The sequence below is a fragment of the Balaenoptera ricei genome, chromosome 13 (assembly GCF_028023285.1).
Source record: "Balaenoptera ricei isolate mBalRic1 chromosome 13, mBalRic1.hap2, whole genome shotgun sequence".
Classification (NCBI taxonomy): Eukaryota; Metazoa; Chordata; class Mammalia; order Artiodactyla; family Balaenopteridae; genus Balaenoptera; species Balaenoptera ricei.
The window spans coordinates 63,954,053-64,076,639 of NC_082651.1; the positions used below are offsets into that span (position 1 = coordinate 63,954,053).

At 39.3% G+C, this 122,587-nt stretch overlaps 1 protein-coding gene across 8 annotated transcripts; it reads right to left on the minus strand.

Annotated features, from left to right (window-relative positions):
- Positions 1-42,439: 42,439 nt before the first annotated feature.
- On the minus strand, positions 42,440-102,700 carry SOCS5 (suppressor of cytokine signaling 5). 8 transcript variants are annotated; one of them, XM_059943410.1, is made up of 5 exons: positions 102,167-102,352; positions 72,832-72,942; positions 70,526-70,621; positions 47,125-47,208; positions 42,440-46,603 (listed from the first exon to the last, which is right to left on the minus strand). In XM_059943410.1, exon 5 carries the CDS (start codon positions 46,589-46,591, stop codon positions 44,981-44,983), a length of 1,611 nt encoding a protein of 536 aa, XP_059799393.1. In that variant the 5' UTR covers positions 46,592-46,603; positions 47,125-47,208; positions 70,526-70,621; positions 72,832-72,942; positions 102,167-102,352; the 3' UTR covers positions 42,440-44,980. The 8 variants fall into 8 exon arrangements, with proteins under 8 accessions (XP_059799393.1, XP_059799395.1, XP_059799397.1 ...); XM_059943412.1 differs by having other exon boundaries at positions 72,832-72,977; XM_059943414.1 differs by lacking the exon at positions 72,832-72,942.
- Positions 102,701-122,587: the final 19,887 nt, after the last annotated feature.

The following is a 122,587-nucleotide window of genomic DNA, read 5'->3' on the forward strand; positions in this document are numbered from 1 at the left end:
TGTCTTTTATTTTTACTTAAAACACCAGGACTTCCCTGGTGGCGCAGTGGTCAGGAATCCACCTGCCAGTGCAGGGGGCACAGGGTCGATCCCTGGTCCAGGAAGATCCTACATGCCATGGACAACTAAGCCCACGCACCACAACTATTGAACCCCGTGCTCTAGGGCCCTCATGCCGCAACTAATGAGCCCGCGTGCTGCAACTACTGAAGCCCACGCGCCTAGAGCTCGTCCTCAGCAACAAGAGAAGCCACCGCAATGAGAAGCCCGTGCACCGCAAAGAAGTGTAGCCCCTGCTCGCCACAACTAGAGGAAGCCCTCAGGCACTTTTTGGCCCACCCAGTAATAATAATAGAAATAAAGTGCACAATAAATGTAATGTGCTTGAATCATTCCAAAACCATCCCCCCGCCTCCCTGGTCCATGGAAAAATTGTCTTCCATGAAACCAGTCCCTGGTCCGTAAAGGTTGGGGACCGCTGTTCTAGAGTCTTTCTCCTGATCCAGAATAAGAGTCATATTTGTATTGGGTGACCTTTAGTAGTTGCATATCTCTAGCCTGAATCTAAAAGATCCTGGAGTCTGATCTCTTATTCTCCAACATTTCATACTTGTAGGGTCATTTCCTCCCCAAACTCAGTTCCTATCAAAACTCTCAAACCACTTCTGGCTCACATTTTGAATCATGACTAATCTTAAAAATGCTGTCATGGGGGCTTCCCTGGTGGCGCAGTGGTTGAGAATCTGCCTGCCAATGCAGGGGACACGGGTTCAAGCCCTGGTCTGGGAAGATCCCACATGCCGCGGAGCAACTAGGCCCGTGAGCCACAACTACTGAGCCTGCGCGTCTGGAGCCCGTGCTCCGCAACGGGAGAGGCCGCGATAGTGAGAGGCCCGCGCACGGCGATGAAGAGTGGCCCCCACTTGCCACAACTAGAGAAAGTCCTCTCACAGAAATGAAGACCCAACACAGCCAAAAATAAATAAATAAATAAATAAAAATAAATAAAAATAAAGGAATTCCTTTAAAAAAAAAAAAAAAACTACGGAGCCTATATTAAAAAAAAAAAAAAAATACTGTCATGGCTGAGAGGTTGGTTTTTTGAAACTCTCCCTGGTCTCCTTCAAGTTGGGAGAGAAGGACAGTGACTTTGCTCCCACATCTAAACCCTGCCTGAAAGACCTAGGCGTGCTGTGCTGTGCCGTCTTCTCTGGGTGTTTAAGCTGCATCCAGCTGTAAGAACACCAGGTATAGCACAACTGAACTCACCTAATGAGCTCCCTTTTATAGAGAAATGCCTAAGGTTCTAGTCTCCTTTTTTTTTTTTACAGTTGATATAACAAATATCTATTGGAAGAAGGTTTGCAAAACAAGCATTGAAGGTCCCACCCCTGTCCCCTGTGGAGGAGAGAGGGCTGGAGGTTGAATCAGTTGCCTATGACCAATGATTTAATTGATCGCATCTGTGTGATGAAGCCTCCATAAACACCCTTTTGGGACAGGGTTCAGAGAGCTTCTGGGTTGGTAAGCACAGGCCGATGTGGGGAGCGTGGTGTGCCTGGAGAGGGCATGGAAGCTCTGTGTCCTTTACGCATACCTTACCCTACGCATCTCTTCCATCTGGCTGTTTTGAGTTATATCCTTTTATAATAAACCTGTGATGTAGTAGGTTAAAAAAAAAGCATTGAAGATGGTGTTCACTATGTTGTTCAATATTCCTTGTATAAGGACCCAGAGAATACGTTTCTTTTGGGATTTAATACAGCATAGTTGGTTTCTCCTGTTGAACTAATATGTTTCTGCAACAGGGTTAACACTCTTTGAAATTATTTTTAAATGAATTTTCACATCCTATAAATCTTATCGTTCTGGGGTTTCTTGTCCACTGAAGCAATGTTTGGAGCAGGAGGTGAGGGGAAGGCAGATAGAATATTAGATCAGTATGATCCGATTAGATTTTTTCTGGGTCTGTAGCAAGATTCGTGGATGGAATGTACGAATGTACGAATCTTAACAATTTCTCATTGTTAAGAGAAAAGGTTTTCTGAATTCCTTTAACTCTCATTGAACGTATCAAGAGTTAGGCCTGCCTGACTAGTTCTTAGAAAATGAAGAGAGGAAATCCTGTTTCTTCTCCTCTGATAGATAGTGGGAAGGAAAAGGAGGATGGAGAGAGAACAGGTAGATCAGGCACCAGGGTTTTTCTCTGCCACTTTCTTTACTGCCTCCTCCTCTTTCCCTACCAGTATGTCAGGGCACAACCTATTGGAGTTTTTGAGGCATCCAGAAAAGTATGAAGGAGACAGTGAGTGTCTGGGCTAGTATTCTATCTGCCCCCAGGCACACGGGGAAGACGACAAGTCCAGAAGCACCCACAGGATGGCATGGATGTTCAGCAGGAGTGGTAGGTGGGGAAGCGTGAGACAGCACCCGAGGAGGTGCTGGGAGAGCCAGCAGGATGGCAGAGGACAGGCCTGGCGACAGGACCAAGTGCTCATTTGGGCAGCTGGTGGGGACCACAGACTTCACCGATGCATCCCAACACAGCACCCTGGAGAGCAAGATGGGGCCTGTCCCACCGCAGTGGTCCATCAGTTCAGGGAGAAGCCTGGTCCAGCCTCTGGCAGTGGAGAGCAGTGGGGATCCGGGCATGACCCAGGAATCCAAAGACCTTCACCTGGGCTGCCACAAGGATCTTGTCAGAACTGTTTGCCACACTGGGTTCAGGAGGCAGAGAAAACAGTCTCCCAAAGGTTGAGATTCAACGGAGTCATCCATTACTTAGAAAGACAATTTTAGTACTGAATCAGATTGGAGGTTTATCAAATTGGACAAAATTTAGTCAACCCCCCCAGCCAAGTAGGGGTCAGCTCCCTGGTGGAACTGATAAGAAATTGTTGATTAGTTATAAAGAAAATGAGAAAAGTACATTTTTTTTTCCACAATCACATTGTAAAGTAAGGACACGTGCCCCACTACACATCCTTCTTATGAAACTGAGAATTATTTATCTCATCATGCTCTCTCTTTAGTTTCAGAGCTGACTTGCACGTGATACTCAATAACAACAAATATTCTCACTCACATGTTTGGAGCTAGGCAGGTCAAAGTTTGGGGCTGCATGATGACTTTTGGGGCACTTTTACATTTGTAGGCCCCTTCCTCCATTAAAAAATAATAAAAATTATATTTTATGATTATGTTGGTATATATTAACATTATATATTAAAACATTTTCTTCGACCTAAACTTTTTTTTTCTTATTCTGATTTTGAAAGAACCTTTTATACATTTTCACAGGCTCCTAAAGTATCATGGCCCCGAGCCCATCGTGCTTGTACTTGCACTTGGCCTGGACCCGCCTCTTTACTCTTGCCTTTCTCATCTGTAAAATGGGGGCGTTGGGTTAAATGACTGATGGCACTCAAGAATTTGGCACATGGTGATCATCAGTGTTGGTTTCCTTTCTTCATTTCCATGGATTTGATTTTCAATTTTAGTGATCGTGTTGCATATGTGGTTTTCACTATGAGTCACCTTCAGATTCTTTTGGGAAGTAGGTGGAGTATAACTTATAAATAAAAATTCCTTTTTACTTCCTCAGCACTTAGCACAATGCCTTGCTTTATAGTCTCAATCCTTGTTTGTTGACTGTGCCGGTAAACAGCTCGTTCCTTTCCCAGCCTCCACCCACCACCCTGTCCCACCCCAGGCCTGACAGACACTCAAAGCATCCTTCTTTCCTTTCTTCTCCCTCCTCTCTCTCCCTCGAAATTCTTTCCATAGTAGCCTGCACTAGGTGGGCTCTTAGAGTGAGGAAGGCACCCACTAAACGGCAGATCTTTGAACTGGGTGATCTCCCCACAGCCCCAAGGGGTAGCCCGCAAGTTGTGTTTCTTCACTGAGGAAGCTGTGGCTCAGAGAGCATCAGGAATTTGCTCAAAAAATGACAGGACAAGGATGTGAATCCAAGCCTATCTGACCGTGACTTGGCGTGATGTGTTAAGCCTCCATGATTTGCAGTTTCTAGAGAGTTACTTGGAAAAGTAATGCAAGGGAATGTCTTTCCATTGCTGAGGGAGATGTTTTTTGATGATTTAAGGGGTTTTCTTGATGCTGCTCAAATCAAACCCTGTAGGGAAGCATCTGTCCCTTTAGGTGTGTGCTCACCTGTCACTCTCACCTGGGCCATTCATCAAGTTGAAAGTTTGCACTGAAACCCCCTCCCTAAATGTTAGAGAGGAGTGAGCCAGAAGTAAGGGGGGACAGTAATGAGTCACCAAGACCGAGTTGGAGTTTAAAATGGTGTGCCCATTAGGAGGGTAGAGACTGAACACCATTCCTTGCTAGCCAGATGTCAAAGTGCTTATTATCTGCCAGGCGTGGGGACATGAAGATGGTATCAGAACGTCCGTGAGTGAGTGTGTGAGGTCCTGAGAACAAACAGCACCTGACATAAACATTGGCCCTCACAGAACCAAGTGCATAACACGCTGGGCACCTCCTGTGCTGCGTGCTGGGGAGATGGGCATGAATAAAACATCCTCCCACCGATTCAAGAGAAGACAAAGCAAAGATTGCCCCGTGATGGGATAAAATCTGCAAGTAAAACAGAGAAGCATATGCAAGTTTATTTATGTCCTATTACACAAGCGCCTCCATTCTCCACCTCCACCCCACCCCCTCAATCTGTCACAGTCAGGGATCTGCAGCTCTGAGCATTAAAATGAATTAAACAGATCCAATGGCAAGTCGGGAGTAGAAGGAGGAGAAAAGCGGAAGGTGGAAGAATGAGCTGGAGGGAGATGTCAAAAAGACAGCAGATATTGGAAGTCAGTACATGGACCCCCTGGAGAAGGGACTACAGATCAGGCAGGGACTTGGAATGTTCCATTGGAACACTCATATTATTCATGATAGTGACAGAGGCTCACATTTACTGAGTGTGTCTGTTCTAAGTCTGTTACATGTATTAGCACATTTTTCCTCTAGTTACCCTGTGAGGTAGCTTTTCTCACAACCCTGTATTACTGATGAGAAAGTGGAGGCTCAGGGAGGGGCGATGACTTGACCCGGAGAACTAGCCCCTGAGCGTGCACGGTCCTGTGGGTTCTGTGGCCTCTGCACAGGTGCCTGTGCTGCGAGACAGGCGAGGTCGGGGTGGTGGTGCAGCACTGCTACAGCCTCACTGGGGTTGGGCGTGACCGTGGGGTCTGCATCCTGCTCGCCATGACTGCCTCTGTGGCCATGGACCAGTTCCTTGCCCTCTTTGTGTCTCAGGTTCCTCTTATAGGAAATGAAGATGATGATGATGGTGATGCTGACACACCTCATAGGGTGTTGTAAAGATTTAAAGCGATTCTGCACGTAAAGATTTCAGCACAGTGGCTGGCCTGACAAGTGCTTGATCGTGGCAGGCGTCTCCAAGATGAGGGTATGCTTCCTAGGAGAGCTCCCTGCCAGCCCCTCGCGGGACTCCCTGTGGACTCAGCATCAGCCTCCGGCCTTCAGCGCTCACACACGCAGGGGCTGGAGGACATGGGGAGGAGGCCCGCCCAAGACACACAGTGGTGACCACGGAGAAGAGCCTGGCCCCAAACTGATGGCCGTGCTGGGAAATGAGGATGGCTGCACCTGAGCCCCCTCGGACGTGGGACATGAGAGGCCTGTGCCTGGCCACGGGGCTGCTGAAGGACCTGGGCTGGTCTCCACCTCCCAGTGGGGCACAGTCTGGCTGGGGGCTCACAACTCTCCGACGTGAACCAGTTAGTGGACCAGGTGGCATCTTTCCAAGGACCCCACAGTCCTGGCCATAAGAGAGTGGGTGGAACAGACGGGAAGAAGGCCCTGGGGCCGCAGGAGGCGTGCGCACACGTGTGTGTGTGTGTGTGTGTGTGTGTGTGTTTGTGTTTGTGTGTGTGTGTGTGAGATGCTGACTCAGAAACCCCAAGGGCTAGCATCGGGTCTTTCCTCCCCACCTGTGGTTGGATCTCTCTCGTTGCCCACCAGCAACTCTGTGGCCACAGGTGAGGCCCAGCCAAGGCTGAGGTCCTCCTTCCCAGAGCTGCTCTAGGCTGGGCTGACGATGCAGTGTGAACGTACAGGGCTCATTCTGCAGGATGCCAAAAAACGTGCCGCTAGAAGACTTTTCGAGATGTGTTGGTGCAGATGATTCCGTCCCACCTGTCACAAAGGGAGGCCCGGCAACCATCTGTTAGAGTCTTTATTCCCACTCCTCCTCTTTCATTTTTAGCCATAGATTTTCACAGTTTGCGTTACTTATTTAAATCTGTTCTTTAAAAAGACATGTATGTTGCTAAGTAAGGCAATGGCAGCTTTTGCCCATTGAAGCCTGTTCTTTCCATTCTCTGTAGCTGGCCGTGGCCCCAGGGGAGACCCTCCTGTGCCAGCATGGTTCCTTTGACCAGGCTGGATTTAGGACCGTGTCTACCCTGGACTACCCACTCTGGCTGGATTTGGGATTTAGGATTTAGGACATGATGCTCAGTACTTGAGTGGGGAGTTGGGGGTGGAAAGTCAGATTTCAGCCTTGGGGCTTGGTGGTCGGTTCTCCTTGTCACCTACTATGAAATTTAACGTGACACATATTTAAGACTAAGAATACGACCCTGGTTTCTTGATCTCTACTATGGAGGATACTGATCCCCACTGTAACCCATGGACGATACTGCAGGTTTAAATATAATGCCTTTCAAGTCACGCTTTACCGTCAGGCCATTGATTCAGTTATTCAGCACCTACTATGCACCAGACACTGTGTGCCAGGTTCCAGCAACAGCTCTGGATGAGACACAAAGTCCCCAACCTCACAGAGCTGACACTTTAGTGGGGAGAGACCTACGAGAAAGCCAAGGACCAATTGTGTTAAGTGTCATGAAAGGAACAATGGTGGCACCGTGATAGAGACAGAAGGGCCCTGGGGGAGTGACATGGAAGCTGGGACTTGGAGGGTGAGAGCCATTAACAACACTCCATGCAAAGGGAGAGCCTGTGCAGAGGCACAGAGGTGAGAAGAGTTTTACACATTTGAGGAGCGGGAGAGTAATCTGGCCTGCCTGCCCTTGGAGCTCTTAAGAGAAGGAAGGACCAGACACTATGCTTCTGCCCATCCGCTCTGAGCTCCCCGGAGGCCTGGCCTCCCTGCCCACCCAATAGTTCCAGGCCCTACCTGTGCCTGCACCTGCCCAGAATCGCAGAGGGGTTCTGAAACCTCCTCCTCCGACACTACTACCCTGCTCTACCCCCACTCCGCCAGAGTCTCAGAGCTCACCAGCCCTGCCGCCTTCCCAGCGTCTCTGCTCACCTCCCCTGCAGCTGTCTCACCCTGCTTTTCTCTGCTGTAGCCACAAGGCACCATTCACTGCTCCCATCCACGCCTTCAACCTTCAGCCCACGGTCAGGCTCGAGCTACTGCCTCTCCCTCCTTCTTCCTGGTGACATCTGATGACTCTCCAAGGCCTCTTCAAATGCCACTCTGTCCGCACCCCCATATGCTTTCCTTCCCCCTTTCCTGTAATGCTTATCCTATTGTTAGTATTTGAGTCTCTCTCCCCAGCTTCCCACGGGCAAGGTCTGAAGCACCTTTATATTTGCATTCCTAGTATCTGATGCAGAGTAGATTTTCACTAAGGTGTGTTGAATGAATCCCTCACGAGTCCCTGAGAATAATAATCTCCCTCATTTATACAGCATTTACCAAAGCTCTTTCAAAACTCTGCCCCATTTTCTGCCCACAACACTCTATACAAGTGGTGGTGACCCACTGCATAGGTAGGGACGTACAGAAAGGTTATATGACTTACTCTCAATCACACACAAATTGGTGGCAGGCCTGGCACACCGGCCTAATGCCCTTACCCCGAATCCAGTCCGCCTCACCAGCCTCAGGGCACTCAGAGCTGGAGCCCGAGAAACCCCAAGTTTCTCAGGAGTAAGCCTTAAGGTGTAAGTTGAGTGTACACACCTGTTATGACCCAAACTTTTTAGAATTGCATCTTATGTTATGAGGTAATACAACCTTTCAGTCATCCATTCAAGAAGCATTTATTGAGCACCTACTGTATACTGAGCTCTGTATTCTAGGAGACACCAAAGAATTACACTCTCTCCTTTGTAGCAGTCAGTTATTCAGGGGAAGGACCCAGAGAGACAAAACAAATGGAGAATGGGGGTCAGTGTAAGGTAGAATACAGCCAGGTAAGTGCAGAAGTCTGGCTGGCACAGGGTTATTCCAGAAAGGCCTGTGGGGAAGAATCCAGGCCCATGGGGGAAGAGGAGTGAGAGCAGAGGGAAGGGAAGGCACAGTGGGAATGGGGGCAGCCCAGGAGGTTTGTGGGGATACCTGCCGGAGACTTGCTTCTGGGGACTTAAGATGGTTTTCCCGGTGTCTCGTCCATAAGTAAAGCATTTCTCTTCTTCATTTGCCAGAAGCAGTTCTGAGGAAAACAAACCCAATCTCTGCACAGAATGGATGCCTCAGCCCAGGGGAGCCTAGGAGGGCAGGATCTGTCTTTCCAACTCCACTTAGCTCAGCTCAGCCCAGTTTAACTTGCTCCTCACACTACCTGCCAGTCTTAGGTCAGCCCTCCCTATCTTCAGCTGCCACGAACAGAGCTAGTGAAGTAGGTAAGACGCACAAGCAGAGAAGTTTTCTGTCTCTTCTCTGCCCCAACCTCACTCACAACAAGCCCTTCCCCTGCACTTCACCTGCCCCCATCCCAGTCTCTCCTACCAAGACCAAGGGCCCAGCTCCTTTAGTGAGGTGGCCCTGGGTGATGGTTGGCAGTCTCCAGCACTGATGGAAGAGCCCCTGGAGGACACTGAGCTCAGCCTAGAGCGTGACTCCTCTTCTCCCCGTACAAACCGAGCCCACGGGGAAATGGGCAGGAGGAGAGAAGGGGTCACTGTAGGCCCATGACCCTGCCTGACCTGGCCATTGAGGTTGTGCTAGAATCCCAGCGAGGCTCCAAAGTACCCTAGATTGGCTTTAAAAGTTGCGAGGAGGTTCTTGAAAGACCCAGCACATGTGAGTTTCATGAGAAAGCAGGTCTAGTGAGGCCCTTCTCGATTCCCTCTTTCAGAGTCAGGCATCAGGGCTGGTTGGGTGCCAGGCAGGGCTCTACTTCTTTTCATTCTGTCGTGGGTAGCACTAATGCATCTCAGCAGCTCTGTAAACTCATAGACCTGTGGGTTGCTGTGGAGCAGATCACACACAGAGCATCTCTGGCTGAGCCCACTGGTCTCATCACAGTGTCCTTGAGCTGTTCATGGCTTGTAGAGGCCATCAAGTGAAAGGTCATACAGTCCCACATGGCTCCTCGTGGGTCAACACGAGAGCCAGTCACTGATGAAAACATCTATATATTCCAACAGATTTCCTGGGGAAAGTTTCCCCATCTCTTTTCATAACTTCTCTCAATATCTGACACCCCTTGTTCAGCTCTAACTTGAATCTAATCTCTTACTATAACACAAGTCAGTTCTTTTGGTCAGGTCCTCAGACATGGACCATTTAGTGAGAAAATTCAGGCTCTGCGCCATTATACTGGGCGTGGGAGGGTGGGGGAAAAAGAGACAACAGAGGAAATTCCTACAGCCATTTCAAAAAACTAACAAGCAGAACTGTGGTAGATGCAACAATAACCATGATCGCTATCATTTAGTCAGCACCCTCTCTGTATTAGGCACTATTTATTTATTTATTTATTTATTTATTTGGTTGCACTGGGTCTTAGTTGTGGCAGGTGGGTTCCTTAGTTGCGGCTTGCTGGCTCCTTAGTTGTGGCTCGCAGGCTCCTTAGTTGTGGTATGTGAACTCTTAGTTGCAGCATGCATGTGTGATCTAGTTCCCTGGCCAGGGATCAAACCCGGGCCCCCTGCATTGGGAGTGTAGAGTCTTAACCACTGCACCACCAGGGAAGTCCCTAGGCACTCTTTATGGGTTTTACGAACATTTCATTTGACCATTTCTACCTTGAAAATAAAACAGCCACTTATTTTACTAGCAAAATGGGTTTATTTGGGAATAGCAGAGGAATTGCAATGCGGGACACGCAAGCTGTGGCAAATCATGGGCAGGTCTGGAGAACAAAGGAGAGGAATGTAACTTTATAGAGAAAAAGGAGGAAGTTGGGAGGGGCTTCTTTGAATGAAAGTCCATCGGAGTAAAGTGAGGGTTCTGGGTGGTAAGTTGTGGTACTTACTCATTGGCTGGGCTTTTGCTGGTTGAAGAGAAAATCTTCCTTCCTCTTACTGGGTTAGTAAGATAAGCTTCTTCCTGCCCAGAATTGTAAAATAAAATGCAACGGGTGGTGTGTACATGAAAGCTCCCCCCTTCAGGGCTTCTCAATTCCATTTAAAATGAGGCTTTCCTTTATTAATTTTCACAATCATCACGTGTAGGCCTATTGTCTATTCTACAAATGAGGAAACTGGAGCTCAGGGATGAAGTTACTTAATGTCATAGTAGTCGAGGGCAAAGTGCATATCTAAATAGAGGCTTACAATTTCAACCTTATAGCGTTCATCTATTCAAAAAACATTTGTGGAGTATCTGCTACATGCCAGGCACTGTAATAGGCACTGAGAACATGGACAAATACAAACACACAGACTCATTCGTACAGACACACCCTGCCACACACACCCACACATTCATTTCAGAGACATTCACAGAATCACAGCTGCAGTGGAGACATAAGCAGCTACGTACAGATGGGTAGGAGAGGCCCATAGACACTGAGAGGCATGCTCTTGGTCACTCAAGAAATCTAAAGGCAGAACCAGGTGTCCGGTCTCTTGACCTCTCCTTGCTGTTCTTCCTATCTTTGGAAGTAAACCTTTACTAGGCAGTCAAAAGAACCTCTTATTTTCTGGATGCCTTGCCCTGGAAGTCTTCCTCACTGCTTTGGAAGGGTTTTCCTAGCCTTGGACCACTAGGTTCAAGTCCTGGGGACCCTGGTGTGTCAACCTCTGTTGTACAGAGCTGTCCAGGTGCCTGCTGCTTACAGAGGGCTATATTCCTTGTCCTAGACCTTCCTTTTTTGGACGGATGTAAATGCACGGCATTAATTTTTTTAATGCATGGTATTTATGAGTTTTCTTTCCCCCTGGGGCTGCACTGTGTTCTGAAATGTGAAAATGGCAAGCAGGATGGATACATTTTTAGATCAGTAAGTGCAACCAGATGTGTGGATGGGGCTGAAGAAACACAATAAGCCTTTGAGAGGGATGCAGAGCCCTTAGACACAGCCTGGGGAAATGAGTTCATAACTGGCAAAAACTCCACGAGGCTAGGTGTTCTCTGAATAAGAGTACCAGCTCCATGTACTGCCTGCCAGGCTGGGGCCCTGCGCTGCATTCATTAACCCAGCTCTCATAACAGCAGATAGCAACCAGGTGCTGACACAATTCTCTTGCTCCAACAATCCCAGGCATGAAACTGAGGAGGAAGCTGAGGCTCAGTTTAGCTAAGTAACTTGGCCGGAGTCATACAGGTAGGAAGCAGACAGGGCTGAGATTCGGACCAGGATGGTTGGGCTCCAAAGTCCCTTTTCCTTCAGACCACCACGTTGTCACTCTAGTGCAGTTTCTTCCCCCCCGGGAGCTGGCTGACCAGGGGCAGGAGACCTCTGGGGCTCCAGGATGCCTGGGAGGCTCTATCCCAGGTGATGGACAATGGGAAATGCCTCTTGGCGGTGTTGGAGCAGGTAGTGATGAGGTTGCAGGGGGATAAAGTCGTACTCATCCCTGAGGAATTCAAAACCAAAGGGGAGGCAAGACACAGATGCATCCATACATTATGAAGGACACGTGTCAATATACGACAATGCTTAATTCTGGGGAAACAAACAGTGAGAGCTTAGATCTGAACTGTGACCTGGAGTAACCTGGAAAATGTTCAGGATGGAGGGATTCAAGCTGCACCTTGAAGGATGAGAGGAATTTGGAGAGGCAGAGGGGTGTGAGAAGTGAAAGAGGCTGAGTGTGTAAAGAGGGTAAAAAGACCAGGAGCATGGAGGGAAATTAAAGAGGTGAGGTTGGGGAGATGAAAAATAATATTTATTATGCACCTATTGTGTGCCATGAATGGTGCTGGGGGGCTTTTATATATTATCTCATTGATTTAAATCAACTATATTTAGTTTTAATTTACATATAAAAATGTACACGTTTTAAGTGCACAGCACTGTCCCAATCACCCATGCAATAATAGCAAGCAGTCTAGTGTCCATGAAATTGGACTTCCAGAAAGATGGAAGAGAGGAGGAAACAAAAAATGTTTGAAGAAATTATGGCCAAAATTTTTTGCCAAAATTAATGAGCACTATAAATCTACAGGTCAAAATGTCTTACACCATGACACAGTATGATCATGTTTCTGAAAAAGTGACAAAGAGAATATTTTTAAAGCGTCCAGAGAAAAAGATACATTTTGTACTGATGAATAAAGATAAAACTTATCACAGATTTATTATAAAAAACAGTGCAACCCAGAAGACAGTGGAATGCATCTTAAAGTGTTGAAAGAAAGAAAAAGAAGTCAGCCCAGAATTTTAAATCTAGCAAAAAAGTAACTTAAAAATGAAGGTGAAATGATGACTTTTTCAGACAGACAAAAGATGAGAGCATTTACAGGCTTGAACTTAAAAAATATTAAAGTTCTTCGGGCAGTAGGAAAATGATGCCAGATGGAAACTTGGATCAACACAAAGGCCTGGAGAGATTGGGAAATGGTAAATAATGTAGGTAAAAATAAAAGACCTTTTTTTTCCCCCTTATAAAAAAATTTAAAAAGAATAATGATTTAAATCAAAAGAATGCATTGTGGTGTTAATAGCATATGCAAGAGTAAAATATATGACAGCAATAGCACAAAGTACAGAATGGAAACATGGGAGCATACTGTTGGAAAGTTTTTATATTATATGTGAAGCAGTATTATATTTGAAGGTACACTGTGATACGTTAACTGCATATTTTATTTATTTATTATATTGGCAACTCTTTTTTTTTGGTTGTGCAGTGCAGCATGTGGGATCTTAGTTCCCCAAACAGGGATCAAACTGGTGCCCCCTGCAGTAGAAGCTCAGAGTCTGGACCGCCAGGGAAGTCCCTATGCATATTTTAAATCCTAGAGCAACTACTAAAAAATAAGACAAGGTGATATAGTTAGCCAATAGTGGAGATAAAATGGAATACTAAAAAATGCACAATTAATGTAAAAGAAGACAAAAAGAATAAAAAGGGAAAAGGGGCAAGTAGAAAATAAGTAGCAAGATGGTAGATATAAACCTGACTCTATCAATAATTACATTAAGTGTAAAAGATCTGAACGCCTTCCCTTCCCTATTCAGAAATAGACCTCCCCACACTCCTTGAACTGGCCCAGGGAAGAGGGGTTTACTGCAAGGATCTGTGAGGAAGGGATGGTGACCCCTAGAACGGGAGCCTTGACTCAGCTAGCTCTCAAGGGAGCTGGGACTGAGATGGGAAAGCCATCCCAAGCTAAGGCCACATTCCCTATCTTTCCAAGAACCCGTGGCCTCTAGTTGTTGCTATTGTCAGGGTCTCCTCCGTGCCCTCATCTCGTGTGTGACCATAATGACGATCACCTGCTTCTCTCCCCTTTCTGTACCACAACCTTCTGGTTTGGTTTCCATTTCCAAAATGTCAGCAGCCTCTCAGTCTCCCCTACTTATGGCCTGAAGGAGGAATCTTAGTGGCTCAGATCATCTTTTTCACCAGGCCACAACTCAACAGGCTTGGGAGAGGTACCCTAGGTCAGAGGTCCACCTGGTGTAGGCAGTTGTACCTGAGATGGGCAGAGCGTCAGCTTCTCATGGGGGTGAGGCTGTGAAGGACGAAATGAGATTGGCCAGCTGACATCTTTTTCCTTAGTGGAAGAAAGGAGGAGACAAAAGCCATTCTTTTGCATCCAGAGATGGGCTTCTTACAGTACTCTCCAAAGAGAAGAAAAATGTCATCTCTAAAATCCAGGTTAATTTCATGGCAATTGGAACGTTATAGAATTCACAGAGAAAAAGTTTCCGTGAGGCAACAGCTAGACTCAGAACTAGAAGGTTTGAAAAGGAGCTAAGAGAACATTAGTTCTCATTGTCATCTTTGCCATCTTGGAGAACTAGGCCTAACAGTGTAACAATCATAATTGGTTCTCTTATTAAAGATCTTCCTTTTTGTCTGATTCCAGCAGAGGAGTTTCATAATCTGCTTCGTTAAATCCTCACTTTCCTGGGAGGAAACTGAGAAGGTTAGAGTGAAATGCTGGTCAAGACAGGCTGTAATTCCCTGAAGGTGGTGGGCATGAGAAAGAGACAGGAGTTCGAGCAGACAGGGCACTGGGGGACTTCCCTGGAGGCCCAGTGGTTAGGACTCCACGCTTCCACTGCAGGGGGCGCAGGTTCTATCCCTGGTCAGGGAAATAAGTTCCCACATGCCGCGCAGCATGGCCAAAAAATGAAAAAAAAAAAAAGGGCATTGGTCAACCCCTACCCCCTGACCTTTGCCCCCTAAAGCGGGAGACCTCAGGGCACCTCTGGGATTCTGAGTTCTCCCGTCCATGAGGCAGGCCCCACTCCACATGGCCAGGCCCGGAAGGATTTGGAGTCAGTGGGGATGGGGCAGGGCCCCTGCTTCCAGCTCCACAGCCAGCCCTGTCAGGAAGCCTTAGAGATGCTTCCTGGCCTGGGACCAACCCTGGGAAGCAAGAGGCTGAGGGCTCTGAGCCGGGGCATCAGAACTGCTGGGAGGGTCACAGTATTCTGCCAGAGCTGAAGCTGACTTGGCCACAGAGCAGCCCACCTCACCCAAGGTCAGGAGAGCAGGAAGGCCAGTCCTGTTCACAGAGCCTCTGAGAGACCGAGCACACTTTATTATTATTGCTTTCATCATATTAACACAAGGAATAACAAGCATTTTCAACATCCTACACATATATTTGGAAGCTGCAGCAGGCCATAAAAATACAAAACCTACAAAGAGTTGGCCACTTGTCTGTGCTTTGGGAGGTTCAGATGGACCTGAGACCGGTCACACTTGATCCTGAGCTGGGCCCCAAGTCACCAGGTTGCCCGCCCTTGGCAAGGCCAGACACTGGCCAAGTGCTAATGTTCTGTCCAAATGCTGCCATCTCCAGAACCACTTGCAAGAACTAGGACTTGGAGATCTTGGTAAAGAGAGCTTTCTTTTAGAAAGTCCAGCTAGCTGCAGTGGGGGCCAGAGAGGACAGGTGTCATGGAATCAGGGTGAACAACACTGCCTGGGCCTCAGACGTCTGCATCCAGGCGCTGGTTCTCTGCCCCCCGGAGGCCAGCCCTGCCCACTATTGTCACAGTGCTGACTGGCCCCGTGGAGGGGCCGCACCCCCAGGGGTCCTGCTGAACTCCCCACTCTGTCTCGCTGCAGGAGTGAAGCCACATGCCAGGCTCTGGGAGCCCCCTCTCGCCTTTGTTGGTGTTGCCACTTATAGCCGGGTCACCTTGGGCACATTAGCCAGCATCTCAGAAATGGAAATTCTAGCCCCTGCCTTTCTGACTGCAAAGGGCTATTTTGTCAGCACAAAATGAAAGGCTACGTAAATGGCCAGGCACTGAAAAATGTAATGATGGCATTTGTTGAAATGACATTTAACCTGGAGGACATATTTTACTACCCACAAAAGTCTAGTCTCCTCTAAGGAGTAAGGACAATGGAAATTCCAGAGGAAAAATGTATAACAAGAAATACTGGGCCAACAGCAAGCCAGAAAATGGCATTTCCAATTCCAGCCCTTAAAAGCCTTGACTGAGCTGAGAGGGTGACTGTGGCCTCTCTGGCATCTGCTCCGAGGCCCGTCGGCACAGTCCCCTTTGCTAGCAGAGGCAGGGTCTCACCCCCGATTCCCTCCCCACCACCCTGCAGGCTCCCACTGCCCCCCACCCTCCCACTTCATCCCACACATCCTCCAGACTAGGCTCATGCCAGGCCCCCTGCCTGAAATGCCATCCTCTGACCTCACAGCCCCACCCTGTCCCTCCTCGAGCCCCCCCACCCCAAGGGTCTCCCAACTTGTCTGGGCAGAGGGGTCCACTGGCTCAGACACCTGGTGCCTTTGGACAGGATTGCTATCTGTCCCAGTGTGGGTGCCCCACAAAGCAGGCTCTAGACAAGGATTTGGGTACAAGTCGTTTATTTGGGAGATGATTCCCAGAAGCATGGAAAAGACCTGAGGGAAAGAGGGAAGGGAGGAGGCCACTCAGGGTTACGTCACTGAGCTCTGGGCCCGAGCTCGGGCAACTGAGAGGCAGTGCTGCCGAGGACCCACAGAGGGTCAGTGTACAACTCACCTCGGAGTCACCCCACTGGGGATGAGGAGGCTGGAACAGTGAGGAAGCTGGCGTATCTCCACCCACTCTGGTCCTTTGTGGTTTGAGGGGTGCCCCTGGAAAGAATTAACTCCCCCAAACCTTCAGTCTGACCTGCCCACAGGCAAAGTGTGCTCGGGCCCAGACAAAGCCCTTGGGCAGAGTCTCAGGTGCTTGAGGCAGGAAGTCATCTGCACATACTGTCCTCTGAGCCCGCAGAGGACTTCCCAGTGGGCCAAGGCGGGGGCACAGTGCCACCGTGACCAAGGCCCCCAGGCAGGCTCTCACAGCAGGCACTGATGTCATCGCTGGTGACTTGAAAGCTGGCTCTGCCCCCAGAGCCAACCCTGAACAGCTACCCCTACCTCTAAGCCTCGCCCTCCGCTTCAGTTGAAATGGAGGTACTCAAAGTCCCGCTCAAGAACGTTGTGAGTCCTGAAGGAGGAAGTGGATGAGAATACTGGAGAGGGCTCTAGAAAATAAATGATCGTGGAGAATAAGCAAGTCCCCAACACCTGAAATAAACAGCAGGATGTCTGCCACCCTCCAAGCTGTACTCCTCCCCTCAGCTCTAAACTCCACTGCCCAAACCAGACAAATATTCTGAAATGGCATTGCTGTGTGGTTTTTGAGATAAATGCCACGTGCCAAAATGTATATCATTCATTTACCACATGATGCAGTTACTATTACACTCGTGACCAACCATTATGGAAGTTTCAATATTAACAAGAACTGGTGTGGCTACACCTGCATATTCCTGCTGATTATCCCCGCCAACACCTTACATACCTGATTCCAAATGTTTTCCTGGTCTCCAGCTCCTCCTGTTCCTTCTCTTTTCCCCCTTGCTAGCACATCCTGCACCCTCCCAATAAGGAGACTTTCCTAAGATGTAGTTTCACCCTAGCATTTGCCTGCTGGAACATCAAGAGAGTTTTCTTCTTTCTTTTCTTACTGTACTAGATACCAAATGAGCTGCCATCCTGCTCACTTTGTAGAAACGGCCTCCTACCAACTCATTTGGTAAAAGCAGTTGATACTGGTAGCTCTTTTATGCAATAATGCATGGTTATGGTTAATTGTTTCAGGAGTGGGCCAATTAGCTAGAAATTTAGAATATGGACTTAGCAAGAGAGAAGTCAGACTGTTTCTAAGTAGTTGGATGTGTAACATAAACTCAAGAGCTGGAGAGCAGCCAGAGGCCCATGTTTTCCATCTGCTCCCCATTCTAAATTGGGGCATTAGACCACCAAGGCAGAACCTGCAGGGGGGGGTGGACCAAATGTGCTCCACCAGCATAGTCTTCTCTTCTCTTTTATTCCCCCCAGCAATGTTTTGTAGTTTTCAATTTTCCTTGAACATTTTTTGTTAGATTTATTCCTAGGTACTTGATGTTTTTTATCCTGTTGTAAATGGTACAATGTCGTAAATGGTATTTATCAATAGTTTTAACAAAATGACACGGATTGTTTGGAAACCTGGCAATCTTGTCTCTGACTTTTGGGCTGGCAGAGGGGTTTGGGCCAAAGGAGAGGAAGCAGGTTCTAATGCTGCCTAGTCACTCCTTTTGCTTCATTCCTTTCTGATGATTTGAATTTCACTCTGATATCATTTCCTTTTGCCTGAAAAGCTTCCATTAGCATTTCTTTGTGAAGGTCGGTCTGCTGGTGTCAAATTCTCTTAGTTTTCTTTTATCTGAAAATGTCCTTATTTTACCTTCATTGTTAAAGGATTTTTTTTTGCTAGATATAGAATTCGGGGCTGACAGATTTCCTTTCAGCACTTTGGAAATATTGTTCCACTCTCTCCTGGCCTTCATAATTTCCGATAAGAAGTCAGCCATTTATTGAATTGTTTTTCCTTGAACACAATATGCTATTCTTTTCTTGCTACCTCAGCAACGTTTGCCCTTTGTATTCAACTTTCAATATTTTGACTATAATGTGCTTTAGCACAGCCTGCTTGGTGTTCTTTGAATACTTTGAATCTATAGCTTTATGTTTTCAACAAATAGAGGAAATTTCCAGTCATTATTTCTTCAAGTATTTTTTTTTCTGCCCTATTTTCTTTTTTTTCCCCTTCTGGAATTTCAATTACAAACATTTTCGACTAATATTATCTAAGAGATGTCTGAGGCTTTTATTTATTTATTTATTTTCAGTCTTTAAAAAAAAAACACAAAAAAAATTCTGTTCTTCATATTGGATAGTTTCTATTGCTCTATCTTCAAGTTCACTTACTTATTCCTCTGTTATCTCCATTCTGCTTTTAAATTTATCCAGTAGATTTTCTAAAAATTCAGCCATTATATATTTTATGTATATTATATATTTACATATAATTTTTTAAGAATATCATTTTTTCTATTTTTCTGCTGAAATTTTCTGTCTTCATTGTGAGCATATTTTCTTTTACTTCACTGAGGATAGTTATGATAGCTGCTTTAAAATTTGTCAGCTAATTCCATATCCTATTCACCTCAGGTTTTTTCCTCAGTTGATATTCTTTTCTCTTGAGAATGTGTTCCATTTTTTGTATCTTTTTATTTTGAGTAATTTTGGACTGTATCCCAGGCATTATGAACATCAATTTATGGAGACTCTGGATTATGGATTATGTTATTTTACCCTGATAAGCACTCTTTCTTTTCTTTTCCTTTCTTAAAATTTTTTTCTTTATTTCTTTCTTTCTTTTCTTTTTAAAGCAGACAATTATCTTTGTTGGACTCAAACTTCAGCAAATCCTTTTTTTGCCCACTACCTCCAATCTCAGTTCAGATCTTTTGTCCTCAACAGAGCTGCTTTGAGTTTGTTCTGCATAAGTGTGATTCAGGGCAGGCAGAATTTGGGGATCCCTTCTCCAGCTCTCTCTCTTCTGGGAGTCCCTTCCAGCAGCTGTGGTTCCCCCATGTTTAGTCTTCTGGTTCCCCAGAAAGACAGCAGGTGTTCCACCAGCACTCCCACTGTCCCATGTGCCACACTGACTGTCTGGCTCTAGACTAAAAGCTGTGGAAATGGCAACTCATTCCATACAACTCCCCTCCTTCAAGCATGGAGTCCTCACCAGAATCTGCCTGCTTTTGTTCACTCACCAGTGCCTTCAGGTAGCTGTGTTCTACTTTAGTTATCATCTGCATTCTGTTCAGAGTTTATAGTTATTATCTGCAGGAGGGCTGGTCTGGTAAGATCTTTCTCAGGCAATACCAGATGTGAAAGTTCTTGAGTTAAAATTTACCCTCACTAATCTCTAGCTTTGTGACCTCAGACTAGCTGATTAACCTCCAAGCCTCAGTGTACACATCTGTAAACTGGGATAATAAGAGCACTTACCATACAGGGTAGTTTATGAGGATTAAAAGGGATAACACGCATATCTGGTACAGAGCAATAAAGGGAGCTATTTTTGGACTCTCCATGCTGCCACATGGTGGCAATTCAGCCTTGGCAATGTTAACATCTTCCAGTCTAATTAGATGCTCATCTATCGAGCAGCTGCTGCGTGCCCAGCATGAGAGGAAGATGATAGTAAAGACCTTGTTCTCAAGGAGCTCACATCCTAGTTGAAACTCACGGAGCAGAGAGCAGCACAGGGTCTTAGAAACACAGATACTGAGTACTGAGGAGAGGAGGAGGCAAGGACTCACACCTGAGCAAATAACGCTCCCTCAAGAGGTGCACAAAGCTCTCTTTTCTGTTTCAGCAGGCAATTTTACCATGATGTTTTAAATAACAGGCTAGTGGCTTGGATTTAACAATTTCATAGTTCGGCAGCAAATATGTTTGTGCTGGATGAGCTTCTCAGACACATTTTCCCACACCTTCTCTGTTTCCTAGTCCTAGTGAAAGGGCTGCCTTGGAACCTCCCTGCAGCCCCACTTGACAAGAGTCAAACATCAATCATATCCATGAAACCTGTAGATGAGGGAGCCTCTACCAACTTCAGCTTCACACCAGCACTCAACCCCAGTTTCCCAAGGCTTACTATACCTTTTTGCTTCAGTTTACTAAACTAATACTAATACCCTCAGAGCCCAGGAAAAGGGTTGAAGTAATCCCTTTTTTACCCTCTGGGAGCCATATTTAACCAGGTGTATGAGCAGGTGGCCCCCTGCCTTAGTTCATTCAGGCTGCTCTAACAAGGTGCCTGAGACTGGGTAGCTTAAAAACAGCAGAAATGCATTGCTCGCTGCTCTGGAGGCTGGAAGTCTGAGATCAGGGTGCCAGCACAGCCAGGTAAGGGCCCTCTTTTGGGTTGCAGACTTATCGTTGTATCCTCATCTGGTGGAAGGTGCCAGGGCTCTCTCTGGAGTCTCTTTTATAAGGGCATGAATCCCATTCATGAGGATTCCACTCTCATCACTTAAGCACATCCTAAAGGCCCCACCTCCTAATACCATCAACTTGCGGGTTAGATCTCAACGTAGGAATTTGCCGGGGAAGGGGGGGACACAAAACATTTAGACTACAGTAACCCTCATATGCCATGACTTGAGGGCATTGAGAGGCCTACTTCTCCCTCCGCCATGTCTCTTCCCACTAGCCTGAAATTGAGTTACCACTGGGTTAGAAAAGAAAGGCATAGCGTTGCCTATTGATGGGGGCTCTAGTCATTAATTTAGTGAAGTTTTAGTACTTGCTTATTAGATGCTGGGCATTGGAGTTGGCATACGATTTGTCTGAAAGTCACTCTCTAGACTTCTCCCATTTGTTGGAGATGCTTTGGCCAGAAGGAAAGAATTAAAATAAGCAAACAAGACAAAAACAGTTCTCTCAGCAGAGGTGGGCGGGGGGTGTGGCAGCAGGAGGCCATTAATTCAGTTTTCTACATGCAGCAGTGACTGAGGCCCGCTGTGTATCAGGCACTGTGACAGCGCCGGTGATGCACAGGTGAACCAGATCCTGCTCTTGCTCCTCAGGCATTCACATTCAAGCGAGGTGTCTGGTGTGAAAACTTAATCGTCTCTAATGCAAAATACCTGGTTGTAATGGAGTTATGAACAGAGTAGAAAGGAAATCCAGAGCAGGTGGGAGGAGTCAGAGGAAAAAAACAGAGGGAGGTAATGGGGCAGGGGGTTAAGCAGGGCTTTGCCAGGCGGATGGGGGTGGGTGGACAGAGGGAAGGGCGGTGTGAGGACAGAGGAACAGCGGGCACCAAGGCAGAGCCGAGAGAGTGAGTGGTGTGTTCGTGGGCTGTGAGGATTCCAGAGCAGCTAGAGACAGAGTGCATGGGTGGGAGAGAGGCTCAAGCGCAGTTAGAAAGGGGGCCAGTGGTCAGACCACAGAGGTCCTGTGTGCCAGCCTGTGGGGTCTGGATTGCATTCTGTGGCCCTGGGGAGTCAGTGGAACAGCAACTGTGGAAGTGCTATTCAGGAGCTGTGGTGAGAGGGGCAGGATGGTGAGAGGCAGGCCGGAGTCACCAGGCAGGGCACAGAGAGGAGACGTGGGAAGAACGCTGAAGATGCCTCTGCTGGGCTTCCGGTCCAGCCCAGGGCTGCCCTCCCACCTGGGCTTCACAAAAGGAACACCTATTTCTCATGACGAATTTTAGGGGTGTCACATTTGCTTGTTGTTGTTTTATATAAAAAGCCTTGCCTAAAATAAACATTTTAAATCATAGTTTAATCTACTTCTCAGGACTCAAAATAACCCATGTGTCAACATAACACAGAACTTGGGACCTGGGATGTTAGAAAAAGAACAACCTTAGGGATCCTCTAGTCCAACTCCTTTGATGGAAGGTCTTTCAGAAAAGGCTTGACCTTGCTTGAGTTTCCTGCAAACAGATCCAGTTCAATCAGACCCTGGTCCTCTGCACTGCACACGAGGCTAAAGGACAGAGTGTGCTACTAAATAGAGGTGTCAAAACTAAGGCTTACACCAGGCAGTGCTGAGAAAGTGACTTTCAGTCTTCCAGATATCATATTTTTGAAGTTACAACTGGAATATTTTCCATTCTTACCAAGAATTACTCTTACTTATGATTAATATTACTGAGGCCAAAACAGCAACGCCAGGTGCAGGGATCTGAAGCTGAGTATAACTGCTGGACGTCCTATTCTAAATAAACATTATCTCTTGGGAATCCCCTGGCGGTCCAGTGGTTAGGACTCCGTGCTTTCACTGCCAAGGGTGCAGGTTCGATCCTTGGTCAGGGAACTAAGATCCCACGAGGCGAGAGGCGTGGCCAAACATAAAAAGTAAAATAAAAAATAAACATTATCCCATTTCCCAGTCAAGTTTTGAGAGCCTGGTACCAACATTCATAGCTGTGTCATATGGAAGTTACAGCTAATGCCTACAATTACCAGTAAACTAGTTGATTGTATATGTTTATATCTTGCCCTACTGTTCTGAACAAATGGTGCATATTTAGGATCTTAGTATCTCCAAAATGGGCAAAAATTACATAGGGATTATTGGGAAAAGTAAATAATTTTGCCATTATAAAAATTTTTTGGCAACAAAGGTTTTTATTAGGGGGAAATAACAGCTATATTTAGAATATAGGTTGAAAACACAATTTGTTGATAATTTGTGGGCAGTGTACTTTTGAATGGAGAAAGTAATTAATATTATATGTATACATAGGCATATGTACATATACATAAATGTGTACACATATACATAAACATGATATATATATATTATGCTCTGGATGAGAGAATGTCACAGGTTAGATTCTCCACAATCAGATACTGGGGCAGAATTTGGGGTGCAAGATATTCTTAGGGATCCCACCTGCGAGAAGAAGCAGAAAGAAGCATGGGTCAGAAGGAGAAGTTGAATTGCATCAAGGCCTCAGCCAATCCAGCAGGGAGCTTTGGAGCAAATACCATTCTGCAGAGTCGTCTAGGATGGCTATGCCTTTACATCCCTGCCTCTCTGTTAATGGATGCAAACTGCCCTGGGAAGGGTCTGACCTTGAGCATGGTAGCTTTTTGCAGCGAAGTGGCTCTTTGTGGCTGAGGCTGAACCTGAAAGAGCTGACAGTTGGAGGCTGACTGCCAATGCTTCCTGTAGATGGGTAGCAGGTCCTTTCTGGAATGGAGATCTAAGCAGTGCATCTGGTCTACCATGGACAATGGTGTCCTGACGCTCTTGGTCATTTTATTTTGACAACCTCTTTTGGCTATGACTCACTCTGGAGTTGCTTCCCCCACGTCCCTTGGTTTACTTTCTATCCTCCTGGCTCAACTAAAGGCAATTGGAGGGTAGGAGGGAGAAGAAAGAACTATTCCAGTCCTTTCCCTTCACCTCTCCAGCTCTGGATGTGGCTGTGTGCAAATATTTACAGTCCCAATGACCTCCAATCCCTCAGGCTTGGCTCCAGCTTCCAGCTTCAGTTCCTTAGTCCAAACCATGAATCCCCGGGAATAGGCCTCCACCCTGTCTCTATCCGTCACCTTCTCTGTGAAACCCCCAAATCTCTATTCTTATTGCTCATAACCTACATCTGAGGCAACATTTAACTATACGTCCTTTGTTTCATGCAGTAAGTATTTGCAAAAATTAATTGAGAAGGAGGAGTATTCACCTGTTTTATTCCCTGAAGTACCTAGTTAGTATTGGGTGCATGGTACTCATGTATTTTGTATTGAATTGAAGGAAATTTCTTTCAGAAGGAATGTTCAAAATATAAAGTGATTAAATTCCAACCATACACAAACATTTCTAGCTGCTTCAGTTTCCTATTTGAAGGAAAATTAGTGATTATGAAGGGATCTGGAGGATTAGCATGTGGGAATTTAAATTCATAAATTTATCAAATAGCTATTTCTAGCTTCTTTATCAGAACTGACTAGGCTTCCAGATTCATACTGCAAAGGTGGAAGGAGTTGCTGGATCTAAGTTTGAATCCGTGGCTCTTGGACTGTTAACCTTGGGAACCACTGATTATTTCATTCAAGGCATCAGTAAATCCTAAAATCTAATTTAGGCTTTTTAAGGTGCATCAGATAAAGAAAAAGTAGCATACCTCACCCCCTTGGCATATTTAAGATAATTTAAATGCATTCAAAACTGATGGCTCCCTAGAGTGTAGTCTGGGGGGTTCTGAGGGCTCTGAGATCTTCCAGGAGGTCTGTGAGGTCAAAAGTAATTTATAATAATGCTAAGACATTATTTGCTGTTTTCACTTTCATTCTCTCACAAGTATACAGTGGAGTTTTCCAGAGGCCACATGGTATATGATGACATCATTGTTCTGGAAGTAATGGAAGATGTGCTTTGTGTATTCTTTTGTTTTCTAGAATTTTCTAAGGTGTTAGGTTTAGCGTATAAATAGGTGCATTTTCAGAGATTAACTCAGTTTGTTCATAATACTTGGACAATGTTCTTACTATCTTTCCTTACACCTGCTATAATTTGTGTAACTTATTGTCCAATGTATTGTTTTGAAATCCTGAAGTTTTCCTTGCATACATTTGGAAGCTCAACAAGAAATAAGTATACTTTGTTGTTGTTTGTTGCAATAATATTTAAAATTTTTTTGAAAGCTTTTCAAATTGAGAAATTTAAGTCTCATATGGTTTCTTTAGAATTCATTATTTTATTCTAAATAAAAAGAAATAGGGAATTCCATGGTGGTCCTGTGGTTAGGACTTGGCGCTTTCACTGCCATGGCCCGGGTTCAGTCCTTGGTCGGGGAACTAAGATCCCGTAAGCCATGTAGCATGGCAATCAGTTAATCAATCAATCAATAGAAATATCTATAGGACACTTTTATTATCTTTAAGGATGGATTGTTGGCTTAAAAACAAGAGATAAGACTCACTTTCTCAATCCACTTATGTAGCATCTATGTCCAAAGATGCTGAAGAAGATGAAAGTGAAATATCAGAGTTCTCTGACACATGGAAGAGAGAAGCAACTTCAAAGAAGCTGGATGAAACCACTAATAAGAAGTGAAAATACAAGGAAAGATACCTTCCCCCTCACCTGTATATGGATGCTAATAATTCACCTTATTATGTCTTATGCAACAAAACAATTTCAAATTGTCATTTTGAGACTGATCAGAGTTTAAAGAAAAAGGAATAGTTTACATGTAGACATGATATGCTGTTTAAAAGCTAATATTGTTTGTTTCAGTTTTTCAAACTAGCCACAGAAAAGATGCCGAATCATCTCCCAGGGTGAGTTACATGTCTAGCATTGGCTGGAGCATTTCAACAATAGTTGAAAGAATAATAAAGTCCTGCAAATTGACATTGCTGAATGCCTGCTGGATGAAAAATCAGTAAAAGCATCCAGTGCCACTTCCCAAAGACGCAAGAACTTGTCAAATTACAGATTTCACTGCAAACAAGAAGATTAATATCTCATCTACAGAATTGCACCTGTGCCTTAAAAATGGACAGATCTGCAGATGTGACTGGATTTGCTGTTTTGCTTATATTTGTACATATCAGCCCTGATTAGTCATTGAAGATCTTTTATTATATAAATACTTGTGCTGAAATGGTCAAAGTGTTCAATAACTTTTTCAAATCTCATGGTTTATTCTATACAACTATGTCAAAATTTGCACTGATGGTGCAAAAGCCATGGTGGGCAAAAACGGTGCCTTTATATCAATCAAGGAGGTGATACTAAACTGTACTAGGAGTTATTGTATTCTTTACTGCTATGCACTGGCAAAACAAAAAGAGCCAGCTCCACCTAAGAAAGTCCTTGATGAAGCAGTAGAAAGGATGATTTATTCAATTTCAACTCTTGAGTACACATCTTTTTAATATTATGCATGACAAAATAGAAAGTGCACAAAAGCATTCTGCTGTGTCTCGAAGTAAATGGTTGTTTCCATGAAAAGCACTTGTGTGACTGAATTTCAAGCTGAACTAGCCACTTTTTAATGGAACACCATTTTTACTTGAAAGAATGACAAGCTGTGGTTATTCAGACTTGATCTTTTAGACGTTTTCTTGAAAATGTCACTTCAAGGTAAATAATTGAAAGTATTTGTTGCTAATGATAAAATTTGAGCTTTCAATCAAAAATTAGAATTTTGGAGAACTTGTATCAAATATTATGAGTTGCCCAATACTTACAGATGAGATTTGGGTGCTATTATCAAATGCGATTTTTTGGATATTATATATTAAAATGAGTAAATATTTGGAAGAACTGCATAACTCAGTGAACTAATATTTTTTAAATAACCAATGCATGATGCTACAAAACTCATTCAGAGTGCAAGATAGACCATTGGACCATTGGTTTTGTTTTGTTTTGTTTTTTGGATGCATTGGGACTTCATTGCTGTGCACGGGCTATCTCTAGTTGCAGAGAGCCGGGGCTACTCTTCTTCCCTGCGGTGTGTAGGCTTCTCACCGCAGTGGCTTCTCTTGTTGTGGAGCACGAGCTCTAGGAGCGTGGGCTTCAGTAGTTGTGGCGCACGGGCTTAGTTGCTCCACGGCATGTGGGATCTTCCCAGACCAGGGATCAAACCCGTGTCCCCTGTATTGGCAGGCGGATTCTTAACCACTGCGCCACCAGGGAAGTCCAGACCATTGGATTTTAATGTAATAAATTTTAAAAGTTCATTGATACAGTTTCAGACTCTGCTTTGTAACCAGCCTTTAAGAAACTATGATCTGCTGAGTTTTACCCTAGTATTATTGAAGAATAGCCACAATTATTTGAAAAGGCTATTAAAATACACCTTTCCTATTCCAACTACATATCTATGTGAGACCAGAGTTTCTTCATATTCTTTAACCAGAGCAACATATTGCAACAGATTGAATGCAGAGGCAGATAAGAATATTTTCTATTAAGCCAGATGTTAAAGAGCCTTTCAAAAATTAAAATTATACTGCTCTCCTTACTAAATTTCTTCAAAATATGTTATTTTTCAAAAAATGTTAATGGATTTTTAAAAAGAAATAAATACATATTTTAATTTCTGTTTTAATTTCTAAAATGGTAAATATTGATAGATAAATCAACAAATAAAAGTTTTAGGAGCCATCAATAGTTTTATAGAGTGTAATGGAGTCTTGAGACCAAAAAGTTTGAGAACTGCTGCCCTAAACTGATGGGAACCTAGGATTATCAGGGCAATGGGCTCAAGTGACATGAGGTGTGCATCAGTTAGAGGAAGGAAGTGGTTCTAATTCCAGAAAGAGACAAAAGAACATAGACACAAGTAAAAGGCCACACAACTGCCACTCCTGAGGGTCTGGTAGGGACTAGAGCAGACCTCTTGTGAGGGTGGGGGCCATATCATTTCTTGAAGGAGTCATTTATTGGACAGAGAGACTCCTGGTAGGCATGGAGATATTCTTTTTCCAAGATGTGAGTTTGGGAGATCCAGACAGTTACTTTTTTTTTTAACATCTTTATTGGAGTATAATTGCTTTACATTGTTGTATTAGTTTCTGCTGTATAACAAAGTGAATCAGCTATATGTATACTTATATCCCCATAATGTCCCCTCCCTCTTGCGTCTCCTTCCCACCTTCCCTATCCCACCCCTCTAGGTGGTCACAAAGCACCGAGCTGATCTCCCTGTGCTATGCGGCTGCTTCCCACTAGCTATCTATTTTACATTTGGTAGTGTATATATGTCCATGCCACTCTCTCACTTCGTCCCAGCTTACCCTTCCCCCTCCCCGTGTCCTCAAGTCCGTTCTCTATGTCTGCATCTTTATTTCTGCCAGACAGTTACTATTTTTAAACACTTAATATATTTAACCAAAACTTTCAAATTAAATATATTTGGGGTCATTCAATGTTATCCTCTCATTTAATAACATAATAAAATAATCATAGGATCAAATAATATCAAGTTTTTAACCTGAAGGTACTAGAATCACCCAAAGAGATTGGAATTATTCTCTCCTCAAAATTTTTCTGGTATGATTATGGTATTATTAGCTTTCTTGAACTCAAAGAAGAATCAAATGACTTAAGGTAGAACTGGGCTTCAATTTAATGATACGGTCAAAGTGGTTTGTTTCAGGATACCCTTCTTTCACCCTGACCTTCCTTCCCATGCTGACAGACCTGGAGAAACACATGCCTCTGCAGTGAAGAGCACACACAGTGTCACAGCGGCCAGGACCCAAGGGCAGGACACGCACTAGAAGTCACAAACCATTAAAATCAAAACAGTGCTTTCTTTGGCTTGATCTGTATAATGGCGTTCAGAGACATTCCTTAAAGCAGGAGTCCCCAACCCCCCGGCCTCGGAGCGGTACCCAGCCGTGCACCGGGCCGCACAGCAGGAGGTGAGTGGCAGGCGAGCGAGCGAGCAGAAGCTTTCATCTGCCGCTCCCCATTGCTCGCATTACCGCCTAAACCATCCACCACTGCCCCCCTGCCCCACGGAAAAATTGTCTTCCACAAAACTGGTCCCTGGTGCCAAAAAGGTTGCAGACTGCTGCCTTAAATTGTCATATAGTTTTGAGAACGTTCCAGTAGAAACTGCTCCAGCGTCGGTCCCAAGATTCTAAACATTTTGCCTTAGAGAATGAAAGTACCACTCTGATACCCATCCAGCGTAGATAGACACATTCAGGAGGGACAGCTCTCTGGCCTTTACCTGTGTCCCACTGTCTCTTGTCTCTCTTTCAGGAAATACTTGCTGTTAATTAGGTGGAAGCACTTTCCTCCTTTAACTGATACACTGCAGGTCCTCTGAGCCTCACTTCTCAACGAATGGTAGGCACTGCAACCTCAAGGCAAAACTGACATCTTCTAAACCTCCAGCAGTTCTAGAATCAAAAGATGTGAATGCCGTCTCTTTATGGTTTAAAGGAGTTATATAACCAGCAGAAAGATGCAATAGGCCTAAAAAGGTTAAGTCTCAATTTCAAAATTAAGAGACTTTTAACTATAAGGCAGTCAGCTAATTAAGTCATAAGGTTAGAATAAAGTACAATGACTTTTATTAACATTTCTGACATAAGACAAGGTAAAGCTAGCAGTTACACAATGCTATCTTGTTCTTTAATTCCTTCAAATTGAAGAGATTTAAGTGTTAGGGCAAAACATTGTGTTTTATGCTTTTTAAATGTAGGCAAAATAGATACTTAAATTCCTTAATATTTGAAGATTAATCCACTCTTTGAACAAATATTTACTGAGTGCCTGCCATGAGCCATGAAGTGGGCTGGGCACTAGGGATACACCTGGGAATGTGGTAGTGCGGTCTCTGCCCTCACAAAGCCCACAGGAACGAGCAGCAATGATTCAGCCTGTAAAGTGGGGAGGGGACAAACAAATTAGATGAAAAGTGAAACTAGGGGATTTTCCCAGAAATCTCAATCATGAAAGGAGCCACATTGGTTTTCAAAGTCTCAGGCAGCAATTGATAGCAATGTGGATTTCTCACAGGATGACACAGTTGTAATCTGTATTGGTAGTACAAGATGGCTACAACAGATCTTATGGCTTCCTGTAGCCATGCCTATGCCGTGTGTGTGTGTGTTTCCTGGTCCTATATTCATAGCCAAGGTTATAAAATAAAATGGTGCACTTGGAGAAAAATAATTCCTGAAACTTTTCTATGTGTATTGCCACATTTCTACTGGGATATAAAAACATGAACCAAATTCATAATAACTATACTTCTATCGATTCCAAAAATAAAATCTTTTACTTTATGGAAAACAAAAACATCTTATAAGCAATGAAATAAAAATTTGGGTAGAATTATGGTTTGCTTTATCCTACCTGCTCCACAGTAATTTTCTGAGGTTTAGAGATAATGTTTCAACATTTTGATTATGTCCTTCAATAAACCTCCATATTTAACCATATTAAACCAGTATATAAGAGAACTACTGGCTGAATTTACATTTTAGTCAAGCCTTTAACAGAAAAGGTCTAGATCAGAAGGTCTAGATTGCAGTTCTGCATGTCTGCTAATGAAATCAATGACGGATGGAAGGATAAAAAAACAGTAACAATATTTACTGAGCACTTACTATGTGCCAGGCACTGTGATATGTACTTCTCAAGGATTATTGAATATATTTCCACACCACAATAGGGTAGATAGATGAGCCCGAGATGAAGAAACTGAGCCTGAGAAGGGTTAAGAAACTTACCAGTTAGTAGGTAGCTGAGTGGAAGCACAACCCCGGCAGTCCGAGAACAGCTACACAGCTATGAAATAAACTTGAGTTCTTCAGAAGAAAAACGTTATATAAAGAACTTCTTTCTTAGTTAAAAAATTATTTTAGGTAAATCTTCTCTGTCTTACATTAAGCCACATATTATGAAATGTTCATTTTCCCAAAGGCCAGCATTCTGAAAATTAATGGTTGGTGCTTTTTCTGTCATTTCTTATTTGAGATAATTTCCAAAATGTGATTCTGTGAAATGCGCAGATATTTCCTTCACCGTGAGAAGAAACAAAAGCCAAGAGAAATTGTGATTTGAACAAGGTGACATGAGTGGTAGCCTCCGAACCTGAACCCAAGTCTTCTAACCCCATCACATCCCAACTCCCTAAAATCTCATAAAATCTCATACAATGTTTCTTCAAGGGCACTGTCTTCCATTTTTTAAAAAAGATGACTTTCAGTAACATATAACTTAGGGCCTGTAGTTTCACAGGTATAGTTACCTCCAACTACCTAAGACTATTGCCTTAGTGTTTCCAGCATTCATTATTTCTGTGTATTATCCATGGGTTTCCCCATTCACCACAGGAGGGCCATCATATTAGTTACCTCCTTGTCTCTCTCTCTCTCTTTTTTTTTTGTATTTTTTAATTGAAGTATAGTTGATTTACAATGTTTCCGGTGTACAGCAAAGTGATTCAGTTATACATCTGTATCTATATCTATTCTTTTTCAGATTCTTTTCCATTATAGGTTATTACAAGATATTGAATATAGTTCCCTGTGCTATACAATAGGTCTTTGTTTTCTATCTGTTTAATACGTAGTAGTGTGTATCTGTTAATCCCAAATTCCTAATTTATCCCTACCCTCGCTTTCCCCTTTGGTAACCATAAGTTTGTATTCTATGTCTGTGAGTCTATTTCTGTTTCGTCAGTAGGTTCATTTGTATCATTTTTTAAAAATTCCACATGTAAGTGGTATCATATGATATTTGTCTTTCTCTGTCTGACTTACTTTACTTAGTATGATCATCTCTAGGTCCATCCACGTTGCTGCAAATGGCATTATTTCATTCTTTTTAAGGCTAAGTAATATTCCATTCCATATATATATATATATATATATATATATATATATATATATATATATCACATATTCTTTATCCAATCATCTGTTGATGGACATTTAGGTTGCTTCCATCTCTTGGCTATTGTAAATAGTGCTGCTGTGAAAAATGGGATACATTTATCTTTTCAAGTTAGATTTTTCTTCTTTTCCAGATATACGCCCAGGCTGGATCATATGGTAACTCTATTTTTAGTTTTTTAAGGAACCTCCATACTGTTCTCCATAGTGGCTGCACCCATTTACATTCCCACCAGCAGTGCAAGAGTGTTCCCTTTTCTCCACACCCTCTCCAGCATTTGTTATTTGTAGACTTTTTGATGATACCCATTCTGACCGATGTGAGGTGATACCTCATTGTAGTTTTGATTTTCATTTCTCTAATAATTAACAGTGATGAGCATCTTTTCATGTGCCTGTTGGCCATCTGTATATCTTCTTTGGAAAAATGTCTCTTCAGGTCTTCTTCCTTTTTTTGATTGAGTTGTATTTTTTTTTTTGACATTGAGCTGTATGAGCTGTTTGCATATTTTGGAAATTAATCTCTCGGTTGCATCGTTTGCAAATATTTTCTCCCATTCTGTAGGTTGTCTTTTCATTTTGTTTATGGTTCTCTTTGTTGTGCAAAAGCTTTTAAGTTTAATAAGATCCAATTTGTTTATTTTTGCTTTTGTTTCCATTACTCTAGGAGACAGAGCCAAAAGAATATTGCTGCGATTTATGTCAAAGAGTGTTCTGCCTCTGTTTTCCTCTAGGAGTTTTATAGTTTCTGGGCTTACATTTAGGTCTTTAATCCATTTTGAATTTATTTTTTGTATATAGTATTAGAGAATGTTTTAATTTCATTCTTTTACATGTAGCTGTTCCGTTTTCCCAGTACCACTTATAAAAGAGAGTGTCTCTTCTCCATTGTATATTCTTGCTCCCTTTGTCATAGATTAATTAACCGTAAGTGTGTAGGTTTATTTCTGGGCTTTCCATCCTGATCCACTGATCTGTGTGTCTGTGTTTGTGCCAGTACCATACTGTTTTGATTACTGTAGCTTTGTAGTATAGTCTGAAGTCAGGGAGTGTGATTCCTCCATCTCCATTTTTCTTTCTCAAGATTGTTTTGTCTATTCGGGGTCTTTTGTGTTTCCATACAAATTTAGAAAATTTTCGTTCTGGTTCTGTGAAAAATGCCATTGTTAATTTGATAGGGATTGCATTGAATCTGTAGATTGCCTTGGACAGTATGGTCATTTTAACAATATTGATTGTTCCAATCCAAGAACACAGTATATCTTTCCAACTGTTTGTGTCGTCTTCAGTTTCTTTCATCAGCATCTTAAAGTTTTCAGAGTATGGTCTTTTGCCTCCTTAGGTAAGTTTATTCCTAGGTATTTTATCCTTTTTGATGTGGTGGTAAATGGGCTTGTTTCCTTAATTTCACTTTCTGATCTTTTGTTGTTAGCATATAGAAATGCAAGAGATTTCTGTGTATTAATTTTGTATCCTGCAACTTTACGAAATTCATTAATGAGCTCTAGTATTCTGGTAGCATCTTTAGGATTTTCTATATATAGTATCATGTCATCTGCAAACAGTGACAGTTTTACTTCTTCCTTTCCAATTTGGATTTCTTTTCTTTTTCTTCTCTGATTGCTGTGGCTAGGACTTCCAAAACTTTGTTGAATAAAAGTGGTGAGAGTGGGTATCCTTGTCTTGTTCCTGATCTTAAAGGGAATACTTTCAGTTTTTCTATCATTGAGTATGATGTTAGTATGGGTTTGTGGCCTTTATTATGTTGAGGTATTTTCCCTCTATGCCCACTTTCTGGAGAGCTTTTATCATAAATGGATGTTGAATTTTATCAAAAGCTTTTTTCTGCATCTATTGAGATACTCATATGGTTGTTTTTTTACATGCTTTTTTTAATGCTGTTTTTTAAATTCAATTTTTATTTTATTTTGGAGTATAGTTGATTTACAATGTAGTGTTAGTTTCAGGTGTACAGCAAAGTGATTCAGTTATATACATATGCATATATCCATTCTTTTTCAGGTTTTTTCCCCGCATATAGATTATTACAGAATATTGAGTAGAGCTCCTTGTGCTATAAAGAAGGTCCTTGTTGATTATTTTATATATAGTAATGTGTATATGTTAATCCCAAACTCCTAATTTATCCCTCCCTCCCACCTTTCCCCTTTGATAACCATAAGTTTGTTTTCTAAGTCTGTGAGTCTGTTTCTGTTTTTTAAATAGGTTCATGTGCATCATTTTTTTAAGATTCCATTTATAAGTGATATCATATAATATTTGTCTTTGTCTAACTTACTTCACTTAGTATGATAATTTCTAGGTCCATCCATGTTGCTGCAAATGGCATTATTTCATTCTTTTTTAATGGCTGAGTAATATTCCATTGTATAAAGGTACCACATCTTATTTATCCATTCTTCTGTTGACAGACATTTAAGTTGCTTCTATGTCTTGGCTATTGTAAGTAGTGCTGTAATGAACATAGGGGTGCATGTATCTTTTCAAAGGATGGTTTTCTCTTGATATATGCTCAGGAGTGGGATTGCTGGATAATGTGGTAGTTCTATTTTTAGTTTTTTAAGGAACACCCATACTGTTCTCCATAGTGGTTGTACCAATTTACATTCCCACCAACAGTGCAAGAGGGTTCCCTTTTCCCCACACCCTCTCCAGCATTTATTGTTTGTAGACTTTTTGACGATGTTCATTCTGACCGGTGGAAGGTGATACCTCATTGTAGTTTTGGTTTGCATTTCTCCAATAATTAGTGATGTTGAACATCTTTTAATGTGCTTTTTGGCCATCTGTATGTCTTCTTTGGAGAAATGTCTATTTAGATATTCTGCCCATTTTTTGATTGGGTTGTTTTTTGATATTGAGCTGCATGAGCTATTTGTATATTTTGGAGATTAATCTCTTGTCAGTCTCATCACTTGCAAATATTTTCTCCCATTCTGTGGGTTGTCTTTTTGCTTTGTTTATGCTTTCCTTTGCTGTGCAAAAGCTTTTAAGTTTAATTAGATCCCATTTGTTTAGTTTTGTTTTTATTTTCATTACTCTAGGAGGTGGATCCAAAAAGATATTGCTGTGATTTATGTCACAGAGTGTTCTGCCTATGTCTTCCTCTAAGAGTTTTATAGTATCTCATCTTACATTTAGGTCTTTAACCTATTTTGAGTTTATTTTTGTGTATGGTGTTAGAGAATGTTCTAATTTCATTCTTTTACATGTAGCTGTCCAGTGTTCCCAGCAGCACTTATAGAAGAGACTGTCTTTTCTCCATTGTATATTCTTGTCTCCTTTGTCATAGAATAATTGACCATAGGCACATGGGTTTATTTCTGGGCTTTCTACCCTGTTCCATTGATCTATATTTGTTTTTGTGCCAGTACCATACTGCTTTGATTACTGTAGCTTTGTAGTGTAGCCCGAAGTCAGGGAGCCTGATTCCTCCAGCTCTGGTTTTCTTTCTTACATTGCTTTGGCTATTCAGGGTCTTTTGTGCTTCCATATAAATTTAGAAAATTTTTGTTCTGGTTCTGTGAAAAATGCCATTATTAATTTTTAGGGATTGCATTGAATCTGTAGATTGCCTTGGGTAGTATAGTCATTTTGACAATATTGATTCTTTCGATCCAAGGACATGGTATATCTTTCTATCTGTTTGTGTTATCTTGATTTCTTTCATCAGCATCTTATAGTTTTCAGAGTACAGGTGTTTTGTCTCCTGTACCTTTTTGTCTTTTGTGCCTTTACCAATGAGCTTTCCCATTCATAATTTTCTTGTTTCTAGTTGTGGCCTTTTGTTTTCCATCTAGAGAAGTTCCTTTAGCATTTGTATAGCTGGTTTGGTGGTGCTGAATTCTCTTAGCTTTTGCTTGTCTGTAAAGCTTTTGATTTCTCCATTGAATCTGAACGAGAGCCTTGCTGGGAAGAGTATTCTTGGTTGTAGGTTTTTCCCTTTCATCCTTTAAATATATTGTGCCACTCCCTTCTGGCCTGCAGAATTTGAGCTGAAAAATCAGCTGATAACCTTATGGGGATTCTCTTGTATGTTATTTGTTGCTTTTCTCTTGTTGCCTTTAATATTCTTTGTCTTTAATTTTTGTCAATTTGATTAATATGTGTCTCACTGTGTCCCTCTTTGGGTTTATCCTGTATGGGACTCTCTGTGCTTCCTGGACATGAGTGTTTCCTTTCTCATGTTAGGGAAGTTTTCAGCTATTATCTCTTCAAATATTTTCTCAGGCCCTTTCTCTCTCTCATCTCCTTCTGGGACCCCCTAGAATGCAAATGTTGGTGCATTTAATGTTGTCTAAGAGGTCTATGAGACTGTCCTCCTTTCTTTTTTTTTTTTAATTTAATTTTATTTATTTATTTTTGGCTGCGTTGGGTCTTCATTGCTGCGTGCAGGCTTTCTCTAGTTGCAGTGAGCGGTGGCTACTCTACATTGCAGTGCGCTGGCTTCTCATTGCAGTGGCTTCTCTTGTTACAGAGCAAGGGCTCTAGGCATGCAGGCTTCAGTAGTTGTGGCATGTGGGCTCAGTAGTTGTGGCTCGTGGGCTCTAGAGCACAGGATCAGTAGCTGTGGTGCACCGGCTTAGTTGCTCCACAGCATGTGGGACCTTCCCAGACCAGGGATAGAACCCGTGTCCCCTGCATTGGCAGGCAGATTCTTAACCACTGAGCCATGAGGGAAATCCCTGTCCTCATTTCTTTTCATTCGTTTTTCTATATTCTGTTCTGCATCAGTGATTTCCACCAGTCTGTCTTCCAGCTTACTTATTCGTTCTTCTGCCCCATTTATCCTGCTATTGATTCCTTCTAGTGCATTTTTCATTTCAGTTATTGTATTGTTCATCTCTGTTGTTCTTTAAATCTTCTAGCTCTTTGTTAAACATGTCATGTATCATCTCGGTTTGTGCCTCCATTCTTTTTCCAAGATCTTGGATCATCTTTACTATTATTACTCTGAATTCTTTTTCAGGAAGATTGCCTATCTCCACTTCACTTAGTTATTCTTCTGGAGTTTTATCTTGTTCCTTCATCTGGAACATTTCTCTGCCGTCTCATTTTGTCAAACTTTCTGTGTTTGTGGCCTCCATTCCTCAGGCTGCTGGATTGTAGCTCCTCTCACTTCTGCTGTCTGTCCCCCTGGTAGGTGAGGTTGGTCCAGGGGCTTGTGCAGGCTTTCTGGTGGGAGCAACTGGCACCTGCCCACTGCTGGGTGGAGCTGGGTCTTGTCCCTCTGGTGGGCAGGGCCATGTCAAAGGGTGTGTTTAGAGGTGGCTGTGGGATTTCTCTTCTTTGAGATTCCTCTTGTTTCCTGAGGTAAGCTTTGTATCACTATAAACTTCCCTCTTAGAAATCTAGATTTTAGGAGGACATGCAATAAGGTTTTCATGATATATTTGTCAGTAAAGTAGATAAATATATACAAGAGGATGATTAATTCATTCACTCACTTAACAAATATTAATAATCTACCCTGGGTTAGTACTCTGCTAGGCATTGAGGATAAAATAGCAAACAAGGTAGAGGTGGTCTCTTTTCTGAGTTTCTCAAAAGGTAAAGTCAAAACCCAAACCCAAATGAATAACATATTTGCAAGTTTCTTGTAATAAAGTCTATGAAAAAAACAAAAGCAGGGCAGAGACAGAGAATGATATGGGGGAGATCTCCTTTAAATGGCATAATCAGGTCTCTCTGAGGAGGTGACATTTAAGCTTAAGAGATAAAGAATGAAAAGAACCTATCTCGCTATGTGGAAGAGAGGAAAGTTGAGAATTTCAGGAGGGGGCAACAGGTGCAGAAGCTCTGAGGTGGGAACGATATTGGAGTGTTGGAGCCATCATATGAAGGCCAGCGTGACAGCAGAGGAGCAAGGGGAAGAGCAGTGCTAGAAAAAGTTGGAGAAATATGTGGGTGACTCCCTAGATAATGAACTGGAGAATATGAATTAAGGAAACTCTAGAGGCCTGTTGTTTCAACACTTTCATCAATGGTTTAGAATCTATTTTTATCAGTTGAAAATCTGTTGTCCCCTTGAGGTGAAAATAAGGGACAAAGCATTGGAAGAGATATGAACTTGGCTAACAAAATTAGGATCCAAAAATTAAAGTATCGTTGATAAGAGTTTAGGTTCTGGCCTCAACCTGTGTTTAAAACCTAGCTCCAACATTCAGTCTTCCTGTGACCTTGGACAAGTACTTATACCTCTAAGTCAGGTATCAAAGACAAGTAGAGGATTAGAACACAGCAGCTCAGGTAAATCTTATGTATTACATAATAATCTGTCTGCTGCATCAGGTTATATATGGTTTATTTGCTGGGCCAGGAAGCTATTCTGGCAGCTTTCCCTCTAGGATTATTTTAGGTACATCACTCGGCCTCTGGCAGAATTCATAGATCAAATGTAGGCCCTTAACGTTTATTTTGTTCACTTCACCAATAAACTATACTGCCTCTAAGATTATCTATTTGAAAGATGAGAAATTTAGCATAGCCAAATTTTAGAAATTAATTTTAGTTTTCTAATCCTATTATTATTATTTGGATAAAAATTGCTAAAAGACAGTATTTTAAAAATATAATTTACAGATTTTATCATTCACAGTGTTGTAACTACTACTGTATACCAAAATTTTTCTCTCTTCCTATAATGTCATTAAAATTCGATACTGCCTGTATTTCACCCAAGGGTACCTAAAAAATATTTATAAAATTAGATGACAAAAGCTTTAAATTATTCCAGTTCAATTTTTAAAAATATATTAAAGTGTTTACAAAAAACACTATAAATTTAAAAAAATTCATCTTAAAAATAGAAGCAAATAAAAAGTTAAGTAGGATTAAGTGCATAATTGTTATGTATTTTAAGACAGATGAGAAAGTATTAAACCATTCAGTGTAATGATAAAGTTATATTAAGTTTAAAAAAATACCCTAAAATCTTGGCTTTCCAGTTATATAGGGATGCTTAGTAAATACTTAGAGAAAGAAATATCAGGCAGTAATACTATACATTTCTAAATGTAAGACTGACTACTAAATAAAAACTCAATACAGGCTTCACTCAAATTAAGAATGAGAAAAAAATACATCAATCACAATAGCATTTGGGGGGTTAAATTCAGTAACTCCCTCTTAAATCTTATTTTGCCACCTGTTCTCAGCATTTTTGTCAGGTTGAAAAAAAGTTTTGATGTTTAGATTTTTCATAGTTTTCCTTATTTCTCTATGTAAGTACAGCTAAGAGTGAAGTTTTCCTTATTTAAATATTACTTTTTTGCATTAATAATGTGCCTTTCAAAAATATACTATCCATATTTAGTTTTATTTAAAAACAGATAGGATTCATATTAAATGGGAGATACTAGCTTGGCTTTCTTATAATTTGCTTGAATTTGGAGAAATTATGACATAGTTAACTAGCAATCTTCTAAGCAAGCAAACTGCTTGTCTTCCTTACCCCAAATTTTTGGTGCTATTTTTTTTTTCCCTTTTGTGGTTTCTTTCTGATGTGCTCCTCAGCTTAATTCCAGTGCTATCAATCTGACCCAGGCAAATTTCACAGGGCATCCTTTCTCCAATCTCTCCTGGTCATAATCCATTTTACAGCTGCTGGCAGAATCTAATTCTACCTTGCTTATGAACCTAGATAAATTCAGACTCTTCAGTCTAGTATACTCAAATGCTACACTCAACAAATTCTTCTACCACACCCTGCCCTCATCAGTTGCTACATACCACTACACTTCCACACCTGACTGCTCTACCATCTGCTAAGTCAATTTCTTAGACATTCTTGTGATGAAACAAATCTAAGGCACTGAATCACCCTGCCTCCACGTGGGTCACTTTTGTGTTTTTCCTTATCAAGCATGCAACCAGTTTTTGCTCAATTACTTTTTGCTTATTTTCATATATTCTCGTCATTACACATTTATATATTTGCCTCTGTCCCCATTAGTTTAAAAGTTCTATGAGATGAGGGTTCTCATCTTCTACTGAAATTTTATTTCAAGAAACCTTCAGTGACTGGGCCTTAGCAGTGTCAGTTACTCTATCCATTGAATGACCTGTCTCAAAAGTCTCAAGAAACCTAGGTCCACACTGAATCAGGTAAAAAGTAAAATTTGGAGCACATCTGAGTATACTCTCTAAAAGTGATTCAAGGCCTATAACTCTCTTCCTCCTGTGGTATGTTATCATCTATCTGTATCCATATTTCATAAACTTTCATCTTCTAATTGTTAGAAATGCATTAAAAATAGTGGGAGGGAATATAATAAATGTTAATAGCAGTTACCTCTGGAAGACTACAAAATGGGAGTTGAGAGGGTCAGGGTTGGGGTTGGTGATGGTAGAGAAAATGATAATATGGACTTTTCCATGGTCCTGATTCTTTATAATCTTCAGTATTTTCTAAATATTCCACAATAAACTTGCATTTCTCATATAAAAATTTGTACTAAAAAAGATACACACGTCAACTTGACATGGAAAACATGACAACCGATTTGACATGGATGAAGTTTTAAAACTGAGTGCAAGGCTTATGATTCCAGTATTTAAAAACTTTTTGAATGGCAAGTCCTCTATTGAAAGTAGATGGCTTTCAATGATACAGAATCTTGAATTGACAAACTAAGATAAATGCTGCCATAATTACTTCCCCCGAAGAAATACTTAACCCCCTGCAAATTCCCTAGCTGTTACCATCCTGTCCTATAGTTTTAAATATTATCCATATAGCAACTCGCCATATTTTACTTTTTTCCCTTAACACTACATTCATACATCTGTCTACCCAATGTATGTCTCCACTGAGATAATTAATAGGAATCTCCAATCTCAACATATCCAAGGCAAGATTTGATTTAAACCCTCCAATTTGCTCCTCCATTGTTGTTCTGAAATCTCAGCATCACCATCCTTTGCTCAAAATCGGACTCATCTTTGATTTCTTCTTTCTTCTTCACATCTAACCCATCACCAAATCCTGTCAGGTTTTTCCACCAAAAAACTCCTCCCTATGACTACCACTCCAGTCCAGGCTCTCACCATCTCGCACTTAGGTAACTGCAACAGTCACCTTAATTTTGCCCCACTATAGCTTGATCTCCATCTATTAAAGGGATATAAAGCAGACCATGTCACTCCCTTACTTAACATCAGACTCAGAATAAAATTTAGATTCCTTACTTTGGGCCCATAGTCCCAAGTGATCAGGCCCTTGCCAATCTCTACAAACTTATCACCCACCATTCCTCAGCACACTCACTGGACTTGTCTTACTGGCATTCTCTCTTTCAGTATAAAAGCTCATTCCTGCTTTGAGACCTTTAGTTTTGTTTCTTTCATCAAAATACTCTTTTCTTTGATCTTGGTGATCGTCTCATCACTCAAGGTCACTGTTCTCCAGTGACCCCATAACTTTGTCTTGTAACCCAATGTATACCCATCACCTAAAATGGTGACTGGCACATGGGTCTTCAATGAATATTTGTTGAATGAATGGCTGAAATGAGTCTAAATATTCAATCAAGCTTCCTGGGCATGGAAACAGTTGTTCCAACTGATCCCTACTTTGAAAGGACAATCCCTCCACGCCCCACCCCCCAAAACAACCAACCACCTCCCACAGAAATCCTACCCCAAATCTCCTTAGAAATATACCACATTATAAAAGACTATGTTCTCTATTGGCTGTTGGAAAAACATGAAACAAAACCTGAGGCATATAGATATGAAGTTTTTATGCACCAAGCAGCATTGCCCCCTTTGGAAACGTTTCTCACCTTTAAGTCAGCCCTTAGTGTGCATGTTTACCTAATTTCATCTAGGTAAAGCTGTTATGTGTTGCGGTACAGAATAAATGAAGGAACTGGTGTGATTTGTGGTGGTAACACACTCCCAGAGATGGATATAGACTCTGCATCTTTCCTAGGAGAGTTCTGACTCACTCTAGACTCTTTGCCTCTACCAAAAAGGAACTTTATAACTTTCTTTGCTACAAAAATAAGGGATCTAACATCAATCTCAATAAAACTTCCCAAACTAGTATTTAGTGCCATGGAGCAAAGGAAGCTTAGGATGGAAAATGAATAGCAACCAGGTCAAAATGTCAAATAAAAATGTTCATAAACTTTGAATTTTGTCAAAATGAAGCTTAGAGTTCAAGTATCAATTTTTATAGTTCAAGATAAATCTTACATAAACCTTCTCATGGACCAGAGGAACACAGATCAGTTTGTGGAGTATGATCACTTGGGCTCAATTTTTGTCTAAAAAATATAAATTTAATTATGACTCTTAATAACTATATTTAAACCAAGCTGTTTCTTCAAAAATTTTTTTTACTGTGTTTAGCCAGTAAAAAAAATACTAATGAATGCTTGCTCTTTGTAAGGTAACTGTATTACAAACAAGATTATAGTTGTAAGACTAAACTTCAGGTGCAGATAATCAAATTTGAATGGTACAAGGATAGTATATATATAGAATAAGGCCTTTACATGATTTTGAATCAGATGGCAATATTAATGTTGAAATTAATAACAGCATAAATATATATATGTGTATATATATATCCATATGTATATAGGGAGTGTGAATGAATGAATAAGTGAACGTAAGAATGAGAATGGACATGAATCAGAGCAATCTTTCCTTGGGTTAAATTATAATTACTTCACTATGAAGTGTCTAAACTTCTAAAGAATTTCCTAGTTCTTATCAAAATGCACTTCAAAAAGACCATGAAAACACAAATTTAGTTGACAGGCTACAACGGGATTCAGAAAAAGACACAGTGAATATAGACTTAGGTGCAGTTTCATGCTGGTGCTTTTTCTTTTTTAAAATGTAAGCCACTAATTGTTTAAGAAAAAATTTTAAACCAAAAGTTGCATATTAATATTACACACGAACCGAAACATAAGTGACTTTTAGCACAGTACATACATGCTTACATAAACTCAAATATTTACACATTTAAAACAATTTCCATTTAACATATGAAATTTCTGAAATACATAAAAGCATTAATACTTTCTATAAAACTACAATTAAAACATCAATTTGCTACAAGCATATAAAACATCAAGTGCTTTCTTGGAGTTTCAAGTTACCTCTTTAAAATAAGATCTTGCTTGCATATATAGTCTTTCTCCAATAATCAGTATGAACTTTTTTTTTTCCCCAAGAGGTTTATTTTCCAGGTACATTATAAGCTCAAGAAAACGGACCCAACAATTACGCAATGTAATTATGTCATAACAACTTAATTGCACATAATGCTTTAAAGTAGGTTTGGATGAAGTTCTCAAACACTTTGGTATATGTTCTTCAGGGACTTCTATTAGAAACAACAGGAAAAGTCCCTTCAATCCCCATTTTGCTTTAAAATGGACAAGTCTTTGGTTAAAGTTCTACATTTTGGGCATTTATTATTAATTAAAATGGTCCCCAAACCAATAAATGGCGCTGATGTATTATTAGTTTACAAGACTTCATGTAACTTGTTTCTGATGCAGTGGGAGGCTATAGATATTCATTTATTGTAACATGTCAGTGATAGTTTCAATCTTTCACTTATAAGCAGAGAAATCAGTAGGTTTAGTCAGTATTTCTCTGTTCATTTTCTGTTATAATCTAAACTATACAGTAATTTGCAGTAACTATAGATACCATTCCACAGTATATGTGATTATGATTGGAAAGATGTACAGAATTAAATTTAGAGTTAGCTTAGTCAGAATAAGTCAATATTAGACTGTTCAGTAATTCTGCATTAACTATAGTAGGTTGTCAGGTAATGCTTATTTAAAAACCCCAAACCATTCCATTTACAAGAGAAATTGTTGCAAATGTATAAAACAGCAGATATACAAGGAGAACACCAAACGTACTTTATTAGCACAAAAAAGCAGCCGTAACAAGGCACAGCAAGCGGAAACATACATTAGCAGTCAAAGGGTTAGTGTTGCATACAAATATAGCTTTTCTTTTTTGTGGCCTTGGCGATAGCCATTGGGATGTAAAACAACTTTCTGTAGCAGCAGGTAAGGAAACTAAGGAGCACTCACCAGTGGTACAGAGCACGTTAACAAAAAGACAGAAGAATGGATTCGACTACTTTAGTGCAAAAATGTCCAGGACGGAACTGTAAATTCAGTCCAATACTAAGAAGCAAACACTAGAACTTGGTATTACTTCCAAAATAGCTCACTCAAGTAGTATTGCATACTATTCTAAGTGACAAAAAGGTGCTAAGTAAAGTTATTTACAGATACAATGGTTGTACAGTACCTTTTAAATCAGCAATTTCGGTTTAAGATTTTCCATTAAAAATTAAGTGCACTGAAATTCTATAACTTGTACTTAAGCAATTCAGCTATGAGACTTTACAACAAAGAGATAAATACTGCCATCCAAATTATGAATTACAGTTTAACAATATTAATCTCAACAATCAGCAACCACTGTAGTAGTATCTGACTTGTTTGGGTATCTTTTAGTCTCATTTTCTTCATGGTTCACAAACTCATCACGGGCATAGAAAAAGATCCAACTTTAATGAATCAGCGATTTGACTGCACATGTCAACTTAAAAAAATCACACGCAGGCCTACTTTGCAGCAGCTATTCCCAATGTGTTATGTTAAAGCACTCATTAAAAAATGAATACCTAAGGCCTTAAATAAAATTCTACTACCAACTTTTCATAAGTCTGAAATTTTAAGAACTACTACTTAGAAAACCTGGTTTACTTAGCAGTACCTTTTGCAGAAGAGAAAAGGAGACTGACTATAAACTATATCAACACTTAAGTGAACTGCACTATGCCCTTGTGGCCAGAAAATTGCATTTTTTTTCTAAAAGGAAGGCAGTCTTTATTTTTTGGACTTCCAAAGCTTAATTTATAGTAACTACAAACATCACTACTTTTGGAAGGTTATAGAAAAATTCTTAGAAAAAATAATAATTTCAAACATTAGTCACACTGTTGAAATACTCATCCAATATTAATAATTTGTTCTTCAGTAAGAAATAGAATTCTTCATAGCAAATGCCCCCGAGTTGCTTCACTCAGTTACTACAGCCATTAAACACCAAACTGTCAGCTAAATCGGCAGAATGTTTTTGTAGCCTTACTGAACACCTGTAGCTGTATCCTCTGTTGTCTCAATAGGCACCACGTTTATCTGAGTAAGTAACAGCAGATTGCACCTGACAAACACTAACACTAAGCTTACATACTGTACTGAAAAAAACCTAACACTGATATGTGTGCTTGCTAGAGGTGTACTGCCCGACGCACATAAAAGCAGATCTAGTTAATGCCCTTTGGGGACAGGAGGGTTTACTTTGCCTTGACTGGTTCTCGTTCTAGCCAGCGAACTCTAACTTTTTGTTTATAATGATACTCTTTTAAAAAATCCTGTAACATTGACGGTAAAGGGAGCCCATCAATTCCATCGTACGTAGTGCATCTGCAGATGACTGCACGGCAGATGTACTGCAGGCTAAAAGGGAAAGTCCTATTTAGCGATATCGTAAGCAATGGTTCAAAAAACATGCAAGAACTGGGGTCTTTGTAATGTTCCAAAAGTCCTGTTACAGTGGAGGAGTGAAACACACACGGGTCGTGAGCATCAAAACTAAAGTTGTGATTCCACTGTTCAATTCGGGCATGCAGGGATCTGTTGTAGCGACGGAAGCTCACAGAGAAGAGGTAGTCCTCCTGCGCAGAGTCCCTGAGCAAAAATGTACCTTCAGGTTTCCCTTCCAGAAGGGCTTCTGCTTCGTAACGGTCCATCACTCCCCAGTAACAGGGATTACCTGTGATCTGAAGCAAATCCGGCACGAGGCAGTGTATGTAATCAATCTGTGTATGGACTTTCCAAGCTCCCTGTCTGCTAACGTGGGCATGGCTGTCTCCAGATACCTGACGTTGCTTCTGCCTCCGTGACTGCAAACATAGCGTGGTTGTGTCCTCTTCAGAGTCACAGTTAGCTTGTGGAATTGCAGAATTGTCCCCATTTATTTCAGTCATTCCAGGAGCTAACTTTGGTCCCAGTTTATATAACGGGTTAACCTGTGCAGTGGCTTCAAACGTATGTATTTGTGCGTTGGGAGGGGGGTCAACCCCTTCTTCAATACTAAGCCGCCTTCTCTCTCGAAGCCTATCTTCTTCATCTTCTGTAGAAACCAAGGATGGATCAAATGTATCAAAAAATGTTGAATGTGGGCTCACAGGGGCTGTATGCTGTTTAATCAAATGCCATTTTTGGGCCAAATCCGAGCCAGCAGGAAAAGGGCATTTCTCAAGCATTAATTCAGAAAGGTGTATTTTTCTTTTATTAGAAAAGAGGGGCTTTGACTGCTTGTTGTAAGTTCTCATGGGAAAACACAAGCCCACAGTATCCTGCAACCTCTGTCTCAGAGAGCGACTTCCTACAGCTCTGCTGGAAACGCTGTCCATGTCATGCACAGAGCTTACACCGTATCGCCTCTCTCTCCTTTGAAGTCCACTTCGAGTTCTACCAAACTTTTTATCAGTATCCAGTGAACTCTGTGTCTTTGTAGAACAGGAATGTTTCTTCTTCCCACCCCAAGGAGCATGTCGAGAGTAGGAATCTCTTCTTGCAAGTCTTGTTCCTGGAGTGACACATGAGTCATTATCCTTTTCAATGCTTATTTCAACAATCTGAGGAATTTCAGTGGCACAGTTTTGGTTTCTCCTCGAAGAATTCTTTGAAGGGCTTAACCCCAGTTGTAAGGCAACATTTTCTCTTAAGGGACTGCTTTGTTGCTGAGGAGCTGAGTCTCCTATACAGATGTTTTTGTCTCTGACAGACAAACATCTGTTGGAGTTCATGTCCACATTTTCACTACGGCTTCCTCCCTCATGACTGAAGAGATTCTGACACCTGTATTTGAAGTTATTCCACATTTTCCCCACTTTATCCATTGATTATAAGACCTAAAGACAAAAACAGGAAAAGGAGAAAATAAGTTAATCAAAGTAGTGTGTGAAAACAGAAAAGGCAGTAAGTACCCACCCTCCTTCTTCTCATTGGAAATTTCAGGGGTTCTGGTCAGAAATTCACCTTACATTGCCCTGCTAAGGTGATGAGGCTCTTACAGTGTTTGGCAGCTGTAAGGCCATCAGACCCTTCTGCGGCACCATTATTCAAGCTAGTCCTCACTTTCCACTTCCTTTCAGATAGAATACTCAGAACTCAGGGGAAAGGAAACAAACCCTTAAACTCTGGTTGTTTTTTTCCTATGCATCGACCTAATTTCATTATGACATTGATTTCTGTCTCCTTTCTTTGAATAATTTAGGTACTGCCTCAAGTATTACAAAGGGAAAGTATGTTCTGTATTGTTGAAAGGTATCTGCATTCAACTTCTCAAAAGTGATAATCAGGGCCACATTTGTGTAATACATTAAAATTAGTTAAAAAACCTTTAAGTAGTAATCTTACCAATTTCACTTACCAACTAACTGCCGCTCTACTCATCTGGCAGTCTAAACCTTACAGGTCAATCACTTGTAAAAATTCCATATCTTCCCTCCTCGCCCTATGACATAACAAATTTTATCCATGATTTTGAAGAAGCAGTTTGAGTATAACGGAAAATAGGAGAAAAGAAAGAGAATATAAAATTTAGGTTTAAATGGAAGATGTCTTTAAGCTTCCCAATTCTTAACCCTGGAAGAGCTTGAAAATAACAGTGATAGAAAAAAAGTTATGATACTTTAGTAATTAAAAAACAAAAACAAAAAATATGCAATTTGGCATCTTTATTCTTGCCCCTTTAAAAAAAATCTAAAGCAGTTTATGGCACTTTACAAGTGAGTTATTTTAAGACTACAATATTTATAGGCACACTGTCTCATTCAGTAACCTAAAAGTCAACATTAGATGAAATGGAAAAGCCTAAACTTAAAATTCAACTAGTTTTGTCACAACATGACAGCAAAAAGTTTTTAAAAAGTGTTCTTTTTCTATTTTGCGATTTAGTAAGTATGGCACTTTTTCCGCTGGATTTTTTGTTCATGTTTACTATGTCATTATGTACTATTCTGCACAGTTTAGAATCAGTATCGGAAAACTATCTGAGTTGTTTCTTATAGTGGTGAGAGTCATTAGAGCTGATCCTTCCATAACTGACTAATCCTTTTTATCAGAAATACTTGCATTTTTCAAGAAGCTGAGTATGATCAAGAGAAATAAAGAATAAACTTCCTTAAGATGAATTACATATCTTCCCTTTAGTTTCTTACAGAAAGGGCTCTTGGACTAACAGTGCTCTTGGACTAGTGACAATGCCAACATAGAGAATTTATGTCTACAAAATCATAAATTGTACTTTCAGATTCTTCTTTATTAAAAGCTTACTGTTAAGTACATAGAAGCTTGCGTGGTAGGTGGTATATATTCTAATAAAATCTATTAGATGGAACTGTTAAATCTTATTAAACTCTGTCAGAACACTGTCTCTTCCTCCTTGCAAAAAAAATTTTTTGTAAGCCTTTTTTTGAGGCTTACACCATTTGAACTTAACATGCCTGTTGTTATCACTTACTGTTTTTTATGTTAAGATTTCACTCATAGCCCTGTTATTTTTAGGACTAATTCCTGCTACATTCCTGTTGACTCCAAAATTTGTAGATCTACTCTTCCGATACCCTAGTCCCTTCTAGCCTGGCTTCCTTCTCGTTTCTTTAAGTTGCTTTTTATTTTTACCTAATTCATACATTTATAGTTCCAAAGGTCAAATACTACTGCGAGGCTTATAACAAAAAAGAGCATTGCCTGCAACATCCTCTCCATTCTTGATTCCCACTCCCAGTGAATCAAGGAAAATTACTTTGAATTCTGTTAGCTGTTTCTTGCTGCTATTTTCCTCATTGTTTCTAGATAACATGTTCATATTGCTATTGGTTGATAACATTCTATTGGGTGATGGAAATAATTTACCCCTCAGATTTTGAGGGCATTATTCCACTGTTCTAGTGGCTTCAACATGGCTGTTGAAAAGTCTAATATCACACCAATTCCCAGTCTTCTGTATGTGTCCTGTTTTTACTTCATGAAAAATTGTACCTCTTCTTTTTCTCCTTAGTGTGGGGCCTTTTCTACACTCGTTGTGCCATGCCCTTTCAGTGTCTTTTTATTCCCCCATCTTCCCTCCCTCTCTCCCTCCCTCCCGAAAGTCCTTTTCATTAGACACTCGACCACTTAGATTCATCTTCTGATTATCATATATCTTCAAAATTGCATTTCTTTTCCTTTTCTATTGCTAGATTTCTTTGGCATCACTTTCTAACAGTTCTCTTGCAGTTACAATTCTTCCTATCACAGTTTTAATTTCCAAGACCATTTTCTTCTTCTCTGAATGTTCTTTTTTTAAAAAATAGATTTATTTATTTATTTACTTTTGGCTGTGTTGGGTCTTTGTTGCTGCGTGCAGGCTTTCTCTAGTTGCAGTGAGCAGGGGCTACTCTTCGTTGCGGTGCACAGCCTTCTCATTGTGGTGGCTTCTCTAGTTGCGGAGCGCAGGCTCTAGGCGCGCGGGCTTCAGTAGTTGTGGTGCGCAGGCTCAGCAGTTGCGGCTCACGGGCTCTAGAGCGCAGGCTCAGTAGTTGTGGTGCACGGGCTTAGCTGCTCCGCGGCGTGTGGGATCTTCCCGGATCAGGGCTCGAACCCGTGTCCCCTGCATTGGCAGGCAGATTCTTAACCGCTGCGCCACCAGGGAAGTCCTCAATGTTCTTTTTAATAGCATCCTATTCTAGCTTCTTGGATATAATATCTCATTTCTCTAAGGATACAAAGTTTTAAAATGTTTTCTTTTTTCTTTTAACATTTTAAATATTTTTATCTGTTTCTTCTCAGTACCTTATTTTTTTCTCCTTAAATCTTTAGGTCTCTGTTTTTTTACTTCAGAGGCTTTCTACAAGTGTCTGATGATGCATCACCACTGACATGCTGATCAGAAGCTCTGTCCACTTGGGGAGGTGGGGGTGGGTGGGCGGTGCTTGTCAACTGGCTTTATTACAAGGTGATGAGACAATGAGTTGGTTTTTATTAGGGAAATCCTCAGAAGTTAGCATCTGTAAACCTTGTCTCCGGGCTGCTCATCCCAGAGAGAAATGCTCCAATCTCCTGTCTGGGGCATAGACACCTGACTGCCACGTTCTGAGAACAGAGAAAAGGGAATGGTGAGGTCTTAACCTCAATATTCAGACTTTCGCTTAGTCCCTGTTTTTCAAAAGTTGTCCTTATTTTCACAAGATATCCCAACTTCAGTTACGAATAACTTCTTAAATTTCTGCCAGCTCTAACCTCTTGTTTTATCCAAGGTAAAGGAACAATCGTTTCCAGGCTGCTCGGGGTGAAGGAGGACACATGGGAGACTGATACACAGACTTCCCACCGTTCCTGTTTTCAGCTCCATACTCCACCCTTACCTTCTGAGGTAACTGGTTCCTTGAATTTCTGAGCCAGCAGCATAAACTGGGTTGCTTCTTTTTAACATCAGGTTTTTAGATCAACTTTCTCAGTTCTGCTAATTTCTACAAACCTGCTTCTATCAAAAACTTGTTGACCAATCAGGCCTACTTCTGTCTCCTCTCATTTGCTTTCTACTTGTGATTTATGCCTTCTATTTTTTTTATTCCTTTCATTTCAGTGGGGTTCTAGGAGGGCGTAAAGATAAAATGCCAAAGTTCAATCTGACATATTTAACCGGAAAGTCCCCCTTTCACTGTTAAAGAAAGTGAATGGTCCCACATAGAAAATCCCCCACCCAGATTAATGATTTCTTCCAAACGGAGAAAGAGCAAATTTTTCTGGGATGAGGGAATCCATACAATAATGCTGGCTGTAAAACATAATCACCTGGATGTAACTGGAAAAATATACAGCTTTTTAAACTGTACACAGGCCCCCTCCCAAGGAATTCTGATTCAACTGGCCTGGAGTTGGGCCTGGACACTGCTATTTTTTATAAGCTCTCTGAGTGATTCTAGAGCAGAGTAAGAAAACCACTGGCCTAGGGTAGCCTGGTCAGAGGCTCCAATGGTAGCTCTGAAAGAGACAAGTAAAAGGACACTGCTCTGTAGTGGTTGGTGGCATGTGAATAGTACTAAATAAACTACCTACCACAATCTTATCACCGTTTCTTTTTTTATTTTTGCCATGTATACAAGAGGCCTGCAGAATCTTAGGAGGAACTGTCTAGAACAGTGCCTCTTAAATTATCTGTAGTGAAGAGCCAGTTTCTTTTTAACTTCACAGACTGATTCTTTTGTAAGATATAATAATAAATTGCTTAAAAAATGAAATGTAAAAAAAGATATATGAAGTACAAGTGCCAAGTTTCTTATTAGTTTGAAGATACAAAATAACTGTTAAATTGCTATAAAATATTTTAAATTCTTGCTTTTAATTTCTATACTTAACCTGTCATAAACTGGTAACAAACTGTAGGCCGGCACCCGTTCATGGTCCATACTTTGAATAGCTCTGCTCTAGAGCTGTGCTGTCTGATATATGTGGTTACTGAGTCCTTGAAATGTGGCTAGTGCCACATATTGAAATAAAAATAGTTTGCATACAACTGGTAAAATATAGTATTAAAATTAATTTCATCTGCTTTTTGCTTTTTAAATGTGGCCACTAGAAAATTTTAAATTACATATATGGTTCAAATTATATTTCTATTGGACAGTACTGTTCTAGAGAAGGGGTCAGCAGGCTACAGACCGAGAAGCAAATCTGGCCTGTGGCCTATTTCTGTATAGACTCAGCTAAGAATGGTTTTTACATTTTTAAAAGGGATTAAAAAAACAAAAACAAAAAACCCACAAAGAACATTCGACAGAGACCACATGTAGCCTACAAAGCCTAAAGTATTTTCTATCTGGCTCTTTACAGAAAAAGTTTGTTGACCTTGGTCTAGTGTATGTTAAGATTATAAACCACACCACTGCAGAAACTAAAAGAGCAATATTCAAAAAGTACAGAAATCTCTCTTCTCCATGTTTATAAGATAAATTTTGTAGCTATCTAAAGATATTTCTTTGACAAGCAAATTATACCTAAAAAAATGACTGTCCATTTTAGAAAGCGACCAAACTTAAAACCACTTATTCCATATACAGTTCTTTGTAAGCTGTATAAACAAGTGGGACATGCAGAAAACATCTGTACTTGCTAGGTGACAGTAGGCAGTTTCTAACACTAAGCCCTTGGTTCAGTTTCACAGACAGAGCATGAAATTTAGTGGTTTCTCTATTCATAATGTGGAGACTGCTGCTAGATTGCATCGTGACAAAATACCCTAATTTAAAGAAAGACTATTATGCTCCCACACCCCTTTGGGGACAGAAAGTAGATTTTTCCTAAGATGGGGAATGCTATGTGGGCGGCTGTAATACTGGGAACAAAATCACTGATAGTGATTCATAGAAGAGTCCATGTAAGAATCAGGAAGGCATTTCAACTATCTTAATATTTACAATGTCAGTTCTGAGGTTCTTTTATTTGTTTTCTTGTTAAATTTTTGGAAATGTGTTTGGATGAAACCCTTTGAGAACCAAATTAAAACTCTATTACTTTATGGTTTTATATAAAGTTACACAGGGCTATAAAAAAGTGTTAAATTTCAATTGTATTGATTCTAGATTGAAAGTTCATCATCTATTACAATCTTTCACGTTTCTATACCTGGAGAGTTGTTATTCTTAAAACTATCCAAAGCAAATTTCTAAAAAGTCATTCCTTCCTTGAAGGACAATCAATCATAATTTAAAATTGGTTTTATAATAATGTAGTAAGTAAAATAGCTTTTGCTGAAAAATGATACTTAACAGGATAAGCTATAAATCAGAATTATGAAATATCAGAGGTCAAATTCCATTACTACAAAAATTTACATATATTAAAAAAGTAAAGACCATAGTCAATGGACCTCTTAATACCAAGTAGTATCTATTACAAAATTTCCACAAAACAAAATAATTGAAATAGTTCCCAGGAGTTCATTTCAATGGGACTTGATCCACACTTTATTAGAAATAAATTAAATTCAACAAGTTTTAAGACTACATGGCATGCTACAGTGAGTAGAGAGGAAGAATGTGACCCAACTAAAATCCCTCCTCTACTGTTTAGTCTACCTAGACTACTTAAGTCATGGTAATACCTTTCCAATAGAAAGCTCTTCAGTTACAGTACAAAAATTGGGACACATGGCTGATTAAAGTATTTCTGTGCTAAAGTCAGGTACAAGAGGCAGTTTAGGAGATTCCATTTTTGATTGATATTTTGGTGACATTTCAAGAATTTTTAGAAAAAATAATACAATGTTAAATATTAAAGACTGACCCAGAAATCCAGGGATGCATGGCTGTCATAGCTATAGTCCCTTAAAAGAATCTGAGAACCACTGGAGTTCTTTAGAAAATTATTTTAAAATTATTTACATACTTTACTGTGACATGATCTATATTATCCAACTGGATGCCTGTTTATCTTTTATACTGTTATTTAATATTATATTCAACCATATAAAATTGCTGTTTTGTGGATAATAAATGGCCACATAATTCAACCTCAGAGTTACAGTATTGCACTATAGATAATATATCAATACACTAGACCATGTACATGTGCACTCAAAAACCGTAGAGTCCACCGACCTAGTACACTTAGAGACTTCTTCCCATCAGCTACGTTATACTTTTACTGAGTTCGCTTCCAGACCTGTTCATGCCATTTATACTTATTATTGTAATTAGGTGATTTGTTAATTAACTTAACAGAATGCGGGGGAGTGGGGAAGACTGAGTTGAATGACTTTGAAATACTCAGTAAAAGTGAGATACTTACGTTGCTGAATTAGGTACAGGCAAGAAAATAGTTTTAAAAATTGGAAAAAATATTGCAAAAACCCATAAGGATTCTAAACTCAGAATGTATCAGAAGAGTCTAAATTCTTGTTCTACTTAAAAAACCCAAACTGGAAATCTGAGATGATATATTATGGGTATGGTTTCTGAAAGATAAACAATATGGAACTGGCAGCTAATGGACCTACTCCCAAAGAAAAGGCCTTTGTCCCTTAATAAAAAGACTGACAAATGAACATGCAGTCATGTTCTTAGAGTAAAAATTTTAAGGCATGCATCCCTTTTTATGATTTCTTGCTTTATTAGACTCTGTAGACTACTGTCACTGACTGAATCAAAGGAGAGGTCTTCCTTAATAATCATTTAATTAATTTTATAGTAGTGCCAGGTGGGATGAGTACAAAGGCCTAATGATAACAGGGAGTCATGATCTAGATTAAGGGATGGTGAGCAAGGAAGACTTCTCTCTGAGGAGGTGGTATTTCAAAATTTTGTCCTAAAGGATGAGTAAGAATGAATTAGGGACAGTGTTCCACAGGCAGAGGAAGCAGCGTTTGCAAAGGTCCTGAAGCAGGAATAAGCATGGCATGAACAATGGCTGAAGTTAACATAGACTAGCAAGTGAAGGAAAGAGTGCCAAGGTGAAGTGGAAGAGGTAGGCAGGCCTATAATCTACGGTAAGAGAATGAAATAGGATGTTGATACCACACAAAGACTACTACAGAGGTCCAGGTAAGAACTCGACTAGGGTGGTGATAGTGGAGATAGAGATAGATTTGAAATGTTTAGAAGATAAACCTGCAGGATTAAAGATTGCCTTGAAATGGGGAATGAGGAAGAGGTGTCAAAAACGAGTTTCCAGCTTGGGCAAATGGGTGGAAAGAGATGCTATTTCAGAGACAGAAAACACAATAGATAGAGCAGTTTTGGCAAGTGAGGGGTTGAAGAGAGTTAATAAATTCAATTTAGGAAACACGGCAGTTGAGACTGTCATTGAGACATCCTAGTGAAACCTCATCAGTCTGAGTGTATATTCAAATAATGTATTACTATACAGCAGGGGTGATAAACTACTGTTACTTGCATCTATACATATGAATTTCAAAGATATAATGCTTAGAGAAAGATACGAAATTAAGATATATACACTATGAATCAATTTATCTTTTAAACAGGCAAAGTCCAAAATATGTTGTTGAGTTATGTATACATATCTAGTAAGAATATAAAAAGCAGGTAAATGGCTACCTTTGTGGGGAGGGATATAGAATTAGAGGCACTCAGAAGGCTTCTAAAACACTGTTAATTTCCTATTTGTTTGGCTGGGTAATGGCTATATGGTTTTTACTTATTAAATATTCTTTAGACTTCACTTACAATTTTACACATTCTTTCCTGTACATGATACATTGCACAATAAAATTTTTAAAATTATACAGCCACATTTTGACCATAATGGGAATTAATAACCAAATATTAAACAAAGAAAAACCCACTAGGAAAATAAAAGGCTCTCATAACTCTTAGGTAAAACAAGAATTCAAAACTGAAAATTAGACTATTTAGAAAATAGCATATTAATATTTGAGGGATTTTTTTCTGTATGGCAATTTGGTGGTTTATCAATCAAAATGTTCCATTAAAGGATGGAACTGATATTACAATCTGACAAACCCAGCACGTGCACACTCAAAAGAAAACTACTGGCTTGCTCCATTTTAATTGCAACGTGTGAAACATTACTCGGACCAAAAGAACCCAGAGCAAAAGGTATATTCACAGGCCTATTGTGAATGTTTTGGTGTCTATATTCTATGCCTATCTACTATGAAAGTCATAACTCTGTAGGCTTGTATACCACTCAAAAATGTTCTGATATTATTATAACTAATGGATCTGTATGACTAAATTTCGCTTCTTTTCTAGAATACTGCTTTCAACTATATGGTCAATTAAGAATACGTTTGCTCCAATAAAGATGTTAAAAAATAAAATAAATAAAAACATTAAAATCATATAAAAAGAAAAAGAATACGTTTGAAACCACATGCCTAATTTCAAGGGATGAAGTTTAAGAAGTTGTTATATTTCTTTCTTTATATTAAGGGAAATACAGTAGTACATCTTAAAAAAGAAGAAAAAAGAAAAAGGACATAAAATCAAATTAAGAGTAACAGTGTTAATATAGACTCTGCATTAATACCGCCCCCCCAAAAAAAGACAATTTAAGAGCTATTTCTTTTTCTGATTAAAAAAAAAAAAAGTATCTAAAATTTGCATCTCTGCTTCTTCAATTTTACTCACAGAATTCTAATTTCCAGTGTCATACAGGAGGGTGCTCGGAACCATCAAAATCCCAGATTCTTAAAGCCTGTAGTGATTCTGCCTGAACTTTGCTTAGGGCAACATAATGAAAAGGGCATAGGCAAGAGACAGTCAGTTGAGGGGGTGTGGTAGGGAGGAGGCTGAATTCCAACTTCACCACTTAAGAATGCTGTGAACTTTGATGTAGTTCTTCAGATTTCTGAACCTCAATGTCCCTCTTGGTAAAATGAGGATAACAATATCTACCTCATGGGTTGGATGTGAGGATTAGAAACCATATCTATAAAGCCTTTGGCTCCCAGGAGACACTCAAAAGACGAGAGTTTTTAAAATGTTTTACCAGTACTATCTAGCATAAAGCTTTAGCTTCTCTTTCTTTTTAAAAATAATTCTCCCTTTCATTCCTTCTACGACATGCCACAAATGTCAGTATTTTCCTATGTACAACATGTGCGGGATTGCAAGTTCTATTTTTTTTTTAAATTTTTTTTTACACTTTATTTATTTATTTACTTTTGGCTGTGTTGGGTCTTCATTTCTGTGCGTGGGCTTTCTCTAGTTGCGGCGAGTGGGGGCCACTCTTCATCGCGGTGCGCGGGCCTCTCACTGTCGCGGCCTCTCTCGTTGCGGAGCACAGGCTCCAAACGCGCAGGCTCAGTACTTGTGGCTCACGGGCCTAGGTGCTCTGCGGCATGTGGGATCTTCCCAGACCAGGGCTCGAACCCGTGTCCCCTGCATTGGCAGGCAGATTCTCAACCACTGCACCACCAGGGAAGCCCCTGCAAGTTCTATTATTAATCATTTAAACCTCTATACTATTCCCTAGGAAACATTACAGGGATTTCAGTGTTCCTTAGCAGTTGAAGCTATAGCTCATCTACAACCTGGACTAAACATAGCCAATCTGTGTAGTACTGGGCAAGGCCCAGGAACATAATCCTTATTCATTTTTTTGTTCAAAATTCCTTTTTAGTCTTTAACACCACCACAATTTAAATTTTACCATATAGATACTGCACACTAGGGAGGCATAAAATCCTAAGTTAGGCTTCCTTTTCTATGGAGAAAGTATCTTATGTAATATACTAACAAACATACTATTCATTGAAATATTTCTTATCTGGCCAGCATTACTGGCAGACTGTGGTGGAACACAAAGAACATGTGCTTTCGCTTCAGAGAGCCCTAAAAGCAAATTCAAGCACTCACTAGCTGTGTGAAATCTAAGCCTCAGCCTTTCCATCTAAAAACAGGAACAACTACCCCTCTCTTACAAGGGTTTTTAAGAGGATAACACGACATAAAGGTACGTACAGCTGAGTCTATAACAGGGGCTCAAAAATGGTAGCTTCTGTTATACAACCAATCCACAGGGCAGCAGAAGCTACATGTTGGTGATAGCAGCAAAAAGCAAAACTGTTTCTACTAAGCATCATAATGGAATGCGATTAGTGCTGTCTCAGCAATGCCTGTAACGTTCCCTAGAGCAAAGGGCATCAACCCCACCCCTACCCCCCAACCCACACGCACACAAATCTCCCTTACGGCCAAAAGGTGAACTAGAAAGAAATGAAGACCAACAAAGCAAAACAACTCTCAGTTGAGAAACCTAGTGGATCAAGCTACCACACTGGTTAGCCTTAACCCAGAAAAGAATCTCTGATTTGGGACTGCTTAACAATGAGCTCACTGTGATCCTGCTAATAATTTACAAAGTATACTCAATTACCAATGGTAAGTGAGCAACTGTAATCTGGACCATTTCCTTCTCTAGGAAGGATAACCATTTTGTAACTCCAGTAGTTTAGTATCACAAGAAATACAAAGACTCTAAGGACTAAAATGATTTTTTTTAAATAGTAACACTTTCCTTCTATTGTTTACCTAAAACTACTTAGACTATAGTTATCATTCCTTTACAAACTAAAGGATACTACTCTCTTCTATGCCAAATTATAGGCCTGAAGAAACCAGGGTCTTCAAATAATTTGACAGCTTGTAACGAACCAAGAAAGAAAGAAAGAAAAAAAACCATAATCGGGACAACTTTCTTTGTTTTTTTATCTAGATCCTCAAACTGGCCTAAGTAAAAAGAAATTTTAAACATCTTGAAATTAGTCTATGCTTTAGAAAGATATTTGGGAGGAGTACTGGGAGAGGTAAAGACAAACAGGATACCTTTTAACCATTTAAGAAAACTAATTCCAAGAGAAGCACTCTGACCAAAATTATAGACCAGAAATTCCAAGCAATATACCCCAGTTTTATGTTATGTATTTTATTTTTTAAAAATAGGACAATGAGGGACTTCCCTGGTGGCGCAGTGGTTAAGAATCCGCCTTGCAGTGCAGGGGACGCAGGTTCGAGCCCTGGTCCGGGAAGCTCCCACATGCCGTGGGGCAACTAAGCCTGCGTGCTCTAAAGCCCGCACCACAGCTAGAGTAAGGCCCACACGCCGCAACGGAGATCCCGCGTGCCACAACTAAGACCCGACGTAGCCAAATAAATAAACATTTTTTAAAAAGTCAACTGCCCTTAAAAAAAAAATAAATAGGACAATCAAAAAACCTTTAGCTTGTTAACAGAAATGAAATAAATCCTCACCTATCAAAAGTTGAAAAACAGGTAATCTGAAAAGATGATAAAAATATATATTCCTTTTAACATTTACTGATACTACATGCAGAAGTGCTTAGCAGTTTGGAAACTGCAAATGAGAAAAGGGCCGTGGGGGCAGGGGCTTTAGAGAGAAGAGAAGTGCTTTTTTGAGCCAATACACAGACCAGAGCAAGAGACTAAAAAACCTTAGAAAGCATAATAGCCTGGGGTCACAAACTACAGGGATACACACTGTAAGACATTAAAAAGGAGCAAACATTTAAAAGAAACCATCATGAAGAACTTTAAGCCAATAAATTAAAAAGCTTTTTAAAAAGGGATGGCTAGATTTTTAGAAAAACATAAAATTTCAAAACTGACTCAAAAACAAATGAAAAAGCAAAACCCATAACTCTAAATGATTTTGAATCAGTAATTAAAAATCTCTGCATAAGAAAAGCACCAACCCAGGCAACCCTGACTTCTGTTCCAGGCAAAAGTCAATCTGTCTAACAACTATGATTTCTAATCACTTGTGGCCAGAGCAAGAGGTTAGGGTCAAAAGAGAAGCGAGAGCCAGCACAGGAAGGCAAGAAAAATAAATAAATAAATGCAAAACTGATAGGAAAGGAAGAAATAAAACTACCCATTTTCAGATGACACGATTGTCCACATAGAAAACCCTAAGGAATCTTAAAAAAAATTAAAAAAAAAAAAAAAGTTAAAGAAAACCCAGCAGGGTTACAGGATACAAGATCTATATGCTAAAAACAAACATATGGAAACTGAAATTAAAATGGTTGCAACAAAGAACATGACCTTAAAGGGTAAGGAAACAGGCTGATGGGACATTTCTTTAAAATAATGCCTTTAGCCAAAGCCCTAACTTCTGTATGTTCCAGAAGGATGAGGAGATTCAAACTGCAGGGGGAGAAATACGCTAGATAGCCTAGAGTTACCACTGCCTTTATACTTCCCCTAGGGAGTGGTGAACTGGAAAAATGGGGTCTACAGTCCACTCCAGAGCCCTATCAGGTCCTCCCCTCCTCTCTATCTCCACTGCCCTTCTCCCAGGTTCAGTCTTCATCATCATTTGCATGTATTACTTGAAACAGCTGCTTAAATAGTGTACCTTCCTCCACTCTCACTCCCCTCTAGAACATCTGCCATAAAATTGATCCCAGAATTTCAAGCAGCTAAGAAAAGTCAAGGGACTCTATGTCTGGCTGCTTCCTCTACATCTTAAGAACTCAGCACAAAAGGAGCAACAAAACAACAGTTACCAGTATTATAATTTAGGAATATAAAGACACAGCTGAAATCATCTCACCTGGAAAAATAACATAACCAATGGGTTGTATTTATGTATATAAAGAGTCTTTCTCTAAAAAGGAGAATTCTGAGTGGTCACTCTTCAATCCTTCTGAAGATAAAAACAAAGAAACTCTTAGAAAAAATTAATATTTCAAATAGTTAAAAATGTAAATAAACAACCAAAAGAGAGCTGTGAGGAGTCTTTCATGGGAGATGTTACAGAGGATAAGCAACCCTCTGTCTCTAGCAAGCCCAGGTAGTCCTTCCTCTACAAGCAACTGAATTAACTAACCTCAGCGATCTGTGATTTTTTTTAAATATTAGAATTTAAAATATAAGCATAGCATTCCACAAATAGACTCAAGTTATTTCAGGTCTAGCGGTAGCACATCAGATACAACTCTGATTCCTAACCATACTACTGTCTGATTAAAGTACAGTCCCCTAACGTCCAACATACTGAGTTATCTAAATAGTCTTGAACTCTCTAGCTAGTCATGTTTCAGTCAGGTGCTGATTTAATGTTCAATATAAACACTGCTAGTTTAGTGTCAGCTGCAAAAAAAAAAAAAACTAATAAAAGCAATACTGTTCTGTCAACACATTTTCCCCTTCCTGTTTTCCCTTAAAAAAACCTTCCTACACAGTTTAAGATATATTTACTTCCCTTACACACAGCTTAAAAATGAGGGTTATATCACAGATAAAGTTAAGTTTAAATAGTTTCAAAGATGAATTGAGCAGCTTAAAGTACACTTAATTCTCAATATTCTTTGATAATGAAGGAAGCAGTACTTCATGAAAAACAAAAAATTCTTAGACATTCTGTCAGATCTGAAATGAAGTAAGATTTACTATTTACTTAAACTGTTCACATTATAACTGAAGTGTAGCAAGCAAAAATTGTCTGTAATTGATTGCAGGTAATTCTGGAAACCCACTTATATAAGATAACTCTCCACCTTCTCAAATAATAGGCTAATTCTCACAATAAAATGTCAAACTTTCCAGTTAAACACTTGGACCTAATGTGTATGAATCATTCCACAACTGCTATTTCTAACTAGAAATCACAAATATACATGAATCAAAATCTGATTTTTAAAAATCTCAACTATTATGTTGAAAGAGCTAGTTTAAGAAATATCTAACCAGAGATTTTCTAAGCTCTACCCCTTATCAAATTACTTCACCAGGAAGACACATATGTGGTTTGTATTATTTTGACTGCCTGCAGATACAGTACTTTACCATAATTAGAACTTAATATTATGCCCTTTTATTAAGAGTTTATAAAATAAACTGCCTTGTTTTATTCTATGTTCTATAAAAATGGTATCAAGACATCATTCCTCACATAAAGACCCACACAAAAAATTCCTCTTTGACTTTACTGCCAAGATTTCTCTTTTAAGAAAACTGATGTTTCCTTTAAGCAGACAATGAGAAACATGTAACTAACTCATTGTTCCTCCTCCTTTCTGCTATTAACAGGAAACCCAAATGGAAGGCCTTAGTTTATAAATTTCTGACAGACTTTGAGATATCCCTCGCATGCCCCTGCATAAGTCTAAATCAATTATCATCATACTAAATGTCCAAGTGTAGGTTTATTGTTAATTGATTTTTTTCCTTCTTTTTGGAAGTAGATGGGAGTAAAAATAAAGTTAACAGATTTTCTGAAACTAGAAAACTCTATACATCTGGATCTAAGAGTTTGTAATCTCAAATATTCCAATATTAGAAGAACGGGTGATTTCAATGAATTGTAAAAACAAACAGACTCAACATAAATAAAGAAGTAAATATAAGAAACCATTTAACCTCTCAAAGAAGAGATGGGAAAGTCTATTTAAACAAAATGCTGAAAAAGAGACCAAAACGAAATTATCAAAATACTTAATGACTGAACATTTTAAACTTTTACATGTCAAAAAATGCCATAAACAAAATTAAAGGACAAGTGATAAGCTGGAAAAAATTTTCAACATATGACAAAGTGTTAATACATTTATAAGAAGAAGATAAAACACACCTCAAACAGAAAATAGCAAAGGACATGTCCAGAAAAATAACAAAATCAGATGTACACTTGGCCAATAAATATATGAAAAAGGTCATTCTTAGTATTGATCAGACATCTAAATTTAAGTGTGATATAAGATTTTTCCCTTATCAACTTGGCAAAGATTGTTTTTATTTCTTTCACATTTTAATGGTAGTATCTAAGCATGGTATTGCAAAGCTAGTATTTTTACACATTGATGTGAGGACATAAATCCACATGGCATTTCAAGAAGGAAATTTTATATAGTATTATGTATCAAAACTTTAAAAAGATGTATATACCTTTTGACTCAAGGTTTCACAACAGAAGTGTATTCCAAGAAAATAATCAGATAAAGACACAAAGGTTTATATACAAGAGATATTCACCATGGTATAATATTAGCAAAAAAATTGGCAATAACTGTATTGTTCAGTTAATAGAGGATTGGTTAAATAAATTGTAGTGCTTTCATTTACTGGAATAATAGACATTAAAACCATGTTTCCAGAGCATTTAATGTTCTGGAAATATTCATGATATAAAATAAATACGGTTATAAAACAGTATATAAATTGACCTCAACACATACATATACATATAAACATATTTTAATAAAAACATTATGGATAGGAAATACTACTGTGGCTATTTTGGGTGGTTTTTGATTATTATAATTTCATTTTTTCTTTTTTCTTTTCTGTACTTTCCAAGACATTACATTCAAATGTACGGATTTCTTGGCTGGAAAAATGTTATTTAAAAAGGAAGTAGATCTTCAAAAAGACCAATCTAATTTCATATTATAAACCCAAAATTATGTGTAAAATGCAGAAGAAATAAATAATGAAGTATTAAAAAAACTTTTTAAAGAAAAGGTGGGGGAAGAGTGTGGAGGAAAAAGACACAAAGAAATGGGGGTTAGAGGGGCAGATGAACACAATCAGTGGAGAAAGGAATAACAAATACAGAGATCTCCACTAAAGCCAACGTGATTCTCAAACAGTATTGGGGATCAGTAGCAAATAACATTGGATTGGGAAGTAGGAAATATCCTTTGCCAAAGAGTACCAAGAGTAAGTAATGTGCATTCTTTTGTATATGGAGATACTATTTATAGCAGCGGTCCCCAACCTTCCTGGCACCAGGGACTGGTTTCGTGGAAGACAATTTTTCCACGGAGTGGGTTGGGGGGTGGTGGTTCAGGCGGTACTGCGAGCGACAGGGAGCGGCAGATGAAGCTTGGCTCGCTCCCCCGCCGCTCACCTCCTGCTGTGTGGCCCGGTTCCCAACAAGCGGCGGACCGGTATTGGTCCGCGGACCGGGGGTTGGGGACCCCTGATTTATAGGATAACCAACAGAAATAGATTATGTGATGCAATACAACAGTAACACTGCTAGCACAGCTGAGCTTAGAAGATGAGTTTCCAAAATGTAATAAAAAGAGAAGATAAAAAGCAGTGGTAGGAATGGTGGGTATTCCATTGTTATAAAAATGTTAATCAAAAAAGTAGTACTGATATGAATTCAACTCATACATCAGTCTTATAAATCCAACTCTTTCCTTATGTATCAGTCTCTTCTGGTGGCAGGGCACTGACACTCAGGTTGGCAGATGTAGGTGTGTGTGGTGGGGGAGGAGAACTGATTATAAGTATGAATTTGATGATAAGGGAAACAAGAAGTCACACAAAAACCCAAGAACAAAATCAGTAACAAGTGGGCCTAGGCCCTAAGGATTCTGGAACAGAGATCCTGGTCCAGTCCCAACGCTGCCCTAGAGCACCGAGCCTCAGGAGTTTGTGGGTCCTTATTTTAGTGCTCCTGCCATTCTTGTGGCTCAGCAACTCCCTGGATACCAGGCTTTTGGTATCTGATTTGCCTCTAACCACAAGCTGGTCTCTGTGCTTCTCCGCTTGATTGTTTTTCTATCTCATAGTTGCCAACCTGCCATACCTTTGGCTAATTCTTGGTCCATCATAGGTCCCTTCTATCTCTTTCTCTTGATTTTTCAAATTCTGCTTCTTCCACTGCTTAACTGCCAAATATGTTTCTTTTTGTGAGTTTTGTGATCCGCATCATCATATGTATCCTTACAGAAACCACCACTCTCCCTTACTTGTCAATCCGGAGTACATCTAGACATAAAGTTGAAAGCAGGAGCTCTATTTCTTTAACCAACCAACGAGATCTGTGACAACTTAATTCAGCACTTTCTACACTTTCTCTGGTTGGCCAGTGACTGACCTATGTCTGGCATCTTTGATTTGGGTACGCATGCTAGTCTAACTACCCACGGCCAAGTAAGGAAAGTCATTCAGAATGCAGAGCCCAGCTGCCTTGGTTTACTCCCTCAGCAGATGTTCCCCTTAGACATGACTGTGGGAGAGCAGAAGTTGAAACTGCTCTGTGACAACATGTAAATAATATAGAGATGTTTAATACATTAGTCCTACTCCAACATTTCATAAATCATGTTCCCTGGAATTCTAGTATGCTAATGAGATATTAAGAGGTATTCTACAAATAAAGGTTTTAGTTCAAATAAGTTAGTGCCTTAGTTCTCTAAGAGAGGATATCCTCCTGGGCATTATTTCTCAAATTTACTTGACAATGGCAACCTTACTAGGATTTCACAGGTCACCAATGCTCTGTGAATCAGTGTGGAAAATGCTGTCCAATGGTGCTGCAACTTTCCCCACAATCCAGAATCCACTACAATGTTAGCTTCAAGAAAGCAAAGGACTTTGTTTTGTGCCATGCTTGATACATATTAGATGCTCAATATATGAATATTTGTGAAACTAAGGCATTAACATGGAGGCTGAAGTCAACAAAAGAAATAGAAGACTGAGTGGGGGGAAAAAATTAAGAGGAACTACCATTTCTAGTAATGACAGACTAGGATTTTTTAGATCAACCCTCCTACTGAAAACAATTAAAAATCCTTAGATACAAAAAAACCAAAAACACCTTAAATAAAAAGCTGACAAGATGGTGGGAAACTGCCAGACAAACTAGGCGCAACTAGAACCTAGAGAGGTAATAGGACTCCCTGAAGATACTCTGGCCCTGAGGGCAATTGTAGATAGAGCTCAGTAAATTAGGTCTTTGGTTTCACTGGTCTCATAGGATGAGGGCAACAAATTTCTCAAACACAGATTCTTCGAAAGGTAGAGAGCGCAAGGGAACTCTTCCCCACATTAAACTGGGATCCTAAAAGGCTATAACCTCAGGTAAAGGTAAACTACAACTGAATCTAAATCCTAATCCCACCCTCAGGAGATTGCAGGGAAGATTGTTTTAGCTCAGAGAGAAGCACGAGAAAAAGAGAATGGTGGGTAGAACATCCAGGATGTAGGTCCCTAAGAAGTTTGAGCAGCCTGGGCAGGGGTTTGCAGTCTGTGTCTGCATGGACTCCTAATCCAGGGAACTTCAAACTGTGAAATTCTTTTAAAATGTTCCTGGGCTAATGATACCTACATACATCTTAGCAGAAGGAAACATAAACCCTCTCTGAAGGAAGACAACTTCATTCTAGGCCTCAAAGAATACCCACAAGTAATTTTAAAAACAAAAAGCATTAGGAACAGTCAAATATAAGCACACAGAAGACATCGTGAGAACAAGAGTCCACAGGAAATAAAATATAATAATATTAAAGTATCTGTAGTGAAATTCTTTCCAAAAAGAAAATCCCAAGGCCTAGATAACTTCATTGGTGAATTCTATCATTATTTAAGGAAAAAAAAAATTACAGTCTTACACAAGCTCTTTCAGAGATCAGAACAGGGAAACATTCCCCAACTTATTTTATTAGGCTAATATAACCTGATACCAAAGCCTAACAAGGACACTATGAGAAGAAAGAATACAGGCTAATCTCAGTCATGAATATAAATACAAGTTTTTTAAAACAAAATATTAGCGAGCTGAATCCAATGTATATAAAAATGATCAAGTTAGATACAGCCTAGGAATGCAAGGTTGAATTAACATTAGAAAATTAATGTAATTTATCACACTGATAGTTAGTGAACAAAAAATACATGATAATCTCATGAGATGTAGAAAAAGTATTTCATAAAAAAAGAAATAAAAAATAAAATGGAAAAAAAAGTATTTCATAAAATTCAACATCCATTTCTGATGAAAATTTTTAGTAAACTAAGACTGAAATGTAACCTTACCTAACTTAAATAAAGAGCATTTCCAAAAAACGACAGCTAACGTTATCCTTGAAGAAATGCTGAGATTGGAAGAAGAAAAGGATACCTATTATCATCCTTCCTATTGTACATTGTAATAGAGGTCCTAATCAGCAGAATAAGGCAAGTTAAGGAATAAAAGGCATTGTTTAAATTCATCTCTACAGATCTGAAAAAAAACAGTTATCATTATTCTCAGATGAAATAATAGTGTATTTTAAAAAATTCAAAATTATCTAAAAAATTGTTAGAATTAACAAGAATGTGGAAGCATTGGTAGATACAAATCAGTATATAAAATATCTATTGTGGTCCTACCTGTCAGCAACAAACAACAAAATGTAAAATTACATACCATTTGCAATAGCATCAATGATATGAAGTACTTAGGACAAATCTAAGAAAATATCTGCAAATTTTTACAGGAAAAAAAAAGTATAATCTGTAAGGAAAAGAATAAGTCATGTGACGTTAAAATTAAAGGCTTCTCTAATCATCAAAAACACAGGGAAGGAAACAAAGTTCTCAATACACAAAAGTGTTTAGAGACTAAAAGACTAATATCCAGAAAATATAAAGAACTTCTAAAACTCAGTAGGAAAAAACTGATAACCAAATAGAAAAGGGGATAAAAAGACCTTTTTAACAGGCACTTCACAAAAAGAAATTCAAATATGAAAAGGGGCTCATCCTCCTTAATAAAATCATAAGAGACACAGTTTTCCTGCCCAAAACACTTAAGTGTGTCAATACCAAGTGATGGCGAGAATGGAGAACAACAGGAATGCTCACGTCCTGCTGGGGTGAGTATAAATAACCACTTTAAAAAACACTTTGGTATTATGCAGTGAATTGGAAATTTCCTATGATCCAGCAATTCCACTCCTAAGTATAAACTCTTGAAATACTGGTGCCCATGTGCCCCAAGAAAAATATACAAGAACAGTCACAGGCTGAGTTTTTCAATATTAGGAAACGCAAGAGAATACATATATTATGGCATATTCATACAGTGGAACAGTATGCAAATAATGGATCAGAGAAATGAAAATGTTATACACACACGGATAAATGGCACAAAAATAAGTCATATACAAAAAACTATGTATTGACATATATACATATGTCTGTATGTATGTATACAAAAGAGGCAAAAGTAAACTACACATCATTTAGGGACACATACTTGGTGATAAACTTCAAAGAGAAGGAAGAAATGATAATCACCGAAGTAAGACTATGGTTACTTCTGGAGGATAAGACGGGATGCATACAAGCGGGGTTTGACTGGCAAGGGGCACGTAGCAGGCTTCTGGTATACTTGCAGTGTTCTGTTTCTTGATCTGGGTGGTGAATACGCTTTATAGCTATTCATTAAACTGTACCTTTCTATTTTATTCACTGTGCTATATATATGTTATATTTCACCATAAAAAGAAGGAATAAAGAGCAAAAAAAAGAAGTGTACACGAGAGAGAAGAGGGACTTCCCTGGCGGTCCAGTGGTTAAGACTCCGCGATTCCACTGCAGGGGGCGCGTGTTCGAGCGAGAAGAAAGCAGAAAGCAGTAAGCAGTATTTGTTGCAGGCACTAGGGCACTAGGGAAATGCTACCCCCTTAGGTATCTTCAGCGAAATGCCAGTCACCTCTACACTAAGCTATTATTTCTCTAATATATTAGCTTTATCATTGCTGTAACATATTGTATCTTAAGACAATTTCTAATTATAAGAGAAATACTCTTTTGCCAAGTTTTTTTTCTACTTTACTCCACAGGGTTCTAAATGTTTTGCTACATATACGAAGAGCCACTCAGAGAGAGAAAGCCATAAAGAAACACTTGGCACACAGCTCCAACTAAAGGCTCCACTAAAGAAAAACACAAAATGTTCAATTACACACTAGATTACTCAAATGTTACAAATTACACTACAAGTTAAATACAGTTAACTCAATAACTTAACTTACAATATTTAAGAACATAATGTTCCTTGGTATGCCATTATTCTGCCACAGTATCTATTTACTCTAAGATGTTGTTCTTTATGAAAGAATCTAAGTTCTTGCCCCTGTTCTGCATCTTTCTAGGTAAGGCAATCTAGATTCTACTTTCTTATTTAATAGTATGGGAGAAGAACTTCAGTGTCCTGGATGTAATTTATGAATTACACCTATTTAACTAACCTAGTGCCTTCAGTTGAAATAAAGCTAATGGGGGGAAAAAAAAAACTTATTTGATTTTAAGAGCTCTTCAGGTATGCAGAAGCTATGAGAACGTATGTTCTTGCCTTTACTGTTATAATCAGGTATTTTCTAGGACCAATTCTTACCTCCTTGAGTACAGCTAGATTTGTACCAGAAGCACAAGTCTAGTTCACACATTCCACCCACTTTTCAGTCCACTAATAGCCTAAAAAAATCTGTCTTATTTTGGCTATTCCCCATCACACCTCAAATTCACCATATCTAGAGTTAATTCAAGAGTTCTCCCCAAAATGGGATATCAGTACACCACGGAATTTCTTAGAAATTTTTTTATTTTACTCTTCTTCCATGTGACACAATTATAGTTTCTTTTTCCAGAATGGCTCTCAAATTTACCTTTTTTTCTGCACTTTCACTGCCAGTAACCTTGTCCAGATTTCCATTGCCACTTTCCTAGATTTCTGCAACACCTTAGTCTCTCCTCTCTTCCTAACTCCTAACACCGCCAGACTCATTTCCTTTCAGGAACATTCAACAGTCACACACAGCTTCTCGTGGCTGACCTTCACTCACTGCCATCCATAATTAGGCCCCATTTTATCCAAACTTAATTCTTGCTGTAAGACACCTCCACTACTTTGTCCTTCACCATTCAATTCTATTTTTAATGTCTACATCAAGTTCTAATTTCCCTAGAAGAGTTTACAGCTAACACCACAACGTGTTTTTTTCTTCTCAGATCCTTTCAGGCATGTCAATTTTATTTCTACAACAGTACTAGAAGATTTAAAAGACAAAGAACTCTTAGACTGCTTCTTGTAACTCAAAACACCTAGGGGAAGGATGGAAATTTACATCCAGACTTTTAGGAAAAAGATAAAACGGTATCAGAGCCAAGGTGCTCTATTCTATTCTGGTGCTTCGGTCTTGGCTCAAGTAACTGAGTAGTAAATCAACAGCTGGTCTGTGGCTGGCTAGAGAAGTATGACTCACCATTTTGCCAAACTGACCAAACAATCAGCTGAAATGGGAAAGTATCTGTGAGATCCAGTTTAAACCACTGGACATGCATTTTATTTAAGTAACTATTTGAAAGCTTACTCAGAACTTTAGTAAGAATTTAACTACCAATTTGGACTATGTATACAGTGGGATAGAGGCCAAAACCCAGAATTTTCTAGGCATCAGTCACATTACTGGCAATCAAACATCCAATAATTACTGTCACTAAACTAACTCCCATCTGATAACAAAGGAGGTGAGGTGAGAGAAATGGAGCTATTTTTCCTTACTCCACCCATTTATAACCCTTTTCTCTTCAATGCTGGAGAAATTTCATAAAAGCAAATCCAGCAGGCTACAGCTATAACCATTTCTTTCTCACTGTCCACTGGTAAAATTTCCATATTTCAAAAGAATAGGGATTCACAGGTTGCACTCTCCTATGTGTCTCTATCATATCATCAAGAGACTCTTAAATATAACAAAATATAATATTTTCTTGTGAAAAACTACTATATTTCTTTCTAATTCCATTCTTGTACCTATTTTCCAGATTTGACACCAGGATGTTTTTCATAACTTAATTTTATTTTTTAGTTTATACTTCAGAAACTGTGATTGGGAGGGGGGATTACTTCCTATAAAAATAAATTTCTAATATAGGTGATGGTTTTTATCTTCTTTGCATTTTTGTTAAATTTCCTTTTAAAAAGATATGTTATTATGTGGTTTGTGTCTGGGGGTAGTTGTGGTGAAATTATAATAAGACATTATTTGTGTGGAGAATATCTTTAGAAAACAAAAATCTTACCAAAAAAACAGTGTAACACAGCAATCCAAGTGTCCACTGATAGATGAAAGGACAAATAAAATGTGGTACATATATATAACAATATATTTAGCCTTAAAAAGGAAAGAAATTCTGACACATGCTACAACACAATGAACCTTGAAGACTTTCTAAGTGAAATAAGCCAGTCACAAAAGAACAAATACAGATTCCTCTTATATAAAATTCCTAGAGTCGTCAAATTCATAGACAGAAAGTAGAATGGTGGTTGCCAGGGGCTTGGGGGAGGGGTAACAGGGAGTTAGTGTTTAATGGGTTCTGAATCTCAGGGAAGACAGAAAAGTTCTGGTGATGGATGGTGGTGATGGTTGTACAACAGTGTGAATGTACTTAATGCCACAGAACAGTACACTTAAAAATGGTTACAATGGTAACTTTTATGTATATTTTACCACAATTAAAAGAAACAGTATAATACAGAGAATATATCACCTTTTAAATAACTGTGTTCTCTCAGTGTGATCAATTTTGAGGCATTATTGAAAAGGAGAAGCCATGCCCTCTACTATTGGCAGTGTCCACTTCCCTCTACAAAATGGAGAAAATAGAAAAAAAAAATGTAAGTCTAAGAAATCAGCTCTATATAAGCAATTCCCTTGTTCACATGGGTATTTAAATATCATTCCCTGCTTTTGTCTCTGAGACTTTTGCTATAATTTTCCTGAATGCCTTTAGAAGTCCACAATCTGGTGAAGAAGACAAATGAATTCTAACAACTTAAATACTAATTAATTAGAGTGCTGTCGGGAACACAAAGCACAAAGAAACTACCTCTAGCTGGGAAAGTGTGGCACACTACTAGCTGTCCTCCGCACCTGTTCTCCCTTTCTTCCCTAATAATACAATTAGCTGGTACAGAGCCACCACGAATGAAGACTATTTCCAGGCCTTCCCTGAGGCCAATGAGATGCAAGCAGATACGTAATTTGGGAGCTTTAGGGAAATGTTAAGAGATAGCTCTCAAACGTCCTTAGTCCCTTTTTTGTTCCCTTGTACATCATAGAGCATAAAACAGATAGCTCCATTTTGGATGGTGAGGACAAGGGTTAAATGTGAGAGATTCTGAAGCCATGAGGTAGACATTACTTCCCTAATGACGTCATGAAGCAGAGCTGTCATTTCAGCCCCACACTGCAAAGTCCACTGTTATTGGAGAGATATAAATTCTCTCTTGTTTTTAGACCACTGTTATTTTGGAGGTTCTGTTACTTGCCACTGTACCTGATCCTAACTAATGCAGAGGGTCGGGGAAGGTTTCACAGAAAAGGTAATTTTGAGCTTAAAATTTAAAGAATGAATTAGTTGCCTGCTGAGTGGAGAAAGGCATTTCAGGCAGAGAGAGAGGACAGGATCTGGCTTTCCAAAGGTGAGGAGTGGTTTAGATGGCTGAAGTACAGGACAGGTGGAGTGAAGTAAAAGAAAAAGCAGCCTGAAAAGCCAGGAAGAAAGACTCTAAAGGGTCTTACATGCCATGCTTAAAAAGGGTGATTTATTCCTGTACTTGGTTGTATTAAATGACTATGACTTCACTGGTGATTCTCTGCATATTCTAGAGGAGCCAAATGGCTCAGTCAGAAAACAAAGCAATATGGATTAAGATATGGTGAGGACAGGGTCAGGAAGAAAAAGAAAGCCTTATTTCTATTAGAGAAAGGCACACTATTATTTCTGTAAATGCTGAGGACTAGAAGAAATAGCTGGCACAAAGAAAAGATTACGAGTCCTGAGAGCTATGGGAGAGGAATACGGACAATACAGAAAAGAGGAAGCATACATATATAATTTGGTAATGTCTGGATTAGGTAAAGATTAGAATCTGCCTTTTAAGGCAAATGAGGTCCATGAACTACAGTATAACTATGACCATCTGATTATAACACATTTTTATTATATGCTTATATCCATGGTTTCTTTTCACAAGTGGCTATCATAGGGTATCATACTAAGTAATAATGGAACAGCATCTAGTCTATAGTAAGAACTTGGTATTTGATGGTCAAACACCTTTCCCTATCAAAGAAGAGTTATAAAAATGATGAGGGAGGGAAAAAAAATTAATACTCTTTAAGGTTATTAAGAGTTTTAATTTTTATTCATGCTAGTATTCTTTTATTTTTCTGCAATAATCATGTATCATTTTTATAAATTTTTAGTTTTATAACTAAATTATAGACTAACTCTCATGGCCCTAGTCCTTAATACCAAGAAACAGGGTTACAGAAGTAGTAGCTTCTAAAAACACAGAAAGGACACAGTTGCTAATAAGCATCTACAGCTTTTATAATACTCTCAAAGAGGTCAAGCCTATGAAAGATCCACACTAGTTCCTCCTTATCCCAATAGATTCCCAGACTCCAGTTCAGTCTCCTTCAGTCTACCTTCCATACTGTCACAGTGAGTGCTATGTAAATTAGTGTTAGAAAATACAATTCACTGTTGAAAAATTTTCAGTGTTCTCTACCCCCTGAGGGATAAAATGTAAATTCTTTCATGTGGCATACAGGGATATTGAGAATTTGGCCCCTGCCTAACCATTATGTTTTATTTATAATGTTTCCTTTTCCTTCCTTCCTTCCTTCCTTCCTTCCTTCCAAGTTCTAACCTTTTCTAACACTGAACTACTCTTTTAACACTGAACTATGTAAGAGTTTCCTGAACATACCAGGCTTACATCTGCATGCTTTTTCAGATGCTGCTGTCCCCCTGCCTGGAATGCCCTCCTTCTACCTATGCCATACCTGGCAAAATGCTGTACTTATTTGCCAAGTCTCAGTTCAAGTGTCATCTTCTCTGTCAAGTCTTCCAAGACTCCTCCAGGCTGACCGAAGAGCTCCATTTCCAGAGGTGTGCTGGTCAATCAGTTCGCAGAAGGGGAAAAAAAGCCCTGTTACAGTCAGTTCTGCTCTAACATTTGTCTGGAAAACTCAAATTTGTTTCAATGTGCTTGTTACACTAGGGAACAACAAGAGCACTGAATAACTGTTATTTGCTTACGTGCCATTAAACACTAGATGAATGCAGAAAACTGCGCCCAGCTGCACTGAGCCCAGTGCCTGGGAATACACAGCACACACACCTACCTCAAACATCTCCCAGCTACCTCAGCCCACCTCCTGTCGGGAGCCTCACCCATCCACATGGGGTGTTAACTTTTCCTCAGATTTCAGACACCTTCCCTCCACCATTCCACAATAATTCACAAGAGGCAACCTCTCCCTCGCCCACTTCTCAAGCAAACCTCTGGTCTTTTTCAAGGTAAAGCACCATATTTATTTTAATATTTATTTTTTTCTTAACTATTTCCATTTTAACACGCAAAACTGTGTTACCATTTTAATTTGGTTTCTCCTTTTTTTTTAAAATGTGTTGCTGAGGAAGTTTTTGAGTATTGTGCCCAATCCCATTTTTCCCTACACTTAGTGATTTTTAGGAATGCATCCCATTACAGCAAAACTGACTGTATGTATGTAGCATCTGCTGATTTGTGTAGTATACATACCACCACAGATGATTTCAAATACTAACAGCTAGGTTCACGGGTCCAGCCTCTCTCCAACACACCATACCCACAGTACTCTACATATCTTTGTCACAGTAATTATTTTTTTGAATAACTGTTTCTCTGTTTATTTCAATAGGCAGTAAGCTCCTTGAGGGTAGGGCCCTTTTTGCTGACATTCCCTCAAGAATACTCAGTGATTATTATGTGTCTTGCTAATGCAGATACCAGAGGGTAACAGACCTAAAATCTAATATAAATAATAACTATAAAACCTATTTCTACAATACAGAATATCTTCTCTGCCCCAACCGCCAGCTACTCTATTAGTAAGATGAGAGATTATCACAAAAGAAAATGCTCCATAACTAATCTACATATACCTACTAATCTAATCTACTAATCTACATACCTCAAAGTATATGTGGATTGTAAGCTAATTAAAAAAAAAAACAAACAGATTCTGAAGATGTGCTCTAATAGACTTTTTTTCCTGATTGGTAAATTTATTTAAAATGTCTTATCATACAGATAGCCAAAAGGCGCAAGAAAAGATGCTCAACATTGCTAATTATTAGGGAAATGCAAATCAAAACTACAATGAGATATCACCTCACACCGGTCAGGATGGCCATGATTAAAAAGTCTACAAGGGGCTTCCCTGGTGGCGCAGTGGTTGAGAATCTGCCTGCCAATGCAGGGGACACGGGTTCGAGCCCTGGTCTGGGAGGATCCCACATGCCGCGGAGCAACTAGGCCCGTGAGCCACAATTGCTGAGCCTGCGCGTCTGGAGCCTGTGCTCCGCAACAAGAGAGGCTGCGATGGTGAGAGGCCAGCGCACCGCAATGAAGAGTGGCCCCCACTTGCCGCAACTAGAGAAAGCCCTCGCACAGAAACGAAGACCCAACACAGCCATAAATAAATAAATAAGTAAATAAATAAATAAATAAGTCTACAAATAATAAATGCCGGAGAGGGTGTGGAGAAAAATGAACCCTCCTACACTGTTGGTGGGAATGTAAATTGGTGCAGTCACTATGGAAAACAGTATGGAGGTTCCCTAAAAAACTAAAAATAGAGTTGCCATATGATCCAGCAATTCCACTCCTGGGGCATATATCCAGAGAAAACTACAATTCAAAAAGATATATGCACCCCTATGTTCACAGCAGCACTCTTCACAATAGCCAAGACATGGAAGCCACCTAAATGTCCATCAACAGATGAATGGATAAAGAAGATGTAGCATACACACACACACACACACAATGGAATACTAATTAGCCATAAAAAGAATGAAATAATGCCATTTGCAGCAACATGGATGGACCTTAAGATTATCATACTAAGTGAAATCAGACAAAGACAAATACCATATGATATCACTTACATGTGGAATCTAAAATATGATACAAATGAACTTATTTATAAAACAGAAACAGACTTACATACATAGAAAACAAACTTATGGTTACCAAAGGGGAAAGGAGGTGGGGAGGGATAAATTAGGAGTTTCCGATTAGCAAATACAAACTACTATATATAAAATAGGTAAACAACAAGGTCCTACTGTAGAGCACAGGAGACTATATTCAATATCTTGTAATAAACCATAATAGAATGTGAAAAAGAATATATATAGCTATGTATACCTGAATCACTTTGCTGTATACCAGAAACTAACACAACATTTTAAATCAACTATACTTCAATAAAAAAAATAAAATGTCTTATAAGAATATGCAAATTAAATTTAGTTATAATGATACATTTAATCTTTGGTGAAAAAAGATAAAATTACACAAAATAGGACCTATCCTGCAAATACGGGCCATTTTTCCCAACCCAATATTATTCTAAACCTGTATCAAAAGCTACCCTGAAATTGAGGGAAATCAGTAATAATATCCTAAAATTTAAAATACAGAGCATTATATAACATAGTAATTACCAGAGGCTAAGTGATTTATTGGTCAAAAACCACATCTAAATTGATTTCTTTGCATACACACACATTTAAATTTTTAAAATTCATAGTATTTATATTTTAACTACCATAAGCTTGAATAATATAGAAAAGTGTGATTTTAAAGCTATATGTTAGTGACATGAGTAAGAAAATTAGTTCTCACTCCACATACTACCATATGTCTCAAGCAAGGGTGAAAAGCTATTTCTGTTTCTTATATTAAAGTTCTGCTAAGAAACTAAAACATAGTATTGTTAAGTCCTGCAGCATAGAGAAGTGGTGCTCAAATTTAGCATACATCAGATTAACAGAGGCTCATCAAAACAAATTACTGGGCCCCATTCCCAGAATTCTGATTTAGTAGATCTGAGGTGGGGTTAGAGATTTTGCATTTCTAGCAAGTTCTCATGTGGGTCTGATGATGCTGGTCCTGGGAACACACCTTGGGTCCTGTGTTCAAATCCCAGCCTGTCACTTACTATCTGTGCCTCTGGACCTAGTTTAAGAGTTTACTCCTCAATTTCCTCATGTCTAAAAGGGGGACAGTTGTCAGAGAATTAAACAAATAATATATTTAAAGTGCCCAGCACATGGTGAGGACTCAAATGATAAGGACATATGTTGGTTGAATAAATAATGCCCTTCTTAAAAGTACACAATACAGGGTTCTTCCTAGTGCCAGCTAAGATAAAGTAAAAACACTCCACCCTGTCCCTCCTACTGAATACAGCTATCAAATCTAAACAAAATGTACGGAGCAGTTATTTAAAGACTGTAAAAAGTAAATGGTAGCAGGTAGATTGGGGAAGACGACCAGAATTCAAAGGGCCATGGAACCAAGGGTGGGTTTACTTTTTTCCCTCTTGTATCCTGCCACGTGGACTGCGGGAAACCTGGAAGTGGGCAGCAATGTAGACAGTGTTTCACGTGAAGTGCTTTAGTTCAGGCTTGGGCAGGAAAAGGGAGGCAGTAACAACAGGGGGCCCACAGGTACCTAAAGGTCTGAGGGAGAGAAATCCTCTCCAATCCCAGAAGCTGTGGTTTCAAGAGGGTGGGGCAAAGCCCTCTCCTAACCTTTTCTTCCCCCTCTCTGTGCTCCTACCGCTGGTCCCTGCATGTGGGCACAATCACAGGAAGTGAGCACAGTAGACAAAGCTTTCTGGCTGGAGGACTAAAAAGGGGAGTTCCCAGGGAAGTAGAAAGTATAGCGGAAATAGCTGAGTGGGAGGAACTCAGAAAAGCGACTCCATAAGGTTGCTTATGAACGCCTGGGCTCACTCCAGAGCTGAACATGGCATCGAATTTATCCTAAATAGCAAACCAAAAACTTTTGAGAATAGAACAAAGAAAAAAATAGTCACCTATCTCAAACTGGCCAATGGGCAGTGTACACACAGGACAGATCCAAATAGCAAAGCACTACAGGCTTTGAAAACCAAACTGAGATTGAAATCACAACCCACAGAAAGCTAGCTGCAACTTGCAGCCTAAACCAACAGGGTCCACTGGCTGCTAAAACACAAAAATGAACATTCACCACTGAATTTAAGCAAGACCCAGGGTCTCATAATACTTCAGGATGCAATCCAAAATTATTTGGCATATGAAGAACCAGGAAAATCTCAACTTGCATGGTACAATAAAGAGACATCAACAATTGAGAATGACACAGTTGTTGGAAGTATCTGACAGACTTCAAAGCAGCTATTATAAAAATGCTCCAAGAAGGGCAAACACTTTTGAAATGAATAGAAGGTCTCTGCAAATGCCAATACTCTCTTGTTCTTTGGTAGTGGAAACACAAAGGCTTTATTCCTGAGCTTAAATTCCATAGTTACAAGTGTCAATCAACGAAGTCTTTGGAACATCAATTTACAAATTATCAAAAACTTTAAGCATGTTCATAACAATTAATCTACTAATTCTGGTTCTGGGAAGCCATTTTACTGAACTAATCTAAAACATAAGAAAGCTTTTCTGATCAAAAAAAAGTTTTTTTCCCCAAGAATTTATGCTAGTGCAAAACAAGAAATAACCTTCACACTACACCTCAATGGGGAAAGGTTATGTGGACTCTTTTGTGGGTATTCAAAATGATGCCTACCCAGAATTCTACTTCTAAAATTTACTCTATAGACGTACAAGTGGGAGTGTGTGCGCACGAATATACACATATAAACTTGCATGTTGGTTTGCAATAGAAAAAAAGTAAAAATTTATATGGCTATTAATAGTAACAGCCACACAATGAGATTTTAAAACTTCATATACTTCTACATATATCTTTATTTTACAAGCATGTACTAATTTTTATAATTAATCTAATAATTTACAAGACTTAAAAAAAGTCTCAGCAAAGAAATAGAACCAAATGTAAATTTTAGATCTAAAAAATACAGCTGAAATAATTCACTGGATGAGCTCAATAAGCAAAATGGAGATGGCAAAACAAAGTCAGTGAACTTGAAGACAGATGGATAGAAATTATCAAGTCTGAAAAACAAGGAGAAAAAAAAAATGAATAAAGCCACAAGGACCACTGGGATACCAAAAGGTCTAACACTGGAGTCACTGGCATCCTAAAAGGAAAGTGAAAGAGTTCAGTGCAGAAAAGCATTTGAGGAAATAATGGCTGAAAACTTTCCAAACTTGGTAAAAGACACAATGTATATATAAATTTGAGAAGTTCAGAGAACCCAAACAGAATAACCCCCTAAGAAATCCATGCCCATATATGTGGAACCTAGAAAAATGGTACAGATGAACCAGTTTGCAGGGCAGAAATAGAGACGCAGATGTAGACAACAAACGTATGGACACCAAGGGGCGAAAGTGGGGGGGGGGGGGGTGGTGGGATGAATTGGGAGATTGGGATTGACATATATACACTAATATGTATAAAATAGATGACTAATAAGAACCTGCTGTATAAAAAAATAAGTAAAATAAAATTCAAAAAAAAGAAATCCATGCCCAGACACATAAAAGTCAAACTGATAAAAACTAAAAACAAAGAAAAAAATTGAAAGTAGACAGAAAAAGAAAAGTGATTCAGTGTTTATAAGGGAAGAGCAATTTGAATGGATGTGAATTTCTCACCAGGAACCATTAAGTTCAGAAGGAATTGGCATATTTTTAAAAGACTGAAAGAAAAGAACCATCAACACAGAATTTCTATATCCAGTGAAAATATCCTTCAGGAATGAAGGCAAAATAAAGACACTCTCAGGTGAAGGTAAAACCAAGAAAATTCACTACAAGCAAATCAGCTCTAACAGAATTACTAAACGGCAGAAGGGATATGATGCCAAGGGAAAAATGGAATGAAAAAGAATTATGAAAAAGAAGAATTAATAACCATATGGGTAAATACAATAAACTATTTTTCTCTTCTTGAATTTTTGAAAATGTTTGGTGGTTAAAAGTAAAAGCTGTAACATTGTCTGATGGAGTTTTCTCTGTATGTAGACATAATATACATGACAACACAACAAAAAAAAGAGGGGAGTAAAGAGATATATAGTATTAAGATTTCTACATCCCACTTAAGTGGGAAAATATTTATCCTAAGTAGACTATAAGAATTTAGGGGGGCTTCCCTGGTGGCGCAGTGGTTGAGGGTCTGCCTGCCAATGCAGGGGACACGGGTTCGAGCCCTGGTTTGGGAAGATCCCACATGCCACGGAGCGACTAGGCCCATGAGCCACAATTGCTGAGCCTGCGCGTCTGGAGCCTGTGCTCCATCCGCAACGAGAGGCCGCGATAGTGAGAGGCCCGCGCACCGCGATGAAGAGTGGCCCCCACTTGCCGCAAGTAGAGAAAGCCCTCACGCAGAAACGAAGACCCAACACAGCCATAAATAAATAAATAAATAAAATTTAAAAAAAAAAGAATTTAGATATGTATATTACAATCCCTAGAGCAACCACACACACCCACACCAACACTAAATTGAGATATAGTAAAAAAAAAAAAAAAAAAAAAGATAAACTTAAATGGAACTCCAAAAGCTGTTCAAATAACCAAAAAGAAGGCAGAAAGGGGAAAAAGAGAAACAAAAACCAAAAAGAACAAACAGAGAGCAAACAATAAAATGGTAGCACTCAATCCAAATATATAAGCAGTTACATTAAATGTAAAGCACCTAAACATACCAATTAAAAGACAAAGATTGGGGCTTCCCTGGTGGCGCAGTGGTTGAGAGTCTGCCTGCCAATGCAGGGGACACGGGTTTGAGCCCTGGTCTGGGAAGATCCCACATGCCGTGGAGCAACTAGGCCCGTGAGCCACAACTACTGAGCCTGCGCGTCTGGAGCCTGTGCTCCACAACAAGAGCGGCCGCGATAGTGAGAGGCCCGCGCACCATGATGAAGAGTGGCCCCCGCTTGCCACAACTAGAGAAAGCCCTCGCACAGAAATGAAGACCCAACACAGCCATAAATAAATAAAAATAAATTAATTAATTAATTTAAAAAAAGACAAAGATTATGAAAATGGATAAAAAAAAATAAGATCCAATTACATGTCACCTACAAGAAATTTATTTCAACTATGATAATATAAGTAGGTTAGAAGTAAAAGGATGGGGAAAGATATATCATAGAAATACTAATCAAGAGAAAGGTGGAGTAGCTATATTAATACCAAATAAAGTAAACTTCAAACCAAAGAAAATTACCAGGCATAAAAAATGACATTATATGATGATAAAAGAGTCAATTCACCAAGAAGATTATAATAATCCTAAATGTGTGTGCACCTAACAGAGCGTCAAAATACATGAAGTGAAATCTGACAGAACTGGAAGGAAAAATACAGAAATCTCTAACTATAGCTGGAGACTTCAACATGCTTATCTCAGTAATCTATCTAATTAGTAAACAAAAAATCAGCAAGGATAGAAAACTGAACAAAACTGTCAACCAACTGGATCTAACTGACATTTGTAGAACACTCCACCCAACAACTTTCTCTTCAAGTCCACAGAGAATGTTCATCAAGGCAGACCTTCTCCTGGGTCATAAAACAATCTTAGCAAATTTAAAAGAACTTAAGTAACACAAAATATGTTCTCTGACCACAATGAATTTAAGCTAGAAATCAATAACAGAAAGATAACAGAAAAATCTCTAAAAATTGGGAAATTAAATGATGCACTTACAAATAATCGACAGGTCAGAGAGGAAATCTCAAGGAAAATTAGAAAATATTTTTAATTGAAAGAAAATTAAAACACATCAGAATTTGTACAATGCAGTTAAGCAATGCTCAGGGGACAATTTATAGCATTAAATGCTTACATTATCAAAGAAGAAAATTCTCAAATCAATAATCTTAAGTGTCCACCTTAAATTAGAAAAAAAGAAGAGCAAAGTAAACCCAAATCAAGTAGAAGGAAGGACATGCTTACAGCTAACATCATACTTAATGGTGAAAGACTGAATACATTCCCCCTATGATTGGGAACAAGTCAGTGATACCTACTCTCACCACTTCTATTCAACACTGTATTCAAAGTCCTAGCAAGTATGAGAAGGCAAGGGGGAAAAAAAAGCATACAGATTACAAAGAAAAAAATAAGTCCTATTTGCAGACAACATGTTTGTCTACATAAAAATCTCAAAGATCTACACAAAATCTCCCAGAACTAATAAGTAAAATTACAAAGTCATAAAGTATAAGGTCAACACACAAAAATCAATCACGTATATAATACTAGCAATGAAAAAGTGGAAACCAAAATTTTTAAATATCATTATGATAGCTCCCCAAAATTTGAAATACAGAGGTATAAATCTAATAGAACAGGTATAAGAGCTGTATGCCAAAGCTACACCACTATTAAAGAAATCAAAGAAGATCTAAATAAATGGAAAGTCGTATCACATTCATGAATTGGAAGCTCAGCATAGTAAAGGTGTCAATTCTTCCCATTTAATCTGTAGATTAAACACAGTTCTGATCAAACTACCACCCCCCAGGATATTTTTTGTATATATAGACAAACTTGTTCTAACAACAACAGTAAAGGGAACTAAAAAAGCCAAACAATTCTTAAAAAGAATAAAAATGAAAGAATCATACTAATTGATGTTAAAAGTTACTCTAAAGCTACAGTAATTAAGAGGGTACAGTATTGGGTTAAAGAACAGACACATAAATCAATGGACTATAGTTGAGAAACAGATCCACACAAATATGGCAACTGATTTTGGACAAAGATGTCTGCAAAGGCAATTTAATGGAAAAAGGATAGTCTTTTCCAAAAATAGTGTTGTAACAACTGGACATCCATAGGCAAAAATATAACCTAAACCTCACACCTTATACAGAAATTAACTAAAAATGGATCACAGATCTTAATGTAAAATACAAAGCTATAAAACTTTTAGAATCTACAGGATAAAACTGTAGTGACATGGGGTTAGGCAAAGTTTTACACACGACACCAAAAGCATGATCCATAAAAGAAAAAAAATTATAAATTGGACTTCAAAATTAAAAACTTTTGCTTTGTGAAAGACACTGTCAAGAAATGAATACCAAGCTACAAGACTGGGAGAAAATATTTACAAATGGCATATGTGACAGAGGATTTGAATTCTGAATATGTAAAGAACTCTCAAAACTCAACAGTAAGAAAACACAGACCCCAATTAAAAACTGGGTAAAAGACTTGAACAAAAAGTGCACCAAAGAGCTAGATGGAGGGCAACTGACTACATTAAAAGGTGGTCAATATTTTTAGCTATTAGGGATATCTAAATTAAAGGCATAACGATATTATAACAGCTAAAATTGTTTTTAAAAAGTGTAACGCCAAATGCTGGAGAAGATGCAGAGCAACTACAACTTGCATACATTCTAAGTAGGAAAGCAAAATGGGACATAAATTCTGAAAAAGTTTGGCAAGTTCCTTATGAAGTTAAATATACACTTACCATATGACCCAGCAATCCCACTCCCTGGTATTTATCTTACAGAAATGAAAATCTGTGCTCACACAAAAACCTGTACATAAGTGTTTATAACAGTTCTTTCATAATTGCCCCAAACTGAAAATAACCCAAATGTTTTTCAATAGGTGAACAGATAATCAAACTGTAGTACAGTTTATCAATGGAATACTACTGAGCAACAAAATAGAATTATTGATATATGCAATAGCTTGGATGAATTTCAAGAGCATTATTGCGAATGAAAGAATCCAGTCTCAAAAGTATACATACTGTATGATTCCATTTACATGACCATCAGTGATTGTCCGGGGTTAAGAGGGGATAGCCAGGGGTTTGGGGTGTGATCCAAAGGGACAGCATGAGGGAGTTCTGGGGCATGATGGAACTGTTTTGTATCCTGACTGTGGTGGTGGTTACATGGATCTATATACGAGGTAAAATTTAAATAACCATATGCCCTCCCCACCAAAAAAGTCAATTTTACTGTACGTTAATCAAAGGTTTTTTAAAGCTTTTAAAAATACGTAGAGACTTCCCTGGTGGCGCAGTCGTTAAGAATCCGCCTGCCAATGCAGGGGACACGGGTTTGAGCCCTGGTCCGGGAAGATCCACATGCTGCAGAGCAACTAAGCCCATGCACCACAACTACTGAGCCTGTCCTCTACAGCCCGTGAGCCACAACTACTGAGCCCACATGCTGCAACTACTGAAGTCCACGTGCCTAGAGCCTGTGCTCCGCAACAAGAAAAGCCACTGTAACGAAGAGTAGCCCCTGCTCGCCGCAACTAGCGAAGGCTTGCGTGCAGCAACGAAGACCCAACACAGCCGGAAAAAAACCACAAAAATTGTTCTGATTATGAAAACTTGTTTAAAAAAAATACATAGTATAAATTATCCTAGAACTTTCTAGTTATTTACAAATTAAGGCTCAAAATAAATGTGAACACCAGTGAAATGGGAGCATGCAGAGATAGCAGACAGGAGACTTAAATTTTAAAAAATTATACAAAGATATGGCGTAAGTATAAATTCTAGACTCAGAAACAATTACATCCCTCAACCAACCATAGAGGCTGTTAATACCTAGTAACAACTAAAGATAAATATTTAACATCACCATGTAAGAAAGATAATTTGAGACAAAACAAATAATATCAAGTCAAAAGAAAGATTCCACATTCATACTAGATATTCATTTGGTCCTTGAAATAAAAATGACATTATTGTCCATTATTAGTATGGTATGTCCCTTATTTTTTCTAATAGCAATTATAGATTTACAACGGTTTATCCAGATTTTTCTCATCTGATTCTCCTTGATATAAAAAACATACACTTTTAAGAATGCTGACAGGATAGATAAAGAAAAGGTGAGATATATAAAAACAGAGTAGAATGGTGATTGCCAGGGGCCTGGGGGTGGCGGAAATAGGGAGATGTTGGTCAAAGGGCACAAACTTTCAGTTATGAGATGAATAATTTATGGGGATCTAATGTATGGCATGGTGGCTACAGTTAATACTACTGTATCGTATACTTGAAATCTGCAAAAAGGGTAGATCCTGAATGTTTTCAGCCACCCCGCAAAGGAGGGTAACTATGTGAGATGATGGATATATAAATTAGCTTGATTGCAGTAATTATTTCACAATGTATATGTGTATCATATCGTCACACTGTATACCTTAAATATGTACAATTTTTACTTACCAATTATACCTCCATAAAGCTGGGGGGAGAAAAAAGACTGCTGACTGGGACCACGTGCTAAGACTGGTCATAACTGCACCTCTGTAAACCATCCTAAGGAGGCATGAAATTTTTTTTTTCTTCTCAAGAAATAAACCCATAGCAAATTAGTCCACCAAAACACACAGAGGATTATAATTCAAGACAGCTCTTCTCTATAACCATATATATTTTTTGCTGGCTGCCAAAAAAGTTAGATCTTAGATTGTGATTTTAAAAAACAAAAACACAACCGGATGGCCACAAGTCATTTATTTAAATAAGGGACCAACCTCACCGTCCCTAACTTTTCCTAGATCTTAAAGCATTCGAAGTTAGTTATCTGTGAGAGCACTCAATTTCTTTCAAATGACAACAGCACTTTTATAACTCTTTTCAATCTTAAATCTTCTGAGATTACAAGCTTTAAGTAGCAAATCCAGATCCTTCTCTAGTTGAAAGTATGTTAAAATGTAAAGTCTGGTACAATTAAAAAATTGATAACCAATATTTACTTACTGATCAACAATTTACTGAATGCTTAAAATATTCCAAGCCCTAAGGGTCACAGGAAAGAGATCAAAATGGTATAGGTCCACAAGGATTTAGTTGAGGACATAATACACACCCACGAGATAATGAGAAACCAGAACTGTAAATAAGAAAGTACTACTTAGGACAATTAGAGAATAACTTCTAAACAGATGTCAAAATATTCTTTAACAAGTCTCCCATATAAGTCAAACAGTAATTCAGAAGAGAAAAAAAAATTCATCTGATGTAGGGAGGACAGGGATATGGCAAAAAGAAGAGTGTGTTGGAGTCTAGAGACCTGTCTCAGCTCTGCCATTAAAAACTCCCAGGTAGGGACTTCCCTGGTGGCGCAGTGGTTAAGAATCCGCCTGCCAATGCAGGGGACATGGGTTCGAACCCTGGTCTGGGAAGATCCCACATGCCACGGAGCAACTAAGCCCGTGTGCCACAACTACTGAAGCCTGCGGGCCTAGATCCCACGCTCTGCAACAGAGAAGCCACCACAATGAGAAGCCTGTGCACCGCAATGAAGAGTAGCCCCCGCTAGACACAACTAGAGAAAGTCCACGCGCAGCAACGAAGACCCAACGCAGCCAAAAATAAATAATTAAAAAAAAAAAACCTCCCAGGTAAGTCCCAACTGCTCCACAGTGCCTAGTTAGTAGACGTGGTACCTGACACAAAAAGGACATTTGTTCATTCACTCTGATTTGGATTTGGCTAAGCAAGGAAGGAGGGGCAAGCAGGGGCTCCTTCTAGAAGGGACTCACTTAGGATGTCTGCCACTCAGGACTATGGCAAGCTCACTGCTTGAATTCAATACCGCCTTCTCACAACCATGTGAAAGAAAGGATGCTGACATCCAAAAGAAGGAGCTGGCTGCTCTCCTTGCCTCCTCCAGAGTACAAACTCTTATATCAAGGGCCTCACTGTCCTGGGCCCAGCTGCACTGGCACCTCACAGTCCCAGGGACCCGCTATGATGCATCAGCTGTCTGGCTTAGTTTCAGGCTGGTTCTCTGGGCCTCAGTAAGCTCATCTGAAGGAAAGGGGAAGGGATTAGGTCTTTTACAACATTACAATCTATGAATATAATGAATTAGAAATAACTACAGAGCACAAACCTTACTAAGTTGTCAGCAACGAGTAAAAACAGCTTATTAAATTTGTTATCTGGAATTTACTTGTTTGTTTTACAAGAAATAGCAAGCTGTTTTACAAATGTCAAATTGGAAAAGCAAACACTACCGAATTCCTTAAAAGAATGATTCTTACCTTAGTCTCAAAATATTAAAATGGCTAGATCTCACAGTGAAACATAACCTATGCAAAGATTCATTACAGTCCTTCACTAGATTAAGTTAAACTTTATCACTCAGAACAACAATATTCTTGTAAATCAAGTAGTGTTAGTACCTCAACACCACTTAGCCCAGTAGAGTTCCCAGCAATGCCTGCAGAGGGAAAGGAAAGAACAAGAGTGCCTTTCTTAAACCCCAGACTTCAAATCTAGAAGTAGAAGACAACAAATCATCTGAACAATTACTGAATGGCAACTGTCTGATAGGCACTAGGTTAGTCACTTTTCATAGATTATCTTATTTAGTTCTCACAACAAGCCTAGGAAGTAGCTAGTTATTATCACAATTTTAATGATGAGACTCGGGAGGTTAAAAAATTTGCCCACAGCTATAGAGCCCTTCACAAAGACTAAAAATAAGGTAATCGAAGAAGAATGTACTGCCTTGAGCCTTCAGGAAAACACAGTCTGATTATTGGACCCCAACTGTTCACATCCCTTTGGTAGATGTAGCCCTACAATGAAGATGTAGGCTATCAAAATATTATGGCTTGATATTATTTCTTAATGTAAATTAAGAAATTAACTTTGTTTCCCATATGAGTCTTCAGTAAATTTGCTTAGCATGAAATCAGTTCCCCTGACCAAAATGAGTTTTCTGGATCTGTAACTGCTGAGGTATAGACACTAGACTATTCAAGTTAAGGTCATTCTCTGAAGTCTGGTATAAATGATACCTCCCTGGAGGACATGTCTATTTCTTTATTCATTAACCACAACATTCCTTTGTCTCTTTTTTAGAATAGTAACTTTCTCCACTGGATTTCTAACATGTTCAATATATAGCAAAAAATGGGAAGCTGAGGCACTAGAGTGAGTTCCTGAAGAGCACCAGGTCCATATGCCTAAGATGCTAGGGATTGAGACAGCAAATGTAATATTTTATTAAGAAAACTAAAGACTACGACTTCTTTCTTTAACATAAAGGCATCCACATCTGCAAGGAGGTGGGCAGTAACACTGGCTGAGAAAGCAAGACAAAAACTTAAAAAAACAGCTCTGGAAATAAATGGAAAAGGGAAAGAAAGCAATATTAAATCTCTTCAAGTGTGCAAAGCAGTGCTTGATACAAACCCACAATTTTAAACTATGAAACATGGGAGATTGCCTTAAATTAGAAAAAGTTTAGGATATATATTACATATACAGTATAAGAATAAATGCCTGTTTCACTAAATCTATACAGATAAAGTTCAAGCTAAAGTACCTGCAAAAATGGAGAAGAGGCATGATTAAGATGAGAAAAACTACAATCACTTAAATCCTTCTTCCCTCATCCTCCCAATCATTCAATTTATCAGAATTTTAAAAATTAAGTTTTTTGTATGATTTTTAACATAGTACATGCTTATTGTAGAAAATGTGAAAAATATTAAACAGTATATAATTGAAAAATAACCCATAATTTAACTACTCAAAGTTAGCGTATTTTATTTTACATCCTATTTTTTAAATAAATATATCCTTTTTAAGATACTCCAAAATATCATCTTACTTTTTTTATTTACTAAATTTGAATATTTTCTTATACCTTATACCCTTAAACATCTTAAAGCTCATGATTTTTATCACCTGCCAATTATTTTTATTAGTAGTATACTAAACAAAAAATTTAAAAAACATAATTTATGTTTTTATGGTATTTGGTTATATGGCTGTATCATAATTTAATCATTTAACAGGCTTCTAATTTTTAAACATTATAAATAGCACTGAAATGAATAACACACACACACACTCATGTGTACACATAATGTACACATCTCTTATTTGCTTATAATAAATTCCTAAAAATGGAATCTGGGGCAAAGTATGTGAACATTTTTAAGGATTCTGAATACTGCCAAATTGCCATTGTAATGGACTGAATGTTTGTATCTCCCCAAAATTCATATATTGAAATCTAATCCCCAATGTGATGGTATTTGGAAGTGGGGCCTTTGGGAGGTAATTAGACCACGAGGATGGAGCCCTCATGAATGGGATTAGGGCCCTTATAAGAAGCAGTCAGAGAGCTAGCTAGCTCTCTTTCTGCCATTTGAGGATACAAGAAGTCTGCAGTCTGCAACCCTGATGAGGGCACTCACCAGAACCCAGCCATGCTGGCATCCCAATCTCGAACTTCAAGTCTCCAGAACTGTAAGAAATAAATTCTGTTGTTTATAAGCCACCTGTTGTTTATAATACCATAAGTTTATGGTATTTTGTTATAGCAGCTTGAGCTAAAATAGCCATTTAGAAATTTGTACCAATTTATTCTCCTACCAACAGCAGGTATTTACCAACACGTGATTCTTTTTTATATGAGAGACCTATTGAAGCATGCGAACTATGACATAATGATTCTAACCTCTTAGGCTTTTGCCATAATCTTATTTCATAACCTTAGAGAAAAATCTTTTAGGAAATATCTCTTGTAGTAAATAAATATTTATCTGTGGTTGAGCCATTTTTCCAGTGTTGCTTCTGTTTAATAAATTTACCCCGTTAATTAAATTTAAGTGCTTTTAATTAAAAATAGCATGAACTGCATGAATCCATTTAAAAAATAAATTATTCTTCTATGTGCATATTTGCAATATGAGATCTGAAATGATAAAGGTAACCATGGTAAACTCTGGGTTTTTGGGATATTGAGCTTTCTTTCTTTCTTTCTTGTGAACTTTCTTCTTTGTAGCTCTCTGTATGGCTTGCAAATTAAAATATGAGCTGGCATTATTTTTTTAATGAAGCCATACTCTAAAAAGTATGATATACTGTACCAAAAATTATAAAAGTTTTCAGGGAATTCCCCAGCGGTCCAGTGGTTAGGACTCTGCACTTTCACTGCCGAGGGCCTAGGTTCGATCCCTGGTCAGGAACTAAGATCCCACAAGCCGTGAGGCAAAAAAGTTTTTAAAAAGAAGAAAAATTAAAATGAAATTCGACACTTCCATTTCCAGTTATGACCTCCTGATGTGAAAGGCAGTCCTATGTTGACTGTTGTCCAACATCTGAAAATAATACTTTATACGTATTGCCCATCAAACGGGGCAATATATATTAAGTATAATTTTCAGATGCTGGACAACAGGCAGCATAGGACTGTGATTTCTGAGAGAAGGGAAACAAAGACTCACGAACACCCTGGCTTTCTGCTTGTGCCACAGGGAAGGGGAACCCCCAAAGAACACAGATATTTCACTGAGTTGAGAAAATAGAGCTCCAAGTCTGAGGCTACTGAAGGCATGGAATTTAAGGAGCACAATACAAGAAAGAAGGGAGCTGTGGAGAGAAAAAGTTTCAAAAACCTGTAGAGAGATCTCCTAATCCTTTGCCTAGGGACTAAGCTGCATATGCACAAGGCAAAACTGCATGAGGCGAGTCAAAGAACAAAATCTGGGGAAAGAACAACTATGGAGCATGAGCTGAACACCTACCTGGGAGTTGTTCAAATTCCTGGCAGCTAGAGTAGAGAGACCTCAATGAACATGACATGCATTTGATAGAGATCTCAGAAAGGCCATGCCTTGGTATTAGGGCTAAGCTAGTCTTGGAATAAATAAAATTGCTGAAAACCAAAGATAAAGAGAAAATCTTTAAAGCAGCCAGAGGGGGGGAAAAAGATGTATTACATCAAGTGAACAATGGTAAGAATGGCTACTAACTTCTCATCAGAAACAACTTAAACAAGAGAATATTGAAATGATGATGTTAAAGTGCTACAAGGAAAAAAAAAAAAAAAAAAAAAAGAGCTGTCAACTTAAATTTCTACATCCAGCATAAATACCCTTCAAAAATGAAGGCAAAAGGGACCAACAAAGTCCAGAATTGTCCTCCTGACACAAACAAGTAGAAAACTAGACAAAACATAAAACAATTATTTTCAGACACTAGGTAACAGGCAGTATGGAAATATGACCTCTGAAAAAAGGGAAAGAAATGAGGTGAACCCAAAGACTGCCCCAGCTTTCTGTTTGGAACTACAACAAAAGGAGTGGGAACCCAAACAGAGCCAACAGTCTCACTGAGATGAGGTGACAGAGCTCAGAATTTGTGGAGTCTGAGACGACTAGAATTTGCAGGGCATATTACCATAAAGGAAGAAACGAAACAGAAATGCTCAACAATCTACAGAAGAGGTCTCCCTGAGTTTCTGGCTAAACACCAATCTGCGTATGTGTGTTATGTAAATCTATGAGGCTAGACAAAGAAAAACTTCAAGAAAATAACAAATACCAGGGAGCTCTAAGCCTAACAACTTCCAGAGTTCACACAGGGCCAGGATCATTCAGTTTCCACCAGCTGGGATGAATAAACCTTGATGAACACATGGGGCAATCAAGTGAGACACAAGAAGGGGCATGCCTCAGTAATGGGCCCAAACTAGCCCTAAACTGAAAGCTATTCTAGAACTGCCCAAAACCAAAACCCAAAAAACCCTGAAAACAAAACTCAAAAGATCAATCTGATCCACAAAGCAACTGCCTGCCAGAATAAAACTTAATACTCAAGAAAGAAAGACAAAAAAAAAAAAAAAAAAAATCAAGGCAAATATTCAACACCATAACCCCCAAAGAAATCACCAGATGTATGAAAAAATAAGAAATGGTAACCTATAATCAGGATCCAGGAGTGGTAGGGATAAAGAGAATTTTAATACAAGGACTTCAAAATAGCTATTAGAAAAGAGTTCAAAGGCTTAAAGGAAAACATGGACATAATGAAAAAAAAGAAAAAAATCTTAACAGAGAAGTGGAAGTTATTTTTTTTAAATCAATGGTAATTCTAGAACTAAAAAAAAAAATAACACCTGATATAAAAATTTAACTTGATGGGTATAACAGCCTATTAGACAAAGGAGAATTTTTTAAAATCAGTGTGCTTGAAGACTGGGAAACACAAACTTTTCACGTTGAAAGAAAAGAAAAACGGATTAGAAGAAAAATGGAGAGAGCTTCAGTGACCTGTGAACTAATATTAAGTGGCTGAATGAACATATGCAGGACTGGAGTCTGAGGAGAAAAATACTTGGGAATTCAAAAATTCGAAGTTAGATAGCTAGAAATTTTACAAATATGATGAAAATAATACACCCACAGATCTAAGAAGCTCAATAAATCACAAGAATAAACACAAATAAAACCACACCAAGGAGCATCATAATAAAGTTGCTGAAAACCAGTGATAAAGAGAAAAATCATAAAAGCAGCCAAAGGGAAAACACATATTACATATGGGGAAACAAACATAAAAATCACCACAGAGTTCTTGTCAGAAGCTATGCATATGAGAAGATGGAGAATAACATTTTAAGGTGCTCAAAGGGGTAAAAAAAACCCCTGGAAACCTAGAATTCTGTAACTACTAACAATAACTTCCAAAACTGAAGGCAAAATGAGAGACAAAGTGGGGAGAGAGGGAAAGAGAGAGAAAGCTGCACTAAAAGAAATGTAAAAGGAAGCTTTTCAAGCAAAAGGAATATGATATTAGACACAAACTTGAATCTACACAAAGAAATGAAGATCTAAAGAAATGATTAAAATGAGACAAATATGGAAGACATTTTTCTCATTTTTAATTGTTCTAAAAGGTAACTGCCTGACAAAAGCAAAAAGATCAGCAACAGGGTTAAAACACACATTATCAAAATGTATGACAAAAAAGCACAAAAGATGGGAAGGAGAAATTGTAACATTATGTACGATTCTTGCATTACTCATGAAGTGGTATAATATTATTTGATGGCAGACTGTTATTAATTAACTATAAGGACTACCACTAAAAAATTTTTTAAGAGAAATATTTTATAAACAGAAAAAATAAAATGGAACCATAAAGAATAATCCATCCAAAAGAAGACAAGGAAAAAAGAACAAATAGTAAACAAATAGTAAGACAGTACATTTTAATCCAACCTTAATTACATTAAGTGTAAATGGTCTAAGCTAGTGGTAGGCAACCATTTTCTATAAAGAACCAGAAAATATTTTATGCTTTGGTCTCTGTCCCAGCTACTTAACCTTGCCACCTGTAGCACAAAAGCAACCACAAACAATATGTAAATGAATGAACATGACTATGTCCCAATAAAACTTTATTTACATAAACAGGTGGTAGAGTTTGGTCTGCCAGCCATAGTTTGCCAATTCCTGGTATAAACACACCAAATTAAAAGAGATATTGTCAGACTGGATAAAAAAGCAAGACCCAGCTACATGCTGTTTACAAGAAACCCACTTTAAATATAACGATACAGATAGGTTAAAAGTAAAAGGATGGAAGAAGATATACCATGCAAAATCAAAAGGACACAGAGACTTCAGAACAAGGGAAATTACCAGGAATAAAAAGGGACATTTCATGATGACATGGGGACCAATTCATTAACAAGACTTAACAATCCTAAATGTGCATGCACCTAACAGTGCTCTAACAGTGCTTGAAACATGAAACAAAATCTGATAGAACTGAAAAGAGAAACAGGGAAATCCAAAATTGTAGGTGAAAACTTCAACTCTGCTCTCTCAGTAATTGACAGAACAAGCAGGCAGAAAATTAGTAAAAATGTAGAAGATATACAAAGACCAACCTAACTTAATTGACATTTAGAGAGCATTCCACCCAGCAACAGGAGAATATACATTCTTCTCAAGTACACATTGAACATTCAGCAAGATATACCACGTGTTGGGCCATAAAACAATAAAAAAAGCTTAAATGGATTGAAATTATTAAGAGTTTGTTCTCTGATCACAATGGCATTAAATGAAAACACAGTAACAAAACACCTGGAAAATTCCAAATATTGGGAAATTATTTGGCAAAACTCTTTGAAACAACCCATGAATCAAAGAAAAATTATAAGAGAAATTAGGAACTATTTTGTATATAATGATAATGAAAATGTATAGCTTTAAGTGTTGATAATTTTTTTAAAAAATTAAAAATCAATGACCTAAGCTTTCACCTTAAAAGCTAGAAAAAGGAGAGCAAATTAAACCCAAGTATGGAGAAAGTAAGGAATTAGTAAAAGAGCTCAAATCATGAAATGGAAAACAGATAAACCACAGAGAAAATCAACAAAACCAAAAGTTGATTATATGAAAGGACTGAAGAAATTGATAACCCCTAGCTACACTAATCAGGAAGGAAAAGGAGAAAATGAATCCAATATCCAGGAATAAAAGGGAACATCAATACATATCCTACTCACATTAAAAGGAAATACTGTTTCATAAAATATATAATTTATTTTCAAGCTGATAAATTTGACAAGTTAGATGAAGTGGACAAATTCCTTGAAAGACACAAATTACCAAAACAGACACAAAAAGAAACAGAAAATCTGAACAGTCTTAGACCTATTCTTTTAAAAACTGAATCCTTAATTAAAAGCCTTTCCACGAAGAAAATTCCAGGTCCAGATGGCTTCATTGGTGAAGTCTACAAACATTTAAGGAAGAACATCAATTGCACCCAAACTCTTCCCTAAAAGAAAGGAAGCGGGAACACTGCTGGTAGGAGTGTAAAATGGAAAACCCACCTTGGAAATTGCTCTGTTAATTTCTCATGTTAAACACACCTATCCCATATACCCAGCAATTCCACTTCTAGGTATTCACCCACAAGTAAAGAATACATGTGTCACAAAAAGCCTATACAAGAATGTTCATAGCAGCTTTCCTCATAACAGTTGAAAACTAGAACAACTCTTTCCACAATAATAATAAACAAACTACAGTATATCCATACAATGCAACACTAGTCAGCAACTGAAAGGACCTAAACACTGTTACATGTAACATGGATGAATCTATATTTCAAACAAGAGCTTCATATAATTTGTATGCCCAGGAAAGTTTGAGAACTACGGGTATAGAAGTACATAATAAGAAAACAAAAAGAGAAAATATAAGGGATTTGGGTGGTATATAAATTAATCAGTGCCATATACATCATAACCTATATATAACAGTTGTCATCTTCCATAATTGCTTAATTGCTATTTAAATCATGTTACATACTCTTCTGTTCATGTTCAATTTTCTACTATGTGTTCAAGGAGTACTAACTCCAAATTTTAGTCTTCAATCATGTAACAACCCTAATTCCTCATTAACTCCATCCCAAACCGTGCATTTTAGATAAAGAGTCCTGTTCACCAGTTCCTTTGTTTTTTCTTAATGTTCTACTTCCTTGGTACATACTGTTTTCCCTCCCTCTTTAATAATGTTATTGTTACCTTTTGCTGCACAGCCTTGTCTTTCTACCTCCTTTAAAACTGAACCAAAAACTCATCTTTTCCACTAAGTGCTAAACCACCTCAGATTCTTTCCAAATTCCCTCAGCACTTGAAGACCTTGCTCCCAATAGATGTATTTATTTTACTGAATTTGGACATCACTTCTTAATGACTCACCAACTCCATCCCCTGGCTTAGAGAGTAGAACCTTTGGGGGAGAACTGAAAAGATTACAGTCCTCTTCAAGGTTCTTTCTCTTGTGCTGTTTTTACTTTTCTTTCTTGGAGTGCCATTTTATTTGCCAGAGCCTTGAGCTCCATAGGGCTGTAGGAGTAGGAGAGAAAGAGAGGCAAAGAGATGGTTGAATAGGGCTGATCTGGGCTAGATTTTAAAGAAGGTGAAAAAAGCCTTCAGGCTTCAAAATCTGTTCAGACTACCTCACCAGCTCAAGGAAGCAAAGAGAATTCCAAAAAGAGACTAAAGTGAAGAATAAGGAAGTGCATTTGTCTACAAATTCCCTGTTATGCTGATGGCCAGACAGGATGCGGTACAATATTTCAAGGACACTAAAATATTTCTGGCAGCAAATATTTCTATATATTCTTTATAAAGCTACGCGGTGGGGGTTTGACTGGAGGTGGGCAAAATTTAAAATACATATTTTAAAACGTCTACACTCTCAAACTTAGGGCCAGCACTGGCAGTTACTTTTTGTTCTGCATGCATTATTATTTAGGAATTATGGTCATTACTTGTCTAATTTCAAAACTTTCAACTATAAACATCATGCCTTCCAAATCACATCTATAAACTTAACCATGTTCCTGAGCTAGACCCGTTATTTCCAACTGATATCTTGTTATTACTTATCTAAAAAGTGTAACTACTTATCTGAAAGCAAACTTAGTATTCCCCTTCTCTCAAACTTGCACATATTATTCTCCTGCCAAGTCAGGAACCTTAGACTCGTCTTCAACTTCTATCACCTCCAAACACTAACCAAGTCTGGAGGACTTAAACTCCTAAATATCTCTGAAATCAGTGGTCTTGTTTCTATCCCTACTACAAATTCCTTAATCCAGACCATCATAATCTCGTTCCTGAACTAGGGCAGAGCCTTAAATGGCATCCTTGACTGTGATTTGCCTACCAGAGGCCAGAGAAAATGCCTCATTCATTCACCCTGCCATACGTATTCCTTGGTGAATAAATGTCTCAATTCTCTGTTCCTCCAGCCTGTACTCTTCATTACAGCTATAATCAGTTTTTAAAGAACCAAACTATTTGTATCACTTCCTCATCTATAAAACAAAATAAAAATACTAACTCCTACTATGGCATTTTGTTCCCATTCTACCTTGGTTCTAGTCTGATTTCCTAATTTTCTTTTGCACTCATTTTGACAGATCAAACTTCACCCTTTTCCTTAAACACACTATGCCCTTTTATTTTCAATAAATCTAGAATAAACAGTAACTCAGTGCAGCTTATTTTATTTTTATGAGCACCCTTATACAATTTAAAGCCATTAGCTAAACCTATACAGAAGTGAGGAAACAATCAGACAATACAGCCAACTCTCAATTAGCCTATTTTCATAGCCTTGTTAACATGGTCAGTGTAGACTACACGAAAAGTGAATAAAATGTTTCAACTACCTGCTGAGCTTTTTCCTTACCATAAATTAATGTTAAAAGTCTTCAGTTACAGACTTATAACCCTCCTTTTGATCAACAGGCACAAAGAGAACTACAACTCAATCTTCTTCACATCTATTCACTTCCTTTCTTTCATCTTTTAACACCTCCCTTCTCCACTTCTGCTGTTTCTCCTCTTGTACTTTTCTCTTCCTGCTACCTAAGTTTTCACAGCATCCTCTTTGTCCATCCTTCACAAGAGTATCAGTATTCCTCTATCCCTCTTACTGGTAGAACACTTAAAAATTTACAAAGCACTTTCACATTTACTTGGTTCTTAGAACCTCATTTTTGGGGGATTCCAAAATCAACAAATACAAAATATGTGTAACAGTTTCTATACAATACGTTACCCTTATAAGTAAAATATAAAATATTTTCTTATATTTTAACTCACATTTGAAGAAATTACAGTTCAAAAAAATACAGCTCAGTGATTCATCTAACACACTGGTACTCCCTCTGCTTACAACTCTACAACCTCTCCTCACCTGCTGTCTCTTAAGACACAGCTCAGGCCTTCCCGTACTCCCAGAGCAAGAACGTTAAGCCTGTTTCAATGCTATCCTAATGTTTTCACACCAGTCTTTCAGACCACTAGAAGAACCCAGGTCTCTGGACGCCTACTCTGTAGTCTTTTCCACCAAAAACTATTTTCTTTGTTAATGTTACCCTTATTAATGCCCATTAATGATCCAGCATTTTATAAAGGCAACAGGAGAAACATTTTATGGGCAGCCAGCACTGCAGATAAGACTGTACACCAAAACATCCCTAGATTTCCTTAACAATCAAGAATTTAAGGAATGTCTCTAAATCCTCTCAAAATATCTAGATACTACCTCTTGTTGTAATGACATCCAAAGTTGCCACAGCAAAGAAGTAAAACGACATTTCATAAACTCTAAATTAAACAATTACAAGTTTTAAGAGCTGCCTTCTAATATCCCGGAAATGTTTAGGGTTAACAATCAAAAGACCAGGGCCTTAGTCCCAATTGTACCACATATTGGCCAACTTGGGAAAGTCACTTAACCTCCCTGAATCAAATTTCCTCTTTGATAAAACTGGATAATGCCACCCACCTTTCAGAACTGTTAAGAGAATTAAATCAAAGAATGATTGCAAATCACTTGGCCTGGAACATAACAGTCAAAAAATGGTAACCCCTTTTATAATTATTTTCACGTACAACATCATTCTTGTTTTCAGAACCATGTCCCACAACACTCAACATGTTCTTCCTCGGACTTTGTAGCCAGCCAGTAACTACAATAAATGCCTTCAAGGAAGTTATCTCCATGACTTCTGGATCCCCTTCCTGGGTCACAACTCAGCCTCTAAATATAATTTAGACTATCTCACTCTCTAACATCTCTAACTCTCACTCTCTAACATCTACATTGAAGCTAAGAAAGTAGTTTGCATGGGCTGTATCTACTCAGTCCATGTACCCATGAATTTTCAATATGACTAACAGGCAATTCATAAGCCATAATTATTTTTTTTAACATCTTTATTGGAGTATAATTGCTTTACAATGGTGTGTTACTTTCTGCTTTATAACAAAGTGAATCAGCTATACATATACATATATCCCCATATCTCCTCCCTCTTGCATCTCCCTCCCTCCCACCCTCCCTATCCCACCCCTCTAGGTGGTCACAAAGCACCGAGCTGATCTCCCTGTGCTATGCGGCTGCTTCCCACTATCTATTTTACATTTGGTAGTGTATATACGTCCATGCCACTCTCTCACTTTGTCCCAGCTTACCCTTCCCCCTCCCTGTGTCCTCAAGTCCATTCTCTACATCTGCGTCTTTATTCCTGTCCTGCCCCTAGGTTTTTCAGAACCATTTTTTTTTAGACTCCATATATATGTTTATTATTTTTAAATATATAAAGAAAATCAACTTAATGAAAAACTGAGCAACGGTTGGTTGTTTTTTATTATAGCACGGTATTTACGGTATCTTTTGAAACCATATTTAACTAAATATTTTATTCACGTAATTAGATTATGTAATAGACGTGAAGAAAAGATCTGCATGTCTAAGTTCTGCAAAATTCCTAAAAGCATGTCACGAGGCCAAAAATGGCCAACAAATTGTAATAATTTCATAATCTTTATTAAAACAATTTATCAGAAGAAGATTAGGAGCTGGTCACTCTCAAACATTAAAATTCTGTATCAATGAAAGAAAAAAAAATGACTGGAAGCTTTTGATGGCTCCACGTAACTCTCTTAGCCCTGCTGGTTAGCATCACTTCAGAGTAAAGGGACGTATTTATCATCTGAAGTACCACCAACAGAATGCCTGCCTGAGATCTAAAACAAAATAGGAAAAATCAACTACTGGCATAATAAAGATGCTTTTGAGCTATAACCTGTTTCTGATTTTAATCTCAAACCTGTAAAATGGGCTCAATTCAATGAAACTCTAAAAATAAGGGCAATTTTGAAATATTATGTGATATACATTTTAAAAATAACTGAAATTAATGTTAAAAAAAAAGAGGTATAAAAAAAAGTAAGCTCATGTGTGACAGCTGGTAAGAAGCTACGTGGAGGTACAGATGGTAAAGATGTTGTGAGAAGGAAAGACCACAAACATGCGGGAGAATAAAAGTTAAGAGGACTGTAAATGGAAGACGAGCTGCTATAAAATCAGCTGCAGAACCTGATAAGGAAGAACTCCAGAATATCCAGGAGAAGAAATCCACCACTGTCACCATAAAGCACATTTGCTAAACCACATGTTCTTGAGACTAACTAGGCCTGGACTATAGCAAATCAAAAAGAACGAAACGTTACAAAATTGGAGCTAAGCAAATTTTATCACTAAAACCTAACAGTTTAATGAATGAAGTCATCAAAATATTCACTTAACAGAAAACAAGGCTCAATGATTTTCTCAAGGTTCCATTGGGAGAAAGGGGTTGCAAATAATAATAGACCTTATAAAGCCCTGGTTTCCTCAGCTAAGTTTGACCAGTAGGACTCCAGAACTCACTGTATTTTCAGTAGAATATCTGCAAATCAATTATTAACATTTTAATTCTAGAATAATGAAACTGCAACAGGGTCTCCCAATGACATTCAGAAAAACAGCCACCTTCACTCTAACTTGATAGGTACACCTAATTCAAGGTCCAAGGTGAGCAGAGTAAGGACTAAAAAAAATAATAAATGAGGGCATCATTTGCACTAAGTGCCCCTTAAAGCAGACTGTTATTTATAAAATAAATATGATAAATACTGATCATGTATTTATCTGGGAATTTTCTGTAGCCACAAAGTGACTTCATTAACAGCAAGGAAACAAATGAGCATACAAGTACCTGTACATACCTAATGAACATTACAAATAATATCTAGTATTTGTTGCACCCTTTCTCTGTGCTAAGGAAACACTTTTAATCCTCACCAATACCCTATTGAGGTGGGTACTTTTATTAACCTCACTTTACATGTGAGGAAACCTAGGTACATAATGGTTAAATAACTTGCCAAGGATCATAATGTTAATTATACAAATCCAGTCTTTACTACAACTATGATCAAAATCATGTTTTCGTAAGTATCATGTAATTCTACTACTGCTCTTTGCAAAGGTACCAAAACCCATTTTAACGTAACAAAACCCCCACACTTCCTTAAAATAATAATTTTTGTATAATTTATCTTGAAAATACTAGAGCCTTTTGAATTCTGAGAAATTTTTAAGCAATTAATTTTTAGCATAAAAGTTAAAGCACACTAGCCTACTCTAAGAAGTTCATCCAATACTTCAATCTAGATGACAGTTTGTCTCTTCCCAATAAGAGGGGAACATCAGCACTTCCACTAACACTGCAGCATACTGTTTTAAACTTTGCAATAAAAGCTCATCTTGTTTTATGTCATTTCATGCATAAAACTAGTCAACCCAAACCTCTCTATCCTTAGAAGGGAACAACATCACCCATAATCCTAAAACCACTTACAGTTGGCACTAGAATGCTTTAGAAATAAACAATGTGAATGTCATAAAGTAGAAAAACCCTGGACTAAAGTTCAGAGACCTGCCCACCAATCCTGGCTCGTCGCTAGCTAGCATTTTAGTCCCTTCCACTGGTCTGGGTCTCGGTCTCCTGATCTGCAACATAATCATATCCATGGTCTACTCTTCCAGCTCTAAAAGAAATGTGACTCATACACATACATCTTTTTTCCAAGCTTCCCATTCTCATTCTGTTTAGTTATTACCACTACTTTGCAGGCATTAAGCGTTATTTTTCCTTAGTTTTACAATGGGAGAAAACAGCCCATTCTAAACAAAGGTGATAGGAGAAAGCCTTCCTGACCACTGGTTTGCCATAGATGAGTCTGAAGGTGCATAATGTAAAAGCTATTATAATGTTAAAAGGTGTTAGGTTTCAATATTTTAGGCTACTGTTTTGTGTGCCAGTACATTCTCCCTAAAGACGGATAGTAAAATTCAAGGACAATAGGGAGAAAAAATTTAATTATCCATTATTTATTCAATAACTAAGAAGGTGCCAACTGAATATATTAACACCTTTTTGCAAAAATGTTTTCTCTGATGAATTACATTTTATAGCAAAGGGAAAATACAATCTACAAAATTTTCTCATACATGTTTAAGTGCTCCCTCTAAAAAAAAAGCTTTTATTTTGTAAATTGTGAGGAACTAGTAAGATAACATATATGATTAAGAAAAGATTAAAAAGCTAGCTGTGCAATTCTTAGCTTCCTCTTCTCAGTGACATGAAGCACCTCGTGGGCTGCCACAGAGGTGGATTCTGTGGACCAACCCTGGTATGCATTTTCTATGTTCTTAACTCTCAAGGGCGTTATGCAAATACAAGATTATTAAAATTAAACTAAGCATCTGACATTAAGATTCCCAAATTTGCATACTGCTTTCTAGAGCTGCTAGCTTACCAACATCTGCCCAGTTCAACACTTAAAAAAGTTAAAATTGCATGACCTTGTAAAGAAACAGTTAAAAGCAAGGGAAAGAAAGCATGTGAATTACTTATTAATCTTCTAGAATAAATGCCAATAGCAAACTGTAATAATACAGTCCAGTCTAAATGTTAAATTGGAAGTAAGCCACTGCTATGGATGGAGAGACCTGAAGAAAGGATCTTCAGCAGATGGAGAAGCTGCTACAAGAATTTCAAGGTGCAGTTTGAGAATCTCCAGCAAAACTAGTAACTGGTAAAACACCATCGAACGCATACATACCTTTTAAAATAAAAGATAACTGCCAAGGTCCACCTTTTGGTTGGAATGCCGAAAGAAAATGTCAGAAATCACCTCGTGACTCCAATACCCCGGCCTCTCAAAGTTCAGAACCAAGCAAGTTGTGTGCTTAAACTGCTTCTGAGCATCCTTTTTTAAATGCAACTCCCTCTCCAGAAAGTCGCTTCGCTTCAGCTGCTTGAATCCCCAAATCCCAGCACCAAAGAATCTGAGGACCCCAAGTAGTTGCAGAGGGTCTTCCAGCGCCCGCCTGCGCATCCCTTTCCACCTCGGGTTAAACTCCGGAGGTGCTCCAGTCACTTCCCCCATCCAAGCTCCCCAGTTCCCTCTCTCATCTCCGGATGAACCTCTCTTCTCGTCGACCTTGAGGACCCCCGGATCGGAGCCTTAGAGCCCCAAGTGACTTGGCGGGTGCCTCCTCCCCTGCAGCGCGCGCAAATGCCCCACAGTCTCCGGTGACCTCCCCCCCGATTCACCACGACCCATATCACGAACGCCCTCCGGCTAGCCCGGAGCGACCCCCTTCCTCTTAGGGGCCCTACGTTCCTCCAACCAGAAAAACAATTCAACGAAATGCATCAAGAGCCCACTGAGCGCAAGCTCCCACTACGCGCCGCACGGTCTGCACGGGGCTTGCGGCCCGGGTCCGCCGTCCCCCGCCCGTCGTCCTCTTCTCGGCCAGAGGGCCGGCGCTGCCTCCGCCCGGGGTGTGGAGGCGCCGGCCGGAGGCGGACTGCGCCGGGCGCGAGCACCGGGGGCCGGAGAGGCGGCCGCTAACGGCTGTGCGGGGGCCGGGGAGCACTCAAGGGCCGGGCCACCGGGAACACTCACCGGTCGGGGCGCGCGGGGCGGCCTCATCCAGGGGCACCTGCGGCCAGGCAGGACGGGCCCGGACGGCGCAGTCACCGAGAGGGCGAGCCCGCCCGCCCGCCGGTCCCGTCCCGTTCCCTCCGACTGCCCGAGCGGGTGCAGTCTCGCTTCCTCCGGACGGAGTCCGGGGACCCCAGCTCCGCCGGATGCCCCCGCCAAGCCCCCACCCCTTTCCCCGGCCACCTCCCCCTCTTCACCCTTTCCCCCTCCCCCCCTCCCCCCAACCCCCACCGGAATGGAAAATACCTCCCGGGGCGGGGGGCGGAGGGGGCACGCCTCTCTGAAGGGCAGCCTACCGTGACCAATAGCAGGCGGGGCTCTGGAGGGGCGGGATTCCTAACGGCCAATCCAAAGGCGTGTAGGTGAAGGCCGAAGGAGGGAGGCAGGGAGCGAGAGCGGGGAGGCCCGGGAGTCAGGGAGGTCCGGCCGCTCGGGTGCGCGCTGTGCGCGGCTGCCATTTTGGAGTCGGGCCGCTGCGACGGCGGCCGGGTCTGGCCCGGGGGAAAGGGAGGAGCCAGTCAGGTGGGAGAGAGGGGGTCACGTGAGCTTGAGAGGCGGGATAAGGCAGGCTGCGGCCGGAGGGGAGGGGTTGGCGGCGGCGAGTCACGGGGGCTGAAGAGGGTCACGTGGTCGGAGAAGGTCCAGAGGTGGGCTTGGGGGCGGAAGGTCAACCTTGAGGTGGGAGAAGCAGGAAAGCTTTGTCCCTGGTTTCAACTCTGTTAGGGAAAAGGAAAGGAAAAATGTTGAATGGAGGGCGTGAGTGCCCGGTCGGAAAATGTGAATGAGTCTCCCTAGCTCCCTCCAGCAAGGAGCCTCCCTGTTACTAAATTCCAAGATCCACGGGAACCAGGGCACTTTAATTCAAGCATTCCCATCCCCACTCCCAGCTGTCACAAACGTGACTCAATGATCAGATGGAGGAGTGTCTCCCACTTTTTGCTTGCACTTTGTATGGAAGGGCCCCCGCCCTAGAAATGGCTGAAAGAATAAAAGCGTAGTTGAGGCATTGTGCCGACGCCAGGGCAGGCCATCTGGCCTTACAGAAGCCTTGTCGTCATTCACAAACTTACCCGCCACTTCTGTGTTAGACATACCCCTGATCGTATTACAACGCCTCCAGACAGAACAAAACAAAGTTGACTATGAGACCCTGTCTAGTTCTCATCCTTATTTCAATTCATGCTTCCAGTACAGACTAAATTATACTCCTTACTAACCCACTGAAAGTGCTTCTCTTAAGGCTACCAGTGACATCCATATGATCGAGTTCAAGGATCACTTTTTCGTTCTTATATGATCTCTTTTGCAGTTGATTCTATGGACTACATCCTTTCTCTCCTCCCCAATGTACCCCTCACCCCAGTTTACCTAAGACCATAAACCCTCAGATTGTATTTCTCTTCAGTTAACCTTTATAAATCGGTTCTGTGTTGGCTTTTTAAGAGAGTCCCAGGATCTGATCCTCAGTTGGTGCATAGTCATTCTACTGCACGCTAGGTGGTCTAACCATTTTGATGGCTGAGTGTACCTTTAATGAGATCCTGATCTGCATACCTAAGTGCTTTTGGATATCTCCACTTGAATCTAATCTTGACATATCCAAATCAGAACTCAAATACTGTACTAAGAAGACCACAAACCTGCTCCTTCCCATCTGTTCTTTATCTTCTTTGATAACATTACCATTCATTCACTTAAACCAGAATCTGCGAGCAGTCCTCCAGGCTACTCCTTCACTGCTGTAATACTTCCCTACCCCTTTGAACTTTGTCATGCTGATTATATTTACTAAATGCCCTTTTGTCTCAATTTCTACAGCCACTGCCTCACCTGGGCCATTTATTCATTAGCCCAGTATTTACTAAGCATTTTACAATGTGCCAGGCATTTTTTGAGGTGCTCAGGATATAGTGGTGAACAAAACGGACAAAGTTCCTGAGTAGGGTGAGACAAAGTATATATGAGTAAATTAGCAAATAAATAATTCAGGGGTGATACCCCAGTGTTCATAGCAGCACTATTTACAATAGCCAGGACATGAAAGCAACCTAAATGTCCATCAACAGAGGAATGGATAAAGATGTGGTACTATATACAATGGAATATTACTCAGCCATAAAGAGGAACGAAATTGGGTCGTTTGTAGAGATGTGGATGGACCTAGAGAATGTCGTACGGAGTGAAGTAAGTCAGAAAGAGAAAAACAAATATATTAACGCATATTTGTGGAATCTAGAAAAATGGTACAGATGATCTTATTTGCAAAGCAGAAATAAAGACACAGATGTAGAGAACAAATGTATGGATTCCAAGGGGGTAAGAGGGGGTGGTGGGAGGAATCGGGAGATTGGGATTGACACATACACAGTATTGATATTATATATAAAATAGATAACTAATGAGAACATACTGTATAGCACAGGGAACTCTACTTAGTGTACTGTGGTGACCTAAACGGGAAGGAAATCCAAAAAAGAGGGGATATATGTATATGTATAGCTGATTCACTTTGCTGTACAGCAGAAACTAACACAACATTGTAAAGCAACTATACTTCAATAAAAATTAATTAAAAAAATAAATAAGCTATATTTCTTAAGGAAAAAAATAATTCAGGGGTGATATGTGCTATAAAGATCCCCCCCCGACCCAGAAAAACAGGGAAACCTGCAAGAACCTCCTGAAGTTGTTGCCCAGCTCTTCGCGTCAATCTCCCCCAGCCCGCTCCCCCATGCCCCTCGGCCTCCCCACCCTGCTCAACACCTTCTCATCCTTTCCTCTTATTCTCGAAGAAAAGATGGCCCTGATCCTTTCAACTGGAGTGATTTTCTTTCCTTTCATCTGCCAGGACTTCCCTCTATCTTTATGTTACAGCTGCCTTAATACAAATCCCCCAACTAGGAGATAAGCTACTTTGAGGGCAGGGATCACACCTTATACATTTTTGTGCCTCCACAGGGCCTTGGCTCAGAATAGGTGCTCACAAAATGCATGTTGAAATGAACTGGTGAATCCCCTGACCCCTGAATCAGGCTGCCACAGAAGCATCTCCAGCCCAATCAGAATGGAAGGTCAGTGAGCTCATCTATTAGAGTGTAGAGGCAGTGATGCCTCATGGCAGGGGGCAGGGTAATAATGAATGAGATTACCTCTGTTGGTCCCTTCCAGGCCTGGGATTCCATGATGCTGTGCCCCATGTCGCGCAGGAGTTGCATCATAAGCACTACTTTACTTGACAGTGCCTAGTACATGTGGGCAATTTAAAAGTATTCTTTGTTTCTGATGACGAGCTTCAAACCCAGAGCACTCTGGGTGAATTGCCAGGAGAGGCCCTGCAGGAGAAGGATTGCAGTTGCCACTTGACTCTATTTCCAGGCCCTTGGGTATTGCACCCCAACAGGGAGTGAGATGTTGCCAGTTCCGACATAGTCATTGTAATTAAACCCAAGTTCTGGCAAAGGGCGGTGCGTAATTATGAAGTATTATTATGGTTTTTATCATTATTAGGCACCCAGCTGCCCAGCCCAGAAAACCACAGTAGTAAAACACAGAGAAGCCAAGCTCCTCTCCCAGCTGGCATGAATCAATACCAGGTGTATTGGCACACAGTCCTGCAGCTCCGCTCATCAAAATGAAACCTTCTGTCCCCTCTTTTTGGCAAGATAAAATTTTAAATGAATGAAAAGAGGAAATGTAAAGAAAGACCTTTGCCACCACCTCTAAATGGAGTTCCTGTTTTTCCATGTCCCCTGAATGATCTCTTCTCATCTACATATTTATTGTGTAAATCTTTTTCAACTTTATCCTTGACCTGCCAGCTTTCTAAACATCATTCTACAATGTCTCAAGAGGATGTATTAGTTAGGGTGGGAGTACAGAGTGCAGAAAAGAGTGCTTTTACTTTCAAGAAACTTATAATACAGACTAAATAATTCAGCAGGTATAGTCAGGCTTGACAAGGCATCTGCCTTTTATTGAGCGCCTACTCAATGCCATACTTGGCATTTTCACATATGCTAACTGACTTGATCCACACCACCCTGCAAGGTGGGTTTTATTATCCTTATTTTCTTCAAGGTCTCCAAGACTTAGTGACAGAACTGAGATTCTAACATAAATATGCAAATTTGGTGACTGTATACTCATGGTAGATGTGTCCACACTGGGAGATGAATATAGGTATCAGATACCACCTCCTTCTGTCAAATTAAAAATGGTTTTTTGAACAAAATAGATTTTAAGCTGAGCATTGAAAGGACAATTCAGAAGTGATGCTGAGGGAATGGTGCCAAACAAGGAGGCCAAATTGGCCATAAGCCTAAAATCAATCAATAAGGAGAAAGATTTCTTGTTCAGTGATGAGTCATATTATATTCTTCAAGTACCTTTATTATCTCAGTTCTTCCAAATGAGGAAGTCAACCCAGGTGGTACAAGGGTGGGCTGAGGATGGAGGAGGGTGGTTTGGGGAGGGAATAAGTTTTTGAATGGAGGACTCCCAAATGGCCCATAAACTGGCACATCGGGCACTGGCTTCTGAAACAACTGGAACCGTGGCAGCTTTCCCTGCTGCCTATCAGTTGTTTTTAACTGATGTATGTAGAACAATTTCTCATTCTCTTATTTCTTCTAAAACAATTGATTAACAATTTTTTAAAAACTATTTAGCACTATGTTGTACAAGGCAGTTCACTTCTATTTTTAGTGGGGTTTTTTTCAAGGAGTTTAAGATTCAATAAAATGAACCTGTTTAAAGTGTACAGTTTGATCTGTTTTGAGACACGTATACCCTTGTAACCACTATTGTAATCATGAAATAGAACATTTACATCACCCCCAAAAAGTTCCCTTGTGCCCCTTTTGCAGTTGGAATTTTAATACAACTTATATTTTGGTTACTCTAAATCTAGATCGCCAGCTTCAACCTCGCTTTCAAATTCTAGGCCCGTACTTTTAGCTACCTACTTGACATATCTACCTGGATACTACACACAGGTACCTCAAATCAAACAGGACGAAAAGATAAAGCAAGTGCTTTATCTTAGCTACAAGAAAACCCCCCTCTCCTACTTCCAATTCCCTTCTCAAATCATTTTTCTGTATTCTTCAATTTGGCTGAGGTAGTCATCATCCACTGAGTCATATAAGCTAGAAAATTTAAAAAACCATCTTCACTCTTCCCTCTCTTCAACCTCCCAAAAAAGTGATTCTACTTCACACAAACATTTTGTAATCAGTCCTTTCCATTTCCAGTATCCCCATTCAGACACATCTCACTTGCACAATCACAAAAAAACTCCTGACTAGTTTCTTCATGATCCAATTCATCCACCAATCTGCCACTCTAATTTTCCTCTGAAAACCCAGATCTGACTGTTTAAAACCTCTACATTCAGAGACTGCCCAACTGCATACAAAGTGGCACTGAAAATCTTTCACTGTACAGTCCCAACCTCCCCTCCTGGATTCCTCTGCTCCCTGCCACATAAAGCATGCTATACATTTTCATCTTTCTGTGCATTTTCTCAGATCTCTGTCTGAAATGTGCCTCTTCCTCCACCGGGAAACTCCTCCAACTTTCACAGCCCCATTTATATGACTTTCCTCGGTAAAGTCTTCCCAGACCTCTCCAGATAAAAATAATCTTTCTGTCTGTTACACTTGACCTCCCATAGCATGCTGCACATACATTTATCACACTGAACAGACAGAGTGGTGAAATAGAACAGGAGAGCTGAGTCAGAAGATCTGGGTCTAACTTAAAAATCTCATTCACCATTTGCTGTGCATCTGAGGCAAGTCACATAACCTCTCTGAACCTCAGTTATTTAATCTATAAAATTGGGATAACACATAATAATAACCCCCTCATAAGGCTCTTCTGGTGATTAAATGAAATAATTATAAATGTGAACGTGATTTGCACTATACAGATATTAGAGACATAATAACAAAGCTGTATCTTCTGATATATTGTGAGCTCCTTGAGTGCAAAACCAGCATCTGGTTATCTCTATATCCCTTCTACCTAACATAATACTCAGAGCTGCCTGTTGCCTAGACTGGTTTATGACATAAGTTACCATTTCTTGCAGACTCATATTCTCTCTGTTTACTCTCTTAGCCTACTTTGTACAATATAAAAGCCAATCATGACATCCTCATTTCTTTTTATAATTGTTTATTGCCTTTATAATTAAATAGTTTCATCAAAGGTCTCTGAGGAAATGGAATATATAGTCTATCCATGATTAATTTTAAATGCCTTTATTTTTATTCAACAAAAACTTTTTAGAGCCATTAAATGCCAGCCCTGTTCTAGGCACTGGTCATCCAGAGGCTAACAAGAGCCTTCACAGAACTTACATTAGAGTGGGGACAGTAAGCACAAACCAACAAATAAAGATGGTAATCTGTAGAGTCAAAGGTGCTACAAATAGAACAATGTTGAGGGTGGGGCTGGTGGAACAGGAGTGGTCAGAGAAAGCCTCCCTGAGAAAGTGGCCTTTGACCATCAGTAATGAGGAGACAATCCTACAGAAGGAAGGAGGAATAGCCTTCCAGGCAGAGGGAAGAGCACAGACAGAGGCCCTGAAACAGGAGAAGGCAAAGTAGATGTGAGGAACTGAAAGAAGGCCGACATGGTGTGGAGGAAGGGAGGGGCAGTGGTAGGAGGTGAAGTCAAAGAAGCAGGCAGGGCTTGGAAGGGCAGGGTAAAGAGTTTAAATTGTATTCTAATTGTAATAGAAACCTCTAAAGGATTTTAAGCAGGAGTATGATATGATTTGATTGTTTTTTAAAAAGATCTCCCTAACTACATATGGAGAATGCGTTCTGGGGGCAATGGGAGAGAGGATCAGAAAGCAGACTAGTGATTTTGGTCCAGACTAGAGATGGTGGTGGTCTGGATTAGGGTGGTAGCCTGAAGATTGTAAAGAGTAGTAGGTTTGGGTGTATGTTTGGCAGATAGAATTGACCAGTCTAACTGATGGATTTAGTGACAGTGAGTGAGGGAAAGACATTAAAGATGACTCAGGATTAAGAGCTAAGCAGTGAGGTGGATAAAAGTTCAGTTTACTGAGTTGACACAGTGCCTACGGAGGCGCTGTGTTATGCTCTGAGAATACAAAGCCCACTGAGTAAGACACAGTACTTGCTCTCAAAAAACCCAGGCTAGTGGGGAGGTCTGCCTCCTACTCCGGTGACTTCTGTGGGATGTTTTAAGCACAATGTCAGAGCTCTGCATAGAGTACACTGAGAGTGTCAGGAAGGAGCCCCTAGTCTAGTCCAGCTAAGTGAACCAGGAGGCCTACTCTCTTGGGAAGATAACTAGGGCACTTTCTTGGCTTTTGTGAATATGTGCAGCAATCCACATTCTAGATAAAGCTTTAATTTAACTCTTTATGAATAACTTTCCATAGTTGTCAGCAGCATCTTCCAGGATCTTGGATTTTTTTTTTAAGAGAAGAGGAAGGAAGAATATGGAAAAACAGCCAGTAGGTTAAAGATGCTGGACAGAGGCAAGGTGCTCAGCTAACAGGAATGGGAATCAGTATGGTCTGAGCTTCTGCTGTACCCGCCTACTCGTACCAGGCCAACAGTATGCCTTTGGTTGAGGGTGAATTCAGATTTCTTCTTCTTTTTATTGTAATTGTAACTGGAACTTTTATGAAGTTACCATATGACTCCTGAATGGCTTTTCTCAAGCTTTTTTCTTTCTGGTATTTATTTAATTTTTAATATTTGGCCAGCTGATACATTCACATGTTTCAAAAATCAAAACAAAATTAAAAGGTATATGGTGAAAAGTCTCCCTCCCACCCTGCTTCTTCCACCCTCCATGCCCACCCACCCTCATAGGTAGAGATAACTATTTATAGTGTTTTCCCATGTGTCCTTACAGTGTTTCTTCACACAAATACAAGCAATTCTTCTTTCTTCTTTTCCTCCCTTCTTACACAAGAGGTGGCATATTATATCTCCTGATCTGCATCTTGCTTTCCCTCTGACAATGTCTCTTGGAGATCTTTCATATCAGTACTAAGAGAGCTTCCTCATTCTTTTAAACAGCTGCATAGCATTACACTACAGTTTATTTAACCATTCCCCTATTGATGAACACTTGGGCTGTTTACAATCTTTGCTATTTGTTACAAACAGTGGTGTGATGAATAACCTGACACATATGTCTGCAGCTTTATCCATAGGATAAATCCCCAGAAGTCTCCCAAACACTTTAATAAAATCTTCTAAAGGAATATTCTAAGGTGGTATGACTAGATTTCCAAAGTAGAACCTTAGCTTTCCAAGGATTAACTCTCACATTCCACTAAGAATAGTTCCTCATTCGTTGGCCTGTAAATTATATCTTTGTATGTTTTCCAAAAAGGAATTTTTTAAAAAATAAATTTATTTGTTTATTTATTTTTGGCTGCATTGGGTCTTCATGGCTGTGCACAGGCTTTCTCTAGTTGCGGCGAGCGGGGGCTACTCTTTGTTGCGGTGCACGGGCTTCTCACTGCAGTGGCTTCTTGTTGTGGAGCACGGGCTCTAGGTGTGCGGGCTTCAGTAGTTGTGGCACGTGGGCTTCAGTAGTTGTGGCTCGCAGGCTCTAGAGTGCAGGCTCAGTAGTCGTGGCCCACGGGCTTAGTTGCTCCGTGGCATGTGGGATATTCCTGGACCAGGGCTCGAACCCGTGTCGCCTGCATTGGCAGGTGGATTCTTAACCATTGCGCCACTAGGGAAGCCCCAAAAAGGAAATTTTAAAAATATTTAATCTGCTTCTCCTGCAACCAGTAATAGCTGGCATAATGTTTTAAAAAAGAAGAAAAAAGAGAGAATAAAATTCAGCTTGATTATGCCCCAGTTAATGAATTGCAAACTCTAGAAAATACTTGAGTTTTCTTAATTCAACCTATAGAAGCATCTCTAGAATGAAGTCTCAGATGGGATTGATGGGTTTGGAGTTGAGAACTTGTAAGGTATACACTGCCCCAAACAGCTCTAGTGCTACCCTAGCCCCAGGGTCAAATATCCTTCAGCCATATTTTATTAGCACCCCTTTACATTTCTCTTTGTAATTTTTCAGTTTTCCATGGTTGCTTTTGGAAAATAGGTTTAACGGCTTGGTGAAATGGGTAGACTTCGGTAAATGTGCTTTATAACTGAGCCATGTAAAGTAAGTATCTTGTCTTTACACTAGCCACCACCCATACTTTTTCTTATTTATTAGATTCCAGATACATGAGACCAGGATGGAAGAATCCTAGGGCACTTAATTTACATGAAATATTTAGGAGAGCATATACAGATGTAGAAATATGTACAAGTAACGTGTCAGTGAGAGCTGCCATTTAAAAAATATATGTATACATCTTAAGAAGCTAGCCCGTCCATATTACTATCATTATTAGAAAATAAAATTATCTTTCCACATAGAACTTCTCTTTGGTTCCATTTTATGTGTGGGGAGGTTTGTTTATTTGCTTGTTTGTTTTAATTATAGCATGAAAGGAAGTATTTAAAAATAAACCATGAGGGACTTCCCTGGTGGCGCAGTGGTTAAGAATCCACCTGCCAATGCAGGGGACACGGGTTCGAGCCCTGGTCCAGGAATATCCCACATGCCACGGAGCAACTAAGCCCGTGGGCCACGACTATTGAGCCTGCACTCTAGAGCCTGCGAGCCACAACTACTGAGCCCGTGTGCCGCAGCTACTGAAGCCTGCACACCTAGAGCCCATGCTCCGCAACAAGAGAAGCCACCGCAATGAGAAGCCCGTGCACCGCAACAAAGAGTAGCCCCCATTCGCTGCAACCAGAGAAAGCGTGTAGCAACGAAGACCCAACACAGCCATAAATAAATAAATAAATAAATTTATTAAACGAAAAAAACCCCATGAAATTGACAAGTTTCAGCCAACAGCCATCTAGGAAGCTTTCTTTAGCTCTAAAGCTCTCTTCGTCAGAAATCACAAAATCTACAAATTATAGAACTAGAACTGTACAATATCTCTGAAGAGTATCTAGTCCCAGCTCTAACTGAAACTATCTTCAATTTTTTAAATGTCTCACACGAGGATTCTACAGTCTCTCTTTTGGCCATTACGCCCCCCCCCCCCACCTTTTTTGTTTTTAAATTAATTAATTTTTAAATTCCTTCTCATATATTTTGGTTTCTCTATTTGCAATATTTATCCTTCAAGTTTTCATTAAGTACTCACTCTTCTATGTGAACATTAGGAAATGTCAATTATACATTCCCCTTTTTTCTCTTCAGTTGGTAAGACTTGGACTCTGTCTTTAGGAGATAGCCAGAATTCCTGCTTAAGTGAGGAATAATACTTGACAAAATTATTTGTGCATCTGGTCCCTGAGTGTTTGTAGAGAACATCAGTTCTACTGACCACACTCTAATTTTGTTCTGGGGACTCTGGTCCTCCATACTCTCAGGGCTTGGGGAGAACAGCGATATCTCTACCCCCATGCCTCAGGGGTGAAACATGTGACCTTGGTCTAGGTCATCAGTATATCCTATTCCCCTGGTCACAGTGATCCATTCTAGATCTACTAGAAAAGTTGGCTCTGGATTTGAACCTACAGGTAAGTAGCAGCTTGCATCCTTATTGGGTACACGAGGTGAGAGCTTGCCCAAGAATGGAGCCAATGTTGAAGATGCTGAATTGAGAAATGGAGAGAGAGAAACCAAGTCCTAGGTCATACTGTTTGAGCCCTGGATCAAGCTTCACCTGAACCAGATACTCTAAATTATTCAGTTACATGAGCCAGTAAATTTACCCTTTTGATTAAGCTACTTTGGATTACGTTTTTCACCTCTGGAGAGCAAAGGATTTTTAGTTGATGCAACATCTTCAAACAAAATTAGACAAATTAAACTCACGTTGTTCCCACGGTTTGCCAAATTACATGATTTCCCCAGCTAATACACAGACTCCTTTCTTCTTGCATCTAGAGTGAATCTACCCTTGCAGCATACCTGTCTAGACACCAAACCAGAAATCTCTTCCCCTTCCCCTAAAGACTCCTCCAGTTCTATGTTTAAACCCAGCCCACTGGTGAAGTTAAAGAAAGAAGGGAACAGATGGCAACCTGATTCATATTCCTCTTATAGGGAATTAAGCCAATTTATTTTGGGGGTCAGTTCCAGTTCAGTTTCAGCAGTGAATGAGAGTTGTTTGAATCCATTTCTGGTTTAGGCCTGTAATCACCTGCAGTAATCCAAAGTCCTTCACAAAGAGAAAATATTTGGGGGAGTTAAAATTTTGTTCCAGTTTGAGAGAACTATGTAACGTAGAATCAAGTTGCACCTATCTTATTAGGCATTTTGTGCTAAAAGAGGTAGCATATGGGCAGGAGAGGGAGGTGATTAATAGTATAGTTAATACTAAAATAATCAGCCTAGACTGCATCCATAATAAGCTCTGTCATAAAATCTACTCTTTGGATTTGCTTTTAATATTTCTAATCCACATGAGAGCATATTTTGAAATATCATATAGTATCCACCAAATCACTAAAAGATAGGTTGAAACATACTTTGAAAATTTTACCTCTTTTAGAAGAGCAAGTGTCTTGTAGGTGAAACATTTATGGCCTGAGTTTGAAAATTTTTTCTAATTAAAGTGATAGTCTGTCAATATCTCAAGGTACTAAAACTTAGTGAACAATTTGGGGACATTGATTATCCTCTAAAATAAAAAGTAAAAATCTAGGTTTAGAATATCAACTGGACCTTTATATATATATAATTATATAGTTATAATAATAATATAACTATTATATATTTATAATAGTTATAGTTATAATTTATTATATAATAAATATAACTATAAATATAATAGTTATATTTATTATATAAATAAATAAATAAATATAATATAATAAATATAATAGTTATAATTTATTATATAATAATATAACTATTATATATTTATAATATAAATAATTTCAAGACACTTACAGAATGCTCAGCTTGTTCCAGGATATTTTTTGTTAGTGGGTGGTATACAAACAAGAGATAGAAAGACAGATGCCATCTATATATTTTACAAAAACACCTCTTGCTGGTGCATGTGTAAGCAGGGAGTCAGATTTGACAAAATGCAAAGAGATGTCTTACAGATGGCACACATGAGCAGAACAGGTCTTCCCAAACTGATAAGGCTGTAAAAGCAGTTGTCATGAGTATGTGCAAGTCTGTTCACATACGTGAACAGGTATGTGCACACCTGTTCTACAAGGAAATTCCCACTCGTAAATATGAACCTTCAGAATCAGAGCCCAAGGCTAGCTGAGCTTAGTTCAGTTTTCCACTAGTTCAAGAGAGACTATGACCACCAAAATGGATTGCATATCTTTTTGTGACTCTTCTGAAACATTTGTTTCCCCTGTCTCTGTGCTATTTGAGGTTAAAGTTTAAGATTAAAATCCTCTTACTTGGTCCTCGAAGAAATAACCATAATTAATCTTATAGCATTAAATTCACTGGTGATGTGCTTTGAAGGGGATAAACTCCTGCAAAAATAAACTGCAAAAAGGCTTGGATATACAGAATTTCAGTGCTTCAAATCATGTAATTTTCTATAATATTTAGCATGCCAGTTTTAGTTTGGTATTTGTATAATAGGAGATTTCGAAGAAAAAGCTAAAGAGAGGCTAATTTGCTTGGTGGTGCTTCTGTTCTTTTGTTCTTTCAGAATCTAAAATTAACCAACATCTGCAGTGTCAACAGGGACTCCATATGGTATTCAAGTTTGTGCTTTTCCTAAATAATGCATTTGAGGCAATGTAATCTGAGAGGAATTCTGAGGTGATAATGAGTAGACTGCCTTATATTATATAGCACTTTATAGTTTCAAAATGATTTAACAACTAGGACCTTTTTTGATCCTCACAACAACATTAAGAGGCAACAAGATCAGGTATTTATTGTCAAACAGATGAGAAGACAGAGGTCCAAAGTATGGAAGAGAGATGTCCAGAGTCACAAACTCGATGAGTAGCAGAGTGAGAATGAAACCCTGGCCATCTGGTTCCTAATCTAATGCCCTTTCTACCAAATTACTAGGATCAAGTTATTGACAACTCAAGTTAAAATAGAATGTTTTCCAAATAATAGATCCCACAAACAACTCTGTAGGGAAATGGAAAGGACTCAATACCAGAAACTAAATAATAAACATGTATGTTTAATTTCCCAGAGTTTAATGGATTTCATTTGATCAATTAAGTTCACAGATGATTTTCACTGAAGTTCATCCTGGTTACTCTTGTGATTTCCTATTTTACCTACCAAAAAAAAGTTTTCTTCAAAATGCTTTTTCTTCTGTGAAATCACACCTCATAAATCTTTATTTGTCATATCTAGAAAATTCAAAAACTTTCCAGTCAGAGATGTTGGAACTAAGTGTTTTCCTTCCAGTAATAAATTATAATTTACATCTACCTGAGTTTTGAAACATTTTGTCTCAAGTCAAACTTCTGTAAATGTCTACATCATAGCAATCATTCAGGATTTCTAGGACAAGAAACGAAGTAGTTTAAAGTCAAAGAATTTATTAGCTTGTGACTGATACACAGGCATACATTTAGAAGAACCCTATTTTAGAAAGCATAAATAACATTATTGCCAATCCACTTTACAGAAATTCTAGCTATGTAATACTACCCTTTCTACTTTTAAATTCAGAGGCTTCCATTTCTTCAAAGTTGGAAGCTTAAAAATTATGAATGCTGGCATTCTTGAAGGGAACATTGTGAGTTTGTTATAACAAAAAGGTACTGGCATTTGCAAACATTGATAGGCAGATAGATTTCCAACAAGTGGAAACACAGACCTATACTGGCAAAAGGAGCAGCCAGCAAGCATTTTAATCGTGATTTGGCTCAGTCTATTCTGGTTCTGACTTCACAGAAGTTCATCTTTAGGAAGCACCTTCTACCAAATGGAAAGCTGGCAAGAAGCAACACTTGAGACTGCTGACACCGAAGCAACCAGAGCTTACATAAAACTGAAAAAAAAATTTTCCCCATTATTGTTTGGATATGTCTCAAAGAACCCCAAACAGAAAAGCAATATTTAAATTTGATATTGTCCAAAACATTCATGCAACTCTAATACCCTACCTACTCCATGTCCAGGATTGGTGGAAATACACTAAGCATTTTTGAAAAGGCCATCTAACCGAAGCAGAAGAATGCTATCTTTCCACGCATGAGCATACTTGGATATGGGAGTGAAAAAGAAGAGAAACTGGGAGAAAGAGACAAAGGGAATGACTTGGAATGTACTTTGCTAGAAACAAGTAATTGGGAGGAATTGGGGGGAGTTGGAGAATTTGGGTAGAAAAGCCTTCAGAGAGGGGAGGTTTAAACCATTTGACTAGGCAATAACTCCATCTGGCTAGTAATGGGCATCTGTAAGGAAAGAGCCAAGGGTGATAGAAGGGAGTGACTATGGTGGTACCATTTGGAGGTAATCTGACTGCAGAGAGATGGCGAATGCAGAGATGGGGACAAGGCAACAGCAGGAGGAAGGGAAGTGCCCAAGGCGCCATGAGAACCCAGACTGCAGTTGTTTTTTCTTCGCTTATTCAGTCAAATCTAGATTTTCTCTCGCCTCTCCTACCATCTCTACACCTCTGCCCCCCACTGCAAGAAAAATCTGTGTTCACAGGCCCAAATTTGTTTAACTTAGTCCTTATTCACCGCTGAATGATTTGTGGAGACTGGGACTGGTGATCATTATTTAGCAAGGACTTCAGCATTAATCAATCAGAATTGGAATGATATAACTTTGTTCCCAGTCAACTCACTCACAACTACAGACCTTTTTGAGCTACAACGTAGTAATGTGGTCTCTTGGCAATTCTGCTGCTGATTAATGGACTGGACTGAAAAGGGTTGGAAGGGCCAACACAACTCCCACAATAGGCCAATGCTCTTCTGCCAGACTGGCTTTAAAAAATTTTTTAAAAAGCAGCTGATCATGTCAACGTTAGCCAATACCTGTATTGTTTTCCTGAATTATAAAGCACAACAGTACATCCTGTTCTCTCACAATTCATTATTGGAAGAAAGAATATGAGGAAGAATTAGACCATGCCTATAATATACAAGATAGGTAGACAATTCTGTGACCATAGGAACATGTCATTTGCACACTGACACGGTAATGGTTACTCTCAAAGTTAGATGCAATATCACCCCCTCTTCCTCTCCCTGCCTAGAGGCAGCGGCTCTCAGAGGCAGTGCGACAAGGACATGGTCTTGCCAGCTGATGCTAAGAAGGACCAAAGACTTAACTACATACATATAGCTCATTAACCTGCCTCTCCCAAATCACCCAATCCACATACATCCTTGCCAAAGGAGGAATCAAGTTCCCCAAGGTCATCCTAAGGATGATTGTGGAGGGTAGCTGGACCCATGGGACTTTGCCTTCTTTTCTCCACAGACACCCTTATGATGGCTTGTTGGGGCTTGTGCACTCTCAGGAAACTGATTTCTCCTCTGTGAAAATATCGAGAGCCTGGAAGAATGGAACACAACATGATTGATTCCTGAATCCCTCACCCTGTTGGATACGCCCCAGGGTGGAGTTGTTACTGCCGTCACAAATAATTCAGCCCTGAATGAATGAATCAACGTTTTTAAAAGAAGTTTCCGAATATGTCTAAAACACTAGGTGCAGAGACTTTAATGCCAATTAACAAGGGCAATTTAGAATAGAACAGAGGTAGGAAATTAGGAACGTGAAGAGGCACTGCGATATAGTAGAAAGAGCCAGCTCTGTCAGTTACTAGTTGTATGCCTTTGGTCATTATGCCCATGTCTCAGTTTCCTAAACTCTAAAATGAAAGGAATTTGGTGAGAAAAACTTTTGAGAAATACTCACTTATGTTCTCTCTCTGTATCTTCCCTTGGGTTGAATTCACCAAGGGTTTACTCTTGCCAGCCCTCCTTGTCATACTTCTCCTTCAGCAGCCCTTTCTGGCCTCCATGTTTTTTCACTGGTGATATTTTATTGAGAAAGACTGGTGGCACCTTGCAAAATATCATATGCTTCTCCCAAATCCTTGAATATTTTCTTCTAGGTTGGAAAGGAGTATCTTTCTTCTTCAAGTACCCATATCTGATGTCTGCATTGCCCTGAGGAGCAACTTAGAGTAACACCCAGAGCTAGAGGACTGAGTCTTCAGTTAGCTTCTCTGGGGCCATGTGCTAATTAAACAAACAAACAAAATAAAATTTAACAAATTTTTTATGCATGTCTTTGTTGTTGTTGCCACTGTGTTTTGATTGGTGAAGAGTACATTTACTATGTCAGGTCTGTGCTGCACTTAGAAAGGGGTAAAATAAGTAAAAACCTTGCAGGATTGGTTGTCAGCTTTTTTGATCTCTTATTTGACATGGTCTCATGTGTGTTTTCATGGTAGAAGACATATATTGCTATGTTCTTCTAAGGCTATTTTCCTCACATTGCGTGCATCTCTCTTTAAATATTTTAGAAGGAAAAGTGATGTATTTTTTGGTTTGTTTTGTTATTATTATTATTTGTAACTTAGAGAGCCTAAAATCTTTTCTTTTTAATGCTTTAACTGTGTTTAATGCATTGTCCATTTTTTTAAAATTAATTAATTTTTTTGGCTGCATCAGGTCTTAGTTGAGGCATGCGGGATCTTTCGTTGTGGCATGGGCTTTTCATTGTGGCACTCGGGTTTCTCTCTAGTTGTGGCACGTGGGTTTCTCTCTAGTTGTGGTGTGCAGGTTTTCTCTCTCTAGTTGTGGCACGTGGGCTCCAGGGCATGTGGGCTCTGTAGTTTGTGGCACGCGGGATCTCTCATTGAGCTCAGTAGTTGTGGCCCGCAGGCTTAGTTGTCCCGCGGCATGTGGGATCTTAGTTCCCCAACCAGGGATCGAACCCACGTCTCCTGCATTGGAAGGCGGATTCTTTACCACTGGACCACCAGGGAAGTCCCAGAGAGCCTATAATCTTGATTCAGTCAAAATAATCTTTGGATCCCTTTGTGTTTCATGCCAAATAGGCTTTCTCAGAACTTGGTAAACAAAGTAAAACGGTATTCAAAAATCTTCCCTTTCCACTTATCTTTCTAAATTCTCCCATATAGCTGAGGAATTACCATTCTGAGAGGTGGTGGGGAGAGGAGGCAAGAGCACCCTCTAATTTCAGGCCTCCTAAATCTGGATTCCTTATGTTGTTCAAAGAACAAGTATTCTGACAATTCTGCAAAAAATAATGCAAATATTGTTCTCCCACTACTAAATGTGGTCATATGGTCTATCTCTTAAAGTAGAATTTATTCCTTCTTTTTTAATTAAATGAGAAATTAAAGGAAGTCATGCACAAGCTTTCAGAGAAATGACTATAATATAAAAAATGCAGTTCCAGCCAGAAAAAGAAAAGAAAAAATGTTGAAATGTGGAAATAATATGAGGTCTTACTCAAGTAGATTCTTATGCTCCATCCAAGAGCTGAAAGAATTAAGAAAAACTCTAAAGAAAGGTGGAAGAATGCAGACAATGGAGAAAAGCAGTCAAGGACAGAAAATAATAAATGTATAGAGTAATAAATTGGAGTCTGGGATGATTCTTAACTAAATCACTTTCAAATTGCAGTTTTCAAATTAAAAATGAGATTGAGGGCTTCCCTGGTGGCGCAGTGGTTGAGAATCTGCCTGCCAATGCAGGGGACACGGGTTCGAGCCCTGGTCTGGGAAGATCCCACATGCCGCGGAGCAACTGGGCCCGTGAGCCACAATTACTGAGCCTGCGCATCTGGAGCCTGTGCTCCGCAACAAGAGAGGCCGCGACAGTGAGAGGCCCGAGCACCGCAATGAAGAGTGGCCCCCGCTTGCCACAACTAGAGAAAGCCCTTGCACAGAAACGAAGACCCAACACAGCCATAAAAAAAAAAAAAAAAAAAAAAAAAAAGAGATTGAAAAAACTCAATGCCAGAAAACAAAATGAATTTGTAAAGAAAGCCCATTTTGAACTGAGCCTTCACAGATAAGGTCACCTCACTGGAAGGGGTGAAACAAAACAAAGTGGCACAGGTGACGACATTTGCTAAAAATCAAACCATCATGACTTTACTACATCCACCCAATGTGCCAGATATTCTCCCAAAGGCAAGTGTCTTTCCTTATGTGGTCTACTTCCAAAAGGGATGGGATTTAGTCAACCGTATTAGTTCTATGTTGCTGTGTAACAAATATCCCAAAACTGAGAGCTTAAACAATACTTATTATCTTACAGTTTCTTTCTGTCAGGAATCCAGGTACAGCTTAGCTGGTTTCTCCCACTCAGGGCCTCTCACAAGACTGCAATCAAGGCATCAGCTTTTTAAAAATTATAAAAGTAAAATATATACATACTTTTGAAAAGTATAAAAGCATATAAAATGACAAGTGAATTCTCACCCTTTGACTCCATCCCTAGTCCCACCTCAACTTTAAAGGTAAAGAATTTAACTGTTTCTTAGATATTCTTCCAAATATTTTAAATGCAAATACAATGTGTGTCTCTGTATTTACACACATGGGATCATAATAATATTGTTGTATGCCTCTCTCTTTTAAAAACTTAACGATATGTCTGGGAACCCATAGACCAGACCCATCTCATTTTTTTTCTTGACTGCATACTATTCTGTTGTATGGCTGGCTGTATCATAATTTATTCAATGAGTCCCCACCTAACAGACATTCATTTCCACCACCACCACCCCCAACTTTTTGGCTATTTCAAACAGTGATGCAATGGGCATGCCTATCTTTGCATACTTTGGTGAGTTTATCTTATAGACAAATCCCTCGCAGTGGAATTACTAGGACAAAGGATATGTGCATTTAAAAATTTTAAAGCCTCTTCTTATTATAAAATACAAATACAGAAAACCAAACAAAGTAAATGCAGAGCTTAATGGATTGTTATAAGGCAAGGCTCCTTTAACCATCACCCAGATCAAGTAAGAGAACTTTGTCAGCAACGAAAGAAGCCCTCCATGTGCTCTGTGATCAAAACTTCCTCCCTCCCTGAAAATAACCACTATTCTGACTTTTATAGAAATCACTTCCTTCTATTTTTTTGTGGTTTTACCACCCAAGTAGCATCCATAAACATGATAGTTTAGTTTTGTCCACTAAAAAAACTTCTGATGTATCTTTTAAATCTCTTTAAATATGCAGTTTTCCCTTCCAAACTTTTCTTTTCCTTTCCAATTTCTCTGTTGAAGAACTCAGGGTTGTTGTCACATGAGCCCACAATGCTTTCCAGTGAATACCCCTTAGCTATTGTTGAACTTTCCTGTCCCCAGATCTTTCGGATACACTGTTTCTCTTGGAGTTCTCTGCTTCCTCCTGCATAGGTGCTGATAACATGCAGGTCTTCTGGCTATCCCCTTTCATTGATATTTTGATATTCATGGAGCTACTGTGTCACCTAGCTTTACTGTAAATATTTTCAAGGGTTTTGAGTTTTGCTATCTAGTTACTTTGTTTTGGGGAAGGGATCTGGGGGCATTCAAAGCTATGCTACCACTTCCTCCATCTTCCCAGAATTCCCTCCTCGCTTTAAAATTTGGTAGATATGACCAAATTACCTGGAGGATGATGTGCTTTCTGTGGAAATTTGCTTTAAATTAATACACTTCCTATTCTTAAATAGCAAAAGGAAAATAGTGAATATTCTAGGAAGAGGCTGTACGTGCTGTGCATTTTCATTCTGAACCAAAAGTCTGTGAATAGGTATCAGAGAGCTTTGTAAATAAGAGCTGGTGGGATCTTCAGTTCTGTAGAATTTTTATAGAATCTTTACGGACTGCTCTGAGATGAATAAGGCAGCTGGAGGACAGGGAAACATACTGCCTTTCAGAGGCCCAGTCAGGAGGAAGGTGCATATGGATCCTTCCATAAGCCATAGCATCTTTGAAGCAGAAACTGAAGATCTCTGTGGGGTCGTTTGAATATAAATATGTTGAAGGAGTTTATTTGGGCAACTCTCAAATCACAAGTCATATGTCTGTGTTTTTTCAGCTTTCTTCAAAAAGTAAGTCAGCAGGGATGGACAGTTGGTTTTTATTATATTCTTCCATTTCAACAGGATTCTCATGAACGACATGTAGCTTCTGACAGGGACTTTCGTTATGTTCTCAAAAAAATTGCTTTTTTTGTCCTCATATTTCGTTTATGTCTATACTGTAAAATTGAGTCCAAGGCCTCTAAAATTAGCAACGGACATAGTATTGTCTACTTAACTAGTGCAGATATTTAAGAAAAAGAAAACATTCTGTATTTGACTATCTTTCCAGACTGATGTGTGGAAGGGTTCCTAGTCATTGACT

Excerpts from the sequence above, each read along its gene's own strand:
- SOCS5 (XM_059943415.1), bottom strand. The coding sequence starts at position 46,591 with ATGGATAAAGTGGGGAAAATGTGGAATAACTTCAAATACAGGTGTCAG.